At 36.9% G+C, this 144,179-nt stretch overlaps 1 long non-coding RNA gene across 1 annotated transcript; it reads right to left on the bottom strand.

The window, feature by feature from the left end:
• Window positions 1-85,395: 85,395 nt before the first annotated feature.
• On the bottom strand, window positions 85,396-143,885 carry LOC114697591. The gene is made up of 5 exons (XR_005092778.1): window positions 143,719-143,885; window positions 136,034-136,191; window positions 132,572-132,713; window positions 124,345-124,454; window positions 85,396-85,654 (listed from the first exon to the last, which is right to left on the bottom strand). It is a non-coding gene; the product is annotated as an uncharacterized LOC114697591 (long non-coding RNA).
• Window positions 143,886-144,179: the final 294 nt, after the last annotated feature.

Raw genomic sequence — 144,179 nt, 5'->3', positions numbered from 1 at the left:
GCTTTTCATCAACCTTTTATTCATAGCGGTGTTCTGTGGCGATATATTGTGCACCCCAATAAAACTTATCTGGGGATCAGAGGACAAAGCCAGCCACTAAATTAGACATAGAGGTCAGGCAGGGGTGGCACACACACCTTTAATCCCATCACTCTAGAGGCAGAGAATCATATAGATCTCCGTGAGTTCAAGGCCACACTGGGAAGAGAGCCAGGTATGGTGGCACGCATCTTTAATCCCAGCACTTGAGATCTCATGCCTTGGCTTGGGAAGCACACACACCTTTAATCCCAGGAAGTAATACGGCAGGACACAGAAAGGTATATAAAGCTTGAGGAAACAGGAACTCTCTCTCTTTAGACTGAGGATTTCATAGAGGTAAGTTAGTGGCTGCAGCAGTTCAGCTGAGTCCCATTCGGGTGAGGACTCAGAGGCTTTCATTCTAAGGAAACAGGATGGGCTGAAGAGTTGGCAAGGTGAGTTTGGCTGTGACTTGTTCTGCTTCTCTGATCTTTCAGCTTTCACCCCAATATCTGGTTCCAGTTTATTATTATTATTATTATTATTATTATTATTATCATTATTATTATTAAGACCATTTAAGATTTGTGTTACAGAATTTCTTATGGGAGGGAATGTTCATATGTATGCCTTTAATATGTGTGATTTCATTTTATCTTCCATGGAAGGACAATTAACATAGAATGGGAGGAACAGTTGTTCACCAGCACTTAATTTCCCTGTATCTCCAACCACCAAATGCCATTCCAATACCAGAAATGGTTGCAGGGCACATTTAAATTGCCACTCTCTCAGCAACTGAACACTGTGGAAAGGGGGCAAACCACTCAAAATGGAGCGATTCACAGGAAAGCTTTGTTGGAACCTATGCTTGTTTTTGCATGAGCAAATATTTTAAGAGAATTAAAATGGAAAACTGGCTGTTCCACATAGCACTCAATGTGAAACATTTTTACAGACCACAGGGGCATTCCTTTTTATTTTTATAACTGGTGAAATGAAAAACAAGGAAGAATGTGTGCAAGCACATGCACACAAACACACACACACACACACACACACACACACACACACACACACAAACTCACTCACAAACAAAGCTAAATAAACAGAAGCCCCTTGTGACTCTGTTTTCCTGGAAAGAAGCCATGTAAGAAGAGCCACTGGGCAAAATTACAGAAATGTGGAGGTAGACAAGGCCATGGAGATCATTCCTTGGAATCCCCTCAAATCTCAGATGAGGAAACAGACTAAGTGAGTGTACAACTTTCCCAAGGTCACAGTTAGTTAACATTTCAGCAGGGACTAGTATTTAAATCTTTTAAATCCCAGTCCAGTCCTCTTAAATCATCAGGAAGGTGAGAAACAAGTGCTGTGTCCCAAGGATTCACTTATCTACTTGTAAAAAAGATTTGCCTACCTGGAAGAGACCTAGTCTGTATTACCCTATGGTGTAAAATATGGAGCTGTTTCCCCAACAATTCTTCTGCAATGTGCTTAAAGGCAAGTTCAGCATCTTCCCGCTGAGTTTTCTGGCTGCTCTAAAAAATTTATCCCAATGCCTATGGTTACTCACACAGTCTTTGCATGCAAGAAACTGAACCGGTGGCTTCTGAATTATGATCCCTGAGCTATTTGGGGTTTGGCATGCCTTGCAGTTTAGGAAAAAGATAAATTTCAATTTCCAGAAGAGTGAGTTCAGAAAAAAGGAGGGAAAGAAATGGTTTTAACTGAAAGGTGGAACACAAACTGTGGATTTTACCATGGACAATACACAGTAATTTCACAGTATATGAAATAAAGACTGTGAAAAGTGCTAAAAAGAGCATAATGACACAAACAGCATCATGAGATGTACGCTTACTAGAAGAATATGCAGCCCATTTCCTTGGACTCTCAGGGCCCTGAAAGCAGGCAACTGAATGACAGAAAATCCCTTCTGCGTGCAGCAAAGTGCAGTTTCATTTTTGATATGAAGAAATAATTATCCTCAATGATCCTGTGGTCACTGCCTCCCCTCCCTAGTCGTGTAGTGTAACAGTAGTCACTAGGGAGAAATTCTATACATCCTAGCAGAGTATTGGAACATACCAGAGAAAATTAACAGCTTACAACCAGATAGTTTAGGATCCTATAAGCCTACTATTGAGCATTCGTCAACCAAGCTAAGCTTTGTTGACTGGCCATATTTCCAAATGGATGCACACATGTCAGGAATGGACCTGTGAATGCACACTCATGTGGATATACTCATACACACACACACACACACACACACACACACACACACACACACACAATTATGACTTCAACACATGGCTGCAATTTTCTTATTGCCCCAAATTGAATTTGAATATACAGTAAGCCAGCTGTATCATGATCATTTTACAAGGCCTGGAGAAAATTTATCAATTGAACTTCAAAGCTCTCTCAGCCTTTCCATATTGCTTTATTATTAAGCAGTAAAATGTGTAATAATTTCAGAAGACAAATACTAAATTTAAAACTAAGGTCAACGAGTTTTGAATCAATGAAAGTTGCCAAGATTTCATCCTGCTTAATCTACTTGTTTTCTACCATTCCTTCCCACATAGTCATTAATTCCATGATCTCTTAAGACAGAAGTAGAAAAGAACTACAAAAGATGGCATGTTATTTTCTATCAATAGATAGAGAAGAAATTTAATAATATGTTGTGCTTCTTATGATCATATAGTAAGTACTTGATAGTTTAATGATAGTTTAAAAGTCTGTTGGCTGCTACATCCAATGAAAAAGGCATGTGTGACTTAGAAGTGAGCAATGTTGAAATATGGGCAACATGGGAAAGAGTCTGAATATTTATTTCTGAAGAGGCTTAGAAGTATATGTCAGCATCTGTATGTTTCATTTTCTGACAGACTTGAAACTAAAGACTCTTCTATCTCTTCTCTTACATGTAAAGGGAGTTAAATTTAGACTACGTAATTTTGGGTAGCAACTGGTGAATTGGCTCTAAAAGGAAAGTCCAGCCCTAAAGTTCATTCTCATAGCCTCATGCTCTAAGGTAAGGAGCCATGGTGGCCCTAGAATGTTTCTTCCAAAGTAATAAGTGTTCTTATTGTAAGTGTGATAGATGCTTCTTCTCTACCTTGTAACTAAAGTAGAAACAGAATATACCATGAATAGATGATCAGCTAAGTAAATGTTCAGAACCACTGTTCTTGCTAAAAATTGATAATTGACTCTTAACTAAAAGTCACTTAATACTTGAATATTTGAAAGACTCTTATTTGGTATCATATATTCAAAATAAATAGAAAAAATGTGTAAGGCACGATGCTTGCTCTCCACTCCCATAGTTAATGGTTTAATATAAAGCATAAGACATTTACTAAAATAATTTTAGTACAAGTTATATATATATATATATATATATATATATTCATTGCAAATATAAAATATCTCTCTAGGAATCAATGTAGAATCAAAATGAATATAGATGTTGAAGGATTAAGATAGGCTTATGATTTTTTTCTGAGGAACTAATGCTGATAACAGAAGCAAAAGAGTATCCACTCTGATTTGGAAGAATAAACGCCTTCAAACTATGTGAAGAAATAGTGGGGAACAGTGAAACTTGCAAGATTAACCATACTCTAGTTGAAAGTATGTTTTCATGAGGTTTGCTTGGATTTTTATATGCTTTCACTTTTTACTACAATGTTTGTTTAGCATAGTTTTATGTGGAAGGGTCATAAATTGCCCTAATAGTGATTGCTTGAAATAGACAACATTCTACTGATAAATTTAATTTCAATATCCTTAGTGACTTCTAATATTACCTAAGATTCAAAGTATACATGGACAAAACATCAGGATTGATTTTTTATATAGATTAGCATTCCACAAATCAGTGTGGACTTCATGAGACTCTATTTTTTTTACAACTAACTATTCTCTTTTTATTTATATCCCATCAATCTATCATGAACATTTGAGGCAATAATCACTTTAAATAATTGCTTCAACCACTTCCTAAAAACAACCAAAGAGAAGTTTTTATTGTCTGTTTCCTTTGTCAGATATATACCTGCTGAGATCATGCTAAACTGTCTGTACTATTTCTAAGTCTTAAAGAACTGAAAATTGCATGTAAGCTTTGTCATTTTTTGGTATTTTTTAATGACATATACTTTGAATTAAGATAAGGAAGAAAAATAGACGTGAGCCTTTCCCTTGTGCTCAGCACTGAGTTGATCAGCATTTTACTTCCAGAAGCATGGCATTCTGAAGTCATTGGTAATTCCTGGCCTCTCCTTGGCAGTCATGGATCCCCCAGTCTAAATTTGCAGCAAACATATCAAAGGCAGTATATAGTGCAAATCTTAAATGATCTCATTAATAAAATCAAACCTGAGGCCCAGGTATTGAGGTGAACACTGGAAGATCAGAGAAGCAGAACATGCCACAGCCACCTCACCTTGACAATTCCTCAGCTGATCCTATTTCCTCTGACTGAATGGCTCTGTGTCCTCATCTGAATGGGTCTCAGCTGAACTGCTGCTCAATAAGCCTAAAAACTTAACCAGCCTAGTTCCTCATCCTCACACCTTAAATACCTTTCTGCTTCCTGCCATCACTTCCTGGGATTAAAGGTTCTTGTTACCATGCCTGGCTGTTTCTAGTGTATCTTTGAACTCATAGAGATCCAGAGGATCTCTGTCTTTGGAATGCTAGGATTAAAGGCGTGTGTGCCACCAATTTCTGGCCTCTATATCTAGTGGCTGTTCTGTTCTCTGATCCTAGATAAATTTATTAGAGTGCACAATATTTTAGGGAACACAAAGTCACCATAGCAGTACTTTATCTTCTTATGCCCCTGTTTATTGAGTATGTGTGAATGTCTGTTTTCAAAACACTGCCTGAATTAAGATCTATATCCACTCACCTGCATTTTACTCTGGGTTCATATTTATTTTACCTTCTTTCACTCAATAAACACTGTTTCCAAAAATAAAAATTACCTGCTCTGAGCTCAAATGTGTGTGTGTGTGTGTGTACATGTGTGGGTATATGTGTGTGGGAGGGTGGTGGTGGTTAGGGAATAAACCTAGCATCTCCCAGCTATATACACAGTCTAAAAATGGCTTATGTCCCCAATCCAAACACTAATATTTTTTAAGAATTTTATCCAAGACAAAATGATGAAATGTATTCCTAAACTTACTCGAGTTTTAAAAGCTTGATGGTAAAACTTGATGGTGGTTATTTTACTGATGCACCTGCTTTGACACTGATTGATCTTCATTTTGTTTGTGAACTAAGCATACAGTATAATGGGCTTCTTTACTATACTTTGAGCATGTATATCATGGTACTTTTGCTCATGTGCCATCACCTCCCTTGCTTATAAGACTACATATTAACACCATTTTTTTTTATCAGCCCTTGACATTTTATTGGATTCAGTTTCATCATTTCCTGGGCACCCTCTTCCTTGCTTGCTTACTGAGCCCCCACACCTCCACAAAATGTAAACACCAACAAGAATGGTTAAGTTTCCTCAACTTATGGTAGAATTTGTAAGATTCAGCTCCTTTTCAAAATTTGCCAAATATAAATAGACAAGTGTACTTGGAACTTACTCTTTAACTAATTAATTAGGTGCCAGTATGATAGCTAAGCCAGCAAGTGCTTGCTGCTATGCCTGTAGGCTTGGGGTCAATCCTCAGAGCCCACATGATCAAGAGGAACTGATTTCAAGCAAGTTGCCTTCTGACCGCTATACATGCATCATGGCACATGTTTGCACATGTACCCGCAAACTAAAATAAATAAACCTGAAAAAAAAAACCATTCAATTCTGAGTTAAAATGTTATTTTAATAGTGTATGGCTATGCAGAATGACAGGGAAAATGTTTGTTCCCAGTTGCAACCTAATGGAGGGTACATCTCTCAGTATGTTAAATCAACTGAAACTTGGATGAAACAGCAGTTATCAGATTGTGACTATTTTTATCACTCTGGTTGAAGTAAAGGCCTAAGCCTTTGACAAAAATCATTTCAGCAAAGTCTCCTCAGCACATTCCTCTGAGCACCATAATAAACTGAGAGAGCTTCTACGTTTGCACTACTGTGCAGTCAAAGACTTAAAGTGGTTGGAAGCAAGCAGAGGTATTGAGGTTTCTCACTTCCATGAAGAGTATTCCAGACAGTACACAAAGAAAAATGCCCTTTGTTCTCCGGGATTCAGGTAAACAGGTGCCTCAGACTTCAGGAGTCTATGGCCATTTTGGCAACTGCAGAAGGTTCCAGATCAAATACAAAGGGAGAAATCAACAAATCAAGAGTGATCTCTGGCTGGAGAGATGGCTCAGTGATTAAGACAACTTCGTGCACTTCCAGCAGGTCGGACTTCAGCTCCTAGTTCCAAGCCAGGTAGCTCACAATAATGTGACTCTTGTTCCAGGAGATGTGATGTTCTATCCCCTCACACCCCCTAACCACAGAGAACAAAAATAAATAAATAAATAATCTTTTGGAAGGATTAATGATATTGATTAAATCTTTAAGCAGATAAAAACTTAAAATTGACTGAATTTCCCAGGTTTTCCAAGTTCATGTGCCTTACATTCACATCCACTATTTAAAATGTGAGAACTAGATTTCTTTTACATAAAACTATGGCCTTCCTCTCTTTAATGGTGGCTGCTCTGGACCACTAGTGAGATGGACTGGTCTTTGTGTGTGGATCTAACTTCTCCCACTTGCTCAGGCACTATATTATGAGATTGAATCACAAAGACTTGGAAAGGTCCATCCTCCTTGAATGAAGTCTGTCTGTTTTAGAGAAGTTTCTTCCTCAGAAATCAGATCTAGTGATGTTTTAAAAAATACAGATCCTCCTACTTTTCCCTTTGAGAACCCTCAAACCACATTTAAAGTTAATTAATTCACTTTGATAGTCATGTAAAGTATGACTTCTGAAAAAAAACAGTGGCATTTCAAGTTTGGACTCATAGAGAATTACTTCAAGGACATTAATTTACAAAACACTCCTCAAGTAAAGATAAAATTCAAAGTCCAACTTCTTTGAGTAACAAGAATTCTTTTTTTCTTTGTGCTTCATTTTGATACACTGTGCTTCTTTTAACTCTCATAAAGAATTTCAGTCCAAAGTGTAAAAAGCTAAATAATTATGTTTTCTAAATTACCTTTAAATCTCCAACGAAACTCCTTTGCACCCAGCACTGAACAAAACAGAATTGGAAGAGCAGCCAGTACTCTTAAAAAAAAATCATTTACAAACACATGTAGATACAAACACTGAGGGGAAGAAGCAGAGACAGAAATGTGAAGAGAGAGAGAGACAGAGACAGAGACAGAGAAAGAGAGACAGAGATTCAAAACAAGATGCACCAAAGCCCTGAATCCCTCAATAAATAACAAAGAATAAAAAACTACCAAGGAAATAGAAAAAGACCTCTTGTGGCTTAACCTGTTTTAAGAATATGCCTGTTAAATAAATTTTACACGTGACCCAAAGCTTGAGCCAAGTAAGTGCATATGGTGAAATTCTAGCAAATTCTTATGAGGGGAGTAATCCACAAAGGAATTAAAGATCCTAGCCACATATTTATTTTTTTCACTCAAACTGTTAAAAGTTATGTCATTTTTCACTGCAGAATGCAGGCTGGTTAATGGATTTAACACTACCATTTCGTCTAATTTCCTGATGTCTGTTCCAATTTTGTACAGAGAACAACACTGTACAGAGAATCTTTACAGAGGAGAGTAACCTAGACCTTCATCTCATTTTGTGTGTTTTCACAAAGCATTTATTTTTTCCCCTCATTAAAAGTTGATGTTGGCTGAAAGAGAAAAAGATCCAAGATAATGATGAGTTTTAAGGTGGTCTATCTCTGAAACCCAAGTGACTGAGATAAAATATTTTTTTCAGCAGAAGCCACTCCAGTTTGGGATAGAAAATCCAGAGGTAATAAAAGGAGGTTTCTCTATTTATGACAACGTTCTTCCCTTAACAATTTTTAAGCTTTCCTATATGAACCTAATTTCATCTTCTGAGTTTTTTTTCTTCTAACAACATTACTATGTCAATAGGAATTTAATGGTAATAACTAACTTCTGTATGGGTTTTTTTCCAAGTCGTTTGTTTGCTTGCATGCTTTTCCCAGGTAAAGAAACTATAGATTAGAAGAATGTGTGATTGTCTGACAAACATTTGTAGGTTTTAAATATCATTGTATAAATGTTGTGCTCCTGGTCTTTTACATGCTATATTGAACCCTAGAATTTTAGCTAAATGCATTTTAAAAAAGTTCACTAGTAAAACTAGTGACCACTGAAAATACATAAGTACTTTGAGCAGTTTATGATTTCAAATTAGAACTTTACCACCTAAGATGTGATGATCTTGTTTTGTTCATTTACTTTCTCATCTAAACTGTAGGAAGTGGTTCTCATCATAGTTTGAAGTACCTAATATAGTTTACAAGTGTTATTCATTTTAATCAAGCCCCTTGTCATTCCTAACTATTTTGAAACTCCATGGTTCTCTCTGTGTGTCTCTGTCTCTCTGTATCTCTGTCTGTCTCTGTGTGGGTGGGGGGGGAGGTCTGTGTATCTATGTGTCTGTGTGTTTCTACTTGACCAGCTTATGCCAATAGGTTGCACAGGATAGGATCACCCCTTTTCTTGAAGTTTAATCCTGCTAGGAACCACCAGGAGCCATTTAGAAAGATGTCTTTCCTCTCCTATACACATTCATCATTGCATTTGTATTATTGTCTCATTGCAACTATGACATGATTTACATATTTGGATTATAGATATTCTCAGGAAAATTATTAAACTCTTCTAAAGCTGCAATACTTCTTCTGCAAAGTAGGGAAATCAGTAGTTCTTATTTTCTTGGATTGCTGGTAGAATTAAAGGAGTTAGTGTATGTCAGGTACATAATAAAGCAGAAACAATCTATTATTATTGATTTGTTTCATAACAGTCCACAGTGAGAAGCTCGCGCGTGCATGCGCGCGCGCACGCGCGCACACACACACACACACACACAGAGAGAGAGAGAGACAGAGAGAGAGAGAGAGAGAGAGAGAGAGAGAGAGAGAGAGAGAGAGAGAGAGGAGAGAGAGAGAGAGAGAGACGAGAAAAAAAAGAGAGAAGATGAAGAGAGAGAGAGAGAGAGAGAGACTCTGGGAAGGAGAAATACATGAGAACTCCATGAGTAAACTGGGGGTGAGGGAGGGGCAATAGAGGGTAGGGGAAGGGGTGTGAAAACATAAGGGAATGGGATGGTTGAGCTGGAACAGGGACAGAGTGGGAGAGTAATGAAAGAGATACCATGATAGAGGGAGATATCATAGGGATAGAGAGGAACTGGGTGCTAGGGAAGTTCCCAGGAATTCACAAGGATGATCCCACTTTAAACTACTAGCAATAGAGGTGAGGGTGCCTGAAATGGCTTACCCTAGTAATCAGATTAGTGAATAAATACCCTAACTGTCATCATAGAGCCTTCATCCAGTAACTGATGGAGGCAGATGCAGAGATCCACAGCCAAACAACAGGCCGAGCTCTAGGAATCCAGTTGAAGAGAGAGAAGAGGGATTCTTTGAGCAAGGGGCATCAAGATCACGATGGGGAAACCTATAGAGACAATCAAATCAAACTAGTGGGAACCCATGAACTTTAACAGCTGTGGAACCTCCTTGGGACTGGACTAGGCCCTCTGCATAAGCAAGACAGTTGTGTAGCTTGATCTGCTTAAGGGGACCCCTGGCAGTAGGATCAAGATCCATCCCTGGCGCATGAGCTGTCTTTTTGGAACCCGCTGTCTATGGTGGGATACCTTGCACAGCCTTGATACAGAGGGAGGGGCTTGGACGTGCCTCTACTGAATGTACCAGGCTCTGGGAGGCCATACCTTGTTGGAGGAGGGATTGGGGTGTGGGTTGGGGGCGGGAATGCTGGAGAGGCAGAAGAAGGGAAGAGAGGGAGATCTGTGTTTGGTATGTAAAATGAATTTAAAAAGTCCATAATAAAAAAAAAGTCAGGTACAAATGAATGATTGGGTATCTTCCTATCTAGGAGGACAATAGTAAGAAACAAAAGGTTGGTGCTTCCAGGAGTGGTCAGACATTTCCCCAGTACATGGACAGTACTTTGTGTGTATTAAGAAATAAAAAGAATGTGGCATAAGGTGTGTAACATATTAAAAGAATATGAGCCAGTATCAACCATCAAAGTGCATCCACCTTGAAAATGAATAAACCAGCAGAAAAGGTAGGGAGAACCCCTAGCACCATCAATTCAATTTCACATATACATTACAAAATTCTTTAAGGGTAGTAGTTAAAAATTAAAACTTAACTTATTTGTGTGTGTGTGTGTGTGTGTGTGTGTGTGTGTGTACACTATTTTATTCTGTTTTGATGAGTTTTAAGTCTATTTAAAGTGGTACTTTGAAAGTTTGAAACTGATGTTAACTTGGTTTTGTTTCCCCATTTATTATTTGAGTCACAAAGGAAAAAAAATCATTTAAAAAAATGCCCTGCATACCACATCTACTTTAGAGAAGAATCCAGTAATACTGTGTGAACTAATCATGAGATTTATTTTAAAAAATTGGAGATTATTTTGACCAAGTGTTGACAGTCTGAAGTCTTGGGTTTAAAAATTACTTTAATAGCATTGCCAAATGTGTCTTATCCTTTAATTAATATGAAATGTTGAAAAAATTTTAGTGCAAAATATGTTTTAATTTCCAAGCTTTAGCTATTATTTATAGAAGCTGGAAATAATGTAGGGTTTTAGAGTTTTATTTATTCCTTAGTAAATAATATAACAGACAAAATATTTTTAGTATATCAGGATTAAAAGATTTCCACATAAAAAATGTGGGATGGGCAGCAGGTGTCATAGGAAAATTTCATCAGACACTAGTATGACCTCCATGTTCTCTCTGATCCTCTCTACACCCACAAAATATATTGGAAAAATTAATCTTGTACAAGATTGAAAGACCCAACAGTGACCTTAGCCAAGTTTCATAACTTCTCAAAACACAATCTGTACCATCACCATGTAAAGAATGTCGTGGGTCAAAATGTCATTTTGCTTTCTGAATGACAGAGGAAAGCTGCTGTTTTAATACATTCCCTATATAAACACATCCAATGCCAAACATGGCTCATGTTTGATGATTTCCCCAAAGTGTTAGAAATTGAACTGTATTTAATCAGGAAGATAATAGGCGCTGTGGGACCCTGCTTGGTAAAGCAATATAGGAATCTTCTCTCTCTAATTAGCTGCTCCAAGGTTGAAAACAATTTTAATAGTGTTATCAAGGCCTATCTGACATAAATTACTACTTTGCTACGATGAGGTCAAAAGGTTCAGATTCTGTTACAAATTTTCGAGGCAGTGCATGATGAAGCTCAGGCTTTGGTAGTTGGCTGATCAAAAGGTTGTATCAGTGAAGAGTAAAGTAGATATGCAGGGCTCAATGAAAATGAGTAGAAATAGCATTATGTGATACTGTAGACATTTTCTCAATATTTTTGGTGAAGAAATTACTCAAATAATTTGAGTTAACTTGGTTGTTAAAGCAGTCAACACTGACATAAAACTAATGATAAGTAGATTATGAAAAATGATTTCAAGGACTTTGGTGATCCAAGGAGTGCAAAGTCCTTAATCTCTTCAAGGGAATGATTCTCAATGTGCCAAATATTACCTCCCTAGCCCTCACAAAGTGCTATTTTCTGCTGGCATTAAATTTAAAGAATTCTCACAAAATAGTTTTAGAAACCAGACTTTATAAAGAACTTCAAACTATTAAGTAAGTGTGTATTGCAAGCCACAATGCTGCTGTGGGTACCTAACAGAGCAGAAAAGATCCTTCTTTCTGGTGAGGTCAGCCTCATCATATAATGACTTCACAGCATCACAGGGCAAGATATTATTCAAATGCTTGTGGTGATAGGTGATGCTAATGTGAACAAGCCTACCGCATGTAGTTCAGAAGAATAGAACAACGTACCACAGTTTGACAGCCCTGATGTTGATAATAAGCAACAGCTACTGCTTAAGCCAGTGACTGTTCTATAACGTTTAAATATTATTTTATATTATTCTATTTACACTCACAGAGTTTAAAGATAGTATGGTGCCTCAATCACCAATTAGGAGGGATTTAAAATCACTACAGGGACAAATTTCCAAGTGTCTGTGTGCAGGCATTATCTAGGCAAGGTTAACTGAGGTTACAAAACTTACACTAAATGCCAGCCGTACTATTGGGTGAGGTCCCAAATAGAATAGGAAAAGGTGAGCTGAGCACAGGCGTTCGTTACTTTGTGTGAGTTGAATTCTGTTCTATGCAGTGTGACACCTTCCATTCCCTGCTATGGTGGACTGTATCCCCATGAAATGTAAGCCAAAATATAATATCTTGATTTAAGTTGCTTCTGTCAGATGATTGTCACAGTAGTGAGTAAGATAACTAATAGTACAGCAGTCTCTGGTACTTCAGGACCAAGACATACATCACATGTTGAATTTATATGCAACATCATTGATAAGATTCAACATTGATGCAATAGCCATTTTATTGCATCAAGAAACCATGCTAAAGACCTCTTAGTTTGTTATAATTCACTCTGATGAGCACATAGCGATAACATGGCTTAAAGACAAGTTTCTCAGAATCTGTTTTGTCGTTAAAGGTTTCATGAATGCAACTAGACTTTGCTTAATGGTACTTTTCCATTTGGTTAACACCTGATCTTTCCACTTTTCCTCTTCTTCCAATTTATACAGTAGTTGAAAGTTGTATTCACTGTTTCATGCAACTCAGTGTGACTGGACTGGATTTCAGAAGAAGCTGTAGTATGAAAGGGAATGTTATCCTTCACTCCTTCAGACTCTAGGAAGTAGAAAGACATTTGACACAAAGAAGTATCCCCAAAATAATGGCACCAGCTTGAAGATAAATTTCTCATTGAACACTAAAAAACTGATAAGAAATATAGCTACTTCTAATAACCATTTTTTTTCAGAGTGGCTTCATATCTAGCCTCCAGTCCTGGAATGAACCAGGATAGCTCAAAGACAAGACAAAATTGATGTTTTAAAGAGAGAATAATTTAGAAGCTGAGACAAATGACAGTCTATATGTATTTGTGAAACACAGAAACTTCGTTGAGAATCTCCTGGATTGTTTTTGGAGGAGGAATAGGTAATCTGTAGAAAACAGGACCCAAGAAAGACACAGGAATCACCTAATGACAGAGAAATGGATGAGATCTACATGAACAACCTGGACATGAGTGGGGCTAATGAAGGGCAAGAGTCAAGGGAAAGAGATATTAGGGGAGCAGGAGATCCCAGCTGGATCAAGAACAGAGAGGGAGAACAAGGAATAAGAGACCATGATAAATGAAGACCACACGAGAATAGGAAGAAGCAAAATACTAGAGAGGTCCACAGAAATCCACAAAGATACCTCCACAATAGACTACTGGCAATGGTCGAGAGACAGCCTGAACTGACCTACTCTGGTGATAGGATGGCCAAACACCCTGTCATGTTAGAAACCTCATCCAATGACTGAGGGAACAGGATGCAGAAATCCATGGCCAGGCCCCAGGTGGAAACACATGAACTATGAACCAATAGCTGAGGAGCCCCCAACTGGATCAGGCCCTCTGGATATGTGAGACAGTTGATTAGCTTGATCTGTTTGGGAGGCATCCAGGCAGTGGGACCGGTACCTATCCTCAGTGCATGAGCTGGCTGTTTGGGACCTGGGACTTATACAGGGACACTTGGCTCAGCCTGGGAGGAGAGGACTAGACCTGCCTGGACTGAATCTACCAGGTTGAACTGAATCCCCAGGGTAGTCTTTGCCCTGGAGGAGATGGGAATGGGGGGTCGGCTGGGGGGAACACAGAGGGGGGAAGAACAAGGGAATCTGTGGCTGATATGTAAAATTAAATTAAATTATAAAATATAAATAAATAAATAAGCACCGGGAAAAAAAGAATATTGAAAGTCTATCACCAAAGATTGTCTAGTTTTACCTAAACATTTGTTTCAAGAGAAATGATATCTTGACATTAACACATGGAATATACCTAATAATTCAAAATGAACAATACCAACAACAATATTTGATAGAAATGCTCACAAGCCTAAAGTCTTCACCTAGGGTGCTTTGTCATATGTTTGGGTGCAGAATCACTAAGCTTTTTTAAACATAATCATATGTAGTTGAAATATTTTCAGACTGAGGCCTCAACAGGCTCTGATTCTGAACAAACATTCAGTCAAACATGGAGACCATTATATCATCTGTCATCTGAAGTATAAAAATGTCTTGTAGAAGCTCAAGCCTTCAGAAACTGATAGGACAATCCCTTCATACTTTGAGCAACATTTTTGAATATTTTTTTGCATGCTGTATTCCAAGCACACTAACCTCAAGAGAAAAGGTGATGGAGACAGGGTGCCCAAGTTCATAGAAATGGTGCTCACAATACAGTATGGAAAGCTCCAGCCCTTCTTTTGAAATTACCTTTAAATACTGAAACAAAATCTGAACCTCGACCCTAATTAGTCTTAACAATAAAAACACAGAGTCAGATATCAGAGAAGCAGAGCAGCCAGTCACCAGAAACTTCTTACCTCTATGAAATCTCAGGCCAAAATGGGATCCTGTGTCCACCTGCCTTATATGGCTGTCTCTAGTCCTGGGATTAAAGGCATGAGCCTTCCAGGTGCTGGGATCAAAGGCATGAGCCTACCAGGTGCTGAAATTAAAGGTGTGATCCACCACTGCCTGGCATTGTTTCTTCTTTAGACTTGTTCAATCTGGTGTAGCCCAGGGAGGCCTTGAACTCCTGATGCTCCTGCTTCCTCCTACCAAGTGCTGGGCTTAAAGTTGTATGCCACTACTGCTTGGCCTCTGTGGTTAACTGGTGGCTAACTCTGCCCTTTGATCTTCAGGCAAGCTTTCTTTGACAGAACACAAACAAAATATCACACAACAAAAATCAAAATATGACAATAGATCATTGGGACACTTGTAATAACTGGGATAACGTTTCCAAGTCCTTTTAGATAGTTGGGTCTTGAAAGATATTTATATAGATCTAGCTTTTACATCCACTTACAACATCGCCACCACCACCACCAATAATAATAATAATAATAATAATAATAATAATAATAATAATAACTGGGATAATTTTTTATGTCTATGGATGTTTGAAACCTTTGAAAATATTTAACTAAGCATTCAGAATTCCCACTATCTCTTAAAATCTTGATTTTTTTTCTCCTTAACTGTGTTCAAAATAATACATAACAGAATTAAAAGTGTGAAATCCAGAGAAAAGTAAAATCTGTATTATGGAGTGTTCTGAATAACTGATTCAAAAAAAGCAGGCTTTCAGACAACAGTCAATACATTTAGTGAAGGGGCTGGAAAAATGGTCCAGCAGTTGCTTACTTAGCTTGCAGAGGACCTGAGTTCCATTAGCAGCATCTACCAACATGGCAGCTTAGAACTCCTTCCAGGGGACCTGATGTCTTCTTCTGCCCTCTATGGGATACACATGATGCACATAAACTCACATAGCCACATACACACACAGCTAAAATTATAAATAATTCCATCTTTAGGACTAAGTTCAGAACAAAAAAAATAAGAACAACTGGGTGAACATCAGCTCTATGGACTTTTGCGTTTTTTGGTTTTGTGGAAAAATCATAAACCTCAGAGAAAGTTTTTTTTTTTTTTTTTCCATTTTCAAACCCATGGGGAACATGTTTATTTCAATTATTTCTTTCCATGATTTCCTTCCAGGTCAGAGGCCAAGGGATGTGTTTAGTTCAGAGCAAATGGTAGAAATAATTTCCTGGAATTGATGTTAATTTCCTGGAATTGATGTTTATACAAATGTTGGAGGTAAAGAGAAGGAAAAAGAAGCATGAGATGTTGATGAAATTCTTCCACACACATGAAATTTTCATCCCAGATCAGGTTCCCTAATGTGAGGCTATCTTCATATCCAAATTCTTGTGGTCTTCAGTTAATATCACATTTAACAGCTTATTCCTTATTGTTTGTTTGTCTGTTTTATAATTGACAGCCTAAAATATAAATCCATAAAAGCTTCATCTACAAAGCATGGATGTATCCTGAAAGCTATTGCTTAACTTCAAGCTTGATGATTCATTTGAGAACATTTGAACTTAACATTGACAAAACAAATCTTTAAACAGGTTAGTTAAAAGGTTTGCTGTCCTATTGGAGCTTTGCCTAGCCAGGCCTAAATATCTGTCTGACAAAAATAGCAAAAGTTAAAATTTGATCCATATCCCAGCTTTTTACCTTAATTTCAGGCAAATAGTTTATATTATATTTAAAATAAAAAAAAAATACACATCAATGCATTCGATTCCCTCAGTCATTGGATGGGGTTTCTAGCACGACAATTAGGGTGTTTGGCCATCCTATCACCAGAGTAGGTCAGTTCAGGCTGTCTCTCGACCATTGCTAGTAGTCTATTATGGGGGTATCTTTGTGGATTTCTGTGGGCCTCTCTAGCACTTTGCTTCTTCCTATTCGCAAGTGGTCTTCCACAGCCAGGCCCCAGGTGGAGCTCCAGGAGTCCAATTGGCAAGAAAGAGGAGGGTTTGTGTGAGTGAGAATTGTTGAGACCAAGGTTGGATAAAGCACAGGGACAAATAGCCAAACGAATGGAAACACATGAACTATGAACCAAAGACTGAGGGCCCCCCAACTGGATCAAGCCCTCTGAATAGGTGAGACAGTTGATTAGCTTCATCTGTTTGGGAGGAATCCAGGCAGTGGGACTGGTACCTGTCCTCAGTGCATGAGCTGGCTGTTTGGAACCTGGGGCTTATGCAGGGATACTTGGCTCAGCCTGGGAGGAGGGGACTGGACCTGCCTGGACTGAATCTACCAGGTTGAACTGAATCCCCAGGGGAGTCTTTGCCCTGGAGGAGATGGGAATAGAGGGTGGGCTGGGGGGGAGATGGAGGTGGGTGTGAGGGTGGAGTACAAGGGAATCTGTGGCTGATATGTAAAATTAAATTAAATTATAAAATAAAAATACACATCAATAAAGAAATACTTATCAAATCAAAAGAAAATACTTTTATCTTTATCAAAATGTCTACCTGTTGCATGCAGTAGCAACTTTGAATAAAGTATCAGAATTCAAACTGGAAAGGATAAAGTAGAAACATAAGACAAAGCCTAGATTCCTGCGTCTTTGCAGTACAACAATTGCAAATAAAAGTTTTTTAGAAAGTACTAAGGATTTGGATAATTATATGTAATTAAGTTATTTCCAAATAATTAAGTGAATGCCTGGGTTAAGTTTGTACCATAACCAAGTACATGGGTAGACATTTTTATAAAATCATATAAAGCTATTAGCACTTATTTTTATTGTACATGAAGAACTCATATTGGCTTCTTTTCCCAATAATAACTTTTAAGCAACAGCTAAAGAAACAAGAAAAAAAAGTCTATGGGCCAGGAATGTGAGATTTTCCTCATACTTGGCCCCCTTGCCAGCCTTAATACATGGAGAAGTGCTTAGTCTTACTGCAACTTGATATGCCATGTTTTGTTGATACTCATGGGAGACCTGCCTTTTCCTGAACAGAAACAGAGGGAGTGAGACTGGGAAGAGAGGAGGGAGGGGAAACTGCTACAGTCACACAAAATAAATAAAAAAAATTTATTTAGAAAAAGGAAAAGGCATTGCTTGAATTTCTAAACTGAGCGATGGGTAAAGTTGAGTAAATAGGTAGCAATATTTTAGTGAATAAATGCAGGATGTCTGCATATTAGTAGTAAGAAAAGAATGTATTTTTGGAAGGTTTTCTGTTTTTCCCTTATCTGTTTCCCTAAAATTGCTTCAAGATACTAAATAATACATATAATTATAAAAAATATATAATATATTGTGTATATATATATATAAACTTTCAGCTAAAAAGTAGATATTGCAACTGTTTTCTTTCTAGACTAGAAGTCCTCAATAAGTTTATCATGAAGTATTGTAAGTGAGGAAGGATATGGATTTGAGAGACAGTCTAGCTGTATGTAGTCCTTATTTCTGCCAATGATTTTTTAACTGGAACTCTTGCAAGGGTTTTTACCACTAATGGCATCGGTTACTCCTTCTTTAAAAAGATGGGATAGATTCTGCTTTTTTAAGCCATGTATAAATAAATCTTAACACTGTTTAACACCATAGAGTACTAATGAAATATCCTTTGTCTAGCCTGGTAAGTACTACATGTAAGCCATCTTTTGTTTCATCAAATTGTCCTCATGCAAAAAATCTGAGACACAGAAAACAAAATGTGTCCATGATCAAAATATGTGGGCAAAGAAAGATGCATTGTGAGTCCCATGACAAAGTATGCTTAGATATACTGTGAACACTCATGAGCAATATGGATGTCACTCATGGTCAATGTTTCCATTGAATAGTAGTATTTGCTGAGTAGTATCCACTTCAACCTCAACATGATGGTTAGATCTGAAGAACATAACTACATATGACATGTATCAACTTGTGTATACCACTTACTGATTCAACAATGGGCATTCAACCTAAACTTGAGACAGAGTTGTTACTATTCTAGTCATAGTAGACATGTGATTTCATGTGGTCACATGAGAGAGATAAAAGACAGTCATTCTGTGTTTAATGAAGCAAGAAGCTCACATCCTCAGATGCTGAAGTAGGTGGTTTTCACAATAATGACTATGGCTGATTTGTTGCTTTAGACTAACTTCAGAAGGAAACCAAAATAATGTAGAGGCCATATTAAAGAGGACCCTTGGTGCTATTCAAACCTCCTGCCCTACCTCTAAATGCAAAAAACTCAAAAAGTGTAAATCTGTAAGTTCTTTGTATTGCCTAAGTCAGTTTTAATTCCATTCTCTGCAGAAATGAGTTCTAAGAATCTGTTAAGAGCTTTACCCAAATGAGTTATAAGGTTTTATCTGTTTTTTTTTTCTATTTGGATTATTGCTTTGAAATTTTTTTAATGAACTAAGAATATAACGATATTATTTATAGCCAGGCAGTGGTGGTGTGCACCTTTAATACCAGCACTTCAGAGGCAGAGGCAGGCAGATCTCTGTGAGTCCGAGGCTAGGCTGGTCTACAGAGTGAGTTCTAGGAAAGGCTCCAAAGCTACACAGAGAAACCCTGTCTTGAAAAAAATATTTATATTTTCACTGCTACTATGTATGTCAGTATGTACTAAGAACATTGTAAATTTGATTTGATTTGATTTCAATTTAATGAGATAAGAACCCTACCTGTTGTGTATTTCTAGTAAAAATAGCCATCAGAAATTGATAAAATTCTATTTTTATCATATAATTAACCAATGGATAACTGGATTTCCCCCAAAGATTTTATTTTATTTTTTATTTTTGAAAAGTTCTTAACCTGTGTAATGTTCTGCCTTATATATCAGGTGCTGAGCTAGGGAGGTCCTAGAAGCATAGTTCTCACATTCCTATTTTTGAGATTCTATTTAGTGTAGGGGATGCAATCAATTAAATAGATGAATTGGAAGGACAGTCTATTGCTGTGGATAGCCCTCTGCATGCTGTGAATGTGTTGCTCTGATTGGTTAATAAATGAAGTGGTGATTGGCCAGTAGCCAGGCAGGAAGTATAGGCAGGACAAGAGTGAGGAGAATTCTGGGAAGAGGAAGGCGAGTCACGTGTTACTGCCAGCCGCAGCTGCCATAAGAAACAAGATGTAAAAGTACTGGTAAGCCACAACTTATTTTCTCTATAGGATAGTGTGCTTGTAATATAAGTCTCTGTGGGTTTACTTCGGTCTGAGTGGCTGTGGGCCTAGGCAGGACTGGAGAAAATTCCAGCTACAGGCTAAGGCACAATCAGGATAATTTATTTTCTTCATCAGAGTCTTACATCCTGAATGATTTCCATTCTTTTATTCTGGGTTCTGGCCTGATGGGTCAGTCTGTGGCACATTTCACTTCCAGGTAGGGAAAAAAAATCTAAATATTCAAAAGTCTTAGGCCAAATGTTTTTTTGTTTGTTTGTTTTGTTTTTGTTTTTGTTTTTTTTTTTCTGGACATGTTGCAATTATTTCTCAGAAGTTTACTTTTCCATTAACAACTAGAAATTTCAACATGCTTACTGAATTTCAAAAGTAGGACAAAAACCTGTTTGGAGGAGGGATTGCATGAACCAATGGGGTCAAGGTCATGACAAGAGAACCCATAGAGGCACTGACCTGAGCTTGTGGAAGCTCTTGGACTCTGAACCAACCATTAGAAAGCCTACACGGGACCAACCTAAACCCTCTGTATGTGTGTGACAGTTATGTAACTTGGTCTCTTTGTAAGACTCCTAGCAATGACATCAGGACCTGTCCCTGGCACTTAGCTAGCTTTGGGTAACCTGTTCCCCATTACCTTGCCCAGCCTTGATGCAGAGGGAGGAGCTAGGTCCTGCCTCAACTTGATGTGCCTTGCTTTGTTAAAGCCTATGGGAGGTCTGCTCCTTTCTGGATGGAGACACAAGAGGAGTGGGTGGGGAGGTGGATAGATGGGAGGTTGTGGGGTGCAGGGAAGAAAAGTAGGAGGGTAAACAGGTTGGTATGTAAAATAAATGAAAGGAAATGTTAATTAAATTAAAAACAAAAAACTATGCATGACACAAGGCCTTAGAAAGGAGTGACAAGTATAGAAAAGACGACAGCAACCTTGCCTTTCTGAACAGAGGACTGACTCTGTTAACAAACCCCAAGAATCCTTGGAATCCAAGCAGACCCTTCAGTCCTGCTGAATTCAGCAGAACAAGTCAGGAGACCAAGGTCTGAGTGTAAGGAGACTCATCCAGCTAGAGATTTTATCTACTGATTTGCTTCTTACTGTAAACAAGAGAGTTCTATCAGAAGGAATTAAAGTGAGAAATTACCTCAAAAAAATTTGTATACATAACATTTCAAAAATTTCCAAATTATTAATACACATGCTGTATACAGGTAGACTCAAACTAAAAAAATAAAAGTGATAATATATATATATATATATATATATATATATATAATATATATATATAATGTAACATATAAATAACTCTGACATACACTTACTTACAATGAAAATTGCCCTTTGAGCAACTGGTAAACAGAAAGAGAAGCAAAGTTGTATTCTTTCTTCTCTGTGAAGAACGCAGTCACTTTCTCACCTACTTGTATCTGATTAGGTCAGACACACTTAGGGTAATATTCATTTGGTCAAGTCACAGCAAAATGAGTAATTCTAATTTCATGGGCAAAATTTCTTCCCAACTAATTGTTGTTTCACTGATAAGCTGAGAGAAGCAGTATCGAAGCTCCAGAAATGGCCCTTGTAGTTTATGCCAACTTGCAATAATAAAAGGGAAGTCTGGGATGTCTTACTCAGAAGAATAAGCTTAGCACTTTGCAATATATACCATGGTCATTTTGCAAAGTCAACAAAGAAGAAACAGAATTGTCCATAAGCTGAACAGTTCCTTGATCTCAAAGTATGGCTATCTATTCTATATCTGTCCACTCAGCCATTACTATAATGGGCTATAAGCTATACAATTTTTCTGACTCTTTCAAGCCAAAATGCAGACATTCATTTTTTTAGAGATGCACACCAAAGTATCAGAAGAATACCAGAATGTTTTATTTGCTTCTACATTAGCACAGGATTAGCCTGCATTTCAGCAAGAACCCAAATAGGAAGAAGGATGCCAGGTGTTACTGAGAGTTGTATGCTCATATGCATCTCTTCCATCCAATTTGAAAAGCCTGCAGGAGGAAATGAGTGGTTGTTTTCTTCACTTTTGTGACAAAAAAAAAATATCCATAGTATGCTGATATCTGTGTGTAGTCTTATTAAAGAACTGCTTTCTAAGTGTTTTAACTTTTCTTACACTTTCTGAAGATAAGTCATTACCGGAGAGGCTTACCATCTCTGCTGTACATAGTTTATGTTATGAGGCAGTCCTCCTAACAGGATGTCTGGTTACCTACTCCCTTCATCTTTGAGTTGTTAGATAAATGAAAGCGTGAACTTATTCCACCACATTTCATTGCATGTGTCTGACTCCTGGAATAATAAGGCTGGTAAGGTAAGAGAAGTAATCTTGGTCCCCTAGAGGACCACAAGAAAGAAGAAAATATTGAACCATAAGTTGCATTTTCAGTTTGATGTAGTTAAGACTACTGAGAGTAATACAGTAAGATTCGTTTCCTGTGAAACACACAGTATGATAAGAAGCTGAGCAAAGAGGATAAACACAGTGTATAGAATGAAAGGGGCTGTTGCTGAAAAGAAAAATGTGGAATGAAATGCAGAGCAGAAGCCCAGAAGATCTTATAGCTCTTCCAATGTTTGTTTGTTTTTTTATAATGTTTACAAATTGCTTCATTAATTCCCATACTCTTACAATTCTGAAGGAATCACCTGATGTCTCAGTAGACGTTAAATGTAACTGTTGCTTTGTAAAACTATTATGTTTTGCTATGAGATAATGATTTTTACATAGGGTGAAGTTGACTGAAACATAAAATTTAATGTCATTATCATATGTATAAAATTAATGTGTACATTTATGTACATATCCATATTTACCTCTCAATGGAGACTGACTGTAATTTGATGGTTACTGACAACTTTAAAAATAATTAATGTCCATAAATAATTATAAATATCAAAAGTCCATACTTTTATATTTACCCAAGTTTTGAAAGATGTAACAGACAGGTCATGCTGCCTAAAGAACATTAGTGCCAAGATTATTATAAAAAGAAATGAGTTGAATACAATACCCCCAAATTTCCAAGGAATATATCCCATGTATCTGTCTTTATAACCCCTTATGTCTTTTTCTCACTCTTCTATTAGTAACTCAAATATTACTAATTAAAGTTATGGCCACAACAACAACAAAAAACCCAGGAGTGGCTGAAAGAGACAGTCAGAGACAGAGACAGATGAGACAGAGAAGAGGGGAAGGAAGGACGACAGCGACAGTGAGGGGTAAGAAGGCAGTATTGGTCTTAGCTCTTGGCTGCTGCCCTGACCTCTTGGGCTTTTAATTTTGCATTTGGCTCTATGTTTCTTATTTAATAAAACAATTCAAAATTATATCTACATTAATGTGTGTGTGGTAAATGCATGTGAACAAGAGTGTGTGTTGGCATTCAAGTTCCCTTGTGCAGGTACATATACAGGACACAGGTTGACATAAGTATATCTTTGTCAGTCATTTTTCTATTTTATTTCTTGAGACAAGATATATTACCAAACTTTAGCATTTGTCTTAGAATAACTGGCCATCAAGCCCTAAGGGTTCACTTGGTTGCACACCTAATATTTGCATTACAGGAACACATGGTCTTTCTCAGATTTTAGGCCATTGTTGGGGATCTGACATCAGATCTTCACATTCATGCAGCAAGCACTTTACTCACTGAGACACCTCCTCAATCCCATGACTTGGGATTTAACCATGTATTATTCACCACCATTTAGTTTGCAATTTATATTCTATTTAGCTGCATTTAGTATTAAGTTTTCAAGTCAATAATATACAAGGCAATTTCCATAGAGTTTACAATGAAAGAGTTAAAAAATTCACTGGGCCCATGACCATCTGAAAATATACTACAAGAGATGGAGACACAGCAGTATTTACCCATATATATTTGCAAAGTAATATTAAAATGAATGATTTTCAACTTATGCTTTAGTTAACTATAATGTAAATATGTGTAACTTTATTTTTCAATTCCAAGAATCAAAATAGGGAAAGATATGGTACAAATTGAAATATATATTTACTTCTTTGATAATATATCAAGTTCTATTTTGAATATCACAATGATTTTTTTAATATGAATTCTGTAATGTCTGTATATAAGGAATCATTCTAAGCCATTTTGTGCACCTTTCCTTGGGGTTGGATAGTATCAATGTTACTTTACAAGTGGGGAAGTTGTGAAGATGACAAAAAAATAACATTGGATTTTAAAATCTTCTTACTTTGTCTTCCCCCCTCAAAAAGGCATATACAGGCACATGTTCATATTTGATATATCTAGGACTCAAATATGGTTCTACGTGTCATCATATTAATTTGTGGTCTATAATAGGTACAAAAAAAGAGTCAAGAGAAAACATTCTAATTTCTCAGTGCAGCACAGTTGATTTCCTCCCTATATGTCTGATAGGAGGCAGGACTCATGGTAGACCTTTGAATAAAATGCTTTGCTTTCTGTAGAGGCACAGTAAATGCTTCCTACATTAATAAATGATTATTAAGTTGGAAAATGACCTACCACTGGAGAACTAAATTTGAAAAAAATGGGCTTTAAAAAATAAAAAGTACAGAATGGAATTTGCCCTGGACTTGATAAGAAACAGATATCAGAAAGATTTTAGATAGCAACACATTATCTCTGCTTATTTTTTGTTTGTTTGTTTGTTTTGTTTTGTTTTTAATGTAAACAAAGAGACAAGAACAGGTGACCATTCTCATGCACTGAGTACTGTGTTTCCAGTATTATAGCACACTTTGTTTAGATGTCTATGCTGCATATTAAGCACAGAAAACAATAACTACTCTTGTGGCTTCTAGAGGTGAAAGATGACCTGGGAAACTTCCTTGCTCACAGAGCTGTATTGACGAGGTATACTGGGCAAGTTAATTGATCTAAGTCAGGTCTGAGAGCTTTGCTTTCATCATCCAAATGCTAGCCCCAATTCATAATGCTGAACCTTGATGGTTTTGACCTAAAGTTCCATGTTGTCAAATTTCTTCCATCATATCTAAGAGTTCCTTCACTGAATACTCAGAGACTAGAGAAGCATCTGTCAGAATTCTGACAATCTAAACTTTGAAAGTCCAAATGTCACTCCCTCTACATTGCAGACAGTCTTTTAAAGTAGTCAAAAGGAGTGGGGTTACAATTTAAAGGTCCCTATAATGTGATATGTACTATAACTCTGACAGTAAATCATATTAGAGATGATGCCCAAGACTGCTGACAATCCATTAAATGAAAGATTAAGACTTAATAACCATCCTTGCAAATACCCATGCAAACTGAAATGGTCTCACTAAGTGATGCAGATCCTATCATGCTCCTTAGATGGATCAGATATTTGTTATAGATTATCCCTGGGATAACAATCAAATTAGGGACAGGCATGACGGTCAGTGGCAGAGTCTTTGATTAACATGCTTAGAGCCTAGATTCAATGCCACAAAGCTCTACCCTCTGAAAAATATTAAAATGAAAAGCATAGATCATCTATGCCCCTTCCCAGCCAACATGTGAATAAGGTACTCTCTGGATTTTCCCTCACTACAAAGCCCAGATATTAAGACAAGAATTTGACACATTCCAGAAGCTTGTTGTTTGCCTTCTGCTAGACCTAGGTGAACACTCATTAGTGAAAACATGATGTTCCCTAGCGTGAGAAATTGTTCTAAACACCACCTCTTCCCTTATCCCCCTCATCCATTTCCACTACCTCTAAATAAACTCTACTAAATTAAAGCCATATTTGTGGATCATAAGAGGACATTTCTCTTTGTACCCAATGAATGAGCAGTAGGTTTTGATTCTTGTGCATGTGCAGTGTGCTCTCCCTAGCAGTTCAGTTCATTTGGTATTGCTGGGAGTCTGGTAATGAATCTCCCTGACAGAATACGTCGTCAGGCAGATCGGATTGGAAAAATAAGTTCTTTGGGGCCACAGGATTGTATGGATTGTAACAACATGCATTCACTGACCCAATATGAAGAAAGGTTTCATTCCACTACTCCTAAATGGAAACTGATAGTCTCTGCTGTTTTCACTGCTCAAACTGTACATTATCATGAGGGACTTTCCTTTAAATTAACTTGAGTGCTAGCATAGCTTTTCATGTAAAGAAAAATTAAATTAAATGTTCCATATTTTGTTAGCAGCATATTGGTTCAGTGAAAACAATTTCTTTATGGAAAAAGTACAAATGTCTGAATTTAGAATGAAATAACAGTGCCCTATCTTTTTTGTGTGTCTCTCTCTTTGTCTCCACCCCTCCTTTCCTCCTTCCTTCTCATCTCTTTGGCACTGTTTCATGTACCTGAACAGAAGTGAGAATTAGAAGTCAAAATTTCTCTCACTTGTTAAAAACCTTTCTGGTTCAACATTTTTAGGAAAATCACTAAATAAAATCTCAGCTTGGATGAATTTGATTTAATTTCCAGAGATATCTGCATGAACTTAAGCTCTTCCTTTCTTTGATTTTCCTTGGACATAGTTCATGCAACCAAAGCAATCTCCAGAAATCAGAAGCCAGGAAGCGGCCAGACTGTATCCGACCTTCCTGGCAGATGCTTGTAAATGGACAGAATTGCCTTTGCCAGCCCAAACTGCGTAATTTCTGGTTAGGGTTAGGTTCCCTGCAAATACTTAGACAGACTGTGGTTTGTGCTGCTGGGCTTCGGTAATAGGATATGCATGAAGACCAGGTCACTGACTTAAACCCAGCTGGACCAGGAGTGACCCTTTCTAATCTTCAGATGAAAGCTTGATATATGAGGGAAGTTAGTTGATCTGCTCAGCAAGAATTTTCTGTTCTTGCTAAAGCCCAAATTATGGTGGGAAAAATTGCTTGGCAAAGCAAGTGGAGGAAATAGAGAAACAGCTCCATTCTGACTTGGCCAAAATGCTAACTGGCCAGAGCAGTACAAGTCTGTTTCATTAAGTGATCTAACAAGGCAGGCACACATATGGTTATTTAATAGGGTGGCTGAAAGAGAACATGGGAATATTTACTCTGAGTGTTTTTGCTTGTACCACTCACTTCATGTAAGTAAGAAACTCGATCTCATAAAAATGTGGGCTTTGACATTCAGGAGTAGTCCATCTTCTATTCATTTTAGTAAACTTGGTAAAATAGTGTCCAAAACATATGCACTGATTTTTCTCCAGCATAGACAGCAAGGGAATTTGAGTCAGAGTACTTGAGTGTAAAGAATAGGATGTGCTGGATCTGGCATTCTCCAGACAATCGAAAGGGTAAGGCATTTTGCACGAGGACTCTTTTTAAGTATTAGAGAGACCTAAAGATCATCTGTCTTGGAGACTGCTGGAGCAGAAACTGTTGTACAATGAAACTTAAAATAAAAGCAGGTGTTGGCTAGGACAGGGACAATCACTCTTTGTTGAATATGTGGCCACTGGTAAGATTCGTATGCTGCAGTGGATGTCCCACAGAGGAACCATTGTGGTGATTTTGAGAGAAGAGGATCATATTTCATTATATTGATACATGAAATTCTCAAGATACATTTTTTTTTAAGCTTAGATAGTGCAGGTCATCTGATTCCTATTTGACTTTTTCCCCCTGCAACATCTGGTTATATATCCTTGAAAGAATCATTTAACCTTCTTCAGCCTACATTGACACAAAACATACAGTATTACAAGTCTCTTTTAAACTGTATGTGAACCACTTGGCATTCTGCTGGTACATGATAGTACTACATAAATGCTAATCCTTGGGACCACACTTGTCATACATGGCAATGTCACTTAGTAAATGAGACAGAAACAAGACGGAATATTGGATCTCCATATTATAGGTGTGTATGGATGAAAAGAAATTTCTTTCCCTAGATGATTGTGATTTTATCTTTACAGTGGGTGAAAAAAGCACCTTTTAATGACCCTTTGATCACTAAATCAGTGATACAACAAAAGCCCTAAGATATTCGGGCATTTCCTAGTGTCCATTGTTAAGAAATTTCTCTCATAAAGATAGAACTATCAGAATAGAAAAATGTGACAGTAAACTTTCGGGAGAATTTGTTTCACTTCGGATAGAAGACCAGACCCACTGAAAAGAAACTGATAGGGAGAGGTAAAATTAGCTGGACATATTACAAGAAAAAGTCCTTTCATGCACAATGAACTTTTTTTTCTGAAAATGAAGGCTCACAGTATTGAGAAAAGCAACAGGAAGCAAGCTATTAGTACCAAGCAAGCTGATGTTAGTATCGTTGGCAGGGAAGAGATCCATGCTCAGGTTTGAAAACCCAGCCCTATTCTGTTATTTCTTCAATGCTTCTCAGTTAAAATTTAAGCCATTTACTCATTTTATTTACTTTCAATCTTTCCTTAATTTTTTTCCACATCTTTTTTTAGAGCATTCCAGGTCCTTTCATATTTCTCTAATGTACACTGAATGCCATGACCTTCAGGGGTAAAAGGATTAATACACTTACCCCATGTGTGCTGAACTTAATCATTTTCCCCCTGAACTCACACCCAAGAACTTGTCTGAAGGCCAATTAGCATTTAGGCCACATTTGCAGGACTTGGCGACCACATTCGCTCAGCAAACTTACACCACATGCTCTGCTAATTGGCTCTGCTGGAAGCTTAAGAATCGAGACTGGAAACCCAGTGGGCAGAGAAGGCTGACAATGCCTTCACACAATGGTTCTCAACAGGAGTTAGAAATTAGAGCTGGGGAGGAGGATGTGCCTGTGTGGTAGGTCAGTGAGATGAAATGCTTAATATTTTGCCAAAGCAACCTGAGACAAAAAGCAAGAGGAAAGTTTGGAGCAGGTATTGTATTTTTGCACTACTCTTCCGAAACAGACTCAGAAGTAACTGTTCACTTAGTATGTAGAGTCAAGGAGTGTAAAGGTGAAGACGGAACAATGACAAAGGGTCAAATGGGCACTTGGGACTTTGTAGAGACTCAGACTTTGATTCAGGCCAGTTGGATTTCCCAGGACAGTGTTTACATTTGCAACACAATCTTGGATTATCATCCTGTTCGTCTTCCACCACTTGAAAGGAACAGGGGAAGATTTGTTGTGTGTCAGGGCGTTTTGATTGTATAACTTCAAATCCAAATATAAGAACCTTCTCTTTCTTATTAGAGGTCCTGTAGACACAGAAAAAGAGGCATTCATGTTGGGGATAATTATTTTCTTAGGCAGTGGGGTTGGTCCAGGTACTCAAGGTTTCAAGAAACAATTTGAAAGAAACCGAATGGAGCCTTTGGGAATTGGGGTTAATTGGAAGGATGCACTGGGGAGGGTGGATATAGAAGAATTGTCTCAGAGGCTGCATCAAAAGTCTCACAGAATTGGAAAGTTACTATGTTTTCATTTTAATTCAAGCCATAAAAGCAGCTTTGGATTCCCAGTAGCAATTAAAATTGCCTTAACACACAGCATCACTTTCTTGCCTTTCTTGTGACTCTGTGTGTGCTTTCTATCAGTAGATAAGAAAACCAAACAGGTCTCCCTGGCACAGCCTGTCATTTCCTACACAGGTATTCCAGTTTACTTTTCCATCAGAAAGAGCACTGTGATTATAATGAACTCAAAATAAAATGTGATTAATTGAAGCTTTTTTTTCTCCTGTTTCCATAAGGCCCAGCCATAAAATTTGTAAGGCCTGAGATAAGTGTATGCCTGCTCTCCCATAATGGGATTTTGGGATTTTATCTCTTCTCTTTCCATGCCCAGATCTGTACATTGGCATGAAAGATCACAATGTGCATGTATGAACACACAGTCTCTGTTCCAATCATCATACAGTCCAATGCACCAGTTTTCACACAGTCCTTAGCAATGTTCATTGCTCACTGATATTAAGATGTCAAAATCAAAAGAGTTCCACTCATTATTCAAAGGTGTCAAGGGACACTGGTTCAAGGAACTTCCCTAACTTCAAACAACCTAATATAAAATATAAAAGCCCCTTTCCATGTCCTTATCCTATTTGTTCTATAATACACTGATAAATAGCATCAGGGTTGGGGACATTGTCTTAAAATACAAGGTTGGAAACCATAGAGGAAGATACCTAACATTGACCTCTGGCAAATACATATCTGTACATGTGTACCCACAAAAATACAAGCGCATGTTTTTTTGTGGGTACACACATACATCCAACAACATTAACAACCTATTTTGTTACTGTAATGATCTTTAAAAATGTCAACAGATACTAGAATCATCAAAGGAACAATCCTCTAGGTGTGTACGTGAAGATTTAGCTAGCATAGGTTAATAGAGGTAGGAAGACCTGCCCTTAGTGTGGCAGGTGCCATTTTACTGCTGGAATACTGGGATGAAGGGAGGTGAGCACCAGTATTTATCACTGTTCTATACTTATTGAGTGTAGATCAATGAGGCTAGTTCATGTTCCTGTCAGAATTACTGTAATTTCAAATTGAGTCCAAATAGACCTTTTTTTAACCTTTAGATGACTTTGTCAGAGATTGTCTCAACAAGGAAGAAATTAATGAATAAAATACTCTTTGCCTTTTCCATAAAAAGCATTATAGCCCCTACCTCAAAAGTAGCAGCTTAAACAAGAAGCCATTGAATAGAACTCTTAAAAATTGTGATGGGATGCTAAAGCATAGCTCTCCACAATTGATGGTTTTCAATTAGGGTGGGGGAGCAGAAGGTCTCAGCTCTCCTTAGGGGGCAGACCAATGGAGAGTTTGACCATGAGCCAGTGAATATATAGATAACACAAATTGGTCATGTGTCTTTTCTTTTGTTGGCGGGGCAAGTCACAAGGATAGTCAGGTAGACATAGAATACAAGTGAGTTTGATTGTAGTATCTGATATAAAATTCCCAAAGAATCAATAAAAATATTATATTGAAAGAAAAAAGCATTATTTAAGGCATCTATGTCTACAGTAGCTACTACTCCAAATATTAATTTATTGATGAACTATTAAAAAAATTAAAAAAAAAAACACCTTCTAACCCTTAAAAGATCAAGTTTTAAAGATGAGGCTGTTCTCATTGCAGGCTCTCTGATCAATTGAAGTTGTAAATACCTTAGATTAGATAGCTTGTATCACAAGAATCCCTTCTTCAAGTTCTATAGGCCTAGAAGTCTATAAATAAGTCCTGAGCTAATCCAAAGTCTAAAGAAGGCATGTTCTGCAGCTTGTACATGGTTGTCTTCTTCATGCATCTCACCAAGAATGTTCCACTTGCTTGAAATTATCTAAAAGTCTCATCTTCCAGTACCATTAAACTGTAGTATCATTTTGGCATGTGAATGGGGAAAATAAATATTATTTTCATAGCACAATTCAAATCTTTATTAAAGAGCAGAAATTCTTAGCACTGGGACTACAGACATGTACTGCCATGCCTAGCTTTTGATACAGCTGCAGGGGATCCAACCCCAGGTCCTCATGCTCATAAGTACTTTACTGAGCCATCTCTCAGCTCTAAAATAGATTTTCATAAACACAAAAATTTAGGATCCTCCCCAGGTCCCCACACCATAGATGTTCCCAAACCCTGATCCTAATTACCAGAATCTGATAGGATTAGTAGAATAATCACATGAAAGCCTTTTCTATGCTATATTAAGTTATTTGAAGACCAGGAATTTCAAAGACCATTGCATTGTGGCTTGATTTTAGCATACAATGAAGGAAAATAAATATTTCAACTCACAACATAAGTCAAATCTATTCCAAAAAGCATAAACAGAAAATAGTCAAGATATGATTGTCATCACTACCTTCAAAGGCAGGAACAGTAAAGATGAAAAACAAGAGGCTATGTGAGGAAGCTTAACATGCACTGAAACCACTGATGTTAGAGCCATCCCTGGCCCTGATGATGTCATGATCTAAACAAAGACAGTTTTGTACATCCGTTTTAGAACCTGATTCCATGTATTCTATGTATTATCATGTAAGCCATTTCTCATGTTCAGGTTGGTTGTGAAGCCTGTACTGGATTCTCTAAATTACTAAGATCTCAAGAATCATCATCATCTCTCCTAGCAGGTCACTCTTCTTGTCACTTTTAGAGTATAAAATATATGGATTGGTTACCTTAATTAATCAGAATTGGATATCAGTTTTAGGCTACCTCATGAAGTTGTTTCATTTGACATTAAGAAATAGATGCATATATTTTTAGGTTATGTATACAGGTGTTTAGTATTCATACATGTCTATGTGTCATATGCATGCAGTGCCCAAGGAGGTCTTCTGGAACTGTAGTTAGAGATCATTGGTCTTTCTCTATGCTGTAAATATTTGTTGCTACCATATTAATAAAGAAGCTGCCTTAGCCTATGACAAAATAGGATATAGCCAGGCAGGAAACCTAAGCAAAGATACAGCAAGAAGAAAAGTGGATTCAGGGGAGACTCTGCAAGCCACCAGGGGAATAAGATGTAATAGAACACAGGTAAAGCCACGAGACATGTGGTGATACATAAATTATTAGAAATGGTTTAATTTAAGATGTAATAGTTAGCAGTACCCCTGAGCCATAGACCAAACAGTTTATAATTAATGATAAGTCTCTTAGTGATTATTATAAAAAAAGGCAGCTGTGGGACTTCGTGGGATCAAGAAACTTCTATTTACAAATGCTCTTCACTTTTGTATCATGTCTCTAACACTTGTGAAGCTACTAAAGTACTTGATCTGAATATGATAAAATGGTGATTTATGTATACATGTTTCTGTGCCTTAAACCCATATTAGATAATTTTTACCAGGGACTTATTCAGAAAACATATGGTATTACTCCACTGTTAGCTTGAACAACATCTTTTATAATGATGTTTTTATTTATTCGCTGTGTATGAATGTGTGTACATACTTAGGAAGGTGAGAGAAACATGTTCAGGAGTTGGTCATTTCTTTCTAATATGTAATTCCTGAAGTGAATGAAAGTCAGTTTGTCAAGCTTAGAGAAAAGTACCTTACTCACTTAGCCATTTTACTAGCCCTAACATCTTAATCAACTCAAAAGTAAGCAGGCTAGTGAATAAAGAACATAACAGTGAAAAATATGCATAAGTAAAGGAAATGCACACCATAAACTAATACCTTACATTTTTCAGACAGTGGTGTTGAAATTCCTAAAGCAGTGGGCTAGTCCCAGGTTGCCCTGGATTCACATTCCTTAATCATGTTCCTCATGCCATTTTATGGGAAGATAAAAGAAATTGGAGACCATGGAAAGAGCATCTAACTATTAAACTTTTAGCTAGATATTTTTAATCAATTTAAATATATAAAGAACTAAAATTATGTGGTTTATAGACATCACAGTGGGACTATAGGCTGTCTAACTCCTTTGAAAGATTGCATGACACATTCTGGTAACATGAAAGCTAGTTCTTAGGGAGTGGGGGCATTCAATTCAGTGCTAGCTCAGAAGTCTCAGGGTTTTGTTCCTGAAATGCATGGTGGCTTAATCAATAGGGACTTGCCTTCCATCTCTGGGATGTAACCAAGGGAAATAGCAATAGGATGTGTGTTTTTGGATTCTCTTAGATAGCACTAGCCAACAACTCAAAAGAGAACTCATCCTCTAGTATCGGGGCTTTGTTAAGTCATACTTGTCTCTTGGAGGGAGCATGGTCAGCCTAGATAGAAAAATGCTGCTAAAACTATATGTGCATATTTATAGACTAAATTACATGTATTATAGGTTTTAAAGTATAATAGTATGATTCATTGTGTCTCCTTTAGCCATCCAAGTTGTTATTTTACCTACCTCTCTCCTTTTCCTGTATTTACCTCCATCCCACTTCCATACAGAGTTCTCCTTTTATCCTTTTTCCAAATAAGATCGCTTTTAACCCGTTATTCACATTTACTCTCCCCCCACTTTTTCTATACTGCCTGGCACTGGAAACCTAGTAATCAATGGTAGTGAAATCATGCTTATTGGAAGAAAATCCAAAATGATAATTTACTAAACCAGCTTATTCCCTAACAAACATCTATGAACATTTGTCCTCATACCCACTTAGAAGTGGTTTTTACCTCTCATCAAGGAAACAGATGTAGACCATAGATTGCAACAGATGAAGACCACTACAGAAAATTATAACCAATCAATATACAGAGGCCAGTTGCAATAGATACATCTACAAAACATTGCCATACCTAAGGCTCAGGGAACACAGAGGAAGATGGTGTGAAAAGATTGTAAAATCCAGAAGACCAAGGACTTGAGTATGAGATTGTATCTTTTAGTAGCATCTGAAGCTACAATCTTAGTGTCTGACCAACATGATTGCCCAAACATGAGGTGAGCAAAGGCAAAACAAGGACATGTCAAAATGAACAAGGAGAAGTCCATAAGGCATAAACCCTATAAAACAATTATAAGTAACTGAGGAAATCTGGGAGCATGAAAAATAACCTTTCCCAGAGAAGAGAACACCAATTGGATATCTAGGGCCAACTGGCCAACCCATAAAACTTACATGTAAGTAACATTATCTATACTTCACAGATTACATTTGGAGATATACATATATATATATATACATATATATATTCATATACATATATATCTATGTAATAACATGTAATACAATTTATGAGAAAAGATGCCATAAGTTTGAAGGAGAGTGAGAACAGGTATATGGGAGAATTTGGAGAGAGAACAGGGAAAGAAGAAATATTGTAAATAAAATACAGTTTTAAAAATAAACAATAACAACAGCAACAATAATGGCTACAAGTCAACACCATCATGAAACTTTGGAGAAGCTCTTTGGTATAAATAAATGCAATGTTGAGTGTCTTTTACCTGTAGAAAAGCAACCAAACAAAAAACAATCCTATTAGAAACTGCATGGATGTGTAAAGCTTCTCTGAATTGGTATAGAGGAAGAAGAATAAACCCAGCTCAAATGTCCAGAAAATATTTTCAGTGAAATCATAGAATAAAATTTTCCTAGCCTAAAGAAGGACATGTATAGCTGAAAGTTTTCCTGTGTCCTGCCTGGCTTGTGGTCAGGACAAATCTTTCTTACTCACATCCCCCAAGTAAACATGCAGAGGCTTATATTAATTAAAACTGTCTGGCCATTAGCTCATACTTACTACTGACTAGCTCTTACACTTAAACTCAGTCCATTTCTCTTAATCTAAATATTGTCATGTGTTCCATGGCTTTACCTGTGTACCATTAATGCTGCTCCCTGGACAGTGGGCTGGTATCTCCTGACTCAGCCTTCCTCTTCTTGGAATTCTCCTGATCTGCTTATCCCTCCTATACTTCCTGCCTGGCTGCTGGCCAATCAGCATTTTTTTAAACCAGTATACAAAAGCATTATTCGACAGCAGACATGCCTATAAAGGTAAAAGAAGAACTTAGAACACCAAATAGTTTGAACCAGAAGAGCTAGAAGGTCATGGACAGATATACTGCAGATTCTGAGAGACACAGACAGATGCCATCCCAGACTATTATACCCATAAAAACTTTCAATCACCATAAATGGGGAAAGTCAGATATTTCATTATAAAGTCAAATTTAAACAATAACTATCTATAAACCCAGGCTTATAGAAGGTACTAGAAGGAAAACTCTATTCTTCATTCTTAAGAGGTTAACTACACCCAGGAAAATGCATAGAATAAATAATCTCATACCAGAAAATTCTAAAGAAGGGAAGCACAAACACACACACACACACACACACACACACACACACACACACACACACACACCACAGAAGAACCACTACCACCACAAACAACAACAAAATAATTGGAATCATAAACCATAGGTCATTCAGAGCTATCAATGTCCATGGTCTCAAGTTCCCAATGAAAAGGTAGAGACTAACAGAATGGATGCAAAAATAGGATGAATTCTACTGCTGCTTAAAGAAACACACTTCAACATCAAAGATAAACATGGCCTTATGGTAAATAGTTGGGAAATGATATTTCAAGCAAATGGATCTAAGAAGACAGCTTATATAGCAATTTAATATATAACAAACAAGAATTTAAACAAAAACTAATCAAAAGAAATAGGGAAGGACACTACATTCTCATCAAAGAAAAATCCACCAAGATGATTTTTTAATTCTTAACATCTTTGCTCCAAATGCAAGGGTATCCAATTTTGTAAAAGAAACACTAGTATAACTTAATTCACATGTTGACCCTCACAAACTTATAGTGGGAGACCTCAGTACCACTCTCACCAACGGACAGGTAATCCAGACAAAACATAAATGGAAAAATACTAGAGATAGCAGATGTAATGAACCAGATGAACCTAACACCCCAAACACAAAAGAATATAGCATCTTCTCTCTGCCACATAAAACTTTCTCAAAAATTGACCACATATTAGGACACAATGCAAGTCTCAATGGATACTAGTAAACTGAAGTAACTCCCTGCATTCCATCAGATCATCACAAACTAAAGTTTGATAGCAATAACAGAAGTAACAGAAAGCTTAAAAACTCATGGAAACTAAACTTCTTTCTGCTGAATGAAAAAAAAATGGGCAAAGGGAAAAAATAAAGGAATCTGTTACTTGCTAGAAATCAATGAAAATGAATACATAGCATACTCAAACTTATGGGACACAATGAAAGTGGTTCTATGTGTCAAGTTCATTGCACTAAATACCTACATTAAAAATAAATAAAATAAGCTGGGCGGTGGAGGCACACGCCTTTAATCCCAGCACTCGGGAGGCAGAGGCAGGCGGATCTCTGTGAGTTCGAGGCCAACCTGGGCTACCAAGTGAGTTCAAAGGAAAGGCGCAAAGCTACACAGAGAAACCCTGTCTCGAAAAACCAAAAAGAAAAAATAAATAAATAAAATAAAATAAACTGGAGAGAGCTCTTACTAGTAACCCAATAGCATACCAGAAAGCTCTAGAATAAAAACAAAAAGAGGTAAGCACACCCAAGAGGAGTGATGACAAGAAATAATCAACTGAGAGCTGAAATCAATGAAATAGAAACAAAGAGAGCAATACAAGGAATCAATGAAATAAAGAGTTGGTTCTTTTAGAAGACCAACAAGAAGCAACTGTTATCCAAACTAACTAAAATGTGGAGACACAAATCCAAATAAACAAAACAAGAAACAAAGGTGGGGGGACATAACAACAGAAACAAAGACAGCCAAATAATCAAAACAACATTTATGTATACTATCATATCATCTGCAAATAAAGATTCCTGGATCTCATCCTTGGCTATTTGTATCTCCTTCATTTGTCCTATTTACATAGCTAAGTACTATATTGAAGTACTTCAAGTACTATGCTGAATACTACTTTAAAAACCTCTTCTCTACAGAATTGCAAAATCTAAAGGAAATAGATAATTTCTCAATAGGTGCCAACTGCCAAAGTTAAATGAGGATTGGATAGGCAACTTGAATAGACCTGTAACCCATAGTGAATAGATTATTAAATATCTAAAGTAGTCATTAAATATCTAAAATCCCCAAAAAGGCCCAGGGCCAGATGACTTTAGCACATAATTCTATTATAACTTTCAAAGAAGAGTTGACATCAATACTCCTCAAATTACTCCACAAAATCAAAACAGAAGGAACAAACATTGCTCAATTTATTTTATTTGACAAGAGTTATCCTAACCTGGGCTAGAGAGATGACTCAGAGATTAAGAACACTAGCTGCTCTTCCATAGGTCCTGAGTTCAATTCCCAGAAACCACATGGTGGCTGACAACTATTTATAATGAGATCTGGTGCCCTCTTCTGGCATGCAGGCATACATGCAGGCAGAACATTGTATACATATTAAAATTTTTTTTAAAAGTTACCCTAATCTAAATCACATGAAGACCCAACAAAGAAAGAAATGTATAGTTCAATTTGCCTTATGAGCATAGGTACAAAAATACTCAATAAAGCACTTGCAAACCGAACCCAAGAACAAAGATCTGCCATGATCAAATAGACATCATCCCAGAGATGACGGGATAATTTAATATATGAATATCAATAAATGCATTCCACCATATAAACAAACAGAAAGAAAAGAATCATATGATCACCTCATATTTAGAAAAAGCCATTGACAAAAACAACAGCCATTCATGTAGTCAAAAGTTTTCCTGATAAAAGCTCAGGAGTGCTTAGGGATATAAGGGACATTCCTCAACATAATAAGGCATTAACAGCTAGCCTATAGTCAACATCAACTTTGATGGGGAGAAATTCAAAGCAATTTCACTAAAATCAGGAACAAAGACAAAAAAATGTTCACTTCATACCTATTCAAAATAACTAACACTTGAAGTACTTCTATATAGTACTTAGCTAGATCAATAAGATAGCTGAAAGAGAATACAAATTGCAAAGGAAGAAATCTCAGTATATTTATTTGCAGATGATATGATAGTATACATAAGTTTCACTAAAATTTCCAAATGGGAACTCCTACAGCTGAAAGACATTATCAGCAACGTATCAAGATATAACATAAACTATATAAAAAAAAGTCAGTAGCTCTCCTATAAACAAATGACAAACAGACCAAGAAAGAATTCAGGGAAACAATACTTTTTACAGTAGTCTCAAATATATATATAATATTTCGGTAATTCTAATCAAACAACTGAAAGACTTGTATGACAAAAACTTCGTCTTTGAAGAAAAGAATTAAAGAAGATATGAGCGATTGAAACATCTCCCATGCTCACCAATCAGTAGGAACAACATAGTAAAAATGGCTCATCCTGCCAAAACCAATCTAGAGATTCAATACAATCTCAATCAAAATTCCAAAATAATTCCTCACAGACCTTGAAAGACAATTCTCAATGTCATATAAAACTTCATATAAACACTCACACAAGATAAAAACTTAGGATACCTAAAACTACCCTGAACAAAAAAAGAACTGCTAAAGGTATCATGATTCCTAATTTCAAGCTGTGCTACAGACCTATATCAAAAAAACAAACAAACCCACCTGGTATTGGTATGAAAGCAGACACATTGATCAATGAAAGCAAATTCAAGACCAGACATAAATGTGCACACCTATGAACACTTAATTTTTTATAAAGAAGCCAGAAATAGAAACTGGAAAAAAAGACAGCATTTTCATCAAAGGGTGCTGGCCAAACTGGATGTCTGTATGTAGAAGAATGCAAATAGATCCATACTTATCACCCTGTACAAAACATAAGTCCAAATAGATCAAAGACCTCAAAATAAAACCAGATACACTGAATCTGATGGAAGAGAAATTGAGCAATAGCTTTGAACACATTGACACAGGAGATGACTTCTCAGCATAACACCAATAGTGCAGATACTAGGATCAACCATTAATAAATGGAACCTCACAAAATTGAAAAACTTCTGTAAGGTGAAGGACACCATCAATTGAACAAAATGGCAGCTTACAGAATGGGGAAAGGTTTTACCACCAATTTTTACCATTTGATAGAGGAATAATATCCCAAATACGAAAATACACAAGGAGCTAGGTATCAAAAACCAAATAACACAATTTAAAATGGTGCACAAATCTAAACAGAGAATTCTCAATACAGGAGCCTCAAATGGCTGAGAAACAAAGAAATGTTCAAAATCCTTAGCCATCAGAGAAATGCAAATAAAAATTACTTTGAAATTTCATCTTACACCCATCAGAATGGCTAAGATCAATAAGACAAGTTACAGTTCACGCTGGCAAGGCCATAGAGAAAGGGGAACATTCTCCCATTGCTGGAAGGATGGCAAACTCATACAGCCTCTTTGGAAATCAATTTGCAGATCTTCAGAAAATTGGGAATTGATCTACCTCAAGACTGTGCTATATCACTCTTGGTCACATACAATAAGGACATTCCACTCTACCACAAGGACTCTTGCTCAACTATGTTCATTGTGACTTTATTCCAGAAACTGAAATAACCAAATGTTCCTCAATGGAAGAATGGATAGCTGGGTGTTATGGTGCATACCTTTTATCCCAGCACTTGTGAGGCAGAGGCAGGTTGATCACTATGAATTTGAGGCCAGCCTGGTCTACATGGTGAGTTCCAGGACAGCCAAAACTACACAGGGAAACCCTGTCCGGAAAATACAAACAACAAAACATGAATAAAGAAAATGTGGTACATTCACACAATAGAGTATTATTCTAAGATGTTAAGAAAATGTTAACATGAAATTTTCAAGCAAATTTCCAGAAGTGGAAAAAAATCATCTCTAGGGAAGTAACCCAGATCAAGTGGTGGCACACGCCTTTAATCCCAGCACTTGGGAGGCAAAGCCAGGCAGATCTCTGTGAGTTCAAGGCCAGCCTGGGTTACCAAGTGAGTCCCAGGAAAGACACAAAGCTACACAGAGAAACCCTGTCTTGAAAAACAAAAAAAGAAAAAAAGAAGAAAAGAAAGATAAATAAGGTATATATTAACTGTGCATATTAGCCATTAAATAAATGATAATCAACCTACAATTCATATACCCAGAGAATTTAGTTATAGAGGAAAGGACTATGGGGGACAAATGGATCTCCCTGGGAGGGCAAAGTAGAATAGATATTACAGGGGCTGCAGACACAAAAGGGAGGTTCAAGTAGGGAGGGAGAAGGGAGATATGATTGATGGAAATAATGGAAGGAGAGAAAGCTGGAATTGATGGGCATTTGAGGTACAGTATAAAAAAATAGTGCAGGGAAAACTGCCTGAAATATATAAAGGCTATCCAAATGAGGTCTCCTAATGATGGAGAAGATGTAGTCTCAACTGAACATCTCTTGTAACCAAAGGAGGTTTCCAACACTCGAACTAGATTGCATTTAATTGAGTTGTTGGCCAAGGATGTCTGTGGAAATCCCCAAAGAACCCAGCTTGTTACTAAGAGAATGGAAGAGGGTTTATATGAGCGATAATTGTTGAAGCGAAGGTTGGATAAAGCACAGGGACAAATAACCAAATGAATGGAAGCACAGGATCTATGAACCAAAGGCTGAGGGGCCCCCAACTGGATCAGGCTCCCTGAATGGGTGAGATAGTCATTTGGCTTGATCTGTTTGGGAGGCAGCTGTGCATTGGTGCCGGGTCCTGGGCTCGTTGCATGAGTTGGCTGTTTGAATCCTGGGACTTATGCAGGGACGCTTGGCTCGGTCTGGGAGGTGGGGACTGGACCTGCCTGGACTGAGTCTACCAGGTCGACCCCGGTCCTTGGGGGAGACCTTGATCTGGAGAAGGTGGGAATGGGGGGTGGGCTGGGGGAAGGGGAGGGGGCGAGAGGGGGAGAACAGGGGAATCTGTGGCTATTATGTTGAACTGAATGGTGTTGTAAAATAAATTAAAAAAAAATTAAATAAAGTTTAATCTCAACTTAAAAAAAGAGAGAGAGAGAGAAAGAGAATGGATTGTTCTCTGCGAACTGACAGTGAGGCCCCAATGCCTAGGGCAATACCCACACAACTCACTGAATATAGAGAAATCAAGCTGGTGCTTACATGGAGCCTTCATCCCTACATTCTAATGTCTTTAATGTGGAGAGGTAGTTTAATATGTAAAATTTACATAGAATACATCTGTTTGTTATTTTCCAAGTGTAAATGAAGGCTTTTTCATTCTACTTATTTTAAATCCATAACTATTTACTTAAACATATTTATACAAATTTTTGTTTCATACTCTTTTTAATGTTTATTATATACTTAATGCTTTTAATATTTTTTCAATCATATTTTGTTATCAATAGCTTTTGTCTGTATTCTTAATATGTTTGTTTTCTGAATAACTATGATTTTGTTTTAAAAAGTAAAAAGAAAAAAGAAAAGGTGCCATACCCCGGTATGTGCAAAAGACAAGGCAAGAAGGTAGACTTCACTTCCTGGAAGCCATTGTGTGTGTTGTACATGCAGAAATTGTCAACCCATGCACAGGTGAAAGGACAAGGCCTGATATGGATCATATACTATTGGGAAGCAATCACAGGATGTCTTGTGACATTGGCATTAGCATCCCATTTTACAGACAATATAATTATATCTCACAAAAGAACATTATTCAAAATGGAGAGCTAATTCTTACAGTATAAAGATCCAGTTTCACTGCAGTTGGTTAAAGATCCTATATTCTTTCAACTCAGTCCTGGTACTGTGTTATAAAATGTATCATTGAACAAGTTTGTTCATTCAAACTTCAGAATCATACTGAACATGTCATCACAGGTAGAACAGGACCTACTTTTATCATGTTTCTGTAACATATACTCAAGAAATTTTGATAAATGTATGTGATAAAAACCAGAGGTCATGTGTCTTCTATTCCAATACAATGCATATGTAATTATCTCCAGATTTGCCTAGGTGAAAAAATGTTCAAATAATCTCAGATATCGTTAGGCCTCTAAGAATAGCCTAACAAATACATGGTTCCAACAGGAAAGAGAACACAAAAGAACAACAGCAAAGAATTGCAGAAATGAAAATTAAATATTTTTCTTGTGTTCAAGACTCATGTTTGTAAATTCACACACATGCATTTATCTATGAACATTTTCAAACGTTCGAACCTGCTTGCTGAACATAAATGCTAGGTCTAAAGGAGATGCTGAAAAGTGAACACTGATTAAGTACTAAGTATTGAAAATTGACCATGGAAAGCGTAAAGAGTAAGACACCTATGAATGCTAAAGGATGCATGCTTAGGATAGGATGTGTACCACTTCCAAACCAAGTATCTTATAGTTGTACCATGCTCTTTGAAGTTGGCAAGGTTTTGGAAACCTGTAAACCTTGTATGAATAATCAGTCATATTCTTTACAGCTTGAGGAAACTATGGAAGATGGGTCATATCAGTGAAAGCTAAGCAACAGAGTGCTTGGTTGGGATAAGGTGAGAAGGCAATTATGAGAAAGTTATCCTTTTCCTACTTTGAATGGAGACAAGTCTATTAATTCAAACATAAATACACAATTTAATCCATCATAAATAAAGTAAAACAATCAAAACAAAATTACCAACTCCTAATATCATGCTGGGGTTGTGGTTCAATCAGGAAAGTGCTTGCTGCACAAGCCTGAGGACCTCTGTTTGATCCCCAACACCAATACAAAACCTGGGCGTGGTATAATCTCTGTGGTTCCAGTGTTGAGGCAAGGGATGTAGGTCATTCTGACTAGCCATACTAGCCAAATTATTGAACTTCGGGTTCAGTGAGATACTTTGTCTCAAAAACTAAGATGGAAAGTAATTGAGAAAGAAATCCAGTATCAAACTCTAGCCTCTACACATATGCACACATGTATGAGTGTCAGCCCACCCACAGATATACACACACACTCACACACACTAATCCTGGTAGCCTTGTTATCTCTCCCTATGTAATTACTTACCCATAGGTATGATATATGGAGAGGAAATAACTTGCATAATGATTATAAGTTCAGCATACTATTAATTTTTGCTTGTTTTACTAATTGCACTGATCTCATGTTCATCCCACCGTGTGTTTCAAATTGCATCTTTATGTGTCTACTAACAATATTTGCTCATTCATCTGTCCTGTGCTATTTCTATAATGAGAGGTTCTTTTCTTTTCACTTAGTAGGTCTCGAGTGTGGAAGCACATCTCATGATCAGTTTGCTCATGAGAAGCAAGACATGGTTAATTACCCAGGTTTCAGATACTAATTTTAAGTCCAAATCTTGATTCTGTATGTGACTAATTATATAACAATGAGCAATTCCCCTAAACAATATGGACTCAGTAATCTACTGGAAACAGGACTAGCCAACTAAATCTCAGCAGGTTCTTTTGAATATTAAATGCAGTTCTTTAGAAATACTTGCAAGGCCATAATTTCAAATGTACACTATGCCAGACATGGAAAAACATGCCTATAATTTTAGCACTGAGGAAGATGAGGCAAGAGGGCCAAGGTCTCAAACTAAGCTTAGCTATACAGTGAGTTCCAGACAAGTCTGAGTGAGATACCTAGTAAGACCGAGCATGTCTCAAAGACATCAATCATAATGTTTATAATTAATTGAGTTACTAATTAAGTCTATTGGTTTTACCTATCATTGGAATCCTGCTAAATTCCTTACTGGTTAGAGCTTAATTGTTTTCTTTGGCCAATTCTGTATTTAAAATGCTTATGTAGTTTATTTTTTATACAAAGTACTCTGACTTTCTTATGATATGATATAGGCAACTTTTTTGCTTTAATGTTTATAGAGAATCAGCAACTCTGGGCCTATTGTACATAGACATTAATAACAGTTCAGTGTCCTACATTATTTATAGGAATCACCTATTTAATCCTTTCTACATAATGAGGTACTGTGGTTACTACCCTGGTGTTGCCATGGAGCCATGCAACTCTGTGATGCTCATTAACTTGCTGAGGTCACAGAGTGAGGAAGTAAGGGCTGACCTGGGATTCACACTCAGCCCATCGGACTCCAGAATCCCCCCCTCCTCATATCCTGTTCTCTATCTATAATAATAGCTCCTGCATAGTCAGCCACCCAGCAAGGGCAGCCAACCAGCACAAGTGGCCTGAATATGATTAACAGCCTGTAAGTGGGCCATTCTTCTTTCTCATTTCCACGTTGGTGAAAAGTAGATTAAAACAAGGTGTCCTATCAGGCCATCATGCTTCCTTTATTTAGTTCCTATCAGAGTGCATGGATTTCTCTACCATTAGCCTGTACCAGGTTATCATATTTATATCTGAATGACCAGGACAGGGTACTATTCCTGCAAAACACGATATCAAAAATAATTTTTGAATGAAATACATTAGAGACATTTTATTTAAATTTATGCAGAGTAGAATATTTCAATTTATTCCCTAAAAGAGTAATAGTTTAATAATGTATTTTAGATACAAAAATCTGTAGTTTTGTGGCAATAATTTAATGTGAGTTCTAGGCTATATACTTTATATAATCATTTTTATCGTTTTTTAGCAATTATGTCACAATAAATTCTATCTTATTTCTATGTTGAATGAATTACAAAGTGCAAAATCATTAATTTATGATCCAATTATTGCATTTAAAATTTAAAATGAAAATTAAAAGTAATGTATGTTTAATTTTAAGTCTTCCTTCCACATGCAGGAGACATATTCTTAGACAGAATCACACTCTAGCAATCATGATGCTGAGTTGGTCTATCTGAATTCTCTCCATGGAAATTGTGCCAATTTGTGTAATTACAGTTTAGGGACCCAATTTGGAAGATCATGGTCAACTTCTTTTTCATGTGTGAGGAGCCTTTGCTCCACAACTTTACAGACCACCCACAGGCAGCTGGACCTGTTAAGAACAGTGAACAGTAGGGAATTGGTGCTTTTTCTCTGCTACAAAAATTCAAGCCAAAAAAATAAATGAATCTGGATGCATAAAAATGCTTTCCTTTTCAATAGCCCAAGGTGACCTTCAGCAGAAACAAAAACAAAGACTTTTTACTCTTCTTAATGAAGATCATTCCTCCTTGAAATAACATATATGGAAATACTTAAAACTTCAAGTATTCACTATTAATAAACAGTGCTATTATTGATAGTGAGACAATGGCATTTATTAAGAAATGTCTGATCAATTAAAACTTTCGATAACTAAAACATCTAATTGTAGAAGTTTTCTCAGCAGCAGTTGTCCTTATTTCACACAACTCACAAACCTCTATGCCACATATTTTATTTTTAACAATGTCTTGCATTTGGGGAATATACCCTGGTCTGATATCCACATGACATTCCCAAGAACATGCACTTTTCTAAAAGTGTAGTTGTGGACTTAATGCATAATAATAAAGTACTACTACCCAAATAAAAAATAAAACTTTCTCATTTTAAGTTATACAACCAACCTCCAGTGTCTAATATACTTGAAAATATTTATAGTATTATATATAATATGAATATAATATGTAAATATATACATATGCATACACATGTATAAACATACACATTACATGTTATGTGTATATGTTATATTTTTTATATAAATATGTTATACATTATATATATATATAGGGGCTGGAGAGATGGCTCAGTCAGCAACATGTTTGCTGTAAAAGCATGAGTGTCTGAGTTTGTGTCCCCCACTAAACATGGTAGGTGATATATTAGCAGTTTGCATTCTTCTGTAACTACATTTGAAGAGTACATAGTGAAATAGATCCTGGAAACTCATTGCTGACCCAGCCTAGCTAAATCTGTGAAGCATCATATTCAGTAAGAAACCCTATTTCAAAAATTAAGTGTGGAAAGAATAGAGAAAAACATCCAACATGATGTTCCATACTCACACATGTTCATCCACACCCACCCACACATGTGCACTCCCACTTAAACACATACCTACACTACGCATACACATGCACAGAATTTTTAAAAATACATTTATTGTTTTTTCTTATGCTACAGATTTTAGATATCAAATTAATATAACTATTTTAATTAGGAAATCTTACTTTTCCTTCTAGAAATTCTTTCCCATAATTGTGTCTTACCACACTCCTTAAAACTCTATTGAGGAGAGCCGGGCGGTGGTGGCGCACGCCTTTAATCCCAGCACTCGGGAAGCAGAGACAGGCGGATCTCTGTGAGTTCGAGCCAGCCTGGCTACAAGTGAGTCCAGAAAGCGCAAGCTACGCAGAGAAACCTGTCTCGAAAAACAAAAAAAAAAAAAAAAAAACTCTATTGAGGAGATTTTATCAAATTACTCCCATTATTATTTATGAAATAGCATTTCAGCCCACTTTTACTTAAAAAAGAAAAACACATGTAAACCACATATATTGTGGTATTACATGTGAATTACTCTCAATGATTAGCAATGTGGTGTAGTATTTATAAGAATGTCAGTTTGTCAGTCATTTTCTAAATTAATCAGTATACACATAAATGCTTTTTTGTATTTTTTAGCACTGAGTTCCAGATTTTACTGTGTATCCTGTCTGACCAAAAATCTCCAAACTACATCGAACTAGAATTTCTCTGGGCTGAAAAACCTCCTTTTCTGGGGGGGTGTAGCACTTTTCTGTTGTCACAGAAAAACTAATAGGAGAACAAAACCATGAAATATAAAGGAAGCAGGCTGAATATTAATGATAAACCCAACACAAATGCTGTTGCAATTGTCTAGAAGACCTTGAGTTTATAACTCCTTAAATACATCTTGTGCTCTGATACAGGCATTCACAGACGCAGTCTATCAGTTGCACATCACCACGTGCAGTTCAGAGATCCTTAGTCACATTATTGTATTACACATTCTTATCACTCTCTGCAGCTGCAGGTGCATGCTCCACAAGTGTTTTCGCAGAAAGAAATGAAGAAATCAGTAACTTAGAATGTCAGTTTGTTCAACAATAAACATCTGCTTATTTGAAACTCTCAAATCCGTGATTTTTTTTAACTTTTATCCAGATGGTAGTTCATTTTACACTTGAGAAGTAAACATGATTGCGGTCTAGTGGGCATTCAAAGGAAAGCAACACAGTGGGTTCAGAGGATGAGACAATCACATCAAAGTGATATAAATTGTATTCCACATTATAGTATGAGGTAGGTATATGGTGCATCTAAAACACCATCAGATTTCAGGTTATCAGGAACATTAAAGCCAGAATTTTATGAGACTTATTCATGTTCCCCCTTTCCCTGTGAGTAGACAACACACCCAAACGCCATGAATTAGCAACCACCTTCATGGAAGCTTGTGTACAAATTTGTAATGCCAAGTAACAAAACATCTCAAACTAAGCAGTTTGTTTATTTATTGTGGTACAAGGGATTTAATCCAGGACACCACAGATACCAGAAAGCCCTCTCTTAAGGAACTGTGTCATAAACACTACAAACATAGCCATTTCAAATTACATATTCATTGTCTCTAACCTTCTGTAACTCAGTTGTACTTGTTATTGGGGTTCTCTATTTATACTTTTGTGACTGAAATAATGTAATTGTTGGGGCTTTGTTCCTGGCTGGAGCGGGTGAGCAAAGAAGGGTCTGTTTCCAGTTTCATTTACTTTGTTAGGATGATATATCACTTGCAGTTTTAGACTCCTTGGTAGTTTAATTCTATGATAGCCATCAGCAGACCGTCTTTTCCATCAGAGAAGGGTTCATCTGCTGAGGTCAGGCACACTCTTCCTTTATGTGAGCAAAGAGTCACTTCATCCCAGATGCAGTGATGATTCAACATATATAAATCAAAGAGTCAAAGAATATGCATCTCAGTAGTATATTTAAAACATACCTCTTCTCCTTTTACAGCACATTGCTTCAGTTCTTTCTAGCCTGGGAGGGGGGATGATTTCTTAGACTCATGAGCATGGGCATGAGTACAAAACTCAATACAATTTTTAAAGATTCCCATCTACCTCTCATCAAGCAGTGGATGTGTAGCCCCTCTAATCACAATAGCCATTAGCTCATAAACCAATGGCAGTGAACTGAAATTTAAAATTATTTTTTGATACAGGGTCTTGCTATATAGTCCTAGCTGGCCTAAATTCTCTATGTAGACTAGGTTGGTCTCAAACCTATTGAGATATACATAACTCTGACTTCCAAGTGCTGAGATAAAAGACATGTAAAACCATGTCCAGCTAAATATTTTCATTTATAATTTTTAAACTATTTTATTGGTGTAAGACCACAGTGTCTGTCCTTGGAAACCAGATGGCCAAGGTAGCTAGTGAAGAAGATATGAATGCATTTAAGTAAGAGTTAAAAGTTATAAAAAATAGGGAAAAAATCAAATAAACAATTTAATCAGGCCTAAAACCTCTAATAAAATAGAAGATGTAATTAAAATCTCCCAAACCCAAACAACAAAAACAACAACAACCACAAAACATTCTAGAGCCAAATTCAAGACTTTCAAAGAATTAACATCAATAATCCCCAAATTACTCCATTAATTAGAAACAGAAGGAATATTGCTCATCTTTTAGGAAGCCACAGTTACCTGCTAACTAAACCACACAAAGACTCTACAAAAAAAGAGAATAAAGACAAATTTCCCTTATGAACATAGATTCAAAACTTTTCAATAAGTTAATTTCAAATTGAATTCAATAACACATAACATAGGCCATCTACCATCATCAAGTAAGCTTCATCCCAGATGCAGTGATGAGTCAACATATATAAATCAATAAATGAAATATCCACCATATAAACAAACTGTAAGGAAAAAAATTGTCATCTCATTAGATACAGAAAAAGCCTTTGACAAACTCCCCTTCATGATAAAAGCCCTGGTGAGAGCAGGGATACAAGGACATACCTCAACACAATAAAGGCAATTTACAGCAAGCATATAGTCACCATCAACCTAAATGAAGCCAAGCATTTCCATTAAAATGAGGAACAAGCTAAGGTTGTCGAATTTCTCTAAACCTATTTGCTACAGTTAGCCAGAGCCATAGGGCAACTAAAGGAAGAGTAAAGGAGATACATGTAGGAAGAAAGGAAGTCAAAGGAATTTTATTTGAATATGGTGTGATAGTATGCACAAATGACCATAAAAATTCTGCCAGGAAACTCCTATCACTGATAAATACTTACTGCAAAGAAGTAAGGTGAAAAATTAATACACAAAATCATTAGCCTTTCTATATACAAAAGACAAAGGAACTGGGAAAGAAATCATGGGAGGGGGAAAATACTTTTTACAATGGTCTCAAAAAATATAATATATCATGGTATAACTCTAACCAACAAAGTGAAAAACTTATATGATAAAATCTTTATGGCACTGAAGAAAGAAATAGATGAAAATACAAGAAGCTGGGAAGATTTCTCACGCTCATGGATTGAGAGGAATAATATAGTAAAAGTGGAGCTCCTACCTGTGCTGGTTGTGTGTCAACTTGACACAAGATAGAGTCATCACAGAGGAAGGTTCCTCAGTTGGGTAAATGTCTTCACAACATTTCTCAGCTGAGGATCCAGCTGTAAAGCATTTTCTCAGTTAGTGATCAATAGGGAAGAGCTCAGACCATGGTGAGTGGTGCCATCCCTTGGTTGGTGGTCCTGGGTTCTATAAGTAATCAGGCTGAGCAAACCAGGGCAAGCAAGTCATTAAGCAGCACCCCTCCATCAGCTAATGGCTTCTGCACCAGCACTCTTTTCTACCACCTTCCATGTCTGAGTTCCTGTCATGACTTCCTCTAATAAATAGCAATAAGGAAGGGTAAGGCAAACAAATCCTTTTCTCCCCAACTTGCTTTTTGGTCATGGGGTTTTGCAGCAGCAATAGAAACCCTAAGACACTACCAGAAGCTATCTAGAGATTCAATGCACTCCCCAATCAAGGTTCTAACACAGTTCTTCACAGAACTTAAAAGGACAATTTTCAGCTTTATACAGGAACACAAAAGCCCAATCCTAAATAACAAAAGAATTGCTGGAGCCATTGCTATTGTTAATCTCAAATTGTACTATACACACTACACACACACACACACACACACACACACACACACACACACACACACATGGAACTACCTATTGGTTGCTCTTCACAAACCAACAGTAAGTATCTATTCCTGAAGACAACACCTACACAACTCACTGAAGATGAAAAAGTTGAGCTGCTGCCTACACAGAACCTTTACTGTTACTAACTAATAATGTTCATGGTACTAGAAGTATTCTGTAAACTACCAAGGTAGAAAGATAAACACTAACCCAACTACAAACCTTTCTATCCACAATAGAGACCTGACTAGAAGGTACGCTGGGCCAGTTGTGGCATGAAGCTTGTGAAACTAGCCAACCAATATCTGAATGAATTTAAGGCCTCCTCCATGAGATGGAACCTGTACTTAATACTGCCTAGAACCTAAGAATTGATAGATCAAAGATCTAGCAGAAAACCAAATCCTACTGTTGTGCTAAAAGAACTTAGCAATAAATTTACTCCTAATGGCATTCTGCTATACTCATAGATAAGTGCCTAGCTCAACCATCATCATGGAAGTTTCTTTTTTTTTTAAATTTATTTATTTATTATGTATACAGAAGAGGGTGTCAGATCTCATTACAGATGGTTGTTAGCCACCACGTGGGTGCTGGGAATTGAACTCAGGACCTCTGGAAGAGCAGTCAGTGCTCTTAACCACTGAGCCATCTCTCCAGGCCCCGGAAATTTCTTTTTTTATGGCATAATTATTTTATTAAGTTTCTTGTTCAAATCTTAGATGGTTTTATTATAAAAAACCTAGAGCCAGATATTAGGGTGAAAGCTGAAAGATCAGAGCAGCAGAGCAGCCAGTCACTTCTTCTTACCTCTACAAAATCCTTAAAGAGAGTGAGTTCCTTTCTCTGCCTAATCATGTCACTTCCTGGGATTAAAGGTATGTGTGTTTTCCAGTACTTGGATTTAAGGTGTGTTCCACCACTGTCTGGCTCTGTTTCCAGTGTGTCCTTGAACTCACAGAGATCCAGACAGATATCTGCCTCCCGAGTGATAGGATTAAGGATGTGTGCCACTACTGCCTGAGCTGTATGTCTAATCTAGTGACAGGCTCTGTCCTTTGATCCCCAGACAAGTTTATTACGGTACACAGTGTATCACTACATTTTTACCTGCAGTAGAGGGGAACAAATACAGAGAGCCATAGACAGAAAATGTTCAGAGAGTAAGAAATATTGAACCCTTAGCCTAAATGGGATGTCATGACCTCCACATCAAGGCTTGGGAAACTCTGAAAGAGAGTACATTAAAAGAATGTGAGAGCCAAAGGGGATGGAGGATACCAAGGAAACCAGGCCTTCTAACAATGGCAGGGTTGATGCAATATCTCAGAGACTGGCAGAGTGCACAGGGTCTCCAGGGGCCTGCACAAGAGAGAGCCCTCGAGTGGAGAGATGTAGACACATGCACCCATCCCTAGCCCAGAAGCTAGCTCTAATTGCTAACCACTTGCAAATGAATAATTAGTTTTCTTCAAGGGAGTCTTACTGGAAATATAAACAAGTCTTAATTGTAGGCTCCATGTCTAGAAGTATATGAACATGGCTAATAGAAGGCATACGCCTTTAATGCCAGCACTCAGGAGGCAGAGGCAAGCAGATCTCTGAGTTCAATGCCAGCCTGATCTACACATCAAGTTCTAGGACAGTCAAGGCTACACAGAGAAACTCAGTCTTAAGAAACAAACAAAACAAAACAAAACAAAAAAAAACAAAACAAAGGAAGAAAGAAAGGAAGGAAAAAAGGGAGGGAAGAAGAGAGGGAGGGAGGAAGGGAAAGAGGAAAAGAAAAGAAAATGAGCTCAAAGATTTATTTGGATATTCTTTGTTTCATAGTGTTGTATCATGGATTTCAGTATTTTTGTTCTGTTTTATTTTGTTTTCTAACTTTGCAGGTCCTTCCTACATATATTTTGCCTTCCATTTTTGTGTTTTTTATGAGATTCCTGTTGTTCGAATGTGTGTTTCTGCATCCATGTGTTTCTCCTGCTTGTACTTTGGCTCTTTTTCTTCTTGTTGTCTGTTTTGTCCTATCACAAAATATGTGTTTTTGTTTTATCTTATTTTATATTGTTCTTACTTTATTTCATTATTATTCCTTAAATGCCTGTTTTCCTTCTTTATTGACATAATGTGTTTATAGACTTTTTGGGAATTTCCCATCATGCATCCCAATCCCACTCATTTCTCAGTACCTCAGTATCCACCCTTTGCCCTTGTAGTGTCTTCCCAACAAAGGAAACCTACAAAAATTAAAAAAAAATGCAAATAGGAATATTAATTAAAAACAAACAAGTAAACAGAAACAGCACAAAATTTAAAAAAGCAAAAGAAAATTTGCTCTTTCATCTTCCTTGACTCTCCCATCACTCTATATTCGTTTTGGTGACATTGGAAGCTATATATTGTGCTGTATACCCTTTTGTCCACACAGCTTTACTTGTTCATTGTGTAATGTATTGTTAGTCAGGTTCAAGGCCTCTGGCTTCTGGGACACCATCAATACTGGACCCTCACCAAAATGCCTTTCAGATATCTTGCAGTTGTCCCAGTCATGGAGATTCATAGGTTATGGTTCCATAGGGCCAGTCTCTTTTCACTCAAATCCCTGGGTGTTTTTGTGATAGCTGTGTTGATCTGACCTGGTCCCTGGGACCACGACCCTCACATGAGGGATGGAGTCAGCTTCCCCAAGTGTGTGTGCTTGGGAAAGAGGTTGGGGGGCAATTTTCCTTTTTGAGGTCATGGGTTTGTTATCTCAGAGTCTGAGAGGGACATGGTTACCTCTCTGGAAAGGAAGGAGGTAGCTTTCCGCATACCAGTAAGGTTGGGGCCAGCTCAGCATGGCCCTCCTACTTCAACATATGTTTCACATAGGCCTCTGTGGTAACATGGGCAACAAACATCAACACAGACCCCAGCTGCAGCAGGACCATGGACACAGACATGGCCAGCAGCAGCAGCTTGAGCACAGATGTAACCATAGCTCTTAGTAGCAGCACAGGCCTCTCACATCAGCATGAGTCTAGCAGCACTGTGGTTCCTGAACTCCAACATGGCCCCTGGTTTTAGTCCAAACCTAGGGCATCCACATGACCTTCACAATGGTACCAGGATCGATGAGTACTAACACAGACCCTGGCTGGGACAGGGCCCCAAACACAGACATGGCCCTAGGCTTCAGCTTGGACCCAGGTGTCATCATGACCTTGGGTAGCAGTACAGACCACATAGATTTGTATATGGCCCCATGGCAGATATCACGTTGGCTGCATATATCAACTTGGCCTCAGGTGTTGACCCATGAATACCACAAATGTATTTCTCACAGTTCTAGAGAACCTGTGATCAGACACTGGTAGACTCCATGTGTACTACAGTCTCATTTCCTGATGTATAATTTCATGTGTTGTTACATCCTCCTATAAAAGAAATGATAAAGGAACCCTTAGGTGCCTCTTCCCTTTGGGAATTATCCCTTTCAGGTGAATTCTAATCACTTCCTGTAGGCCCCATTTCCAAACACCATTGGGAATTAATAATCAACATGCAAATTTGGGAAGGGGAAAACAAATATTCAATCTATACACAGGTTCTCTAAAATATGAAATATAAAACTACCACATGATTTAGTGACAACATATCAGGGTATTTATCTATGACAATTGACATTAGAACCAGGAAGCATTATTGGCTTGCCTCTGGCATTGCAGTATGATTCCAAAAAACCAAGAAGGGAAAAAAGTACTTATTAAAATGTGTGCATATTTAAAAAGTACATATAAAGATGATGCTTTTTTGAAGTCGCTGTCATTGGTTATACAGTGAAGGATGCAGACAGAAAGGGGCTCTTTGATGGTAGCAATGTTAAGTACAAGACGGAGAACTTCCCACTCAGTGTGGAGGAAGATGCTCACTGGGGTACACTTCTGGCCAGGGTAGGGTGGTGGCTGGTGAATCACTACTCACTTTCATCTCCCTGCCAAGGACTTGATTCAGCAGGCCTTGGTGTCCTTCTTACTTCCGGAAGATCAGAGAGTTTCCTTCCCTACATACAAGCAAGAAATCATGAGAGCCCACTCTTAGGAGCCCCGTGGACCACTCTCTAGCCAGGAGAAACCCTGTAGTTGCACATGACACTTTAAAACAGCTAATCCTCAAATAATTTTGTTTCTAAATATCTGTGTCTTACTTTATAGAACCAGAATACGAGTTTGGATTCAAAGGGTGGGGTTATGTCCTGTTATTCTTCTCTAAGTGCTGTGTTGATCTGTTAATAAAAACAATAAAAATGCAGCCATTTTGTTTTCTGGATCCAGATAATTCCCCCTCTGTGCTGTTTTTTGTTTGTGTTTAGCCATTTATCAACTTTGTAGGTTAATAATGAGGTCCATTGTTAACAAGTAGCTTGAAGAATTAGTGTGGCCACCTACCCTTCATCGAACTTTACTGTAAGAACTGTAAGCACAGAGGCACAGGAAGAGATATGGAAATTGCTTCTAGAAGTTCCAAAAAAGGCAGTCACCTGAATGTGAACTCCCCATGACTTTTCACTCCCACAACCCAGACATAAATGACAGTTCTTCAGGCATACTGAATCTTTCATTTGAATCCAGTCCCTAGTTTTTACACTGTAAACTTTTCCCTGGGGACCTGCCGGGGAGTGAGCTCACAATTCTCTATTCTCTTTCCAATTGCATTGTAAACTGGATGAGGTGGATACAGGTCACACAGTCTTAAACACTCGTGGATACTCTGTCAACATCAAAGTACAACAAAGAAATTGCTTGAAATTACATGAATATTCAGGCCATCCAATAATGATACTCTTCTTGGCTTAGTACTGCAAGTGGCTCAGCAAATATTCATTGAGACACTATAATCAGTATGCTTTGCAGTGTTTAAAAAACCAGCATGGAATCAGGATAATAGTCTTGACGTCTGTCCCTCAGAGAGTTTATATTTTATTGTATAATGTAGACTATTAGAGCAAACACGTAAGTAGACAGGGAAGTGAGGACATTTGCTGAGAGCAGACTCTTAGCGAAGTATCTCCTAGTGAGGTGGTCCCGGGCTAGGCATTCCCTCCTCCCATTGCCTTGTCCTTGGTGGAATGCAAATGTGTGCAGATACACGCTGACTGAGAGCTACAGTGCATATGAATGAATTTCATCCATGGTTCTTCAGACATATAACGCATTTGAACTTTCATCCCCCAAGCACATGTCATCCCTCTCCGTGCCTTTTCTCAGTCCCTCCTCGTAGTCCCCTACCTTCCTCTCCACATTTTTATTCTACTTTCATATCATAGACATGCATTGTATTTATCCACATAAATTATTAAAAATACATATAGAGTTAAGATTTATGATATTTCTACTTCAGACTGTTCAGAGGCATTAAGAACATTCACTCTATTCTGCCAGTGCTGACATCATCTACCTTCCAAGCTTTTTCATTCTTCAGACAGTAAACTCTCACCCCACTAACAGGCATCTCCATGTTCCTCTATCTCCACAGTCTTGGGTGAGTATTATTTACTTTCTCTGGGAATTTATCTACTTTAGAAACCACTAAGTAGTGGAATCAAAACAGCAAAACAAAAATGCTTGTCCTTTTGTGGATGGCTTCTATTGAAGTCTGATCAGTGCTCCACTCTCTGCACCTAACCATGCATCTATCTGTGCGCTCTTTTGAAGATGACGTTTTTCTTTTTCTTTTGGGGGGCAACTAGGAGCAGCAGAGGTAGGAATGTGAATGTACCGATATCTGTATTAATCTCTGCTTCTGGGTCTTGAGGACACATACGAAGAAGCAGAATTGATAGAGCATAGGTTAATTATTCATGGAATAGCCTTTTCTAAAGCTGCCATTTTGTATTCCCACAGAGAATGTAAAAGAACTCAGTTTCTCCTCATACCCAAACTGGCTTTTCCCATTTGTATTTAATAAGGCACAGCTCTGTAAGTATAAAGTGGTATTTCACCGTAGCTTGGGTTTACATTTGCCTAATAATTGATACTATGTGTCTTACCCACTGCAGTGCAACCTTTGCCTTGGAGAATGACTGACTTATTAGATAGATCAGAAAGTGATTATGAGGGAAAGTAAAGGGAGAATTAACTGATCAAGAAGGAATGAGCATGCCCCATGGTATCAAGAAGTGTTACAAACATCACCACAGAAGGTATAAAAAAATTATTAGAATTGGTACATCGAAAGATGCCAGCAGATTCTCTAAATTGTTTCTTGACTAAAGGGGGTTTAATTACAAGAGAAGGTAATGATTTGGAAGCAGCAGTGGGCTGTTATTCACAAGGGCCCTAAATGAAGTTGTTAAACCATGCAGGTAGCTGAAGACATAAAACTACAGATAGAAAAGGGCAAATTCTGCAACACAGAGACAGAAGCATAAGAAGGCTGATAGCATAACTGGGGTTGTGGATGGACTTGAGTTTGTGGCTACCAGTACCATGTAAGAGCTCCTGGATAAGATAGCACATTGGTCTCTATTCTAAGTTACATGACAGGCCTGGGAAAAGTTTTAGAAAAGAAGCGAAATGTTCAGATTAGTTTGGGTGGAGCATAAATTATAAACAAATGTACGGGAATAGAAGACCAGTTTGTAGATAGGCCTTGAGAGGGGCAATGCAGAGGTGGCAGCTGCCCAGACTCAGGAAGACTATGAGGGCAGAACCATAGCATGTGGACATGAAGCTGAGATCTTATGTTCCCAAGGAATGGGATACTGAAAGAAGAGGAAAGATGCAAAGATTTATTAAGAAGTCTGCATTAGATGTTTAAAATTTGATGTCTGCTACAATGGAAGACGATCCGATGGGTTATCTGGAGATATCTGAAATACAAAGAGATTGGATCTGGAGATACAGGAGCTTTGTCATTAGCTCAATGGTGGTATGGATAATGGTTAAGGCTGTATTTAATCTGAGGTGGGGATGAGATCACCAGATGAGAGAAAAGTAGGGAAATACAGAGCTCTAGAAAATTCTGTCAGAGAGGGATTGAAAAGTAGAGAGAAAAATATCTGTGGAGAGGCCAGTGAAGGAGAGGTGAGAGGAATATAGAGCCTGGAGTGGAATGGAGAAGAAGGGACAAAGCAGAGTAAAGAAGAGTGTACAGAGAGATCTTGCCATGCTCCAAGAATGACCTTCAGTCCCCCAGCACATAGGACGCCAGAAGTTACTATCAATGCTCACCTTCTCAAGGTCCTGCTGAAACTAATGGAAATAATTTCATTTTGTATTGAATAGCATCATGTTCCATTTCTATGATATTTTCCTGCCATCTGTAATTTAGCCATATGATATAAAAACTCCATGTCCCAGAGTTCAAAATTAACTATTAAACATAGGATATATTCTAGAGTTATACTTAAAACTGTTAACAACCAGTCTTATATAAAAGCAAATCTAACTATAAACCCACTTCAATTAACCTAAACACTTTCCAGCTAAGTAGATACCTTTTTAATTAACTGTTTTATTTTTGCTTTTAATTAAATGGCCAGGCAACCTAAAGCATAACTTAGACAAGCACTATATATTTGTAGTACAATCTGATTTCTGAAGTCTACTTCTATAGTCTCAGCTCCAGTTGGATTATATACTCAAGACAATTGATGGAAAACTAAAATTGAACTTTTAAACAGTGAGCTATTTTCTTCAAAGGAGTGGCTTCATGATCTCCTCTCCCTCTCTGGAAAAGTTTTGCATGTTTTATATTCTCACATGATTGTGGCTACTGATAAGGTGAAGAGTAAAAGCCACCCCAATTATTGAGGGTATATAATACAAGGGACCACACACACACCACTGAAACAGTGACAGAAAGTGGAAATCCTCTTTGCTTTATTATAGTGTGATATGCAGTAAAATGGGGGGAGACATGCAAATGAACACTCTGTGACTCACACTCAGATGCAGAAAGAAAAGAAGTTATAATGAGGAATGTTCACATTATGCTTGCTATTCTGGGGAAAGTTTATGAAGTGCTGTTTCCTCTTCAAGGAGCTGCACATTACCTGGGACTTAGAGTCAATATGATATTGGATCAGATATCTGTTGTGTTTGGAGAAGATACCCTGATGAAGAGCTGAAGTTATCTGTTGGCTACCTATGGTCAATGGATGACAAGAACAGTAACAGGTGTTCTTATCTGTGTTGTTGACAGGACAGACCCCAAAGGAAATATTGAAACAATAGCCCTCATTAGAAAGAAGAGACCACCATGAACACGAATCAACTGTCATGAGTAATGACAGATAGCAAGGCCCAGAGAGAACACCAAAGTGACACAGAATTGGACATATCACAGTAGATTTAGCCAGACATCATTCAGTCCATGTTATTCACTCATCCTCAATCCCCATGGGCAAAAAAAAAAAAAATGGCATTTTTAGAAACATAAAGAGAAATAAAGTAATTATATAAAATCACAAGTGTTTGCCTGAAAAGGTGGAGCTTCTTGAACTAGGGTTCTTGCTCTATGGATTCATTATCATTAGCTGGCAATTTAGAATTCTCATCACCTCTTAATACTTAATAGAGTGAGAAATAAGGATGAAAATAAAGTAACTACAGAAATGAGAAGCAGTTATTTCAGCTGTAAAATAACTATACTTACTTTGCATAGCTGAATGGTAGTAAATGAATTGTTTTGCTATGGCACTGATAAGAATCTTAGTTCTTTAAGATAAAATTTTTCCATGTGTCATTAGACTACATCACCACTTCTCCTTCCTGATAGAGTCTGTCCCTAGTAGTTTCCCAGTACATATCAGGCTCCCAAACTCTGTTCCTTAATTCCATTTTATAAGCCAGTGTTCTTTCTCTTGTCTTCCCACTATTTTCCTACTCCCAATAGGTTGCCCATACCCAGGTAGTCAGCTCTAGGTCATTAGAATAGACACCCACTGGACTCAGTAGTAATACACACACACACACACACACACACACACACACACATATTGTATATGCATGTATATTACACTTTAGTATATATACTATATATAGTATACTTTAGCATATATATATATATATATTAAAGTTCAGGACAATATGTTACATATATGTATATGCATGTATGTATGTATAGTGAGGATGTTGGAGGGACACAGGAGGAGTTGTAGCAGGTGGGGAGAGTTTGATATGATAAATTTACATTGTATCCATGTATGAAATAAATGCATTCATGAATATATAAAAAATAAAAATGAAAGATGTGAAACAAAAAAATTGTCAGTTATTAATTTGATTATTTATTTGTTATCTCATTAATCTCTGCTTTCATCTTTATTATTTTATTTTTATATCTTTCATTTATGTTTCTGTTTTAAAACATTTAATGTGAAGTATTGGGCTCATTAATTTTTTTAAAACACTTCTTTTGATTCCTTGCTCTATTAAGAGATATTTTTACTGGGGGTCTATGATTACCAAAAAAGTGATTCTTAAAGTGTGGCTCCTAACACAGCAGCAGCATCAGTCCCTAAATCTCAATAAAAATGTAATTACTTCTTTTCTTTTTTTTTTTTTAATGCCGAATGCCATTTATTGAAGGAGGGAGGAGGTCTTAAATACAGGGCTACAGCACAATGGGAGAACCCTGGAGGACAGATGTTTGCTACTGATGTTTTACAATCTTGCATCTAAGCTGTTAGCACCCATTATGCAGAATACACATACAAGGAACTTCCTTTAAGCATTCAGGAGAATGGAACCGGGAAGGGAATTAGCATAGGGAAGATATCAAGGTCAAGGTCCACAAGCAAGACAACAGTTACCCAAAATGGGAGCCAGGGCCCTACAGGTCCCCCTTTTACTAATAATTGAGCTTCTGACATAGGTTGTGTGGGATGTCAGCAGGTCACCTTACCCATCATGGAGATGCCTGCCCAGGCCACACAGGAGCTCTGTCTTAGGTTGGTGAGCGCCCCTCAGGAATTACCGGTCTTTGAATACTCATTATCATATAGGCTCAATCATGTGTGAGCTGCAGAGTTAACTGCTACCAAAGATCTCCAAGTGGTGCTGGGCTTGCAATCTGTGTGTTTGACACAGAAAAAAACAACAGAAGTCCTAACCCACCATAGCCAGTAGGCTAAAGGCAACTGAGCCATTCCCTTCCTTAACAAGCCTTACCGCAAATTGTAATTATTTATTACCATATACCAAATGAAGACCAGAAACCTATGGACTGCAGCTCACACCTCCAGATGATATTTATGCTACTTCATTTTTGAGAAATGTTTTTCTCGAAAAATGGTGGATGCTATACAGGAATTAAAATAGCTGATGAAGGATTACTGGTATCTGGGAGGAAGTAGACAAAAAGTAAATAAATAAAAAGAATGATATTCAGCCTTCCAGCTCTTCTTGAAACAAGGACAATCTATCCTTCTTGCTCTACATAGACTTCTACCTGATACAGGATCTGTTAAGTGACATTAATTGCATTAAGTTTTTGTTTTGTTATTTGTATATGCCCATCTGATTACTCCCTTCCATTTGATGAATAGATTTTCTTTCCTATATTGGAGTAGCCTGCATTTTTTTTTTCAAACAGTGGATAGTTTTTCATGTGTGGTTTTAGTCTAGAATAATCTATTCAGTTCTACTGGTTGCCCCTGTACCGTGACTACACTACTTTAATAATAATAATTGCTATATAGTAGTACTTAATATTAGGAGAGATTCCTTATACTTTATTCCTTTAAGAATGGCTTAATTAGCCAGGTTGTGGCACCTTTAATCCAGCACTCGACAGAGCAGGGGATCTCTTGAGTTCGAGCAGCTGGCTACAAGTGAGCTCAGAAAAAAAAAAGAAAACCCTGTCTCGAAAAAAAAAAAAAAAAAAAAAAAAAAAAAAAAAAAAAAAAGAATGGCTTAATTAGCCTATGTCTGTGGTTTTACACAGCAATTATATAACATCATTGACTACATGTGCAAGACTGATCAATTGGATCAGTTTCTAATTCCATCCAAGCTCATCTGTCAATTCTGCTGTCATCTTCTCTGTTGCAAAATCACTGATCATGTCATAGCTCAGTGCTTCCAAACTTGTAGAAGGTCACCATTGTATCACCTGTATTTACTTTTTAATATTTTTCCACCTCAACTTCCTGAATTTCCCTCACACAAGTCTATTGTCTCCTATATTTCTGTATTTAATAAGAACCATTAACATTATTATTTTTACTTCAGGCAAAAACTGAAGTCAACACTGGTTAGACATCCTATCTTAGGTTCTTGGTCAAGTACTTCTCCACACACACAGTAATTATTTTAAAGGTGTGTCTGTTTTTACAAATACATCTTTCTGATACCATACCATAACAGATGAACCAATTCCTAACTCACATAAAACAATTGAGTTTCCTATTGTTTTTCATAAATGCTTGGCTACATCTATACACTGTCCAAAGACCACTTGGTCAGTCTCCATCTCTTACCTACCTACAATGAATCTTAACTGAAAATAACCTCTATCATACACTTAAACATCCTATTTGTTTTGTTTTATTGTTGAGATAGGGTCTCATTATGTTGCCTTCATTGCCTTGGAACTCACTACGTAATTTAGCCTGGTGTCAAATTCTGCATGTCTCTGCCGTGATGGTGGCATGTTTTTGCAGTTTCTCCAGAGATGAAATATTTCTCAGAGTTCACTATCTTCTCTGGTAGAGGCAACTCTAATGGCTTCCATTTTACCTTTCCAACCACAATAGCCCTCACATCGCAGGTCAGGAAACCAATATGGGTATGTACCTAGATCTATCCCAATTATATGCTCTGGGACTGGAGAAATAACCACAGCATTTGCTCATGGACTCTTTGGACCTACTGTGAGTCAAGCTTCAAACAAATCTCCATTAATCAACTAACCTCCCTAAGATTCTACTTCAACTAGTAGTCTACAATGTTTCTTGGGATAACCAAAAAAAAAAAAATCAGCATTTATTCAGTATGAGTGTTCAATAGACCCTTGAATGTCTGATTGTTTCCTTTCTCCAAGTGTACATTTACCCTTGTAAAGTATTTTAGGTCTCTCTGGGGAAGGTTAGGACAAGGCTAACAGTAAAACTCTTAGGTAGTTTATTAAGGTCTTTGCACAAGGGAACCTGGCTGTCCCTTCTTTGAAGGGGTTCTGGGTCTTCAAACTGGCTCATCAAGAAATTGTTCATGTGCCAATTTTCTCAATTGCTTCAGTTCAATGCAGCCTTCCTTAAAATTGTTTGAGATTTTTTTTTTGGTTTTTTTGTTTGTTTATTTGTTTACTTACATAGATAAAAGAAAAATGGAACAACCTTCTTATCTATTTCATTCCTGGAAACACCATGACTGATATAGCCAGTACCAAAGGCCCAGAGGAGTCATGAGACTACAAAAAGCACATTGACTATGTACTGGGATTAACAGTGTGCACGACCAGAATTTCTTAAGTAAGGTTGTTGACTTTTACTGTGCTCTACTATATAATATTCTTACTTAAGATCTGACTCCTATGAAAGGAAATAACAATATTCAGCACTGTGATCTTGCTTTGGCTATTGCTCTATCACATTCTATTTTGAATCTCATAAGCAGCAGCCCCCACTCTTATCTCACTGGCATGCCAAATGATTGGTTACTTTCTCATTTCTCTACTTCCCTTACCTAACATTGCCACAACTCATGTTTTTTTTTTTTTTTTTTTTTTTGGTCTTTTTTTTTTTAACTAAGTTAGACACTTTATGCTGCTTCTTATCCCTTAAGAGGTTTCTATAATCTCTCTCCTTGCAATCCATCATCTCACTCGGAAATTTCCAGTTTGCTCTACACATTTAGCTACCTGTGCTGCCTCCTATTAAATGGCATCCTTTCTGGAGTCCTCTTTCCTTTTTTATTTCTTAACACTCTCAAAAATTTTACAACTTCCACCTTGATACCTCAACATGAAAATTTTTCAAAAATTAAAAACTCAGCCTATTCTAAAACTATTTTTATTTTACCAGACTGTTCTCCATATTTCTGTTTCAACAGCTAGACTTCCAGTTGTCAGAGCTAAAACCAAAGAGTGACTACAGAATCTCCTTCCCATATCTGCAGTAAAAAGAGACCAACAGCAGGTCATTTCTCCTGACACAGCCTTCCATCATCAACTCTACTTGCATCTCTCCACGCTCAAGTTACTCTTGTAGTTTATTATTTAATCCTGCTTCATTTTAGCCACAAAAACCGTCATACAGTCTACTTCCCTTTACCAATCCAGTATTAACCATGCAGGCTTCTCCATAAAATTTCAGATCGATGTAAAAGTGTGAAGTTTTTCCTATCCTGTATACCTCTAGTAGGAAATTAAAGGATATTTAGTGCTTTTAATTTTATGTGTGTGCATTTCTTGTATAAAGTTATTGGTTTCAATATGGTATTTCCAAAAAAAAGTATATTCAGTGTGTGGACCTCATTCACCAAACTTTATTGACCTTTTTATTCCTGATGATTGATCTAATATCCTCCCAAATATTTCTCTCTCTCTCTCTCTCTCTCTCTCTCTCTCTCTCTCTCTCTTCTCTCTCTCCTCTCTCTCTCTCTCTCTCTCTCTCTCTCTCTCTCTCTCTCTCTCTCTCTGTTTCTGGACATTGTATATTAGAGTCTTGCTTCTCTTAATATGATGATCACACTTTCTATTCATTTTCCTGCAAAAAAATGTAATTTCATTTTTCCTTACAGCTTTAAAAACATCTATCATGAATATAAATCCCATATTTTCCTTCTTTATTTTTGAAATGGAAACCAGCTAATTCCATATTTTGGCTATTACAAACAGTGTTACAATAAACATGAATGTGCAGATAGAGTGATCTATACTTTCTACAGCCACCTGGTTTTCAACAAAGGTACAAAGGTCCCATGTGCAGATGTGTGTGTGTGTGTGTGTGTGTGTGTGTGTGTGTAAAAGTCACTATTTTCAAAAAATGGTGTTGGAAAAACAGGATATCTACATGCAATTTAGTAAAAAAAAAAACTTGTTTGTTTGTTTGTTTTTGATAGTACAGCACATTCTGTTTCCTCTGTAAGCCCTTAGAATCTAATATTACTGAAGCACTGGTACCATTTGATAGGCTAAAACCTTCTCAAATACTTGTTGATTTGCTAGTAGGTTTTTATCACTTTTTGCCTAATATATATTCCCCTTCATTCTTCAGGGCACAGTTTCATTTATCAAGTAGTAAGAAAACCTTCCTTGACTATTATAGGAAGTCTGCTTAAATTTTCTCTTATTGTCATGCAAAAGTCTGTATATTTTCTTATGATTACTTCACTTATTTTGTAACTTCTCTTCAGCTATTACTTCACCAAATTCACTCTATTCTCTAGTAACACAAAAACCTGTGTATGTTTCTAAAAATGAGTATGAACTAGCATGCTGTGCATGGCCAATGACATCAAATATCTCATTTTAAGTGAGATATTAAAGGTAAATAAGAAATCAACACATGCCTCTATAACTCAGATCCATGGATGACATTTTTAGTGACTCTGATGAGAGCTGAATATATAGAACAAGGGATGTTTATGATTTTTGGCTTGAAATGACAGAAAGTGCCATAACAGGAGAAAAAGGGATGCTGTCAAAGAGGATATGTACATGACTAATTAATGAAAAATGTGTGTAATCACTCCATTTCAGCTGCCTAGTTGGATCTAACAGTTTATCTTGTAAGTAGAAACATTAGTGTACTGGGAAATAAGAATGTGAATGGGATGTTACAGATTCTTGTGGAAAACTCCTAATACCCTTCAAGGAACTCAGCTCACAGATATTTATGGACTATCTCAACACTGTGACAGAGGTGGTCTTTAATAACTTCTCTTTGTTATAGTGTAAAATAATAGCCTATAGTGATTTCAGGTTTGATATGAAGATGATAGCCAGTGCTGTCCATAAATAAACACAAAAGTAACATAACATGGATGAAAGCTAGAACAATGAACACTCAGAAATATACATGGAACTGGACTTCAGATGTGGAGGCTTCAGAGTTTCATAGATGCTTCAAATGCTATAAAGAATTTTATCTTCACATACTTGTAGTCAGGAGGAATATATTTTACTATGAATTTTGAAAGGGATAACATATAGAAATAAGAACTGTTCTCATCAAGAGAAAGAATGCAATTTTTTGTGCATGGTTTTAACTTTCTGTATGCTAAATGATCATGCCAAACTATGCAATTTTGTTATTGAGTTAAATAATCAAGCATAAGGTTAGAAAGTATACTATTTTTACAAAATTGAAATGGAATAAAGAGTTAATAAAGCAATTGAAAGCTAAAAGTTTTTGCTAAAATATTTTAGAATGGTTATATTAAATGTACTGGGCTTTTAAGAGCTGGGTGGAATTCATATGCTTAACAGCATATTATTCCTAATTCCCCAGACACTGAAAACTGATACCTTACATGTGTTCACAGTAGCAGTTAGAACATAGTACATATACTCATAGAGAAACACAAACAGATTGATAGTAAGCATTCTAGATTTACTTGAATACTAAAGGGTCACTGTTTCATATTTCCTTAACACTAAAAGCTATGATGCATATCAAATAAAATAAGAATGTAATGAAGAACCTACAATCTTATCTTTCCAGATATGACTAGAAACTTGTGAGAATTATAGCTTGGGAAGATTATTAAGGTTAAGAATGTTGTTCTTCCTGCCAACTCAGCTGGTGCCCTGTCCCTTATCTCTCTAGCTATCTAGTGGTAAAAGATCCTTATACTTTTTTTTTGGAAAAGCCATCTTCTCTAATCTTCACAGGCTGTATTTATCAGTTTCTGCTCTGCCCTTCCTCTTATCCAGGCTTTCTTGTCATATAGAAATCTCTTTTGATAGCTAAGAATAGTAAGAGCCACAGGACACTTAACCGTCAGTGATATATAGCATCTAACAAATTTTTCTGTCTTAACTGCTTGAAAAGATCTTTAATATGTCAACCATATTTTACATTCATCTTTCTATACGTAAGATGGAACAATGCATATTATCATATCTAAACCTGGTTTAGTCATATTTTAAAAATGATATGCACATATTGAAAAGACAAATGTTTTCTAAATTTTATAGAGCCTATGTGGAGTTTTGATATCTGCTTCTAAATTTCCCTCCATTGTTGTATTGGGCACTCACCTTATGCATCTCTGTTATAACTCTTATACAGGCACTTGTGAGTGCAATTGTTTGCTTATTTGCCCCAGTTATTTCACCCTCTTCACCACCCTCCAATTACCAGAACAACTTACAAAATCCACTGTAAATTAGAATTCCCTCTGGTAAGAGCAGAAAGAACAACTTCTACACAGCCATTGTATTTGTGTCATTCCTCTTTGCATTCTATACTGCAACCCCTCATTAAGTCACACAAGAGGATTGTGGGAACATGGGCAAAGAAAATAACAAGAGATGAAAAACACCTCCAGATTCTACCATAAGAAAAGTGGTTGTACAGCAAGTTTTACATATAAATTAACCATGTGATGCAATTTAATTAATCATTAAAGAAAGAATGATGTGGTGTCACAAGAGGGCTGAAGGCTTTCTGGATACGACAAAGGTTCAAAGTGTTCTGTTCTGGGACATCTCAGATGTCACACATCTGTAGAGTTTGCTTCTAAGCAGATAATTTTCACCTTTATTTTCTGAATCTTTCTACACAGTATATTTCTCTTATTTTTTGGCCCATTCTTTATTTTTTGTTCCCATGAGGTGTTCCAAACTAACATAGAATTTTAATTATCTAACTTAAAATTACTAGTTGTATTTTTGTTCTTAGACAGTTTTGCCCCAAGATACATGTGAAGGTTGCCTAGAAGTTGTTAATTGTATATTTATGTGTTAAAAATCATTTTCCCTTTATTAGTCATGCATACCCCAACCTCACTTTGCTCTGGAATCTGGATGACTGAGATGCTACAATTATATCAAAGGATTTTTTGCTGTCTGTCGCTATAAATCAATTTTGTGCAATGAGAGGTACAGGAGTTAAGAGAATAAAAGGGAAAAAAGTCCTCCTCCCCATGAGTAGGAGATCTGATCTACCTGTTTGCTTATCTGATGCTTTGAAGCTTATAGCTACCCCTCCCCATATCCTTGAACTTCAGCCATTTATCACTAAAAGTCTGTCATGTCCCGAGGGCACTCCACAATATCTTTATTGATTTCTGAAAATCTGGCAAAGCCTCTATAACAGTTTCTTTACAGCACTTTTCTTAAATTGCTGGTTTAAATGCAGCAAAAACTATTGATATGCCTCTTGATTCTAAGAAATAATTTAAACATTTCATGCATGTCTACAATATAGTTTGGTCGTGTCCACCCTCATCATTCCCTCTTTTCAAATATTCCAGCTCCAAAATTTATACCTCAAATTCCTCTCTTCTGTTTTGATGTATTAATCACTGAGTCCTCTTAGGACTCTCTCTCTCTCTCTCTCTCTCTCTCTCTCTCTCTCTCTCTTTCTGTATACATACATACATACACACACACATATATATACATATACATATATATGTGTGTGTGTGTATGTATATGTATATATATGTGTGTGATATTTATATAGAGAGATATATGCATATCTCTATGTATATATGTACATATACACAAATATATGCAAATATATGTGGATACAAATATAAATATACCCATGTGTGTATATATATATGTGTGTGTGTGTGTGTGTGTGTGTGTGTGTGTATTTATGCATGAGTATGTGATCATTTGCTGATGTATAGACAATCTACTGATATCTATCAAAGAAACATGACTTTGCCTGCACAGCATTCAACAATTATCAATAGCCATCTAAGGGTATATTATTGTTACCTTCTCCCTACACCAAGTAGAAAGTTTTAACTGGTTTGAACTTGTGTAAGTAAACCACAACTTCCAAACTGGTTGGGTTTCATGAAACTTCTTCATGTACTAATGGTTTTAGTTAAACCATTGCTTCTTTCATTCCTGCTTAAACGCTTAGTTCCCATTATTCCCTCCCCTATTTTTTCATATAACATCATTTATACAAAATATCCATTTAAAATGTTTTAATTGGGTTAGTAGATCATAGATTTCCATGTAGCTTGTTCATCCACACTTTATTTCCCCTCCCTATCACTTCTCTATCTGCTGAACTGGCTATCCCCAGTATTCTCCTTCTCTACATTCATTTACCTCTATTCTACTATCCACACTGCCTAAATGCATTAGCCTTCCTTCCTTCCACACGTACTCTAAACTAAAGACACAAAATAAAAGATTTGGAGCTAGCACCCATATGTGAAAGAGAGCACATGGCATTTTTGGGGGGGGGTAGGTGACTTCATCTAGACTAGTTTTCTAAATTCTACCTGTTCATCAGCAAAATTTACATTTTATTTTTTTCTTCACAGCTAAGTAATAATCTACTGTGGATATGTACTGCACTTTTATTATCCATTTGTCTATTGATGGGCATCTAGGTAAATTCCACATCCTAGATTTTCTGAAGACAGATATGTAATTATCTCTGTAGTAAGATATAAATCCTTTGGGTATACATGGGTCATGCATTTGTTCAATTTCTATTTTGTTATTGTTGTTGTTGTTTTGGTTTGCTCATTTTTAGAAACTTTCAGCTACATTTCCAAAGTGGAAGTTTCCTTTGCTGTACAGAAGCCTTGTTTCATGAGATACCATTTGTCAATTTTCCTTTGCCACTAGAGTCTTATTCAGAAATTCATTTAAGTTGATGGCTTTTTAAAGTGGGATGAGAGTTAGGAAGACAACTCAGTGAGTAAAGGCACTTGCCACCAAGCCCTGGGTCTCAGTTGGATTTCTAGAACCCATACGATGAAAAGAGAGAACTGACAAGTTGTTCTCAATCAACTACAAGAGGGCTGTGGCATGCATGAATATCTCTCTGCCATACACATTTATCCTGTATCTGCACAACACAATAATAAATGATAATAATAATAATAATAATAATAAGGATGATGATGATGAAAGAATGAGAAAATAGAACAGAAAATCTTTGTGTCCCTGCACCTTCCCAGCAAAGACTAAAGGAAGAAAAGAGAAAGACAGGAAGGAAGGGAGGATGGAAGGAAGGAATGTAGGAAGAAACGCTGGCAGGAAGAAAGGGAAGGAAGGAATGTAGGAGCCCAGCTGAGAGACTGACACCTACATTTTACCACAGGGTACTCTTTAGGAGTGAGGGATAAGAGATATTAGGACAGAGAGGAGAGAAACAGATAGAAACAGGATAGCCTCCGGAGAGCCTGAATCCTTATCCACTAATCCCTTCTGTCTCTTCTAAAGGGCCTTTTATAGGAATGCCAAGGGGTGGAGCAAAAGACCTCCCCCTAGCACAGCCAAGTGCAGACCCTTCCAATCATCTGGTAACCACACGTGGTCAAGCAATCTTCTAATGCAGTTCTGCTGGGTGAAGCAGTCTCAGATCTCACTAGCCTCCACAAGGAAAGAAGGAAGGGATAGGGGAAGAGAAGGAGGGAGGGGAGTAGAGATGAAATTTTTTAAAAAAGGAAGAAAAATAAAGCATGTTCTCCATGTTTTTCCCTGACAAAGATGTATGCTCAATGTGACAAATCACAGCAAATTTTTATCCATCTCACAGATAAGAGTAGGGTACACTTTTCTGGCACAGAACATCAGCATATTCAGTTTGCTGACAGGGTAGAGATTATTGTCTTTCAAATTATATCTTGATGAATGGAGACAATTAAGATCTTAGTTCTTTGTATATAATGGTCTGAGAATATCCCTCAAGATTGTGTGTTAGGCTGTATCATCTATTTATTTTCTACACTCTGTACCTTTCCTTGGAAGTTCATTTCATAAGATAATAATTGTCTGTTCTTGGAAGATATCTGGGCCCCAAATACACTCAACCTTTTGAGCTATTTCCTTTTTGTCACAGATTGATCTTATTTAAAAAAAAAGATATGCTACACATAAGTTTTTTGAGTGATACATATTTTCATATTTATGTAGCTACTTATATGTGAATGTAAACAGTATTTTTAATTGTTTTAAGTCTTATTTTGTGTGTTATAATAAATTGCACTTTAGAAAAATGTAACTGTGGGCCCTGCTTGGGACCAGACTAGACCCTATGCATACTGAAGAGAGATGTGTAGCTGGGTCTGTTTGAGGGCCCCTGGCAGTGGGATCAGGATCTATCCCTGGTGCATGAGCCAGCTTTCTGGATCCTATTACTTATGGTCAGACACTTTGCTCACCCTTGTTGCAGCAGGGAGGGGCTTGTTCCTGCCTCAATTAAATGTACCAGCTTAGCTGTCCCCCCATGGGAGAACTATTAGAGGAAGGGGTGAAGGGTGGGGGTGGGGCCAAAAATGGTGGTGGGGTGCCCCGGCCAGCAGGGCTTCAATGGGAACTCAACCACGCTAAGGACAGAATGATAGGGACAAGAGACACAAAGGAATACACCAAGACAAGATTCTGTTCAAGGTGCAACTTTATTTTTCTCCAGGAGGGTTTATATAGTTCCTGCAGGGTTGGGGAGAGCAAGAAGCTGTTATCTGCATATGGTGGGGCAAGCTAACAGGATGTTTGTGTAGGATGTTTATGCTGTATGTTGTCAGGGTGAAAATGTCAAGGGCTCTGACTCAGTGTCCTGTCACTAGGCAACCTGACTGTAAGATGTTCTAGTTCCCTGTCTTATTGGGGGGGTCTGTATTTTTTCATTAACTAGAGATTCTGTCCTTGTCCCTGACAGTGGGGGTGGGAGGAGGGATGAGAAGGAGATCTGTGGTTGCTATGTAAAATGAACAAATAAATTTAAAAAAAGAAAAAGTAGCTTGTAAAAACTATAAGAATTATTCCACACTGGGCAGTGGTGGTGCATGCCCTTAATCCCAGCACTTGGGAGGCAAGGGCAGGTGGCTCTCAATGACTTCGAGGCCAGCCTGGTCTGCAAAGCAAGTTCCATAGGAGGACTTATACAGAGAAACCCTATCTCGAAAAACAAACAAACAACAACAACAGCAAAATTCAAAGCCTTCCTTTCCCACAAATCTTTACCTGGAACTTACTCAGAAATTGAGCCCTTTCACAGAAAAAACAAAAACAAACAAGCAAGCAAACAAACAAAAACTACTCCTGATTTATATTTTATCTTACAAATTACCAAAGTAAGTTCCTATAAGGTATGTGAAAATAATTTATTAAGTCTTAAGCTTTTGTCATACATCATATTGCTAGATTATGCAGATATTTTTCTCCTAAAAGTAAGTTTGACACCCTTGCTAGCTATGATCATATATCATGTAAATCTGTAAACCTTGGGAAGTGAAGAAAGTAAGTAAAAATTCACAAGTATATTTCCTTTTTGCAATAACATGGTCATTATATTAACACATTAGCAAAACTATTATTTTAAGACTATTTACCCAAACTTCTTGCCTTTTTCCCCTATAACAGTGAGAGAGGAAAATTTTATTATATTTTTATGTATAAGAGTATTAATGCCTCCTTGAGAACCCCAGGAAGCCCAGTTTTATCATGCTATTTTTAATGGTATAAAATGGATTAGTTCATCACCAATAGAATTATAAAAACAACTATCAGAGGATAATTATACATAGAAATTGAAATATTACTAAAAGTAATGCTAAAATATTTTGAGATCTTCAGATGATCTCCTACCACCCATGATTATTACTGCCATAAACAAAGTTTTAATGCAACCAAGAAACTGTATCTTGAGTACTATGTGTTTTATATTAGCTTAATTATACTTATGGCATAATGTAAATCTTTGTTAAATAATTCAAAAGGAAATATCTCTTCCTTTAGAGAACTTTAAAAGTATAATGACTTTGCAGTTCTTTTTAAAAACTATTTTTTAACAAAATAAAGCAGTTGGCTCATTTACCTTGATGTGAGAAAGCCTACACACAGGTGGGAAAACCTTGTATAATTTATAAATTTGGAAGATTTGTAGCATCCTGTCAAAGATCAGCAGAAAGAGGATTACATGATTCAAATCAGAAACCAAGTAGCAATGACTGAATGCATGGCCCTTAAAGGATATATTTTTATTTATGTATTTACTTATTTATTTATGTATTTATATATGTATTTACTTACTTATATGTATATTACTACTACTATGTATATATGTATTTACTTACTTTATGTTTGTGAGCATGGACAAACATGCCATAATGTATAATGCATATGTTGAAGTAGAGGATAGCCTGTTATGCCCAGATTGTGACCCCAAAGAGACCACCAAAGACCTTGGATGTCCAGAATGCAACAGCAAGGTTTATTCTGTAGATACAAGTCTAGACAGGGAACTCATTCCTACACCCAATACAGTGAGGCAGAGAGGAGTTGCTCTTTCTTTGTGTGGCTAGCTTTTTAAAGGCAAAAACCACAAGCCTCATGATTGCACAGTGCAACTTATGTTTATTTTTTCTCTGTTCTCTTTTAACTGGGTGAGGGTATGTAACCTTTGAGTTTACTGGTTGGTGGTTACAATTATCACTTTGGGGGCAGTCCAGCACAAGTCCCAGGCTTTGTCCTTGATCCGCCATGGGGACTGGCTGGCCAAGCATGTACTGACTGTGGGGGCTGGCTCAGTGGTCTAGGCTCTGTCCTTGACTCATGCACATAACTCTAAATTGGTGAGGGGTCCCAGACAGTATAAACATCTGGCTGAACTTTGAGCCGTCAGAGTACATGCAGAAAGGGAGCAACTGCAAGAACTATGTCTTTTGTTCACAGCCCTCCCAGAGACTGCTTGCTCAGTCTCAGGAAACTGAAATTAAGGCCTGATCTCTGAGAGAAGACTGAGCAGCCTATTATGGCATCTGCTTGGTCCTTTCAAGCCTAGTGTATTTTTAGTGCTTATTTTCTACCTTGCTTGAGACAGTGTCTCTTTTTTGTTTAGTGCTGCAGAGAGTAGGCTAGCTGGTCCATGTGCCCTTGGGGATTCTTTATCTGTCTTCCTTTTCACTAAAATAGTGTTGTGATTACATATGTGCACTAGCATGCCTGGTTTACAGGGTATTGATATTCTGGTCATACTTGAATGGCAAGTGATTTACCAACAGAAAGACCTCCTTCCACTTCAGGACATATTTTCTACCTGTAAAGCTCACTTGGCCCATGAACAGATAGTAAGTATGAAAATTCTTCTGTGGGAAACTCAACATTCTGTTTAATTAGGATTCCTACTGTTGTGAGTGTTTGTCTTTTCTTGAAGAATATACAATTATGTCTCCATTAATTTTTGAAACTGTTGTTAAGTGCAAAAGTACATCTTAATAAATAATAGGAAAATGGAAAAATTACACATCAGACTTAATTGCAAACTGGGAAATATGTAATCAAATAGACAATTTTTGTGCCTTTGTAACAACTCAAAAGCAGACAATTTTTGTGCCTTTGTAACAACTCAAAAGCAATAAATATGCACTGACACTATCCTCAGACAGAAACCACAGAGTGAAACTCCTTGGGTGGCTGATATCTAGTAGAAATGGACATTTCCTTTATGATAGCCTTTAAGTTCACTTTAATTCTGTTTTCTCTTGGAACTTTTGAAACCATTGCTCTTAACATTTACCTGTCCCTATACCTTATTATTTATACTTCCCTGAGAAGTACTCATGAGAATTTAATTTTTCATAAATAAGTTTATAATATTTTCTCTCAACAGCTTTTGAAATAGGCCTTCAAGTTTGCCATCAATTCCTAACCTCAATCAAAGCAAATGGGTGAAAAGTGTTCCTTCCTAAGCCAGAGCAAATTTAACACTTAATTCTAATAAAGTATATAAAAGAGATCTTAAAATTACAAAGATATAAGAACCAAGTTGTTAAGTTATTAAGTCTCAATGTTATATCTTTAAATTGTTATATTTATACTGAGATAATAAAGTGATAATTTATATAAAATACCTACCTCAGGAGGAGCAGGCATCAAAAAGCTTATCAGGGCTGGGGATACAAACTTAGTACACAATGTACCTGCAGATACAGTATGATGACCTGAATTTGATCTCTAAAACCTATGTAAAAAAAGATTGTTTATAAACTGGCATGGACTTCTAATCTCAGTGCTGGAGGCAGGAGGATCTCTGAGGTTTACTGTCTATAAAAGTAAGTAAGCTATGGTTTCAATGGAAACAAATTGTCTAAAAAAATAAGGAAGTGATTGAGGAAGACACGTGGCCTCCACCTGTGGACTACACACACACACACACACACACACACAAAGAGAGAGAGAGAGAGAGAGAGAGAGAGAGAGAGAGAGAGAGGTTCCAAATTACTTTATTTGTAGTTTAGAAGGATTATATAATTACTTATTTCATTAAAATATGAGAACTAAATCAGTTAACTAATAAATTATTTACAATGAGCTGTATTGCATATTGGAGCTATTCTTACATTAACAAGTTGAATTAACTATTTCTTCAATTATAGTTAATGTAGTACACTATTATAGTATTAATACAGAACAATCATTTAATAATCTGGTCAGTACACTGACAAATTTCTTCACAAATCAATCTAACTATTTGAAGTTATACATAAATGAAATTTTCAACCAATAATCCCCATTTTAAAGACTTACTTATTCAGAAAGAAAGTATTGGCTTAATATGCCATCATATTTTCTGTAGTATGTTCTCCTGAGAAAAAGAATAATATACATATACAAAGATATAAGAAACTATTTCACATGATTAACAGACTACCTCAAGTTCTGCGGTTTGATTTGGCAAGCTGCAATCTCCATTCTAGGACTATTAGTTGGATGGCCCAAGACCAAGGAAGGTCCATGACATAACAATTCTTGCATGGAGAGTGGCCAGTTTGTTCCCCAGAAATAACTAATGCTTGCTGAGTCAAAAGGGAGGAAAGGAGCTAAGGCCTCAGTTTTCAGAAAGTAAAACACAAGATTTTTCCATAATTACTGAAGAGCCAGCCTTTTGTTCTATTTAGGCCTTTGATTTCACCATGCTGCCCTGTAACACAGAGTTCAACCAGTCTCGTGCAATCTAACATTTTTAATTCTAATCTCATCTAAAAATAACCATATGGACACAGTCAAAATGCTTATAAGTAAATATATGGACTTCATGCCATATCCCCATTCAGTTAACACACTGAATGAGTCACCATGCCATTGAAGATTCAATCTTATGAGAGAAACAAGGAACATATCTTCCAAGGTTTATCTGACTCCATAACATTAACTCATCCAAGTGTTAGAGATAACTTTGTTCAAGAATTTCCTGAATTTTCATCATATTTCAGACTCTGCACATGGAAGTAGTCTGCAGAGCCAGATATGAACCAGGTTTGACACTTACCTCACATTTCATCATAGGGAATGTGGACTCCATCTTATAAAATTCTTGGAATTACAGTTTTTAAAAAGATATGTTGATTAAAATGTCCCCTTAAAAAGTAAAATTTAGAGTAAACAGTGATTTTTCTTTTATCTGCCATTCTTTATCATCAAACTTTTAAATATGGAATGACTGCAGAGACTAGTACTCACAATTCATGGGATCTCTATTCTCATTCCTAAAGTGATAGAATCAAATATTTGGGTCTATATACAACCATGAGACATACAGAAAAATTAACTATTAGCATGGCAGAGGGAGTGAGCAGCTAGAACAATAGTATGTAACTGTAAGTAAGGGGATTCCAGAAACTCATTTCCTGTGCTCTCAATATCAGACCATTAAAACTATGATCAAAGGGATACTGAACAAACAAATAAACAAGAAAAGGAAGAAGTTCTACAACTACAACTGTTGGGGAAACATTTATGTGAACATTTTAATAGACAAACTAGGACGTACAATAAGAAACTTAGTCTTAGATCCAACTCACTCAAATTGCAGAAAAAAAAAAGACAAAGTAGAATCTTGAAAGACCTTGTTGTCTACAGGGGTGAATGTTAATATGAAGTTACTGAATTACCTTCAGAAATAAGGGGAGCTAGATTACAATACAGTAATAGTACTGAATTGTACTATTGAAACAAAAATTGAAGCTTTGAACCCTGCATTATATATATACAAATTATTCACTATGACATTAGGGCAAAATAATGGTCTTTTACAGAAAGTAGGTATGATTTACATACAGAAGATAAAGAACACTCAAAAAAAAAAAAACAAAATTAAAATAAGTAAGATTGGAGGATTTAGTGTGCAAAGAGGTATAAATGCATGTCATGTATACATACAGTTTTTTCTATGAATCCTTCTACTTCATTTTAAACCATTAAAGTATGATTTTAACGGAAACTTCATAACCAATATATACGTATAAGTATATATGCGTTTTTTTTTCTCTTAAGCAATTTAAAAAATATAAGACATACAAACACAGGAAATGCTGTAGTCTGAGGGTATGAATAGAAGGGACTAGTAGACAGGAATAAGGAAAAGGTGAGGGTAAGGATGAGAAATTGGTAAATACATGACATATTTCTAGGGAAATGTCTATAAATTTTATCACTTTGTATAATACTCAACAAGTGAAAAATCAAAAGCATATATATGCATATATATATTATTTTAAATAAAAATTATAATCCCTAAATTGCCTGGTATATGTGTTATATATAACATTATATATATAATATTATATATTACAATGTTAGATGGTGGATATATTAGTAGATAGACAAACAGATGATACAATATATATCTAAGATACAAATAGAACTAAGGAAGGTACCAGGGACTAAACTGAAATTAATTGCCTTGAAGCTACTGGGGTTTAACTGGAGCTGTGCATGAGATCCTCTGTACATCATGTGCAAGGCATTGTAACAATAAGAGCAAAATAGAGAGCACGGATATATGAGACACCTGCTCATAGTGTGTGTTTGCCTTTGAGATATCTCTTGCTTGATCATTTATATTATCATTTTAATCTCTCACTCTCTTCCCCTCCAGGTTTGGTTGCTGGTAAAACAAAGGGGAGACTAGTAAACATCATTTATATTCTGGAAATTCCCTGGCAAGGCCCACTGCAATTCATATATTTCTTTTGAAAGGGACAACAAATATTGGCTGTAGCATGTCTGTTCTTAAAACCTCTACCCATCTGTAATGATGAGTGTTTTTATTTGCTCACATCAAATCCCTCTGTCATAAACACTATCTTCATCATGGCTTCTACTCAATTAAAAGACACAGTGACAAGGAGTTGTAATAATGACTATGTAATTCACAGCAATTTTCGTATATTCCAAACCTAGTTTAGAGGTAGAAACCCTGAAAATTATATAATATGTGTGTGTGTGTCATGGCGATTATGTGCATGTGTGAGAAGATGCCTGTGGAAGCCAACAGATAGATTTAGATATGCTGGAGTTGATAGCTATGTACCTTTTGATGTGGTTGTTGAAATTCCAACTCTGGTCCACTGTAAGAGCAGGACATGCTCTTAACAGCTGAGCCATCTCTTCTGCCCCACTTAGCACTGCTAAGAAATATTTGTTTTCTTCTTCTATACCATTCACCACAAAGAAAATAATCCGTTTGTGTTGCTTTTGCCATATTACATATTGTTAAGGTAGGAGTGATAAAAATCCATGAAGGATGAATCTACTTGCAATACCATCCTTCAGATTCTGTGCCCTTTGTTGAGTCAAGCTGGCTCTCTCATCTCCACTGGTCGCTCATCACACAGTATTCATATTAAGTTGTAAGTATGTTGGGGGTACTCATACTTGTTAGGAGAGAAGGTATCACCTTGTCACTAAGCGACACTTTAAAATATGTCACCTTTTACCATTGGACAATCACTCCTACTTCAATTTCATATTTCCCTGACTGAGGTTACATTTTAAACTATTTTCTGTCACCTTTTCTTTTTATAAGTAGGAAATTCAGTATCATTCTCAATAGAGATTTTGATTGAGAAACAGCATGAGACAAATGGATGCTTAAGGGTAGGGAGCAGCAGCAGAACACAGCAGACATCGGAAAGAGCTTTGAAATAATCCAACTCTACATTTTACCAACAGTAGACTCTGCTGGGATGTGCATATCACATAAGGCTGTCATCTGTTACATAAGTGAGTCATTTATAAAATTTCTCTAACCATCAATATCTATATTTTTGCATTTCCTTTCCAGTCTAAGGCAAAGTATAGACAAAAAAAATGTTCTCATGAAACTTAGTACAAAGTCATTGATATAGTTGCTACATACCAGACATTAAATGTAAAACAAGAGCTATAAACTATGGAATATATATATGCATAATGTGTATAATATGTGATTGCCTGCATATATTATGTATAATGATCTGTGACATGGATTTATAGCTTTCTCTGCTCTTCTGCTCTCTCCCACACATTGCTAATTATTAAAATTATGCTTCTGGGGTAAAAAGTGTAGATATGAATGTGATTTTTTTCTTGATAGCATGGGAGAAAGTCAATTATCATTTTGAATAATGTTATTTGATTACAGGGTGACTTCCTTGTGAGAATGATAGAACTCAATGACAGACAGCCTCCAAACAATGTATCATTTGCTAAACCAATGTCACAAGTCAAGAAAATGAAGTGTATTTCAAATTAAAAGGCAAAAAATTCTAAAGCAGATAAAGTAAACTGATTTGGTATTTAATAGTCTCCTAATACTTTTCTCTTAAAACATTTTACAACACAATAATTTACATTTCCACAGTACTCTTTTTGTGGAATTTTTTCAAAACCTATTGCATCAATATGAATTCAGCTATGATACATTCCCTCCAAAAGGGATTTATTCTTCATATCCCTGCTTGACAGGCAAGCACATTAAGTGTCTCATTGAAGGGCACGCAGCAACCCATAAGTCAGTTAGGAAATTGATCCTAGAAATCCTCATTTCCGATCCCTTGTTCCGGTACCTTAGCAAAACTGTTTTCCAAATAGAGAAACATATTGCTCTGCAGCTAAACAGCAAATTAAAGGCATGCTGTCTCATGTAATCTTATAAATATGGTTTAAAAGCCACCAGTACCCCTGAGAGATTCACCGTCTGGTTCCCATGATACAAAAAGAAATGAGCCAAGTATGGAAGAGAAACTGACTTTTCTGCTACAGGTCTTCTTCTTCTGCACTGGTTAGGGTTCCTGAAATCAAATTTCTTGAATAAATTTGCAAAGATGAAGTTAATATCTTCTGAATCCCTTGTGAAGATGACCAGATTTAATAAAGAGAGAACAATGAAGTAATGTTCCTCAATAATCATGATAAACAAATCATGTTTTTATTAAATGTTAACTGTTGAGTTTACCTCCTATAGAAGCTGACCTACAGTATGTCCCCAGTACCCCTTGCTTCCATGGCCTTTTGATACTCTATCCTACGTTGAATCAAGACTGACTCATAAAAGACATCACAATTGTCACTTCAGTGTCCCTTGGGTCTCTTACACTGTGGAAAGCCGGCTGCCATGCTGTAAGAAATAGCAGGCAGCTAGGTGGAGTTGCACTATAAAGAAGTAAGAGTTCTTGTCAACTACCAACACTGACTTCATCTTGAACATACATATTGAAGTCTCAAGCATTCCTTGTGGAAACTGCAGTCCCATGTGGATCCTCAGAAAATAAATTCCCACTTAGTTACCTCCTCACCAGAAAGCCCACATCAGAACATTCAAGTATGGCTGCTTTTAAAAACCTAATACACAGAGACAATGCAGGATAATACAATTATTATCTACTTAATTATTAAGTATGGGATAATTATTATACAGCCATAGATGAATATATAATCAAATGACTGACCAATCTATAGAACATGAATATGCAGATTAGATGTTTCAAGTAAGACATAGTAGCACATATCTATAATTCAAGCACTTGGAGGATGAGGTAGGTGGATCTCAGGTTGGAGACTTTCATGGATTGCAAAGTGTTTGTGGGGTTGCAGGGATGGCTCAGTGGGTAAAAGTGCTAGCCATGTAAGCCTGATGACCTGAGTTTGTTTCCCAGAGTCCATGTAAGATCTAGATACAGGAGCACATGGGACTGGACTGCAATCTCATCATCTGCCTACAGGGAAAGGAAAAATCTTCAGAAGCTGGAAGCAGAGTAGCCTGGCTTACACAGCATCTGTGTGACCCTGCCTCAAACATGATGCAATGCACAAAGGTTGTCCGCTGACCTCCACCTGTGTGCTGCAAGCATGTTCACGTCTGCCCTCATACATACACACACATTCACATTTCACAGAGACATATACATACAAATAAAATAACAAAATATTTAAGGTAAATCTATAGGCATAGATATGAACCAGATGAGAAAGACTCATCTCCTTCTGGGACACTGGGATAGAATTTACCATTGTTAAGCAGTGTTAAATATTGCTAAGTATTGTTGTTAAACCTGTGTTGAGATTGCATTAAGCTGTTTTCTGTTAATAACCTTTTGTTGCTTTCTCTGAATGATTGAAATGTCACTGGTGTTAAAAGCAAACCCAGTGCTATGTCTAGCCCCTATCTCAGCTCCCAAGTACTGTGCTTTGCAGCTTTCCAGCATGCCAAGTTTTTCACGCCCTTAGCTCCAGAAGACACTTTCCTTCAGCCCCAACATCTCTGTCCCAAACATCAGCTTTCATCTTCTCCTTTCCATGATTGGCTTCCAATTTCAGCTTCAATACTTCTTCCTTTAAATATATGTACATTCTGGAAAAAGTCTTCTAAACTGTTGCACCTTTCAGGCATGAGCACCACTCATATACACATCTCTACATGATGAGCAACCTGCTCCTTTTATTTCCTTCTCTCAATCACTAATTCAATCCATAAGACTAGGTCAGCAGTCATTTTCACTGAGTTATGCCCTTTGTCCAGCACTGTGTCCTCATATATTAGCTCAGTGGTTCTCAATCTGTGGGTCAAAACTCCCTTGGAGGGGGTCAAACAATCCTTTCCTAAGGGTCACCAAAGACTATCAAAAAATACCGATATTTATATTATGAGTTATATCATTAGCAAAATTATGGTTGTGAAGCAGAAACAAAACAGTTTTATGTTTGGGGGTCGCCACAGCATGAGGAACTGTGTTAAAGTGTCATATCATCGGGAAGGTTGAGAACCACTGTATTAGATGTTCAATAGATAATTGCTGGATAAATAATTTGAAAATCAAAACTGAATAATCATCAGTCTTTGAAAATCTTGTAACACCATTTTATGTTATCTCCCTTGAAGCAGTGACATTTAAGTCACTGCTAGCTACTTTAAGAATCTAAAGTTGGGCTGGTGAAATATCTCCATAACTAAACCTGACAACTTGAGTTGAAGAGAAGAATTGACTTCCTCAAGTTGATCTCTAACCTCTGCATGTGTTTCATGGCATGTACATGGGGACACACACACACACACACACACACACACACACACACACACACACTTAAAAAGATATGAATCTGAAATCTAATAATCTAATATTGGTACATATTATTTCAAGAGTCTCACTATACAAGTTAGTTGGGAGGGAGAAATAACACTGTTCTCTCAGATATCCATCGTTAGTTTTTGAAGCCAAGCCACCATCCTCCTCAGGGGAAATCACTAGAAAGTAAGTTAGTACTGGTGGTACAGCTTGTCTTTTAAAGTACCATTATAGCTAAAAAGCAGAATAGAAATTGATTAAAGAATGAAATTAATGAATGATGCTCCACCCATACTGAGTAGCATCTGGAGGAAACATGGGGAAAGTTTGACATCATGTACAGTACTTTGTTCCCACTCTCCTTGCTGTGTTTGGGCCTTACCTGATGCCTTCCCAATATTTTGAGCATTGATGAATAGATGACATTACTGAGTACTACTGAGGACCTATTGAACAGCCTTCTCTAAGCAGAGCACATAAGAATGGGACTTGAATATCAAGTAGTAACCAAATAAAGAAGTATGCATTATAACTCATTGAACTCTAAGACGCCTTAGGGAGACCTGGAATCACGGCAGCTTTTTATTTAAGTTAAGGTGGCTTGTGTGAATGCACTGCCTGAGAGGCATGTGTTAGAGGCTTCCAGGCCTGCTACTGGGAGGTGGTGGAACCATTAGTAGATGATACTAAATGGAGTGAAGTTAGGAGAATGGGAGCATGCTGTATTAGGATCTCAGACCATTCTTCCTTTTCTTTTTATTCCCAGGTTGCCAACAAATGCTCCCTGCTATCATGTCTACATTTCCACAGGCCCAAAATAGCTGTGAGATTAAAAGTACGCAACCATGAGCAAAATCATCGTTCTTCCATATAAGTGGATTTTTCTATTATTTTCTCCTTGTGATGGAATGTTAACTAACATAACACAATTGTTTGTATTTTTTTCACATTTCTTTTGATATAAAAGTGGTTTTGGTGCTGGGTGGTGGTGGTGCATGCCTTTAATCCCAGAACTCAGGAGGCAGAGGCAGGTGGATCTCTGTGAGTTTGAGTCCAGCCTGGGATACAGAGTGAGGTCCAGGAAAGGTGCAAAGCCACACAGAGAAACCCTGTCTCAAAACAAACAAACAAACAAAAAAAGTGGTTTGGGCCAGGCAGTGGTGGCACACGCCTTTAATCTCAGCACTCCAGAGGCAGAGCCAGCTGGATCTCTTCGAGCTTGAGGCCAGGGTGGTCTGCAGAGTGAGTTCCAGAACAGGCACCAAAACTACACAGAGAAACCCTGTCTCAAAAAAACAAAAACAAAAACAAACAAAAAAAAGTGGTTTTGGCCTAATATCAGAAAAATTAGTTCTTATCCACACACTCAAAATGGCAAGCTCATACAAAACAAACAGATCAACTGACCAAGAGGTACTAAATGTAATAGTGATAACTGGCCCTGTAGGCTCATAAATTTTAATACATAGTCAGCAGTTGTTAGAACGGTTTGGGAAGGACCAGAAATAGGATTGGCAAGGATTGCCTTGATGGAGGTGTACCACTAGAGATGGGTTTTGAAGTTTCAAAGAACACACATCATTCTCATTTAGCCCTCTCTGCCTATTACTTGTGGATCAGATGTAAGCTCTCAGCTACTGCTCCAGTGCCATCCCTGCCTGACTGCTTCCATACATTTGCTACAATGGTCATAGAAGCACTCTCCAGCAGTTGAAATGAGTGCACAGTGTTGGGTGACAATTGAAAACATATTCATCATCACTATCCCACAGAATTAGTGAGACTTCCACAAGAAAGTCTAAAACAACTACTGTATAACTTGATGGACCATTTTCTTACACAGGTGATCATACTGCGTTTATAAGGAATCTTATTTTCAAGATATTTCCAGGGTAAACTGATAAGACCATTGAAAGTACAAATGACTCTGGATTTTTCCCTGCAGTAATATGTGAAATTTTCTGTGTCATTCTGGGAAGAGATTGCTGTCTCATTGCCTCATCTCCTGAAACCTAGCCAGATCATTTAAATGACTTAGACCAGTGTTTCTCAACCTTCCTAATGCTATGGCTTCCAACCATGAAATAACACCATTGTTACTTCATAACTGAAATTGTTTGCTACTATTATGAAACACAATGTAAATAATTGTGTTTTCCAATGGTCTTAAGTCACCCTTAGGTTCATTTCCCTTCCAAAGTAGGTGTGACAGACAGGTTGAGAACCACTGTCTTAGACAAAATGATGTACAGAATTTTCCATTAAGTAACACCTGAGATAAGGTCACAAAAGACAACAGAGCAACACCTGGTTCCTGATGGCTCCTGAAGACACCCTATGCTTGCCATTTCATTTTTCTATTCTTTTAGCAAACTTCAATAAATTAATATCAAATAATGACATTTTGCTTTTACTTTGTTATAAACTTAGAATTTTCTAATTGTGTTTGGTGTGAGGTGTAGTAGTTTGCACAAGTATGTATGCATATGTACATGGAGGCCCCAGGAGAGACTAGGGTATCATTATAGAGCAGCTTTCCATATTGCACTCATTTTGTTGTTGATGCTTATTCATTTGTTCTTGTGTTTTATTTTATTGTGATAAAGTCTATAATTGGTCTGAAGCTTGCCAGGTAGACAATGCTGGTTGCTCAGTAGGCCCACAGATCATCCTTCCCCCATATGCCATGTCCTGAATTTTAATTTTAAGTGTGTGTCATCATGCCTGAAATCTTTCTAGACAAGTCCCGAGGAATAAGACACAGGTTCTCATACTTGCCAAGGAAGCACTTTACTGACAAAGTCATCTCCCCAGCCCCCTAACTAGATTTGTGATCATTCTACTAGCTCATTGCTATCGCATTTTTATAAAAAAAATAAATGTTAGTTAGCTCAAAGAGTTAGCAACTTCACTGTCCATATTTTCATCCCTAGATTTTTCTAGTGAAATAAACGTGGTGCTGCCCATGCCTGTAATATTACCAGTTCCCTTTGGATGTCATTGTCATCATTCTAAGTATACTCTTGAGAGAATTCTTCCTTTGGACTGTCCTCAGATAAGCCTTTTTAAGAATTCTCTGATCCCTTTGACTTTATTAATTCATTTTATAGCTTTATCCAGCACAGGGAGTGCTTTATCCAGTTCTCAGCCTACAACCCATATGAAGATATCAAAGTCCTTCTATAACGTATTTCTGAGAATATTCTACAGTGATCTCGATGCTCTAGGTTTGTAGAAAATGCTGTCTCTATGTGATTACATCATGCAAAACCAGACAATGGCTTTGGCCAACTTTGTTATAAACCTACATTATTATATAACATTTGTTAACTGACATTGTAATGACAGTATTTTACAATACCAAGTTATAATTTATTAAAAATTTACCCAGTGCAAAGTTCTTTACTGTCCTTTGAATTTAATAGAGCTCAAGTTTTATTGATACGGCAGATTATATTTTCTAAAGATGATAATTATAGAAAAGAGCACTTTCCAGATACACTTCTTAAAATCCAATGACAACATTATTTCCTATCAAACAGGCTATTTGATTCTCTCCTTTAAATTGTGTGGATCCTTACATGTTTTGAAACCAAATGATTCTCATAGAATTAGCAATGACTTGCCTTAAACTGGATCATAAAGATCAATGCATTCCTACCTGGTTCTCTTTCTTACACTCAGGTCATGCATTTTTGGAGTCCAGAGATTAAGCTGATGAAGACACAATGGTAAGACATTTCAAGAAGAGAAAACACTGAAAATGGAGAGGAAAATAAGAAAACTTTCAATACCCCAGCTCTTGAGCCTACCCAGGACACAAGCAGATAATCAAACCAGAAACACAGTTGTACCACTTCACAAGCCCCATGGTGAACTATTTAATTTTTATATTCATAAGGTAATTTAACATCACAGTTTCAACATTATAATAGTATAATATTTTTAATTTATTTTGAAATTAATTTATTCTTGTTTGCAATGTTTCTCAGTTTCCCCAATATTTCCTTCCTACCTGTCTTCCTTCCTTCTTTCTTCCCTTCTTTCTTCTTCCTCTTTCTTATTTCTTTCCTTTGATTACTGTGATTGAATTCATGGCCTCACTAACAGAAGTTAATTACTATACTAAATCCACAGCCTTTTCCCCACCTCTTGACTTTTAGTTGTTTTTGCATTGTTGTTGAAACAACAGTAGTTCTTCCCAATGTATTTAATGTCTTCCTGAACTGGACTGTCAGCTCAGTGAGTGAAGGATTTTGATGTTTCGTTCACCTCAGCATTTCCAGCAGATATTAACAGCTATTTTGCCCTTGGCTTATAGGTCATTAGAGAATTAGGTATGTATTTAGATGCTATTGGAAATATCAAGAAATGAAAACATACATATCATGGATGATACGCACAAAAAAATCCTGAAGCTTGTATTTGTGCTTATTGAACAGTGGATTATTGTGGGTGATGTCTTCATGTTACATAAGTGCCCACATTTTTAAATCCATGTATTAGATACAGGACATTCATTTATCTTTATATTTTCACCCTTGGGTCATCTTTAAGTTCCATTAATTTTTCTTCCCATTATAAGTCTGAAATATTATTCAATAGTTTTAATGAACATTATACTCTTTTCATTAAACAGGGGTTCTCAATGCTACCTGTTCAATGTTGTGGGAGTCTTCTTTTTCCTATTTCAATTCTTCTTCCCCATTAATTCAACATTTTATTAGCACTTAAATATTTTTTTTTGCCTGACCTTGCTAGGGTTTTCAAAAGCTATTGAATTAATAGCATCCAGATTTAATGTGCTATTTGCTCCTTTTAGATCATTAATGAAGATGTACAACAAGAGCAGTTTTCTAGCCTTTTGTCATATTTCTTGATTTGCTGTCCTCAGCCAGCCATCATGGCTGTTAATAGAGTTCCTATCAAATCCAATTTGGAAAGATGCCCTTTAAAAATACCTAATTTCGAGTTTGTTATTCCCAGTGCACATTTTCTGTGAGCATCAATGTTAAGGTAAAAAATCTCAGAATGTTTTCCTGTGAAATAAGATAGAAACTCAGAAAGATATAGAATAGAATAAAGCATTGCTGCACCTGCTCCTAATAGCATTATTTTCTATGAAATAAAGAAATTTGATCTGACTGGAGTCAGGCAATTCTCTCCTTGACACATGGCATCTTAAAGGGAAAAAAAAAGAAAGATAAAGATAAAGAAATAAACTAGCCAAGGAGGGTTGATGTGGATAAAATCAATTTGGGGAAGACTGAGACGGCTTAGATTTAACCCTGTGCATGTGTTCTCTTCTGTTCTGTGCCTCAGGTCCACAGGAAAAGTGTAGTATACAGGCTCTCTACAGTTGGGAGTCTAGTTTAGCATTGTGTGATGTTTTCTCTGAGTGGCCCCCAGAACACACCATAGATTCTCTTTGCTTTTGTTTGAATTCCCTGCTATGATGCAGTGATACAATTTGGGCATGGGGATTCTCTCTCTGGAAGAAATTTTAGATTATATAAATATAACAACACAATATAATCTGGAAAAAGAATGCCATTTGATAAAATGTTAGTGTCACTGCCAGGCAATTGCATGCAATGCCTTGCCTTGATGAATATTAGTAAAATAGTGACTGACAGTCACCTCTCTGATCTGAGGTTCTAAATGACGCTAAAACTCCTTAAGTAAATTTGTCATGAATTCTAATTGATAGATCTCCCATTGGTTTAATCTCATATACCAAGGGTTAATAATACTTACTATTCCCATCAGTTTACAAATTTCAAATATTTTAAATGTTCAGTTTTAGTAATAATGGAACATTTTGTCCAAGTAAGTAAGGTCAATAAGCTCATGAGTCATGTGCTTCCCTGACCCTGAATGAAATACCTGTGGTCTAATTTCCTCTTCCCCTGTTACCATGATTTAGGCTGGTAGCTGATCAAATAAGACACATGTCAAGAATCAGAAATGGCCAAGATAGAAAAAATAGAACTGTTAGAGTGAATTATTCAGATAATATCTTATGCTTTTAGCTATCTCAGATACGCCCTCTTGGGCCTCATCTTCCCATAGCATATCCATTGGGTTACAGCTCTATGAATCATCACTGAAGGAAAGTTTATGCTCTGATCAACCCTAACTGAACATCAAGGGAAAAGATTTTCCTGTATCATTCACTATCATGTGTCCCTGTAGTCGGAAGTTTTCCTGTGTCGTGCCTGGTCCCACAGCTGCTCAGAACCAAATAAACACACAGAGGCTTATATTATTCTTAAACTATGACCATGGCAGGCTTCTTGCTAGCTAGCTCTTATATCGTAAATTAAGATTTCTAACCTTTCCACATGGCTTGTGATACTTTACATCTTGCTTCTCCTGGTGGCAACTAGCAGCATCTGCTTCACTCTCCTTTCTCCTCCCCTATCTCTTGGATTTCCTGCCTGGCTCCATCCTCCCCTGCCATAGGCCAATGCAGTTTTATTTATCAACCAATCAGAGCAAGACATATTAACAGCATACAGAAAGACATCCCACAGCATGACCCCATTCCAAGAACTGAAGTTCTGCAGAGTTCTCCTCCAGAATTCCTTGTATGGGTTGCTCAGGTATGTCTTTCTCCTGTCACTTGGATGTTCCACTCAAAGGCCTACAGAGATAGCATAATGTGTAGTTCTCTCCTAGGTGCGTGAACCACCACTATCCAGATCTGGCTCTTTCTATGTCTAGCCTTTCCTTTCATAAAGTTCTTCCTTACAATTTCATTTCTTTATAAATATCTACAAAGTTTCCCAAGATGAAGATTTATTTCTTTCTATACACTGGATTTCTTCCCAGCAATCAAACAGTAAACCCAGCCTTTCAGCAGCAGAGATTACTAATACCTCTGCCTTTCCTAAATTTCCTAAAAACTTGTCATGGCCCATCTCTTAGTCAGGTTCCATTTGCTCATGAACAGAAGTTCATCTGGTGCATTCACTTATTTGTACATAACAACTGAGCACTGCAACTAGCCACTATGTTTACCAAATGCATATGTTAGTGTCTTAATCTCCAGCTCCTCAGAAAGTGAATTGTTCGGAGCTTTTTTTTTTTTTTTATAAAGATAAATAATTTAAAACAATACCACTAGATTTGCTGTATGATTGGTGTCCTTGTAAGGGGGATGAATTGGTGAAGAGATATACAGAGAGAAGATCATTTGAAGATATGAGGAAAAAAGACCAGAAGTAAAACAAAGAGAGAATCCTCTAGAGACATCAGCTACTTAACCTCTTGATTTCAGAATTCTAAAACCAAATATGGCTGACTTTGTTGTTTAAGTCGCTTAGCCTCTATAACTTTGTCATGGCAGCCCTTGGAAAGACAAACAAATAAACAAACCAAACATATATAACAGTCCACTTGTAAATCACTGAGACACTAAGTAACAATATAGATAAGATCCCTTTCTTCGATGAGACTAAAGATCCCCAGGAAGTAAAACAAAAACTTGAAAATTACTAGCTATGACCTAACACATCTTGGTATGCTCTGTTATAGTCTCATCACATATTCTAAGACACATTATGCACAACTGGACACTAAAAATAGCAGAAATTCTAAAGGACTCATGGCTGCATGCATTTTTTAAAGACTAAAGATCCTTGTAGTGAAAGCACTAACAAAAACAACAACCAAAAAAAAAAAAAAAGCAAACAAGTTTCACAGCTGTATTAATTAGTTTTCTGTTGTTATGATAAACTACCCTGACAGAAACAACTTAGAGGATGAAAGAGTCTCAGAGTGAATACAATCCATCATGGCAAGGAAGGCATGTCTGCAGAAGAATGAGCCCAGCTGATGGTTAGGAACTAGATTTCATTGGCACACAGGAAGCAGAGGGAGAGAAAACAGGAAGTCAGTCTAGGCTATAAAACCTCAAATCCCATCCTTAGTGATACACTTCCTCCAGCAAGGATCTACAGCCTATAGGTTCCACAACCATTCCAAACAGTGCCACCAACTGGGTGTTCAAATAGCAAGCCTAGAGCTGGCATTTCTCATTCAAACTCCACAGCAGTTAAATCAACACCAGCATTTGTAGGCAACACCATTGCTAGTCTATACTTTGTAAATTCTGATTTCTGCTTTGAGAGGAAAGCCATGAAGTTCAATCTGCTAGTGACCAGCTTATTAATGCTTGAAAACTGGATCCAGAACAAAAATCTCAACATCTTTTATGTTAGTGTTACTCACCCAAACTTCCTTACCTGCTACTCCAGACCTATCCAGTATAGGAAATATAGCAGTGGTTTCTAAAATAACCAAGGCAGCCACTAAATGCACATGTTTCTGCCAGTTTTAATATTTGTTTCTTAAACCATTTTACAATTTGCCAGGCTTCCCTTTAACCTGATCACTTCAAAACATTAATGCTCTGAGGAAAAATCAATATAAACCAGTCCTCCAATCTCCAAATTAAACTGACATCATTTTGTTTTCAAATGATTTAGAAGGTGATTAGTATCAACAATTCCTTAAAGAGAAGCCTGTTGTTTATCTACCTACAGAGGGATGGTGAGAGGGTGTGTAACCTTTAACAGAGGGCTCAGGTTACACAGTATGAAGAGATTCAAATATAAATTGAAATGTTAATAGCTGCAAGACACACTAATCTGTGTGAAAAAGTATTCAATTTAATTATATACCCCATGCCACTGCAGAGCCTGCATTATCCTATGAATATTTTACAGTTTCTTTTAATATCTGCAAGCAGCAAATGATATTTCACTGTATGTGTTTATTTAGTGGACAGCTATTTAAATAAGTAATTTCTTATATACTCTCCAATTTTGGCATAACAATTTTACTATAATTCAAGCCTCATAATACTGAAAAACTTGAATCTCTCCAGTCCTGAGAAGATCAACTTGAGTATACCATTCCTGAATTAAGTATATCATACTGTCCTGATTTATTTAACCATATAAAATCCACCAATGACAAATGACTTTGGAGGGGGTATTCACTTTCAAATATCTTAAACAATAGTTTTTGGTCAAAATATGTCTTTGACATATTTTTGAGAAATAAATGATTGACATGATGGATGAACATATAGATCACAATGTGAAGGAAAGATAATTGACTAACCCTATGTTCTCTGTATTGAAATCAGGAGATGAGAAAATGAACCAGACAATGCTCACTACCTCCAGGATCACTCTTTCCTAAGTAAACTAAGACAGGGAAGGAATCAAGGAAACATACATAACTTAATACAGAAGATGTATAATGGAATCATATGTAAGGCCAGGTACTGCCAACAGTTCCCTTCCCACATAGGAAATGATGCAGATATTGTATAGGCACTCATTGTTTGAAGGATGAATTACTTACATATATATATATATGCCAATAGACATGACAACAAATCTCAGGTCTCCATTTTTATATGCATGGGAAGTATATCTACAGATGACAGCTAACCTAATTTATAATAAAAAGGTAATGAAGAGGCCAGCACCAATAGCATCAAGAAGTGACTGAATCTTCTCCCAGTTGAACAGCCCAGTCTCTAGTTCCTAGTGCCCAAGCACACCATTGCCCCACCCCCATCGCAGCCCCACTGAGCAGGCCAGCAGGCAAGGCTTCTGTAGGCAGGTTGATCCACCACCATCCCTCTTAGACTTTGTTAGTCCCACTTCACATGCCTCATGGCAAACCCACCCCTTGTCCTTGACCTCAGTTCCCTGAGACACAGACACTGCCTGCACCAATTGTACTGAGAGCAGTTCCCTGAGATACAGACACCATCACCATTAATTGGACAAAAAGCAGCCCTTGGAGGAACAGGTACAGCATGCACTGATTGGAGGAAGAGATGGGTAGATGCCAGTGCAAAAATACATTCAACAACATAAAGACCAATATGGCACCATCAGAACTTAGTGGTTCTACAACAGCAAGATCTGAACACCCCAATGTAGAAGAAGCAGAAGAAGACAACTTTAAAAATAACCTTATGACTATGGTAGATGCATTTAAAAAGGAAATGAAAAATTCCCTTCAAGAAACCCAGGAAAAAAACAAATAAAAAAATTGGAGGAAATTATTAAATTCCTTAAAGAAAAAGCAATCAAACAGGTGAAAGAAATAGTTCAAGACTTGAAATTTGAAATAGAGGCAATAAAGAAAACACAAACAGGAAATTCTGGAAATGGAAAATCTGGGTAAACAAACAGGAACTACAGATGCAAGCATAACCAACAGAATGCAAGAGATGAAAGAGAGGATCTCTGGCATTGAAATAAGATAGAGGAAATAGATTCATCTGTCAAAGTAAACATTAGAGCCAACAAAGTCATAGCACAAATCATCTATGAAATCTGGGACATCATGAAAATACCAAATCTAAGAATAATAGGGATAGAGTAAGAAGAATACCAGCTCAAAGGCACAGAAAATATATTCAACAAAATCATAGAAGAAAACCTATCAACCTTAAGAAGAAAATGTCTATGAAGATGCAAGAAGCTTACAGAACTCGAAATAGACTGAACCCAAAAAAAATTACCTTGCCACATAATAATTAATCCACAAAACATACAAAATAAAGAAATATACTAAGAACCACAAAGAAAAAAGGCTAAGTAATGTATAAATGCATACCCATCAGAACAACATCCAATTTCCCAATGGAGACTCTGAAAGTCAGAAGGTCCTGGATAGACATTATGGAGACACTAAGAGACCATGGATGCCAGCCCTGACTACTATACCCAACAAAACTTTCAATCACCATAGATGGAGTATCCAAGATATTTTATGACAAAACCAGATTTAAACAATACCTATCCACAAATTCAGCCCTACAGAAAGCACTAGATTGTAGATGCATTCACACAAACACAATCTCACATGGGTAAATTCCAAAGAAGGGAAATATGCACACACACTCCCACCAAAAAATAACAGGAATTAACAATCACTAGTCAATAAAATCCCTTAATATCAATGGACTCAATTAGCCTATAAAAAGACACAGGCCAATGGAATGAGTAAGAAAACAGGATCTGTCCTTCTACTGCATACAAGAAATACACCTTAACTTCAAAGACAGACACTACCTCAGAGTAAAAGTTTGAGAAAAGACTTTCCAATCAAATTTTCTTAAGAAGCAAGTTGGTGTAGCTATCCTAATATCTAACAAGCTAGACTTGAAATTAAAATTAATTAAAAGAGATAAAAAAGGATATTTCATATTCATCATAGGGAAAAAAATCCATCAAGATAATGTCTCAATTCTGAACAATTATGCCCCTATTACAAGGGCATCCACATATGTAAAAATAAATAAATAAATAAATAAATAAATTACTAAAGCTAAATCACACATCAAACCCCACATATGGAAGACTTCAAAACCCCGCTCTCACCAACTGACAGGTATGCAGACAGAAACTTAACAGAGAAATAAGGGAATTAAAGTTGTTATGGCCCAAATGAGCTTAACAGGCATCTATAGAACATTCCACCCAAATACAAAAAAAAAAAAAAAAAAAAAGAATATAACCTCTTCTCAGCACCTCATAGAGCTTTCTCTAGAACTGACCATATACTCAGTAAAAAAGCAAATCTCAACAGACACAAAAAATAAAGAATAATCCACTGTATCTTACCAGATTACGATAGCTTAAAGTTAGAATTCAACAACAACATGAATTATAGAAAGTCTATACAATCATGGAAACTAATGCTCAACTGAATCAGCACTGAGTCAAGGAAGAAATTAAAAAAAAAAAGAAATCAAAGACTTCCTATAATTCAATGAAAATCAGTGTACAACACACCCAAATTTATGGGACACTATGAAAGCAGTGCTAAGAAGAAAGCACTAAATGCCTACATAATGAAGTTGGAGAAATCTCACATTAGCAATTTAACAGCACACCTGAAAGCTCTAGAACAAAAAGAAGCAAATTCACCCAGGAGGAATACATGCCAGGAAATAATCAAATTGAAGGCTCAAATCAATAAAATAGAAACAAAGAGAACAATACAAAGAATCAATGAAAGAAAGAGTTGATTCTTTTAGAAAATCAACAAGCTAGGCATTGCCTATCCAAACTAACCAAAAGGCAGGCAGAGAATGTCCAAATTAACAAAATCAAAAATGAAAAGGGAGATATAACAATAGACACTGAGGAAATTCAGAGAATCATCAGGTCATATTTCAAACACCTGTACTGCATAAAACTGGAAAATCTAAAAGAAATGGACAATTTTCTGGATAGGTACCATCTACCCAAATAAAATAAAAACCAGATAAACAATTTAAATAGACCTATAATGCCTAAGGAAATAGAAGCAGCCATCAACAATTGTAATCCCAACCCAAAAAAGCCCAGGACCAGATGGTTTTAGGCCAGAATTCTTCCAGAATTTCAAAGAAGAGCTAATACCAATACTCTTCAAATTGTTCTACACAACAGAAACAGAAGGAACATTACCAAACTCTTTTTATGAGGCTACAATTACCCTGATACCCAAACCACACAAAGATGCAACAAAGGAAGAGAATTACAGACCAATCTTTCTTATGAACATTGATGCAAAAAATACTCAATAAAATACTAGCAAACTGAATCCAAGAACACATTAAAAAAATCATCCATCATGATCAAGTAGGCTTTATCCCAAAGATGCAGGGATGGTTCAACAAATAAAAATCTGTCAATGTAATCCATCATATAAACAAACTGAAAGAAATAAAAAACACAAGATCATCTCATTAGATGCTGAAAGAGCCTTTGGCAAAACTCAACACCCCTTCATGATAAAGGTCTTGGAGAGATCAGGAATACAAGGTATATACCAATACATAATAAAGGCAATATACAGCAAGCTGGCAGCCAACATCAAATTAAATGGAGAGAAACTCAAAGTGATTCTACTAAAATCAGGAACAAGAAAAGTCTGTCCACTCTCTCATATCTGTTTGATATAGTACTCAAAGTTCTAGCTAGAGCAATAAGACAACAAAAGGAGATCAAGGGGATTCAAATTGGAAAGGAAGGGGTTGGGGATTTAGCTCAGTGGTAGAGAGAGCCCTTGCCTAGCAAGCACAAGCCCTGGGTTCGATCCTCAGCTCAAAAAAAAAAAATGGAAAGGATGAAGAATGAATTAAGAAAAGGTGGTACATTTACACAAGGGAGCATCATTGAGATGTAAAAAAAATAAAATAAAATAATATGACATCAGGAGCAAATGGATGGAACTAAAAAATATCATCCTGAATGAGGTAACCCAGACTCAGAAAGACAAACTCACTCATAAGTGGATACTAGATGTAAAGCAAAAATAACCAGGCTATAACCAACAGCTCCAGGCAGAGAAGCTAGATAACAAGGAAGACCTTAAGAGGGATGCTTGGAATGCCCTGGGAAGGGGAAATAGATGATATCTCCTGGGTAAACTGGGGGTGAGGAGGCAGTAGAAGGGTGGGGATGGGGGATGAGAACATGAGGGAATGGGATGGTCGAGCTGGGGGAGGGACTGAGTAGGAGAGCAATGAAAGAGATATCTTGATGGAGGGAGTCATTATGGAGTTAGAGAGAACTCTGATGCTAGGAAAATTCCCAGGATTCCATAAGGATGACCCAACTAACATTACTAGCAATAGTGGAGAGGGTACCTGAACTGGCCTTCCCCTGTAATCAGACTGGTGAATACCCTTACTTTCATGATAGAGCCTTCATTCAGTAACTGATGGAAGCAGATGCAGAGATCCACAGCCAAGCACAAGGCCAAGTCTTGTGAAAAAGAGGGAGGAAGGATTATATGAGCAAGGGGCATCGAGATTATGATAAGGAAATTTACTGGGACAACTGAACCAAGCTTGTAGGAACTCATGAACTCTAGACTGACATCTGTGGAGCCTGCATGAGACCAAAGTAGGTCCTCTGCATTTGAGAGACAGTTGTGTAGCTTGGTCTGTTTGAGGGGCCCCTCGAAGTGGGATCAAGATCTATCCATGTTTCACAACCTGGCATTTTAGAGTCAATTCCTTAATGTGGGATGCCTTGCTCACCCTTGATACAGGGGAGAGGGACTTGGTCCTGCCTCAACTCAATGTACCTGGCTTTGCTGACTCCCCATGGGAGGCCTTACCCTTTTGGAGGAGTAGATGGGAGGTGGGTTGGGCAGTAGATGGTGGGAGGGACCTGGAAAAGGGAATGGAAGGAGGAACTGTGGTTGGTATGTAAAAGAATAAAAAATTAAAAGAAAAAGAAATGTAATGGAGATGACACATTTTCAATTAAATTTACATGTGTAAAGATTAGTGGAAAATTCAGTGTAAAGAGCAAACATCTGATAATACTAAAATTCGAAAGCTGTAGAATTCTAAATTTCTGGAAATATTGAAGAAGTTTAAATACACAAAGGAAGAAAACTTCAGAAAGTTTCTGAGAAACACAAAAAATATTATGTTTATAAGTAGAAAATGAAAGTCATAAACTTTAATAGATATTCAAGTCTGAGTCGCTATTGCCTTAGAATGTGTTACCATTGTCAGCAAACATAAGCATGAAATTAGCATGTTTTTAAGTCATACCATGTATGGGGAATAGTTCACTCTTGGGCTATATTTCACTAACAACATTCTACACACTTCAAATTCAAAAGATGCTCCAGGAAATGCCTAAAGTACCTGCTGCATTCACTGCCCCATAGGTGTTACCTGTCAGGTGGCTGTGTCATGTACTTATTCATGTGTTCTGAGTTGCTTCTAACAGTGACAACTCAAGTCTAAAGCACTTTTTATCTCTCAGAATTTCTACCAGATAAGGGTGGAAGCAATGTGGTCAATTGCCTAAAACAACCTTCTTCTCTGGTTTGAAATAGGACAACTAATGACTAAGAATATTTATCAATATGCTAGAATTTATTTGGGGATAGGAAAAACACTCCCCTTTCCTTCAAAGAAGAACAAATTCATTTTAAGAACACAGCCAGCCAACCTCCTGATGCAGAATACAGGCTGGGATTAACACGCCAAGGCAACCTCATTACTTTAACATTCCAGTTTGTCATTTTTATTGCATGGGCCCTATCTCCCCACCCCTCTCTCCTTCCTTTCATTCCCCCTCTTTCCCCTACTTTCTGTGCAAATCCTTCAAAAACACATGCATGTGCTTGAATGAAGGGACCCTCTAGTGGCTGCTTTCCAACAAAACCCACATTTACCTCCACAGACCTCAACAGCACTGTTTATCTCAAAGTTAAGGGACAAGGTTGCTTTTCCTTTTCTTGTAAGTAAGGAGTAAGTTGAAGTGTGTTCTGTTGCTCCCTGCCTGGTAATAGTGTCTATCTCTTATCTTTATCAGACAACATGGAGATGCTCTTTAGTCTGCTGTCTTTATACTGGGCTGATATGGCAAAATGCAGCTTTGGGGAAATAAACACACACACATCACCACCTACTCGAAAAACTGTCTCCTTCCTTGTATTTCATGCTGCCCCCAGAGAACAGATAGTGCCAGAGTAATAAATGAAGTGGGCGATTTAGCTATTGAACCTGAGAAAAAACTCATGGTGTGAATCTGTACTCTTGAGAGAATTTGCTGAGTAGCATTAGGCAAGCTATTTTCTGACAACTTATAGCTAAAGCTCAAATGGAAATTAAGTGTTTCAGAACCATTCAGGAAGATGACTCATGTTGAAGCTACCATTCTTATGTGAAACAGGAATTTCAGTGGAGGCCTTTGTTCAGAAATGAAAATGTAAGCAGGTGAGAGCCCTGCATTGTGGAGTGGCCTTTTTCCCTGGCTGCCCTTTGGAGACAGCTGCCTAGGGAGACTGCATCTTGGATTTGAATGAGTTAATTAATTCCAGACTGTACTGATCCCTCTTTAGAAAAATGCTCACCCAAGTATCTAAGCCCTGGTGTTATAAGGAATCACAGTAACAGGAGTAGGAGTTTGAGTATGGAAAATGGGAGGAGGGGCATTTGTTTGTTTGTTTGTTTGTTTGTTTGTTTGTTTTCAGAATCAAAAGAAATCCAACTCAAACTCATCTAAAACTAAAAAAGGCACATGCTGGTATACTGCCTGCTTAAACTGCTAGGGTTCACTCAGCTCTGGGTATGTTTGACTTAAAATCTACAGGTCTAGGTTTCTCCCAATCTTTTAGTTCTCTCTGAAGGCACAAAGACGAGTGTTTATAATCTCAGATGTGACTGGCCTTCTGTTTGAAACGCAGCAAGGTACAATATCTTCTTTCCAAAGGCTTCAGTGAACTTCATAATCTCTCCTTGACTTTGGTAGTTACATTCACATGAAGCACAACAGTATGAGAGTTTGGCTAATTCTGCCACACCTCTAATCAAAGGGAAGGACATCGTGTGGTCATGCATAACTGAACGAAAGGCTATGGTAAAAAAACAAACACAAACTGAAACAATCATCACAAGGGACTTGTGCAGGGGCAGGACAAGAATGTAAAGTGGAAAGAACCTGGGCTATCTATGGCCTGCAGTCCAGACCAATAATACCAGAATTCTTTGGGTCACATCCAGATAGTTTTAAAGGTCCCAAGCTGATTGTAATGCATAGCCACTCTTAGGAAATACTGCTAGTAGGCGTCAAGTCCTCCTTCCTCAGAAGCCGTCTGTCTAGAATAGATGCCAAAGTCCTTGAATATCTACCTTCACTCACTCCTTTGGACAGTCTTTGGAGGTGTGATTGTTCTAAGCTCAGTGAGACAGTTAATCCTCTCAATGCCAGGGAATCTCTACCGTTTCCCCTCTTGTTTTTCACCATCCAAGTCAGATAACTAAGGTTCAGATTAACTTGTTTGTGGACCACTTCACAATGATTAGAACTTGAAACCATCTATCTATGAGTGATTAGGCAGCTACTTATTTAATAGCTATGTGTGTCACTGAAGTTGTCATGTGTCTGAGACTCAGATCAAGTAAGACAGCCATGAAGGCGCAGTGTCATGTCCCATCTACATCTGCTCTCTTCTTCATCTGCATCAGTATGTCTTTTCTCTCTCTTTTTTTTTAATCTCTTTCTTCATGCTGTGTTTTTTGCACTCACAGATTGTACTGGAATAAGTCCTGGGAGCTATTGACCTTCTCACTATGGACTTTCCTAACTCTGTTCTCACCTTCTACATTCTGCCTGTCTTCTCACTTATTATTCCCTCATCTTGAAGCTCATATATCTTTTCATGTTGTGTGCTTGTGTGGGGTGTGGGGGGAGGATGTGTGTTGCATGCTGGTGCAGGTGTGTGTATGAGCTTGCATGTGGGCAGCAGAAATCAACTTCGGGTATCATTTCTCAGAAACTTCTCACTCTTTCTTGAGATAGGTTCTCACACTAGAATCTGGGCGTCACTAATTAGGATAAAGCTGGACAGTGAGCCCATAAGGATCCACCTGTCTCTATCACCCTAGTTCTGGTATTAAAAGTGAAATTTGCACCACCACACCAAGAATTTTATATGCATGTAAGGGTATTAAGCTTAGGTCACCATAACTGCACAGGAAGCATTTTAGCAACTGAGCCTAATCTCTGTATTTTAAGTGTCCTGAAGTCACTTGTTCTCAAACTCTGATGTGACAGGACAGTCACATATTTGGATCTTATTGTTAAATTATTTCTAGAATCATTTTATTATTCTGATACTACAACTATAACTATTATAGTTTTATGTCCCAATCTTAAAGCCTATCATTTCCTGAAGGAACTCTCATTCTCTTATTGAATAATAGCTTTAAATATCAAAGTCTGAACACTAACATTATTATTGGTTAATAGGGTTTTGTTATATCTAATTTATATATATATATAGATATAGATAGATATAGATATAGATATTCTAAATCTCTATATAACTATATACCCCTATCCATATCTATATATCTATCTATATATAATCATCTACTTCATGATTCATGGTATCTACAGTTCCAATCCATTCCCATGGAGATCATCATAGCCTATTGTAATTCAGCTGCTCTCCTTCATCCCACAGTGAGAATTCTGGTTCTCATTATGTGCTATCAGTATACATCATTATTCCAATCCATTATGTATGCCAAGTACTTTCACAATTATTAACACACACCTTAAAGAAAGCATCCTTATAAGTTGGAACACATACACACAATTATTTTGTGCTTAGTCTTACAGACTCCACTGGCTCCCAAACCCACTTACTCCTGTAATTTATTTTTCCAATCCATTCATTGAGGTTATCACATATATGTTATATGTTTGGAATTTTTTGTCAAATTCTACTTTCTGTCTAGTAATTCACTCCAACTCTTACATGTTTTTCACTTGCATACATAGATGTTAGTTGTACCTGAAATTTTATGAGTTATGACAAGTGCTTATATGCTGTAGTTACTCTTATAGCATCACAGGGTACACTCTCAACCATGAAGAAAACCTTAAGCTCCATCTATTCTCCATTAATTATTTAATTGTAATTTATTTTTTTCAAAAAAAATTCAAGGCTACTGTGAAATCCTGGACTCTTTATTGCATGACCCTATTTCCTTGGAATCATATATATGTGATAGAGGATTAAGTAGGTGGGCTTAATTTTGGTTTGTTTTACTCAATTCTAAGCGTGTAGGATTCAGCTGTATCTTTTCATGGGTTGATAGTAGAATAATATCCCAGGGTATGAATGATTCACTGATTGTTTTCCCAAACGAAGCTTCTGTGAAGCTCCTCATACAGAATCAATATCAGCATATTGTTCAACTTAGTCAGATCCATGCCTAGAACATCAATTGTTGAAACAATAAGATTATGAAATCTTTTCTAGAAACTGTCAACTGCTTATCAATGGGGCTGCACAATTATTCTTTCCCACCAGCAACAGGAGTTCCTACTTTTAGCTAGGCTGGCTAGCCATTGTTATTGCCAGCTTTTAAACATTGTACCTGCTCGATTGGAAGGCTTTAGTGTCACGCCATTGTTTTAATTTGCAATTCCTTAATCACAAGTCATGTTCAGTATTCTTATGTTCATTTGTCATCTGCATGTTATCCAGGACATTTGTGTAGAGTTTCACCCAATTCTTATGGAATTACTTCTTATTGTTGAATTTTAAGAACCCCTTGTTTACTTTATTTGAATATTTTTAGTTGAATACTAGTTGAATATTTTTAGAAGTCTATTTTGCAGGCTTTTTGTCAGAGTTCAGGATAGGTATTCCCTTACCTTTGTCTCTCCATTTCACTACATGTTGGACTATTCTCTGTGTACGTATTTATGCATTTAGATCTTGTTAATCTACAACAATATAGGAAAACAAAACCCAAAGGGATGCTTTTGTTTTTTATTCTTGTAAAAAGCACTTCTTGTGTTTGGAAGATTTCCTGTACATAGATCTTGTGAAATGGATTTAGCTAAATTATGATAGTTTTATTCTGAGTTTGATTTTCTTCAGAGCAGAGGAATCAGCTGACACATTGACCAGGAAAAATAAGCATAGAGAATGTCCCTGGAAATAACCAGAGAGAGGAACAGCTTTTCTCAAGGCAAATAGTAAATTCTCAGTTAGAAGACAAAGTCAAAACTAGAGTCAAGAGAAAATCAAAATTCTAGAAAGAATAAGGTGCAGGCATTAGAGTCATGAAATGACCTATGGTGATTAGAGGAGACTTCTTCAGTGCCCTTGCACTGTGTTCCTGGACTATTAACAATTATAGAAACGAACTGCTCATTTGACCAAAATGCTTAGTCTCAATGTATCCACAAATTACTTTTCTGTTGTAATTTCTACAGTTTAAATCTTACAAGTAATATTTTATAGTCTCATTCTGACCAAGGAACAGGTTATTCTTCAGACTACTGTGAACAGAAAATTATGGAAAAACAAAAAACATAAAATCGCCACATGAAAAACATATCAAATGTGCTTAAGCTATAGAACATGCTTTGCATTGGTAAGAGTGGGGAGCATATTTCATTCTTTAAGCCATTCTTGGTTTCCAGGAATTTCTGTTTCCAGCCAGCCACTGAGCATAGCTGACATCAACTGTAGCAGCTATACCATGCTTCATTGTCATGGTCTCCTTTCCATTTATTGGGTGTTTTATGAGAAATGTTAACGTTTGCCCAAAGAAATTAGACCTTACTAAGTAGTTGGAAACCCTGAAAGAAAATTTAAAAGAGATGAAAAGTAAATCAGTCTAACAGGTGAGTAATTGAAGAAAGGGGAATTTTTCACACAGGAGAGGTAATACTTAAAGATATAGTAAATTAGAATGCTTCAGAATTAGTTAATAAAGAAATCACATGTCCAAGCATTCCAGGACTCTCTTGTCTTGGAGGAAAGAAATTTGAGAGAAAAAATAGAGAATAATGAGAAAAGGAAAATGAACGTTGATGTCAACTTGTGGTAAAATATTTTGAGACAAATCTGCAATGATAGAAAAAATACTCCTCTTCAGATTGCTTAGGAAGTTATCACACAAAAGTTTTCTACTTTGTATTTTAGTATTATTCACTAACTAAGTACCTATGTAACGTTCTAAACACTACTTCATTAGACACACAGGAAAAAGAATATTTAAAATAGAAATGGAATAATTTCACCACACCCAATTCTTTTTCTTGGTAACTATTTTGTTCACTTCAAATTCTTCTTCATAAAAGATGTACATGTAAAATTGTGTCATCACATGGAGATAATTTCCTCTGCTTGGGATGTAAGCCTGCCCTTCACACAATCACAAGTCATCTCTGGTGGTGAGGAGCTTGGCTGTGCCTACTGGAAGCAGAGGAAGAAACTCAAGGCTTTGTGCCACAATACAGATTTTATGGGTGCTCTGGTCAGTTGCGCTCTTGGTAGAGCCTAAAGAGAAGGGCATAGGTGTCAATCAGTCTAGAATACAAAGCTGTTGTGCTCTAGCCTCTGGTTGAGCTCTGTCCTAAATAAAGGCTTACTCCGGCATATCAACATGCTTGGCATTTTGTTAACAACCCCATTCACATTTCTTGATGTCCCACTCAGCATAGCTAGACAGAGAGTACTATGACATTTTTATCTAAATCTATCAATACCCTCTTCCACAATGCTACCCCATCACAACTATCCCAATGACATTGACTATGACGTGTTAAATATCGGTCATCTTTTACAGAAGGCTTCAATCTCAGTCTATCAAGAAAAAAAAAGTGTGGGGGGGATCAGTTGTTAACCTTAAGTTTCTTTTAAAATCTGTCTTTAAAGTTCTACATGCTGCTTTCACCATCACTGCAGCAGTACTAGGAAAGTTTACAACTTACCTCTTGTTATATTTTGATCTCTGTAGTGCCTCCATTCTACTCTACTTCCCACTATGAGAGGGAGATTTCCTTCCTATGAATTTTTTTCTATGTCATATTATCTTTTGATCCTCAGTAAAGTAAGAACAGATACAGAGTGAAAGAAAGAAAATTTACCAAAATTGGAAGAACATGGCTAGGCAATTCAAATAAATGATTCTTGTATGTATTCTACCAGCAATACATCAATTATCTTTGGCACATCTTTTTCAGATCCCTGCCTTGCATAACTCGCACTAAGCCTATGTAATTGCATGGTGAAGAAGGCTGAAATTCTTCTAGAAAAGGACATGCTCAAGAACAGGCTGAGACCTTATCTATTTCCCCTTCAGGGCGTTCCATGCACCCCTCTTAGGGTCCTTCTTGTTAGCTAGCTTCATTGGAGCTGTGGGTTCTAGTCTGCTTATCCCTTGCTTTACATCTAGTATCCACTTATGAGTAAGTGTTTGTCTTTCTGAGTCTGGGTTACTTCACTCCGGATGATATTTTCTAGTTCCATCCATTTGCCTGCTAATTTCATGATGTCATTGTTTTTTACTGTAAAATGTGCAGCCCAGGATGGCCTCAAACTCGAGATCCTCCTGCTTCTGCCTCCTTCAGCAAACCCTACAGGCATGTGCCACCACAACCAGGTCCAAGAGCAAACTGGGAGTAAGGAGGGGCAATAGAGGGCAGGAGATGGTGAATCAGAACATAAGGGGATGGGATGGTCCAGATGCAACAGGGATGAAGTAGGAGAACAATGAAATAGATACCTTTATAGAGGGAGACATCATGTGGAGAGGGAGAAACCTGGTAGTAGGAAAGGTCCCAGGAATCCCCAAGGATGACCCCAGCTTAGACTGCTAGCAATAATGCAGAGGATGCCTGAGCTGGTTTACACCAATAATCAGATAGGTGAATATCCTAACTGCCATTATGGAGCCTTCATCCAGTAACTGATGGAAGCAAATGCAGAGATCCACAGCCAAGCACCAGGCTAAACTCCAGGATTCTAGTCGAAGAGAGACAAAGGGGATTCTATGAGCAAGGAGCACCAAGATCATTATGAGGAAACCTACAGAGACAACCAAACCAAGCTAATGGGAACTCATGAACTTTAGACCAGCAGCTGTGTAACATCCATGGGACTGGACTAGGCCCTCTGTAGAAGTGAGACAATTGTGTAGCTTGATCTGCTTAAGGGGCCCCTTGGCAGTAGGATCAGGATCCATCCCTAGTATATGAGTTGGCTTTTTGGAGCCTTGCACAGCCATGGGGGAGGGTCTTGGACCTGCCTCAACTGAATGTACCAGGCTCTACTGACTCCCCAGGTAAGGCTGTACATTTTCAGAGGAGGGAATGGGGGATGTGTTTGAGGGAGTGGGAGGAAAGAAGAAAAGGGGATCTGTGCTTGGTATGTAAAATGAATAAAAAATTTCTTAAAAAAAAAAAAGAATAGGCTGAGATCACCAAATACATAAATGTGATATTTGCCTCTGCCTCCCAAGTGCTGGGATTAAAGGTGTGCGCCACCACCATCACCAGGCTAAAAATTCTCTTAAAAAATAGAATAGGCTGAGATCACCAACTCCATAAATGTGAAGTTTCTTAAACAATCCTGTCATCACTTCCTTTATTATACAATATTCACATTCTAAATTGAAGGTGCATTTATTGAAATCGGAGAAAGAACAGTTTAGCTGTACCACAGCATCAATGAGCAAGAGACTCCATAATGCTACTTCTAATAAACTACTGTGATGTGATAGAGGTCTTATATTTGTGGAAGGCATCTAATATCTTTGATTCCTTGAACATAATTTTCCAACCTACCTTATATTCTGAATACTAACTTAATCTAATGCTTTCCAAGTCCAGATCCCCTAATCATCTTCTGTTTTCTTGATGTTATTGCATAGATGATACTCTTTCTGGATATGCATTTCTCTGCATTATCTTTTGGATTTGTCTTTTAACCAAAAAATTTCCCTTTGCCTTGAATAAACCTGTGCTCTATCAGTTCCATGAACCTTCTCCCTGTTCAGCCATCTTTGTCATTTGTCTGTTTTCCTCAACTTTATTATCAGACTCTAAGAAGAAGTCATTAATCTTCTTGGAGCTCTTTTTATATCTATTTCCCCTATTTTCCTTATAATATACCTCCATAGATATATTGATGCAGTAATTATAATTATCACAACTTGTCATTTGTATTCATACAGCCTTCTGCTAACCCTCTTACTCTAAGTTGCGATCTTGGGTGTTTAAAGAAAATCATGTAAGTTGCAGTTGATAGTGTAAGTTTGTAAAATGTGTGCAATAGAAGGACGTAGTATATTCTATTGTATTATTTTTTGCTTTACTGGGCACCATCCCCAATGTGAAGAAATTTATAAAATAAAAGAGAAACTCCTTTTGAGAAAACCATACAGCTTGAACTGTGATTCACTTGTGCGTGCTGAATAGAATGTTGTTGGAAAACAGCTATGACTCATTTCAGGAGAAGTACATTAACCAAGAACCATGGAAATCTTCATTGTCCAAAAGATGGTTTTTAAGTTGATGACAATGGGGTGACAAGTTCAGAGTGCCAACACTTTTACTCACTATGTTTCTGTTTCAAAACACATCTTTTTCTTCTCTTCTCTTTCTTCTTACTTAGCATTATTCTATGAAATACTGTGAAGATACTTGGAAGTAACAACCATTATATTTCATATTAGAGTTGATAAAATATTTTGACAAACCATTCTCTAGTTCATACATCATTTTACTATTCTTTAAGTATGATGTATATGGGTGGTGATATTTTATTTGTATGTTAATAAATAAAGTTTGCCTGGAGATCAGGGGAAAGGCCAGCCATTTTAAGTAAACAAGAAGTCAAGCAGAACACTCCCTTAATCCTATCACTTTGCAGGCAGAGTCTCTATGTGTTAGGGAACAGAGCCAAGCATGGTGACACACACCTTTAATCCCAGTACCAACCACAGAGACCTAAAGGTCTGTACAGACAGATAGAAAGTGACAGAGCTTTGTAGGAAGAGGAAGTGAGGTAGCTGGGCTAAGATAGCCAATGAGAGGGCAGAACAGCAAGACAATAAAGACCTGGGTAGACAGAAAGTAACTCACATTTGGAAGCTGCAGAGTTGGTGAGGTAAAGTTGGCTGGTGGCTTTCCCTATTTTTCCTGATCTATGGTTTTCACCCCTATATTTGGCTCCATGTTTTTTATCTAATAAGACCACTTAGAAATTCATCTACATATGAGTTTGAAAAACTAAGGGAAACAGCAAAGCAAACAGTGCCCCACATAAAATGTTAAAATATAGTTAGTTGTGTATTAAAGTTCAGTGTAGCTGGGCGGTGGTAGAGCATGCTTTTAGTCCCAGCACTCGAGAGGCACAACCAAGCAGATTTCTGTGAGTTCAAGACCAGCCTGGTCTACAGTGCGAGATACAGGACAGGCACCAAAACTACACAGAGAAACCCTGTCTTAAAAAACAAACAAACAAAATAACAAACAAAAAAATGTTCAGTGTAGCTAAAAGATTTCCTGTGCCTACCTGGCTCCTGCACCCTCATGTCCCGCAGGCACTCAGACCCAAATGAACACACAGAGGCTTATATTAATTATGAACTACATGGTCTATTGGCTCATGCTTCTTGCTAGCTAGATCTTACATCTTAAATTAACCCATTTCTATAAATCTATACTTTGCCATGTGGCTCGTGGCTTACCAGTATCTTTACATCTTTCTTCTCATGGCCATGGCTCACAGTGTCTGCCTTGCCTTTCCTTTCTCTTCCTGTCTATCTGTCTTGATTTCCTGCCTGCCTCTAAGCTGCCTTGCCATAGGCCAAACGGCTTTATTTATCAACCAATCAGAGCAACACATATTCACAGCATACAGAAAGACATCCACAGCAGTTCAGTCTAACTAAAATGAAGAAGAGTAATTATTTTTTGTCAAGAAAGGGCTTAAATAGTATGTCTGAATAAAATCTCCACCCAGTAAGAAAGGTGCAACTTTTGGCAAGGAATGAGAAATACTTAGACTCCCTCAGAATGCGAAAAAATCTTTATTATAATGACCTTTGCTTGTGTGCAACAAGGATTTTGTAGAAATCATTCCTCAAATTTGAGATTTTATCGATGGCAATTATACTTTTTATTATGCTTTCTTTAAATGACTCATTTTCACTAGATGATAACAATGTAGTATTCTGGACTGAAATTCTACTTCTTGTCTATTCATTCAATTCTGCTTGACCAAGATACATAACAAAATGACCTTGAATATACACATCTAAAACTCTAAGGAATCACTGATTTGTTATTAGCAAATACATTGCTCCAAATTAGAAAGACTAAGCTCATAAACTACAGAATTTGAAATATATCATCTCTCATGAAAAAGGCCATTTTGAACAATTAATGCTTTTAATTTTAACACCAACAAATACAATAAATCTCATAATCAAAATTTAATTTTATTTATGTATTTTATTTATTTGTGATACAGGCTTAGCATTGAACTAATGAGCTCCCACATGCTAGACAAGTTCTGTACCATGAAGTTACATTCTCAGACAATTATTTCTTTCAAAGAAACATACTTTGTTTCCAACAAAGAAATGCAATAAATACTGTATTCAATGGGATATCTCTTAGAAAAAAAATATAAAGCTAGATATCCATATAGTGTACACTAATCATAAATTGTTCTCTTGTTATATTTGTAACAAGATTTGGACTCCAACCTCGTAAAAGATACTCCCAGGTGGACACCCTTAAACATATGCCTATGTGAAGCTTATCATTATATGTTGATGTTATCTACTTTGCTAGACTGTGAACATGCAAATATAGTCCAAAACTAATATTATACTGGGCAAACATTGCTTTCTTATCTTGGTTTGCTTTCTATTGCTATGATAAAGACCAACATCAAAGTGACATGAAGAGGAAAGGATTTATTTGGCTTACACATGCCAGGTTACAGTTCCTCACTGAGGAAATTCAGGACAGGAATTCAAAGCAGGAACGTGGAGTCAGGAATAGAAGCAAAGACCGTGGAGGAAGGTTGCTTACTGGCTTGCTCCCTAATGCTTACTCAGCCTGCTTTCTTATACCTCCCAGGACTATCTGCTTAGCGATGGCACCACCCACAGCAGGCTATGCCCTCCTACATTAATCATGAAAAAGAAAATGTATGACAAATGTGCCTACAGGCCAATTTGCTTTTGTTCTTGTTTGTTTGTCTGTCTGTTTGTTTGTTTGTTTGTTTTCTCTGTGTAGCTTTGTGCCTTTTCCTGGAACACTCACTCTGTAACCCAGGCTGGCCTGGAACTCACAGAGATCTGCCTGCCTCTGCCTCCCAAGTGCTGGGATTAAGCCACCTACCCAGCTTTTTTTTTTTTTTTTTTTTTTTTTTTTCTACAGGCCAATTTGATAATGGCATTTTAGCAATTGAGGTAAGTAAACCTGTTGGAACATAGTCCAAGAATAGAGATGTGCAAGGGGAGTTCTGAATGTTTGTAAGAAATTCCAAGAAAACAAACAAGAATCTTGTGAACATCGTTTCTTCAAAAACACAGAATTATTCTTGTAATGTTCTTTTTTTTTTTTTTTTTGCTCCTAGGTGTAGCAGATAGGAGTGAGCCTTCAGATTCTTTATTACAGCTGTCTATTGTTATTTGTTTCTACACCTCTATGGAAAACATGTTTGTTTGGTTTTTTTTGCCACATGAGATTGTCTTTGTGATTATATACCCTGCTCAGTTGACTCTTCTTAACCCACAGAGTATAAATTGTCTGATGTTCTGAATAAAGTTGGTTATTGCATGAGACTTTAGTCTGTCTTATTTTTAGGCCCAGCTCTCCCAGGTTCACACTGGCAAATACAGCAACAAACAAATCCCTGACGGATGATCTAAGTTTGTGTCAAGATGACAAAATAAAACAACAAAACAAACTAGAAAGTCTCTGCACTCAGATTCTAGTGAAACCTGCAGAATTGTTTTGTGTAAGTATTGGAAAAAATAAAACATAAGGATGCTCTGTTGAATCTTTACTAGACTGAACATAAATTTTCTGTGAAATTCTCTTAAGTATTAAACTAAATTCCTTTCAGGCACTGTTGGAAATTATTGACATCTGTGCATCAGAAAGAAGAGATGTATATAGAAAGAGGCTTAACCTAGAATTAATTTAATCTTTATAGACCATAGCACTATATGCAGAGGCTCAACAGCATGTTGGGACAGCTTGGAGAGTGTCCAAGAGGAGTCTAGCACTGAAGGAAATGATGAATACTGGAAAGATTTAACAAACAGAAGCCAAGGGTGGTAAATGTCCTACCACGTACTTCATATCACTTCATTTCACTCTTCCTCTACCACTCTGTGTTGTTATCAGTAGTCTAGACAGCCAAATGTAATTACTTCACTTACTTAAAGAAAGAAGGAATGCTACATGGGAAAAATAGTCTAAATGTATAAACTACTGCTATGAGTGATGAAATCAGCCAATTGAATTAGACCTTAATATTTGCAAGTAATTATTTAGACGGTTGTGGTTATTTGTTGCCTACAGTGTGCTAAGTGGTCAATCAACAAATTATATTTGTATTTTGACAGTAGAGGGAAATTTTCATAGGTGAAATGCATCTGGAGTTTTTCTTTGTTGATGTGATAGTTTGACTATATCTCTTCCAGAGCATAGATTTTTTTTTTTTTAGCATAGTATTACTGAGATATGGTGCACTTAAGAGGTAGTTATTACTGGAGAACTGCTGTGTCTTTAATAGAATTAAAGTTTTCAAATGAGAATCTCTGAAGTATTTGGGTAACTTGTCATTCTGGCTTCCATTATATGAGAGCAGAACACCCCTTCCAAAGGACACAGACCTCACTAGACAACCAAATCTGAGAGAACCTTGATCTTTAAGACTTTGTCCTCAAAAACTATATGTAAATAAATTTCTCAACTTCTGCTGTGGATATCACTCTATATAAATAAAACACTGATGGCCAGTGACCAGGCAAGAAGTATAGGCAGGACAAAGAGAGAGGAAATTGGAGAAACAGGAAGAAGGAGGAGGGACACTGCAGCCACGGCCAGGAGAAGCAGCATGTAAAGACACCGGTAAGCCACCAGCCATGTGACAAGGTATAGATTTATAAAAATGGGTTAATTTAAGATAAAAGAACAGTTAGCAAGAAGCCTGCCATGGCCATACAGTTTATAAGTAATATAAGTGTCTGAGTGATTATTTTATATGTGGATTGTGGGACTGTGGGGCTTGGTGGAAACTAGAGAGAAGCCCTCCAGCAACAAACTTCCATAAATCTGGGGATATTTTACTTCTTTATTTGGGCAAAACCATATTTGTTCAATCTCATTGACAGATAGTTAGCTGTTGTTCATTTAAAGTGATAGCAGACAAATAGCCTTCAAAACATGTGTCCAGTAGTCAAATAATTGTTTCCAGGTATATTATACATTTGAAATGGAGCAATGGCATTTGTGTGAAGATGACATAATTTTATGTAGCAACATTCCCACTTCTCTGCTTATTATAATTTTCCCTCATAGGAAGTACATCATAAGTTGGAAGTATGGGAAGTTGCAATGCACTAGCACACCTAACCTACCAAATGCTATTCTCTAGTAACACAGTTCATTCCAGGATATAGTGCTCATTGACATGATCAGGGGCAGACAGCTGTCTACAGATGCTATTTCTCCACAGTTTTGCAAGTCTATCATGTAACACGCCATGTAATGGTAAAAGTTCAAAGTTAGAATTCAACAAATACCATTTTTGCACCATTGCATTATTAAATAAAAGCCTAAGCTGCCCCATTGTAAGCCACTGGATATATAAACTGTAAATCTATACACTCAATTAATTACCATGTTTCTTATCAATTAAAGACAAATAGTGTTAAAGTTTATATTTCAATAACACGTTATTGTGAGTTTATGTAACTGACATCAATAAATATCAACTCCATCTTACATTTTGAGGGCTTTGCCTTTGGATAACATGAAATAGGTGTTCATCAAAGTTACCTAGATATAATGTTGTCCTACACCTCACTAAAACAATGTTCACATTCTGTCAGATGGTTTTTTTTTTCCTAAAGTTCTATTTCACAATGTGAACATGGTGGTAATAACATTAACTTTGGAATCCAATCCCATGATTTAATTATGAACAACACACTGACTGGCAAATTAGTGCATATACCTGTCTTTGTTTCTTTGGCTGGAACATGGCCATAGTAGCAGCCTCTTTCCTATGTCATTTCATTGAAAATTTTGTCCTCTGTATGTCTGGGCCACAGCATCAACTTCTGCTTATGTTTTTTCTGAAAACACAGCTCTCCTTAATGTTATTGTGGTGATATTGTGTTCCCCAAAATATTGTGCACCCTAATAAACTTATCTGGGGTGAGAGACAGAATAGCCACTAGATATAGAGGCCAGAAAATGGAGGCACACACACCTTTAATCCTATCACTTGAGAGGCAGAGATCCATCCGGATCTCTGTGAGTTCAATTCACACTGGAGACAACCAGGCATGGTGACTCACACCTTTAATCCCAGGAAGTGGGCCTTTAATCCTAGGAAGTGATGTCAGAAAGCAGAAAGGTATATAAGGTGGAAAACCAGGAACTAGAAGCTTTTGACCTGGTTAAGCTTTTAGGCTTTTGAGCAACAGTTCAGCAAAAGATTCATTGAGGACATTCATTGATGAGGACACAGAAGACACTGTTTCTGAGGAAACAGAATCAGCTGAGGAACTGGTAAGGTGAGGTAGCTCTGGCTTGTTCTGCTTCTCTGATCTTTCAACATTCACCCCAATACCCAGCTCCAGGTTTGTTTTTATTAGTAAGACCCTTTAAGATTCATGCTACATGTTATAATTTTTGTTCTGTGTTTTATATATATATTTATATATATATATATATATATATATATATATATATATATATATTGCATTCCTTATAACAGCTTCTATTAGAATTTGTTTTCTGGAAGAGGTGATAATTTTCATAGTGGGCTCACTTTGTGAAGATACAAATATCTTTAGACAAGACAACCTTAAATTTTGAAATATCTTGAATTTTAGTAAAGAGATTCAGTATATATGGCAAGCAATAGATTCATTGCCTCTATTGGATGTGCCTCCCCATGGCACTTCCCTTCTTGTGGGGGGACTGAGTGGTGGGTTGCGGGGTGGGGGGACTGGGAGGATGGGAGAATGGAAGAGGGGAATCTTTGATTGGTGTGTAAAATGAATGAAAAAATTTTCTTTAAAAAAAAAAAACAAACCTGTAGGTATAAGCACGTTCTTCTTTACTGAAATATCCTGTATCTCCTCTTCCAGGGACCTGGCTCTCTGATATTTCAGGATTTTTAGATTTAATTTTTAGATATAATCTTAAGTTATGTGCAATCAGGTGTTCTTTATTTGTATTCTGTTACTTTTAACAAAAAAAATTGTTACTTTTAACAAAAATGTATCCTGTGTTTCTTAGAATGTATTCTAAATACTCAGCATAACTTTGCCTTTGATTTTATATAGTTTAGAAAACTTTGTTTTAATAGGAGTGAAGGCAAGTGAGACAGAGCCAGTGTTGACAGACAGAAGGTGTCCTTCAGTCTAGTTGCCTGCATCCATGTTAGAAGTTGGCATCCATGTTAGAAGTTGGCACCCATGTTCATAGGATAAGAAAAGAACACAGTTTCTGCACGTTTTCAAGTGGCATTTGTCTCACCAAATCCAGGCTAAAATACGGCAAACCATCCAATGCTTTATTACTTTTCTAACTCTAATTACCTGAAGAGCCACGAAAGCTTCCCCATGGTTTTAGAATTTGTTTATTAGTACCTGGAATTAAGTCTTTCATCTGCTTTCCTTTTCTTAATAGGGACAATCTGGAAGAGGCATCTCTCAGGAATTTGACTAGTCTATAACTGCTTAAAGATCCACTGTGTAAGGCAATGTCCTTAGGTTAAATATATTTGAAAGATAACAATTTTTTAAAAAGCTGTGGTTCTCAACCTTCCTAATGTTGCAACCCTTCAATACGTTCCTTATGTTGTGGTGGTTTCCAACCAAAAATTATTCCATTGTTACTCCATAACTGTAATTTTGCTACTGTTATGAACTGTAATGTAAATATCTGTTTTTTTTTTTTCTGATGGCCAGTCAACCACTTAAATTATTGTGACTCATGGGCTGAGAACCACTCTTTTAGAAAAAGGAATGTATAGGGAATTATTATGATTAAGAAAATCTGGCTCATATTTTAAACTTTGTATTCAATTTCATTAACAATTAATGTGACTTTGAAAAAGTTACTAATTTTGTTGCTATTTTTGTCAACAACAACATCACAGCTATTGATGCTATGTTTGAAACACTTCATTGAAAACTGGAACTGTAATGAATTATTTCTGGATGTTATTCTCTTTAAAATTCAAGAGATAATTTATCAATTGGATGTGGGAAATCATTTTAATAGAGGGTCCTTTGTGTGTTTTGATACATTCAATTTTTTTGTAAATAAATTACCACACTTTCAGGAAAATGTATCAATTTATCAAATGATAACATATCAAAGGTAGCAAATGATTATAAACACCAATATTGATTTTGCTTCATCTTGCCATAAGTGATCAAAAAACTTGAATTCACTTTCATTAAATTTCTATTAAGAGATATAAAAATAGAGAATACAAGCAGGAAGCACACAAGAAGAATGTGCGCAGTAATGCTGACCTTTGTTATTCTCATAGTAGAAGGCACAAGACCCTTAAGAACCAATCTTAGACTTCCTACTTGAAAATACATTTTGCACGATACTTGATGATAACTTGCCATTACTTCAACATACACAAAAGGACTTAAAGGCTGCCTAAAAATTGTATGTTCAGTTGGTCTGCTACTCTCTGGTTTGACATAGGAAACTATATCTATTTTATCTGACAGAGAACTCAAGCTTTGCATGTGGAAAGTGGTGATGAAACTGTATGTGTCTTTTCGGAGAAATCACTGTACAAATTTCAAATTATCGACCTGAGCCAACCTTGAATTTTAAATACTTTGTGTTCTGAGTTAAGCAAATGAGTTCGCACATTGTGTCAATGAGAGTTAATGCTTTTTTTTTTCCCCTTCAGACTCTCTGACAATCTGTAGATGGAAGCTCACCAGATCCTTCTGCCTATTTAAAACTCCAAAAAGGAACTGTGAGACATGTGCACAAAAGACTCTGGGGGTACACCTTCCACTCTTTGGACACCGAGCTGTCATCACACCCTTCCACAACACATTTTCACCTGCATGGACACATTCATGCATTCATCAAACTTATGTCTTGAAACATTTCTGATAGCACTCTTTCCACTTTCTGCCACCTGTCAAAACAACTGCTTAATTAGGTTAAGCTGTCTGGCTTTGTGAAAAGGTTTACTGTGCTCAGTTGTCCCTGCCATAAAATTAATAGTTTGACCAACTTCTAAGGAGACGGATTTTTGCACTCGTGAAAGTCAAATTAAATCCACCTTGGCCAAACAGGTGAAAAAATCAGTGTGTGTCTGAAACTTTGAAAGCAGCACTTCATTTATTATAATCTTTCGAGTGCTAAAGTACAAATTAGGTAGAACTGCAGCTGCAAGAGAGCCGGAGTTATAGCACACTGCTCTGCGTGACCCTCTTCGCCGGCAGCCAACTATAAGATGACCAAGGGAATGACCATACCGAAAACCCACATGGCCAAGTTCTCAACCAAATTCACAATAAGCAATGAATCATTCATTAAATTAGTATTCTACACATTCATTACACACTCAGAGCACTTAAGGCCACAGTTCTCATGGTGTTTTTCAGGACTCACTTCGTTGTTAAAATGCTTGAGGTGTGAAGCCTGCTCTAAAGTACACATGAAGTCATTCAGTTCTTTCTTGCTAACATGACAGCAGAACCAACATTGTTTTCAATGAAGTCTGAACACGATATATTGTTCCAGTGATCATTTAAGGTGTACAGCGTCTGTAAAATATTTTTAAAATTTTATTTGTGTGAGAGTGTGCACCCCATGGCAGACAGTTATAGATGAGGAGACAACTTTCAAGTTTTTTCATTCTGTTTTAACATGGGGTCAGGAGAAAAGACTCCGATCTTTCGGTTTGCCAAGAATGATCTGTATGTCTTGTAGACATCCATATGGTAAAGTGCATTACAATTTGCTACAGGACATAGCTCAACTTTTCTGGAACATTAAATCATTTCATTATAAACCATTTTTGCAAAATATGCTGATGTGTGGAATATGTTCTGAAAATGCTTTATAACCCTGACTGTAACTAACACATTTTAGACACATAACATCTATAGATCATTTGCATGGCAAATGATCACTCCTATGGTGATAACATCAAGAAGTAAAGTTATATTTTCAAATTTTTCCAGTATTTTTGAAAAGAAAAATATATTCTTAGAGTTCAGGGTGTGAAACATATTATAAAATATATATGATTATGTTTAGTTACAAAAATCACCTAATTATATAAAATTTTAGAGTGTTGGGCACAGGGAGTGATTAGAAGGACAGAGTGTAGGAGGGATTAGAAGGAGGACAGAGGAGATAAGTGATATAATTATATTTGATTATAAAATTTTAATGATTATTATTTTATTTTTTTTTTTTTTGGTTTTTCGAGACAGGGTTTCTCTGTGTAGCTTTGCGCCTTTCCTGGAGCTCACTTGGTAGCCCAGGCTGGCCTCGAACTCACAGAGATCCGCCTGGCTCTGCCTCCTGAGTGCTGGGATTAAAGGCGTGCGCCACCACGCCTTTTTTTTTTTTTAAATGTAAAGGACAAATGATAAATTGTTTTCCAACATAAAATTCACTAGAGGGAACCTCTATGATTCCAACCTTTTTTTTACTCAGCTGCAAAATAAGTTACTCTTTAAAAATATTAAGAGAATTCATCTAATGGGAATGGTAAGATAAAAGAATGAAATTTGGCTGAGCTTTTTTGTGTCAGCTTTGGCCTTTCAGTACCTTCGTATGAAGTTAACATTTTAAAAAGTGAAATGGGTTTTTGCGGTACTCCACAATCTAGAGAAGTATGATAAAATTTAATGATCTAGGATATATTTTGATGGGTATAGCTATAGCATATAGGGACACAGAGAGAAAAAGCCAAACAATCTAGATAAAACTGATACTAAAGTTTTACTTTTAATCTATCTCTCACATAAACGCCAAATACTTTTATGTCTCCAACATAAAATCTAAACTTGTTTAAAATTTGTTGCCTTTAATTTTGTGCTTAGCACACATAACTCTTAACTTTCAAAAGACATAGGCCATTTTGAGATATTTATTTTTAAATCTAATTTAGCAATCTTAGATGATTCTCATCCTAGTGAACATGCACTATCAGACAATCTTCAAAATTTTTATTAAGCACTTTCTTTAGATGTAGAACTATGTTGGAATTATGACAGCAAAGAGTCTCTGGGTAATACCCAGGTCCACACAGTTTTCCATATCTTGGTTTTTCATTCTTGTGAGCATATAATTAAGATAGGAACATATTGCCTTCTGATATTAGACACTCACTTTTTTACGCCAGATAATAACTGCTGCTTTTGGCATCATAAGAATTCCTGTCACTTCCAAGTCTGTTCCCATCTAAGGAAAAACAACCCTTATATCTTAAATACAGATGTCAACACGTGACTCAATTAAATGTCTTCAGAAGAGGCTGATTAATTTTTGACACTTGAAATACTCTATAGGTGATATGTAACTTGTTATATCTTCTACAGTTTTGGAGTTATTTTAAAATATGGAAAGGATCAGAAACTCCCATCACTACCTGAGGATGTATGGATAATTGATGGTGGCTAAAAAAGAAAGATCAGTTTTCTTCATGGATATGGTTGGTAACTAATAGTTTGTCCATCATCCCGTGAATGGTTCTATACATGTACACATACTGGCAGCACTAAGTGAACCCAGTGGGTCTAAAAAAGAGCACATGAAATTGAGTGGGGAAAATGGTTAAATGAAGATTAGAAGAACTGGAGGATAAAGGGTGGGAGTAGATTTTATCTAAATACATTGTGTGTGTGTGTGTGTGTGTGTGTGTGTGTGTGTGTGTGTGTGTGTGTGAAATGCTCAAGAAATATTTTTTTAAATAGAGCTTTGAGATTGCTAAGTTGGAAAATTGCTGGTGTTACAGACATGAGGACTTGAGTTTGGTCCACACAACTCATATGTAAAAACCTGATGTAGTAACTGATGCCTATAACTCCAGTGTTTGGGATCAGAGACAGTAGTAGATCTTAGGAGATCACTGGCTAGCCAACCTAACCAGAGCAGTGAGCTTCAGGTTTAGTGATAGACTCTCTTTAAAGAAATCAGGTGGTAAGTAATCAGTGAAGATACTTCATATCCTCCTCTGCTTCCCACACATATGCACTTACCCACATAAGTGCATATATCACACTCCTCCATATACACACAATAAATACATTAAGCTAACTGAAATAGGGGATATCTATCCCATGTAGTTGCTAAGCTAATGTCATTTTTTTTCCCATTTCTCTTGCTATGACAGTACAATTCCCATTCTCTTTTCTGAAATATGAAGCCACCAAGTACAAAAACAGACAGAGAAGATACAAAAAAACTACATAACATTTTTTTAGCGCTTGGTTCCAGTACTACCTGAATTTAAATACCTGATTCTGACTACTATGACGGCTTGAAGCCACTCATTTTCTTTTTTTTTTTCCTAAAAGACATTTGAAATGAATGTATATCCCTCTCCACAAGAAGAGTTCATTTACAATTTAGAGTGATGTTCACCAAGTCATTCCCCACATTGACATGGTGAGTCAAAGTCGTTCAGTGCTCTGTAGAACACACAGATCTTTCTTTATAATCCAACTACTATGGACTTAATGAATTGGGATATCTATGAATTGGAGACTGAAAGGATTTATGTGTGAACATTACATATCTAATAATTACTAACCTGGAATCTGTTTGCAGCTCGGGAATGTTCATGAACCACCAATCCCACAGTCTATTTCTGCACTTCTTCACATGAATTATAGGATCCCTTCTCTTCTGTCTTTCCATCATTTTGAAAACCAAACTGCTCTAGACATTGCAAGTATGTAGAGTATTTAATCAGAGTTTAGGGTCTTAATCTGATTGGCTTGAAAATGTCCCTCAGGAATCATTCTTAAAGAAAGTCATTTAGTAATACTGAAACAATAAAGTCAGACATTTACACAAGCCTTTTGCAGCAATATGAATGGGTCATGGACCCCATGTAATACTGCCATTATGGATTCAGAAGTATCTTCCTGCCCCTAGGCAGGGAAATTCTAAGATTCCAGAAAGGAGCCCAAAGCTTGAGCAGCAATATGCAATTCAGATGGATCATGAACTGTTTCAGCTGGAAGAAAAAAATGAGGAAAAAAAGAAACACATTCATGTTTGGGGCTGTAGTGAAACAGTAGATGTAATTAAAATACAACCAGCCAGGCTACCCAGACAGTCTGGAATCAAAGTTGCAGTGGGCTGTAATTTAGCCGTCGTAGCACTGGTGTCCAGTGGCTTTTCCAGGCTGTGTTTGTGATATGTGCATGTGTCATCTGATTGTGCCCTGGTGGTCTATTTGTTGGAGGTCTTTTTGTTTCTGTTCAGTATGTTACTTTGGCTTGCTCTCTGCTTCTCTGGTTGGTTCATTCACCCTAATTATGATCACCTGATAAAAAGTGGAGGTGACACGTCCAAACCACTAGTCCAAACAGTCCTAATAGCCAGGAAGCCCTGCCATTTGTCTAATTTAAATAAGAAGGCACATTTTACACAGAAGAAACCAAAACAGCCCACCACAGAAATTCCTTCCATCCAATCTCTATTTCTCTTCAGTATTCAGCATGATCTTTTAAGCAACAGGCAGTTATAATAAGGGTTAAATGATCCCCTACTTTTTTCAAATTGAAGTCAGATTTAGAAGGTGTTAGGTTCTTACAGAACTGTTAAATTCCTAGGCTTAAACATTTCAATGTCTAATCGTGAAATAGCTCAAGAATATACGCAGCTTTGGAAATATTAAACAAAAATGACTGAGGGTGTTTTGTTATTTTAAAATGACTTAGAAAACAGCATAAAAAATAGCTAAGGCATTCAGTTCCACAGCATCCCTTTCAAAAAGATGGGTTAATAATTGTATAATATTGTCCAGGCTATGGAATATAGAGTAATCGTGAATGCAGGTTATTAAGCAAAGACTCACAGCTGACATTGAGATGAAATGCTGAGAATGACAGCCCGAGGAAAAAAGACTGGAAACAGCAAAGTCTGACAGACAGTTTTCTGTGGACTCAAATTCTTTTTTTTTTTTTTCTACAATAAATATGTAAGGCTTTATTTAAAACGCTGCCCTAAGCAGATGCTAGTGAACTATGGAAATAACAATGATTTTAGACTAGTTCTTAGTTCCTCCTACTTGAAGCCAAAACAAAAAGACAATTAGGTGACTAGAGGAAGATGCACTTGAAGCTAAGGAAGATTCAGGTTATGGACATACCATGGATTCTCCTGCAGTTTGCACTTGACACAGAGCATGGTCTGTGGTCACTCTGGGTACAGATATTGTAGGACAGACGGATGATGGTAGTAATGTCTAGCATTCTCCCTCTGGGTGGGGGAGGGGTGTCTCAGTTTTAAATTAGCAAGACACCCCTATTCACATTAACTGAACTTGGATTCTCTAGTTTTTACTGTGAAAGGATCAGAGGTGTTGACACAGCAGTGGTGAGAACAAGCATGGGCACGATATCAAATAAAATAGAGCTACAGCCTCGAGTTGCCCTTTACAAGACAAATTGCAAATCCTCTCAAGTTCCTCATATGATCTAGGTAAAAAAGCAAGTGGAGTTGAGTTGATTTGGAAGAGGAGTCATTAGTTCCAAGTAGATGACAATTTTCCTAAGAAGATGAAAATAAAACTGGCAGAATTAAAAACAGAAAACTACCTTGGCCACATGTATCTTAACAAACAACTGTGTATATAGCAGTAAGTCTTCTAATCATCATTATAGAAATGTTTGTGTCATGTGCTTATTTATATCCACTTCTAAGACCCCGGAAATTAAATATTTTCATTCCTTACAAAAGTTATGATGCTCAAGCAGCTGAAGCAGCTCGGTAGCCTCCTGTGGAATCCTTTGTTCAAATGTATTTTCATATGATGTTCTGTTTCCATATAAAGTATTACATGATCCTACATGATTCAAAGGACAGTGATCTTTTTCTTCTTTTCCACTTTTAAAATATTTTGTTTTCTCCTTGTATTATAAATAGATGCTTTTCTCATATAGTATATCATAATTTCCCTGTTTCTCCTCACCTCCCCTCCTTTCTGGATCCACTCCCTTTCTGTCTCTCATTAGAAAAGAACAGACTTCTAATGCATAAAAACATATATGTATATATATATATATACATATATATGTAAATATATTAAGATAAAGCAATCACATTAAAGTTGAGCAAAGCAAGCCAACAGAAGTAAAAAAATTCCAAGAGAATGAACAAAAATCAGAGATCTATTTGTTCACACACACAAAAATCACATAAAAATACTGAACTGAAAGCTATACCATATAGTAAAAGACCTGGTGCAGACCCATGCAGGTCCTGTGCATGCTGCTCCAGTCTCTGTGAGCTCGTATGAGCTGTGCTAATGTTGATTTAGAGGACCTTCTTGTCCTGGAATCATCTATTACCTCTTGTTCTTAACACTCTTTCTGCCTTTTCTTGCACAAGGTTCCCTAAGTGCTGAGGAGAGGGATTTAGTGGAGATATCTCATTTAGAGCAGCATGTTCCAAGGTCTCTCTCTCTCCTCTCTCTCTCTCTCTCTCTCTCTCTCTCTCTCTCTCTCTCTCTCTCTCTCTCTCTCTCTCTCGTCTACCTGTGACTTTCTGTATTTGTTTCCATCTGCTGTTTAAGGAATCTTCTCTGATAATGGCTGAATAAGGCACTGATCAATGCAGATAAAATTTGGAGTCACAATAAATAACTTTTTTGTTTTTAGAGTAGTAGTATTTTGTTTTACCCTTGTTACCCAAGCAGTATTGAATATGGGTTCTACCCAGTGGAATAGTCCTTAAGTCAAATCAGATTTTAGTTGGTTATTCCAAAACATTAGTTGGTTATTCCAAAAAGCTTTGTGTCACCATTACACTAGCATATTTTGCAGGCAGGACAGATCATAGATCAAAGGTTTTGTGCCTGGGTTAGTATTTGTTTCTCTTCTGGTAGCCTGCAGAGTACTTTGTTATACCAAAGATACTAGAATGTGGGGATAAAGTTTCTACATAGGCACCAGCTCTACCTCTCCATGTTCAATGAGTTGTGTGGGTGCTGTCTTCAGCAATGGGGCTTTACTATCAGTTTGCAGAAAGCAGCCTATTGTTTTCCCAACAGCCTGGAATTTTTGGAGCTCTCCATGGGACCCCTTTGATCAACAACTCAATTGGATGCAACTCAGTCCCAGTACTGAAAGCTTCATTTGATGACAAGAGATGGCCAGTTGGGGCGCTATCTCCCTTGTTATTTAGAAACTTCATTAGGATTGTCCACATATATTTTAGGAAGTTGACTGCACTAAATTTCCATACCACCTTGTAAAAACTCATCAGTTCTATCTGTCTCTCCCCACATCCCTTCCCTCTCTCCACCTGATCCTACAGTTCCTATTCCTCCAGTCCACCCCTAAATCTAGTCTATTTCTTGCTTCCATGGAGATCCATGTGTCCTCCCTTGTCCTTTCTTCTATACCTAATCTTTCTGGGTCTATGGTTTCTAGATTGGTTATCATTTATTTAAAGACTAATATTCACATATGAGTGAATACATATTATTTCCTATATATTCTGAATCATCCTGAGTGAGGTATCCCAGGCCCATATTTATCTTTATTGGTCTGGGTTACCCAACAGAGGATGAATTTTTTCTAGTTCCATTCATTTGCCTAGAAATTTTCATTTTTTTAAATGACTGAATAATACTCCATTGTATAAATGTGCCACATTTTCTTTGTCTACTCTTCTGATGTGGGGCATCTAGGTTGTTTCCAATTTCTGGCTATTATGAATAAATAAGCAATGAGCTTTGTTGAGCAAGTGTCTGTGTGGTTGCATGAAGCCAATGGACTAAAATTCCTGCACTTTGTAACTCAGATATCTTCATGGTGAAGGATGCTGGGACCTCACTTATTCTTCTATCCTAGACACATAGGGTTGGATATCTCATAAACGGTGATGCTGAGATGTAAATTCCATCCTAAATATCTGGATCCTATAAGAACTTAAAATTATTTTTCCCTCTGATGTCACTAGATCCCTTTCCAAATGGATAAATTACAAGTGTTTATTGTCATACAATTGTGTGTTCATGTGTTGCTTCATCATTTCTAAGTCCCCATCCATTTTTTCCTTGAAACATCTTGACATGAAACTTGATTATTTAGCTAGAATGATAGATTAGTGATCTGCAAGGACCCGTCTGTCTGTGCCTTCCCTAGTTTGGGGATTACAAATGCTTGCCACCTTAAACCATCCTCTTTAAACATGAGATCTAGGGATTGATTGCAGGTCCTCAAATTTGCATGGTAAATATTTACTGACTGAGCTACCTCCCCTGCTCTTATACCTGCATTTTCATGCTCCAAATACACAGTTTCATCACGGGTAGACATTGAAAGATCTTATTTACACATTGGCTTTTTTAAAAATACTTTTTGACTTAATGATAAAACACAGGATGTGCTCATGACACAACACTCTTTATATTCAATGGTAAAGTGGATAGAAGGACTATAAGGCTTTACTGAAACTATGACATCAACTGTATGATCCATCAAGCCAAGTATCAACTTCCTAGTCTCTTAGTAGTATGATGACCATGTGATAAAAGATGGGCCTGAGCAATTTACTTTCTCCAAGGGCCTCTGCTTTGATTTCTTTCTATGGCATTAAGTGAGTGCTCCTTCTCTCTTGATTTTGAGGAGGTTGAGACTTGTTTCGTTATGTTCCCCACAGGGAGATACACACAGTTAAACTTTCTTTGAAATGTATCCTGATGGCATCTATTGTTATAGTTTCTATCTCTCCTGCTTTCCTAATATTAAAATCAATGTGGTTGGTGTCTCTGTTCCCTTAACCCAAATTTAAATTTAATATCCTTCAACTAATATAGGTAAGGCAGGTCATGCTATTAAATAAAAAGTCCATTTGGGGAGCTCTTTACAGAGGAACCAAAAATAGGAGGATTGCAAGCAAATGTCAAAACTTCCTATGGAAATATGTTCTAGGCAGTTCTTCTCATGGTGATGGACATACATTGTTTTGCAGATTTCTGTTAGCTTAGTGGCTTTTGTCCAAATGTATCAAAGGAGGAACAGAAGCCAACAGTCAAGACTAATCTCTTTAATTTAGAAAACTTAGAAAAAGCTCACATCTGAGAATTGGTTTCCTAGGATTAAAAAATGGGACACAAATTATAGTTATAATCCCACCTTTTTCAACTACAATTTACACTGTTAGCACAACAATAATCATTCCTCAAATTCAATTTTTTTTTTTTTTTTTTTTTGGTTTTTCGAGACAGGGTTTCTCTGTGTAGCTTTGCGCCTTTCCTGGAGCTCACTTGGTAGCCCAGGTTGGCCTCGAACTCACAGAGATCTGCCTGGCTCTGCCTCCCGAGTGCTGGGATTAAAGGCGTGCGCCACCACCGCCCGGCCTCAAATTCAATTTTTTAATATATAGTTAGTAGCTGACATTAGCCAAGTTGTAGTACAGCAATTTGTATACATATTTTCTTGTAGTCAGACTTTAAGGTGATCAAAATTAACAAGCACAGACATAAGAAAGTCTGTCATGTGCTTTTTAATCGTGAACACTGACAAGCATGTAACATGTTGGTGGTATGCCTGTCAAATACGCAAATGTGAATTTAATGATGAAGACTCATTAAGCAAACCCCAAATAAAATTACCCTTACTGTACATACCCAGTTGTCTTCTAAAGGACAAGTCATGAAAGATAAAGTGCCTTCCCTTCCCGCTGGCAGGAGACAAAGGAGATGTGGCACCTAAATCCAGTTTGGGATCTTGGATTGTTCTGCACCAAAAGAAAACAAAACACATTAGTTAAAAAAAAATGAGTTAATGTAGCACAGACTTTATAACTTAATTGTATTGTATCCTTGCTATGTTCTTAGATTTGACCATTATAAATGTAGTTGTAAAAACATTCTGCCATTTGGACTGCTGAAAAATAGGTATAAAGAGTTCTTTGCATATTGTTTGCAACCTGAAATCATTTTAAAATGAAAGTTGTAAATTTTGCTAAGTTTAATAAAAGCTAATGATCACAACAACCAAATGAAAGTAGATCACAGCAAATTTAGGGAATAATTCATGTGATTTAATTGGCTAACCTATTAAGGAGAGGATTATAGCATTAAACACAATTTAGCAAGGAAGCTTTAAGAAGTTACTGAGCACAATGTGCTGCTGCACAATAGAGTCAAGCTGGGGAAAACATAATCTTCAATTTTTAAGAGTAGAGAAGATATATCAAATCTGTAAACCTTTAAGAAAAAATAATAGAAAATGTATATGAAACTCCACATCACTAAGACCAAAGCAACATAATTTGCATATTTCCAAGTATATCAAAAGAACACTTTAGGGTCAGTGAGATGGCTAATCAGGTATGAAAGGACTCTCAACCAAGCCTGAGTAGCTGAGTTCAATTCCTGAAACCTACATGGTAGAAGGAGAGAACCAATTTCTTCAAGTTTTCCTATGACCTCCACAGATTCACCTTGGCATGTGTATACCCAATGCATATAAACACATACCCACTCATATGCACTGTAACATGAATTGCTAAATGGTCTTATAAAAAAAAAAAAAAAACAGAGCCAGGAATTGGGTTAAAAGCTGAAAGATCAGAGGGGCAGGGCAGCAAGCCACTAATTCTTACTCCCATAAAACCCTCCATCAAAAGAGATCGAGTTCCTGTTTCCTCATGCCTTATATACCTTTCTGTATCCTGCCATATTACTTCCTGGGATTAAAGACATGTGTCACCACCATCTGCTTCTGTTTCTCTCATGTAGCCCAGTGTGGCATTGAACTCACAGAGATCCAGACGGAGCTCTACTTCCCGAGTGATAAAATTAAAGGTTTGTGCCACCACTGCCTGACCTCTATGTCTAATTTAGTGGCTGGCTCTGTCCTCTAATCCTTAGATAAGCTTTATTAGGGTACACAATATATCACCACAGTACACATACAAATAAAGTAATGTAATTTAAAATTAGAAAGAAACTCTTCAGAATAATGTATCCAGACTATTATTATAAGAACTGCACAGTATGTTGCAGAAAGGCAAAGATGCTAGTTAAAATAAATATGCATTTATTGGAATGGGGACTATGAGATATTCTCATGTGATATTCTTCAGGACTAATTATATATATCTCAGAGTTGAGAGTCTGATCCCAAGGTCATTTATATACTCTATAATTCATAATATAGGAAATACTTCATATGTATTCACTCATAAGAGAAATGATACTATTATCTCCTACTTTATGTCATTTCAGTATGTGCATCTAAGTATATATAAAATGAAATACTCCATCAGGATACCCAATTTCCATGGACCATTTGATCAATATTACCTCTTCTGAGGAAAATCTTATTGTGCATTTTCTATGTGCAAAAAAAGAAATCTTACTTTCTCAGGAATCTACCTAGTTTGTCCTAAGAATTATATTCTCTCAATATCCCTGGCAGTCAGAGGACACATTTTCTTATAAACATAAAAGTTTCTGCACTAAAGTTATTTTCATTTTGTACAATGATTAGTTTTAATTTTCTACTTGACACAACCTAGAATCACCTAAGAAGAAAGTTACAGTCAGAGATTGTTTACACGGGGTAGACCTATAAGCATATCTGTGAAAGACTGTCTTATTAAGTTAATTGATGTACAAAGACATAGCCCACTGTGGGAAGTACCATCAGTAGGTAGGAAGGCCTTGACCAATATAAGTAGAGAAATGGAGCTAAGCACAAGCAATCAAGTGAGCATGAATTCATTTGTTTCTCTTTACTAATAGCTGGGTGTGAATTGACCAGGTATCCTTGAGTCCCATCCTGTGATGTCCTGTAACCTGGAATTGTTGGCTAGATTAGATCTTATCAGGATGCTTTACACAAAACAGAAATGTTGATTTCTATTCGGTGTACTTCTTCAGAAGATAGCAATTGCTGACTATGATAACATTTTAATAGAGACATGAGTAAATAATTCTACCTCTAAATCCATATGAAATCAACAATTTAGAATCAGTTGCCCAAGATAACTAAAGGGAGAAGGCAAGTGACCTAAAGTTTGTTCATGGCATGCTGTTTATTTACGATAGACTACCATAAAACAGTTTAGCCACTGAACACTTGACATTCTAGATTTCTTTATTAGTCATGATGATAGTATGTACCTACAAATTTGGTCTCCCTGCCCCCAACTTGATCTTAAACAAGATAGATTTGTTTAAACTCTAAAATTCTCTGATCATTTCCTAACAGTAAATACTTTCCATAGAGATTTCAAGAATGTTCAGCCTCCTTTTCCCACTGCAATCTTTGAAGTTACTTCAAGACTATTACAATCCTCTAAATAGTAGTGTTCTTTGTGCCACTTAACATTCCAGTGAGGTTGGCATGGGGAAGTTTTGTTCTATAACTTGTCATAGTATACCTCTTCAATTTGTGTCTTTGTTGTCTGTCCTGAAGAAAAAAAAAAAAAAAAAAAAAAAAAAACAGATGAGATCCTTTCTTTCCTTGCTTTGGGCAATCACATTCTCCCTCACCACTCAGCTTCCCCAGCCCTGACATTCAGCTTCTCTTTACACTGATATTTGATATTACAGATTGTGTCAGATAATTTCCTCCCAGCAAAATAGGAGATGTAGACGCACCAGGGATTTCTGGGTTTCTACTCTGCATGTCATGAAAGGTTTCCTTTCTGGATTAACAACCCCAAGGAAGAAAATTATCCACACTAGGGGGGTTGGAGCCCCTACAAATAGGAGAATAGTAGGACACACAGAAGGTGAATAGCTTGTTTTTCTTTATTAGAATTACTACCTAACACTCTATAACTAACATTATTTAGCCAGCCCCACCTTAATAAGCTCTGATTACTCTCAGCAGTCTGGCTTTACAGAATCTTTTATTAAAACAACAACAAAAAAAACTTTAGGTGGAATTTATACTCCTAACTTTTTAGTACAGAAATGTTGTAATTTTAAGTTTTTTTATTTTTTGAAATTATAACATAATTACAACATTTTCCCTCTTCCCTCTCCTCCCTCCCAGCCCTTGCATGCTGCTCTCTTTCAATTTTTTGTCTTCTTTTTCTTTAATTGTTACATATGGTTGTATGGGGGGGGGTATATTCTTATACATAAATACAACCCGCTTAATCTGTATAATGTAACTTTGTTACTTGTTTTCAGAGCTTACTGCTTGGTATTGGAAAACAAACTGGTGTGCTCTTTCCTGGAAAAGACTATGTCTCCCATCCTCTGCATTCCTTAGTTTTCTGTAGCTATATATCCAGGGTTGAAGCCTAGAGAACTTTCCAGCTTCTACATTAGCATGTGTATTGATATTGTCCTTTTTCATATCATGATCAGACAGTCATGTTGGAAAGGCATCATGAGTATATCTTCTGACATTCCTAGGTGACAAAATCTTACAGCAAACTTTCTGTTCTTTTAGCTCTTAACATCTTTCCACCCCCTCCCTCCCACGTGATCCCTGAACCTTAAGTATAGAAGTTGTGTCATGAATTTATCAGTTGGGACTGAGCCACACATCTTTGCATTTAATAGGTTGTAGTTTTCTGCAATGGTCTACCTTTATTGAAAAGAAAAGTCTCCATATATTTTTTTTTTCAGAAATGGTCAAAGCATTTCTGAGAATTATCTGAATAGACAGTAAACTCACAGTGAAAAACATACAGTACATTCCTATGTAGGCAAATCTTCAGATCTCCTGTCCTAATCTAGAACTAGTTTTCTCCTGTGTGCTTTTCAAACAGAAACTGAGCTCTCCACTGGGATTCAAGCCAATGAAATTGTCCTCTTGGCTGGGATACTTCATTACCATTGGGAAAGCCCACACTCTTTGAGATTCTGTGTTCCTACCGGGAAATAGGAGTAACACCCAACACAAAAATTTTAGGTTATATTGAAATGAGGCAATACAAAAGAAAGTCACATAAAGTTTCAAATGGTGTCACATATTTGTCAGTCACTGTTGCAATTTTAAAACCTCTGAATTGTCACATCTTCACATTTCAGGACAGTTTTGGAGTTATAAAACTAATTCAAAGATCTGAGATGCAGCTCAGTAATAGTCCACATGCTTAGTGTGTGCAGAGAAGTGGATTCCATCTGTGCAGTGAAAGAAAATGTAATGTGGTGTGTGTGTGTGTGTGTGTGTATGTGTTTTGCAACTTCCAATTATCACTTGAATTCATTCAATATAGAAATACTTCTAATACAACAGTAATATCTCTATATCAAAACGCATATATCCATTAAGTGGCAAAAATAAAGATTATGTACCCTTCATAATTATTTTAGACAGAGTTCACTTTCACTAAAAATACTTGTATATTACAACACAATATTTATTCACATTTTAGAGTTAACAGTGAGAAACTGACAATCTTTATTCTTTTTGATTCAAACACAAAAATGACATTCCTCTTTTGGGGAAGTGAAGGCAAATTTCATATTGAAAGCATACTTATTAAATATCTTTACGTCTCTATCTGACCTGATTTCTGTGGAAGATACATCATAGAAGCGAACAGTGGAAGAGCAAACAAAAAAGAAAGACAATAAGAGAAGGAGGAAGATGAATGGGTGGATAAGAGGTAGAACAAGAAAGGAGAGGAGAAAGAATGGAAAAGGAGGAAGAAAAGGAAGAGGAGGAAGAGGGGGAGAAAGACAAAAGGAGTGAGAGCTGGAGGGAGAAAGACTGGACTTCAGCAGTACTTTGTAAAATTACTCAACAAAGAGAGATAATTGATGATGATAAAATAACCCAAACAATGGTACTATGTGTATACATAATTCACAACATTTGTTATCGAGAATGTACAGAGAGTACACACTCATCAGAAGACTTCAGGAAAATGATGCTTGGGTTTCTACAAGCAGCAAGTGCCACTTTGAAGTTACAGTTAAAGCTAGTTTAAAAAAAATAAAAACAGCCGGGCGGTGGTGGCGCACGCCTTTAATCCCAGCACTTGGGAGGCAGAGCCAGGCGGATCTCTGTGAGTTCGAGGCCAGACTGGGCTACCAAGTGAGTTCCAGGAAAGGCGCAAAGCTACACAGAGAAACCCTGTCTCGAAAAACCAAAAAAAAAAATAAATAAATAAAAATAAAAAAAAATGAAAATGGAGAAATATAATAAAAGCTAAAAAAAAAAAAAAAAAAAAAACCATCCTCTTAGCCCATGGTCTAGAAATACCCACTGCCACTGTGTCCATTACTTTTCAGCCCAGTAATCCAGGTGTCCATCAGCAACACAGCGATCTCACAGGAGCTAAAATGCAAGCAACTCACATTTCCTACTGTCCCTTTAAGCATCACTTCCTGTTCTGCTTGGGCTTTTTGCCTCTGTCGTCCATCACACATAGAAAGCATTTCCAAATTGCCTTTAAAGGAAGCAGTTTGACATGCTAAATTAAACGGAGCTCCAGAGACATTTGTTTTCAGCAGCAAAAACAAACGCAACTAGACAAAAACAGAAAGAAAGGGGGAAAAATGCCTAGCCCATCAGATCTTAAACCATATTTCTTTTTTGTCTGTGTGTTAAACGGCAATAATGTAAATGAATGTGAACCGCTTGGCGAGTTATGAGAAATTAAGCTGCAAATTGCAAAGCTGGTGAGTGAAGGCTGGCATGGGTGGGATGCGATGATAACACGGTGGGTGGGGACCCGAGCCTTCATTAGGGATTCTCATTCCTCACTCATTTCATTCCCAGTTATAAAGTCCAGTGAAATGGATCTCAGTAATTGCAAATTTGATGGCTCCATTGGTTTCGGGAAATGAGTACAACCGTTACTTTTTCCGCTTTCTCTTTTCTTCCTCTCCTGCAATTTTTTGTGGCATCCACAGGATTTTTGGAAAGGTTTTCTGAATCATCAGAAGAGTAAAACTCTACAGTGGCTTTGACATTTGTATGACCTACAGCCTCTAGTGTAGAGTTTTTGTTTTGTTGGTTTTTGTTTTTTTTGTTTTGTTTTGTTTTTGTTTTTGTTTTTGTTTTTGTTTTTTTGAAGTGAGAGGCAATACCTTCAACAGATGATGGTCCAGAAGTAAAGTTCTGGATATACAACTCCTCACACTGTTTAAAAAAAAAAAAAAAAAAAGTAGAGACACAAAAAGAAAGAATATAAAACAACCCTCAGTTTGTCTAAGTAAAGGCTTATGAATGAAACAGGAAGAGGCAGAAAGTTTATTACATATTACTGATAACAGAGTGTAGACTACAAAATCTACTACAACACAGATATTCATTAAATGGTATTCAAAGCTATTAAATATTAGAAGTATTATGGTTTAAAAACAACTATAAGTAAACATGAACTACTCAGTCTAGTGATCAGGTCTTCAAATTAATGTAAAAGAAACATCATGTTAGACACTCATTCCCTGTCCTGCACCAAAAGTATATCAATTGACCTGCTCAGGGAAACCAAAGTACCATTCATGTTCTCCCCACCCCCTAAGAGTGACTATAGTTCTAAACACTGCCCTAGACCATTATGTTGTAGTTAAAGATGAGGGAAGAACATATAGATGATGAAGCAGGTAGGTTGCAACTAGGAATGATATAGGTAAACTTTCTAATTATAGGAGAAGTTGAGCAGAATGTGGAAATCTTCCAGCTAAGGCAATCATATGTGGCCATGCTCAAATCTCACTTTATATCTCCTGACCTTGATCAAAGTTTCAGGACAACCCCTCTATGTTATCTCAGGAGGAGGTGTCTATTCTGAAAGTGAATAGTAGGTGAAAATGAAGTCACTTACTATTAAAGTGCTGGGATAATCTATGACTTCATTTCTAGTATTTGTTTTGTGAAGTTGAGAGCACCCTTATACAATGTGTTATGTTTTAAATTGCATTGTATGCTTGATATTGGTCCATTAATCAAAATGAAGCAACCTGTGGTATATCAACACAATTTAATTTATCAACTATATAAAGAATGAAATTATACCGTTTACAGGAAAGATTGATGTGACTAGAAAGAATCATATTATTTTAATTAAGCCAATCTCAGAAGGCCAAACATTGTATGTTTTCTCTCTTGAATAGTTCCTAGATTTTAAACAGATACATAACATGGATTAGAAGTGATACTCTCTAGAATAGTGGTTCTCCACCTTGCTCGTGTTGCAACTCTTTAAAACAGTTCCTCATGTTGTGGTGACCCCAACCATACACTTATTTCATTGCTATTTCATAACTGTACTTTTGCTACTGTTAGGAAACATAGTATAAATATCTGAAATGCAGGATCACTGATATGCGACCTCCAAATGGGGTCATGACCCACAGGTTGAGAACTAGTGCTTTGGAGTAACAGAGGATAGAGGTGAGAAAGGAGAGGGTAGGAGGCTGCAGGGGTGATGAGCTCAATGTACAGAATATATTTGTGTGAGAACTTTAAAAATAAACTTACTTTAAAATTCTGTCATGAACATGACAAAGCATAGCTGAAATGTTGGAACTCTTGATATATGACAATTTTTACTGCCAAGACATTTTTAAAAAGAACACAGAGAAAATGTAAACATGTCTAAGTAAAGGCTCTGGAAGCAAACAAGAGCAGCCGCAGGTGGGTGGAACAGGAAGATGGATACATTCTGATACTGTCAATGACAGGGTCAGTGCACAGTTGTTCAGTAGTATCTGACTTCACAGTAAAAGGGATTGTTCTTATCTATTTGGCTTTCTTTAAAAAGACCTATGACTGTGTCCTCTACAACTTTTCTGTCTCTTCTGGTAATGTAACAACCTTTTACCATACACAATTAAGTTTCACAGAAAACTTGACTTCATATAGGTAAATTCCAAGCCCTTCATTTCCAAGATGTTATGGTTTACCTGCCAGCTTGAACATACTTACAACCAAATGGTCAGATGATTGGGCAAAAACTCTGAGGGCCTGTACTAACAGTTCTAGATGAAATCAGCATTTGAATTGACAGATTGGGAAAAGAAAATTGCCCTCCTCTCTTTTAGTGGTGCCCATCTAATCAGTAGAAAACCTGTGGAGAAAAAAAGGTTGAATATAAGAGAAATGTTCCTGCTTGGGTTCTTGAGGTAAGTCATTGGTCTTTTCTGGCTTCCAGACTGAAAATCAGTCCTGTATTCTAGAGCATGCACTATTGGCTATTCTGTTTCTTAGCCACTCAGACTAGATACCCCACTGATACCCTTAATATAAAACTTCCTGACTGGATATTGAGATAGATCAGCCTTTACATACACATGAACCAATTCCTTATAATGAGCCTGAATGAAGACATATTAGATATAGATAAAAAGATGAATGAGATAAGATATGAAAATACATGTAGATATTAATATGTAGATAGAAATATTCTGTTGATTATGCTTGTCTGGAGAACTCTAATATATAGGGCTAAAAAATATTGTAGAATGTAAACACCAAGATTGGAAAGTATTAACTCCAGGAGGACTAGACGTGTGAATGTGCACTTAACAACAGCATCAATGGAGGGCTCTGTCACTGTTCAAACCTGAAATGCACAAAGGCTCATGACATCAACTGATGGTGCTTTTTGGTGAACTTATAGAAACTTCAAGACTGTGACCTAGCTTAGTCTAAAATAGTTTGCTGCAAGCAGGTATTGAAGGTACTAATATTATTTGTGGACCCTACTTTCTGATCCATCAAAATATAAAAGAGCCATACCATAAACCCCTATAGCCACTGGAAAAAAGCCATTTCATACTACAGGCCTTCCCTACAAGCATAGATGGACATCCAAGAAATGATGAGCCAACATTGACCCATCTTCTCTTAAGTTGCTTCTGTTAGATATTCTGTTACAGCAAAGTCAATTAATATGAGCTCATAGAAAACATTTCTCATCAAATATTTTCAAAGTAGTTAAACATTACTTAAGTGAATACTTTGATAAGTTATAATACTAAATATGTAGGTTGCTAAATATTTGATATGTGAAAGAATTGTATTATGATCATTAATTGTTTGTAAATCTAACAAAAACATTGCGAATGATGAGAAAATGAGGTTCTAGGGAGTCATAAAGTTGCATAGTTATGATTCCTTCACTGATTTGAAAGTTGAGCAAATATGTTTCTATTCCTATGATGAGACACCATGACCAAGGCAATTAATAGAAGAAGAATTTATTGGAGATTTTCAAACTTCAGAGGGTCAAAGTCGATCAATATCCTGCTGTTGAGCATGGCAGCAGGCAGGCAGACATGGTGCTAGAGTGGTAGCTGAGAGTTCACATCTTTATCCATAAGTAGGAAGCAAAGAGAGCTAACATGGAATGGAATTGGCTTTTGAAAACTCAAAGCCCACCCCCCCAATAACACACCTCATTGAACAAGGCTATATCCCCAATCTTTCCCAAACAGTTGTGCCAACCAGGGTCCAAGTATTCAAATATGTGAACTTATGGGTTCCATTCTCATTCAAACAATCACTTTCTACTCCTGGCCCTCATAGGCTCTTATCATAATGCAAAATGTATTCAATTCAACTTCAAAAGTCCCATAGTCTTTCACAGTCTTACCACAATTTAGAAGTTCAAAATTTTTTTCTGAAATGCAAGGCAAACTTTCAAATGTAACCCCCCTTCAAAATTAAAATAATTAATAAATTACATATTTCCAACATACAGTGGCATAGAATATACTTTACCATTCTAAGAATGACAAATAAAGACAGAGTAGAGAAATGCTGGACCAAAGCAAGACTAAAACTCTGTAGGGTGAACTAAAATTATGTAGCACTGTGTCTTGTGTGAAGACCTTAGGTCACTCCATTCTTCCAGCTTTGGTGACCACAAGACATTTTTTTCTCTCTTGGGCTGGTTTCATTCCCTTTATGTGTCTCTCCTTGACTGACATCCCTTGGCTCTGGCTGCTCCAACATCCTGGGTTCTCCAATGTAATCTGGGTTTCACTTTCATATCATTCCACAATGGCCTCTCAAGGTCTCCATGTATGGAATCTTTTATCATACACCTGGACTCAGAAGCTCTCCGTAAACTTGGAGAAAGATTCCACAAGCCCTATTTTCATCCATCCTTCATAACTCTAAAGCCAGAACCAAGTGACAAATGCTGCCAAATTTGACTGTCTGCTTGGGATGGAGCATAGACCCCTCCATGAATTACATTTGCAAACTCTTTGATGTGTTGAATAAGCTTTTCCCTTGTAGTTGCATTTTAGGCTCAGAAAATTCATGAAGCATTTCTTTTTCACTTTTTTTTTTTTTAAGTTTGAAAGCTTAGCTGGGGAGGGTATTGACCTAAAGACACTTTTCCTTTCATTCCATTATGGATCATACCTCTCGATTTCTCTTTCAGTACAAGTTTTGGCTTCAACATTAAGTTTCCTGGTGCTCTTTTTTTTCTCCTCAAGCTATGCATTCTGTATCTCATTGTACCACACTTGTTCTTTTTCACTGTAGAACTTCATAAGACTCTTTATTAATAAACATGTGACAGTCAGTATTAGTCTGTCTTGAAATCTTTTCTGCCAGTGAGTTTAGTCTAGAGCTTTGCAATTTATCCTCAGGCTGATTTGGAAGATAAAGTTAGAGAAAATTCAGTCTTTGAAGTTGTAACAAGAATGTTCTCTAGTTCAGTTGCTGGTGTTATTCTCCTCTGAAATGTCTTGAGTAGGACCTCCATACTCCACATTGCTTGCAGAACTACTGTTTTGCAACCTCCTGCTGGGAGGACCCATTAACCCTCATTTACAGTGTCCAGCCACTTTCCTATTCCAAAGTCACAATGTCTTCAACATTCTTCAAGAAACAGCCTGGTCTGACATACCATACCAATAGCCCACTCCATGTGGACTATCGATATAATTTCTCTAATTTCTCATTTAGTTGCTTTATGATTGCTGTGATAAGAAATCATGACCAAGTCAATTTATAGAAGAAAGAGCTCACCAAGGACATAATGTTTCAGAAGGTTAGATTCCATGACTATCAAGCTAGGCAGCATGGCAGCAAGCATTTGAGCACAGGAGACAATGAGATCTAACTTACAATGTCATGGGATCTATAAGCCTCAAAGCCATTCCCCATTGACATACTTCCTCCATCAAGGCCATACCCCTAATCCTTCCTAAAAAGTTGCACCACCTAGAAACCAAGTATTTAAATCTGCAAGCCTATGGGAACCATTTCTCTCAAGGAACCACATGGGTCCAAATGACCCTTGCCAGTTCCTGGAACTGAGAGGAAAAGAGTACAAGGAAGCAAAGAGGAATTATATATGTATATGAACAAGAAGAAATGAGTAGTAGTCAGCACACACTTGTTATCTAACCTACTCATTACCTTGCTTACCTTTTCATCTTCTTTTTCTCTTCTACTTTTGGGGGGAGATGGAGTTTTGTCCTCTTATTCCTCCTTCTACCAGCTCTTGAGCAAACAGAAGCAGGAAATTCAAGGTAAAGGAAGTTTGTGGTTTCTTAGGGCTGTGGTTTTGCTGTTTCCACTGAAACCTGAAAAGGATGAGAAATCTAGGCAAACACTTAAAACTGTAAAATTCATCTATATATAATAATTTTCTCTGCCTTTGGCTTAATGTGTCAGCAAAAAGCATATGATGGGTAGGAAAAACATGGATATTTCTTGATATCAAAGTCTGTTTTCTGTCTTTGTAGATAAATTTTCTTTATTTGTAAAATATAGTTATTTTTAATGTTTTCCCAGTTTAACATGGCTTGCTTGCATGGTTTGATATACATGTAGATAGATAGATAGATTTATAGATAGATAGATAAATAGATAGATATATAGATAGATATAGATATAGATGGATGCATATAGATAGACATACAGAGATATAGAGATATAGAAAGGTAGATAGATAGATAGATAGATACAAACCACATACATCAAATATATCATTGTCTCAGATTTTTCCCATAATTATTCATTACCTTGCTTGTCTCTAATTCTCAACAGTCATGATTAATACAGTCCTTTGTACTGTCAAAGTTAAAGGAATTCATTCAATCTTTTTCTTCTTGTGCTTCACTCAACATTTGGTGTCATGTGTCTCTTCTACAGGATACGTTTTGATACACAAGTATAATATACATGGAAAGATTTCACAGCTTCTTCAGGATATAAAAGAATATACTTTCAGAGCACATATACAGAGTGGTTACACATAAAATCATATACACACAAACAACAAAAGCAAATTCAGCAGGTTATTTTCATGCACATAAACTTATGAAACAATAACAGTCAATAAAAATTATTAACTATTAACTATTAACTAGAGTCAGAGGACATGGGCAAGGTTCAATGGAGATTATCCATGGAAGCTAGGAGGAAAATGAGGAATAAAAGTGATGTAATTCTATTTCAATAAAAATATTAAAATATTCTGGGGCATAGGAAAAGATCATTCCTTTGATATCATAATAAAAATAAATACATAAGATATAAAATTCACTGGACACCATTGTGAAAGTAGTTCTGTGGGATTAAAAAAATATATTATAAAATGAGTTTTGACAAAGGAAAAAATAATGATGTGGGAGCATCAGATACAGTCCCTTTTCTTCAAAGGGTGCCTTCTATCCTTTTCCTCTTTTTATATGGGTATGTGTCTTTGGTGTGTATAGATATATGTGTACTCACATGTAAGTGAATACAAGTCCACATGCTCTTCTCTGTGTGGAGGCCCAGAATTTTGTGTCTTCTTAGCTGCTCTCCACTCTTTTTTACTGAAGTAGGGTCTCATGCTGAAGCCAGACCCCACGGGCTCTGGTTAATATAGCTACCCAGTTTACCCCAACCATTTCCCATCTCTTCTTCAACAGTGCTGATATTACAAGGAGCTAGTAAGCCTGTCCAACTTTTATGTGGGGGTCTGTGGATCTGAGCTTTAGCCCTTCTACCTTTAAGGAAGTACTCCATTGACTAAGTCATTTCCCTAGTACATATTTATGCTTCTAAATACCTTAATATAAACTGTAGTAATAAATTCAATAATATTCAGAGCAGTGATACAACCTACAGTAATCATCCACTGGTTATTTCTATTTGGAAGAGTGTTTTAACTTGTGCATCTATGTCTACTGTGAATTGTAGGAGAAGGAAATGGGGTGGGGAGAGAAGGCTAATGGGGGAGCAGGAGGAGAAATGAGAGGGAGATCTGTGGGTGGTATGTAAAATGAATAAAAAAAATCTTAAATAAAAAATCTGGTGGTAAACATATAGATTAATCCTGATGAATTATCCTGTGAGATACATTTTATTAGCAGTCCATTTTGCAGATGAGAATAACAAAATGATCAGTAATTTGCTAACATCAGCAGGTGGAAAAGTCAGGCTTTTGATCCTAGTATTGTCTGTAGCCTCTTGAGGACAAACATTTCTACCTCTGTGCTGCATGGTACTGTAATGTCTGGGAGATTATTTTCAACTAATATTTCTCTTTGTTTACTGAGTTCTGCTTCACATTCTGAAATGATTACTAAATTTCCTTTTCCAGGTCAAAATCCATCAGAAAATATCTTTTGAATTCTTGGAAGTAAGAATGAGGCAATCCATCTATTGAAAACATGATTATAATTCCCCATTGTCTGTTTACTTCCTTAGCTTTCAGAAAACATAACCATATTTTCATGGCTCGCAAATGGCTCAAATAGCAAAAGAAATACAAATACCAAATTAGAAGAAAAAAAAGAAACAAAGAACAAAAATCAAACAAACAAATCTATGTTTTTAGGCACTTTTTTTTCTTAACACTAGAAACAAATGATTTCAAATCCATTTTCTAGACTTTGAGAACTAAACTTTCTCTGTCAGAACTTCACCTAATAAAACTCAGGCAGGCTCACCCCAGAGGAGTTCATTATCTCTTCTTCTTTGGTATGCCAAGAGAGAGCTTGGGTCCCAAATGCCAGCTGTTTCAGAGGCCTTGGGGCCAGCTTCACCTCTAGGAACGTTAGCTTTAACCTTTCAATCTCTTTGATTTAATCATATACCCATGTAATTAAAATCTAATAGTCAAGTTTCAGGGGCAGAAAAGAAGCAACGGCTGGGCCACTGCCATTTAGCCTAAGCAGATGGCAGACACTGTTCCCTAAACAACGTGTTCAGATTGCATGGCACAAGCTCTGGGGCAGAGTCTCTGTTAAGTATGGGTGACAAAAAGTTAGAGCCACTCAGTTCAAATAATGTGTGCCTCCTCACCTGCTTCCATGAGATAAAGAGCAATGCATTTTTAATGGACACCTTTATCTCTCCTTGACAGTCAAGAGGATTTCCATGTGTAACCAAACCATAAGGTAAGCAAGCTAATAGGTTTGATTTGTAGACAGCATATGGACCCCTGGGTACAAATTAATGCATTCTTTTTATTTTGTTGCCTAAAGCTTCCCAAGTCTTGAGAAAGAGCTTTCATGATTAAGTTTAAAGATGCTTCTTCAATTTGTTTAAGGGTTGTTAATAGCCAGATGTTATTTCAACATCTGGTTGGAGTCTGTTTCATGATTTTACCAAGCTGACATCAGCAGCATATCCTGCCTTGTTAAATTGTGTTGTTCAAGGTATGATATATCACAGTTTTCATGCACTGCATTTTATCTGCAAATTACAACAAAATATGTTCAAAACTCTGAGATATGAAATAAAGCTTAAAATATGCTTTCAATTGTCCAGTATTACCATTTGTTTGAAATGAATGGGCAACAGTGTGTACATACTGATTTGTATGTAACAGTAACAAACATCCATATGTTCTTCACCCAACCATTGATTAAAGATAATGTAGATAATGTAGTATCAAGTTTCAAAAATTATGTATATTTCATTAATAAGTCATTCAAGAAGGCTAGATATATACACATATATGAAAATGTTAATACTTGGGTCTGGCTAGAGAGAATACAGATAACTGGTACTTTGTACATCATGGGTGGTTATTTTTGGATTTACAACATAAGAATATTTCACAATTACATAGAGAAAGTAATGTGTATTAGTGACACTTTTCTTTTACTGAAAATAGGCTTTTTCCCCCCAATACAGTATTCTGATTAAGATTTCTCCTCCCCCTACTCTTCCTGGTTTCTCTACACATCCCCTTGCATCTGGATCGACTCCCTTTCTTTCTCCTGTTAGAAAACAAACAAGCATCTAAGGGATAATAATTAAATATACTATATTAAGGTAAAACAAAACAAACACATCGGAATAGAACAAAAAAAAACACAGAAGGATAAGAGCTCAAGAAAGGGCACAAGAAATATAGATACAGAGACCTATTCATTTGCACACTCAGGAATCTCATAAAAATAATGACTGGACGCCATATATATATATATATATATATATCAAAATGATGATGATATAATAATTACATAAAGTAAAATTAAAGAAAGTATTAAAATTTAATTAAATTAAACAAAAAAGCCCTACAGGACTTTATAAGACAAGGAACCACCAAAGATGCAATTAAGTTCTTTTTCTTCAGCCATCTACTGTTATGCATGGGGCATACACTTAAGAGTAGTTTATCGCTCCAGTAAGACTCCCAGGGAGAAAACTCTTCTTTTACTTTCAAGTGGTTATCAATTGGAGATAACTTTTGTATTAGGGATGGGGGTATAACTTCTTTCAGCTTGAGATCACCATCTGGTATATGCCTGTATAGGCCCTGTGCACGTTGCCTCAGTCTCTGTGAGTTCATAAGTTTGTCTGCCCTGCAGTGCTTAGAAGCACTTGTTTCCTGATGTCCTCCATTCCTTCTGGCTCTTACATCTTTTCTTCTTCTTCTTCTTCTTCTCTTCTTCTTCTTCTTCTTCTTCTTCTTCTTCTTCTTCTTCTTCTTCTTCTTCTTCTTCTTCTTCTTCTTCTTCTTCTTCTTCTGGATTCCTTGAGCTCTGAGTGTAGGGATTTGATGAAGACATCCCCTTTAGAGTTGTGTGTTCTGAGATCCCTCACTCTCTGCATATTGTCTGGCTGTGGGTCTCTACATTTGCTCCCATCTGCTATAAGAGAAAGCTTCTCTGATGGTGGCTGACCAAGGTGTCAATCTGTTCTACTAGCCTACATGCTTCTCTGGAAGGTTTTGTCAGTTGTGGCCCAGAATGCCTGTTGTAGTTGGAGAATAAGACAAAAGGATGTAAAAGGGAATGAGGAAATAAGACAAAAGAGGAAGAAGATTGAGGGAGAAGTTCACTTTGATCTCCTGGAGACTGGAGCAGAGATGGAGGGTGGGCCACAGTAGGTCATCTGCTACAGAGCAGGGGATGAGATTGGGAATTAGATTTGGAGAAGACAGAGAAGTCAAGATCTACAGTAAGCATACCTGCTTCCCAGGCCAGCTGCTAGACGATATTTTAACAGTGATCATAAACCTATACTATACGTGGAAATACCACAAAGAAAAACACCATTTTCTTACCTCTAGTCACTAAGAAATATTTATGTGTGTGTGTATGTGACTCTGGGTGTGTATGGTCACATATACAAATAGATACTCAAGAAGGCCAGAAGAGGGTATTTGATTCTGTGGACCTGGAGTTGCTGGTAGTTGTAAACCTCCTGATTATGGGGGCTGAGAACAAAATTCTGTTTTGTTTTGTTTTGTTTTGTTTTTTTAAGAACTGAAAGTATTTTAAACCGCTAAGCCATCTTATTGGCTTTCTCCCTGTAGTCATTTTGCCAAGAACTCACCAGGGCAAATCTGAAAATCCTATCAACGCAAAGGTATTTTTTTTCACAGTGCTTTTTAAAATGTTCTTTATATTAAGTTACATTTTTCTAATTTCTTATATAACATTGAAAAATATATGATAGATGACACGAAATTACTATAAAGCCACCTTTACTTGATCTAGTACTTGAGATTAAATTGTGAAAGCACATACTTTTAGTCCAATTAAAGACACAGTTGCTCTGTATTTGAATTTAAAACAAAGTAAACATTTTTGTTTCTATGTTTCCCTCATCATTTCTTAGAAAGCTTGCTACTCAGCCCTGTCCCCATGTCTAATAACAACACACAGTGAAGATTTGTAAGGGTAGACTTAAGCCTCAAAACATTCCTGCAAAACAGATGAGGAAGGGAGCTTCGAAGAGCATAGAGGATAAGCAACTCAAAGTAGCCCTATGGCTGAGCACTTAATAAAGTCCACATCTCCACATCTCAGGGCAGGGTCTCTCCAAGGCATCTTTGGTGAAGCAAACACAGGATACTTGGATCTGTGTTTCTTTCATGTACTTCTAAGGAAAATGCAGCAAGCTAGAGTAGCACTGGAGGGAATACTAATAGGTACCAGAGTGGAAGAATCTTTAGCTCAGTTAGTCATTTCCCTCAAACCTCTAAACGATGCAGATAAATTGTCATTCTATAGATCACTTCCTAGTAAGTTTGGTTTAAGTGACTTAATGGGTCACTTCTAGAATCAATTCTAGAATCACTAGAATCAGTGATTCACTAGATATTCTTCACCCAGGCATGATTAGCCAAGTGGCACTCCATTGATGCCACCTGAAGATTTGTCATGTCAGATGGCCACACTGGCACCTTTCCAAGTTACATTTGCTCCCTGGCAAAATCACTTCATTTTTCCCGGGTTGCAACTTTGTTCAACATTCCATCTGAATAAGCAGACTATCTGTGGTAGACCCTCAAATGGAATCTGACTAGAAATGATATGTGTTCTAAATTCAGATGTACAGATAAATATCTAGAACTCTCCTCCTCCCTCATTTCTAGTAAATGACCTTCATTTCAAACACTGTATGTAAGCTGGTGGATTTGAGAATGAGGGCTGCTGGGAATGTCTTTCTGTATGCTGTGAATGTGTTGCTCTGATTGAGTGATAAATAAAATGCTGATTGGCCAATAGCCAGGAAAGAAGTATAGTATAGGCAGGACAAGCAGAGAAGAGAATTCTGGGAAGAGGAAGGCTGAGTCAGGAGTTGCCAGCCAGACACAGAGGAAGTGAGATGTAAAAGTACTGGTAAGCCATAACCACATGGAAACTTATAGATTAATAGAAATGGGTTAATTTAAGATATAAGAACTAGATAGCAAGAAGCCTGCCACAGCCATACAGTTTATAAATAATAAAGTCTCTGTGTGTTTATTTGGGTCTGAGCAGCTGCAGTCTGTGCAGGACTGGAGAAAATTCCAGCTACAGAGGACAACATCCATTCATAGCCTAGCTACAGTATTTGCCCATGAAGGAAAAAAATCAATGTGCTATATATTAAATAAAATCAAAGTTTAGTGATTTTAGGGTGCTTTTATATTGATTAATGGCCAAAGCGCTATGACAACCTGTTTTTTCTTTGATGAAAAGAATGGCAGTAGATTTGCAAAGCAAAAACTTTCCAAAATAATATAATGTCAAATAACAGGTAATTCCTAAGTTCTTGTAAATCACTAAAAACTATATGCCTGGTTTGTATTCATTCTAAGAAACTTAGTCAATGTCAGTAAAAGCAAAATGTTTAAATCTTTTAATAAATTAAGGTTATATTTGTTACATATTAAGAAAAATCCATTCTTATCTTATTTCATGGGTTTAATAATATTTCATTATGATAATTTTAATCTAAACATAAAGGTGGCCTTTATGCTGTTTCTCTAATTGGATTCAGAGCATTATAATTTAAGAAAGTCTCAAAAATTACAGTGATAAAATAAATACTTCCTTAAGATAAGTAATTAAAATTGCTTTTTAAAGACTACTTACTCAGAATAGTACTGAATAAAAAGGAAACAAGTTAAAAGTTGAAGACTTCCCTTCAAAAGCCACTTCTCAACATAGTTGCTACAGTTGGAGTTATAGCTCAGTCATAAAGTACTGCTATCCAAGTGTATTGCATATAAACAGAGATTTGTAGATTTAGAGGCCATAGAGAATAAAGCCCTCCCTCATGCCTGAATTTGTACTCCCCCTTCAGCTGCTTGGTCAAAAGAAAGGGATACCACTGGTTGTGGGTAGAGACATGACATTCTGATCTACTCCAAAGATTAAAATATTACATACTTTGGTCTTCTCCCTTAAGAGTTAATCAATTTAAGCCAGTAAATCACCTTGTCAGTAGTCCATTCGCCAGAGAAAGTGATCCACATAAGGACATACTAAGGAGAGGGAAGAATAATTATCCCTTTAGTCAATAATGTAATTCTCTTGCCCAGAAGCCCCTCCCCTTTTGCAGCCTCTTCCAGAACTCCCAACCTGGCACTGTTCTAGCTTGTGTGACTTCTAACTCACAAAAGTATAACTTTTCTTTTGCCTTCTTTTTATCTTTTTCTTGTGGATATTGGTAAGAAGCCTGGGTTTTCTCACTCTTTTTCTGAGCTCAGACCCCTACCACCAAACAGCTGCTTACTGAGCTCCATTGCTGAATCTGTTTTCCTGCAACATATCTGAAAAGGCCTTCCCCCTCTCCTCCTTCTTCTTCTCCATATCCTTACTCCTAACAGCTGCCAAGATATAGAATATCC

This window comes from Peromyscus leucopus, chromosome 14 (assembly GCF_004664715.2).
Source record: "Peromyscus leucopus breed LL Stock chromosome 14, UCI_PerLeu_2.1, whole genome shotgun sequence".
In the NCBI taxonomy this organism is placed as follows: Eukaryota; Metazoa; Chordata; class Mammalia; order Rodentia; family Cricetidae; genus Peromyscus; species Peromyscus leucopus.
The sequence above is the reverse complement of the archived record's forward strand: the minus strand, read 5'-3'. Positions and strand labels throughout refer to the sequence as shown.